The sequence below is a fragment of the Rhyacophila brunnea genome, unplaced genomic scaffold, assembly GCF_057557595.1.
Source record: "Rhyacophila brunnea isolate RB1 unplaced genomic scaffold, BYU_Rbru_1.0 scaffold_13, whole genome shotgun sequence".
Taxonomy (NCBI): domain Eukaryota; kingdom Metazoa; phylum Arthropoda; class Insecta; order Trichoptera; family Rhyacophilidae; genus Rhyacophila; species Rhyacophila brunnea.
In genome coordinates this window covers 10,346,692-10,469,787 of record NW_028232785.1, presented here as the reverse complement: position 1 = coordinate 10,469,787, position 123,096 = coordinate 10,346,692, and the positions used below count along the sequence as shown (strand labels likewise).

The following is a 123,096-nucleotide window of genomic DNA, read 5'->3' as shown; positions in this document are numbered from 1 at the left end:
TATTTTGAAAGTGGAATTATAGTACAGTGCCTTCAAAATTATAGTATTTCGGCAAAAAATATAGTACGCGTTGAGTGACCAATAATTTTCTGCATTTTCAATAAATTAAACGTGGGGTAATTAACGTCTCGTTTTTTAGACAAAATTCAAATGTTAAGTCAGTGGTTTCCAAACTTTATGTTACTACGCCTCCCTTTTAAAAAAGTTTAATCTGGGCGCCTCCCCCTCCCCCTTATTTCATTAAATAATACAGACACATTTTTAAATAGTCAACAATGTACCTACATGATTTTATTACTTATATTACATTAATTTTTCGTTAGTCAATCCAAATTCATTTTCGTTCATTGACAAATGGATTCTATCATGGACCCCAGATCCTGAAACGGACCCACCGGGTCAGGATTTTTCATTCACATATTTAAAATATTTAATTGCTCCGAAACAAAGCAGTGCCGCAGGCGACTTTTTTTTTCTATTAATAAAATAATGTGAAAAGTACATTAGCAAATTAAGCTAGAGCTCAGTAAATAGATTTTTGTTTGCTTCGATATATCTGGCGTAGAAATATTTAAAAGTGGAGACATGGAGAACTTTTTTTATGTCATTTTAATTTCCTAAGCTCCATTTTTTTGTATGAATGCCTTCACTTTGTCATTTTAAATCAGTGAATGCTTTAGTGGTCCTTGGATTGATTTATTCACTCAATTTTTTTTAAATTTCAACCAAATATACAAGTTTAACAACAAAATTATCGTTCCTAAACAAATTTGCCTCAAATTTCAACATTATGATTTATTTGACCCTTTCATTTAATTTTTTTTACGAGCCATTGCGCTTGACAATAGTATAGAAGTGAGGGATAATAAAATTAGTCTCCATATTTGCAGAAAGGTTTGCAAACAACCTTTCATGGGATTGTTTTTTGTGTAGTTTATAACTAGCGGCCGTTTAACTATAAACTATGCATTTGCAAACTGCAAACCTGTGGCTACATTAATTGTGTTAAACTTTTCGCGCCTCCCAGTTTGGAAATCGCTGTTTTAAGTAATTAACGTCACCTTTTTTTTGCTTCTCACGGATTATTTTGGCGTTGTTTTTCTTCTATTGGGAACTTTTTTCCGATTTCTCAAAATTATAGTATTTTGGGCGTACTATACCTGTTTTATATCGTACATAGTACGCAGACGAAAATTATAGTACAAATACTATAATTATAGTACGGTCGGCAACACTGATACCTACCTACCTATTTATATTATATACATGTTCCACCTGGGTGGGTGAGTTCATCATACTTGGTAGATTAAACTGCGACCCATTTATTGAGGGTAGCAATCAAATTAAAATTCGAAGTAAACAAAATGAGCTAAGTAGACCCTACATAAACTCACTCACGCAAGTGGAATACATCAATATCCGAAGCAATTTGATTGAATACAGTTATTGCCCTAAAATAAATAGAGGTTCTTTCTAAACTTCAAATGTCGTAAGTGAATAATTAGTATTGTTCATAATAGGTATGTATGAAAAACTTAGTAGGTAGGTACCTACATAAATTACAGTTTGGACTATACCTAACGCCCTTAAACAACCTAGTGAGCACAGAAGGGGAGGTCCTCGGGTAAAAATGACTTGCCATCAATATTATTACAAATAATGTCTAGTTTTGGTAGTCGACATAGCCATACTTTACCAATTATCTTAAATATTATTCCCTATCTGAAGTTCTACTCTGTTATATACTGATAGAAGGGGCATCCGTTTGCTCAGCACGGTGACGAGACTTGGCAACTGATTCTCTTTTGAATGTTAACAAACTCAGTGTGACAGCATGTCATCATTATTTTCTTCAGCCATTAGTAATTTTTAATTCACGGTTTACTTGTTTGGATTGTCTAAAAGCTGACAAAAGTATATAGCTCGAGTCCAGGGCTCTGCGTGCAGTCTCGGAATTTTTGAGACTGACAATATCAACATAACTTCTTCTTTGCGCATATGGATACCACTCAGCGTCTTCAAGAATCCATGTTGCTCTTCAGTTTTCCCAGATCATGTCAGAATCACATAGCTCCACCGTATACATTCCGTGAATGGTATCTAGCAGTTTTTAAGGATGCCAGAATCCGGTTTGCTTAAAGAACAGGTAAGCGGGGTTGAAATTCTTTGATGAGGCTGCATGGTCAGCTCTCTTATTTCCTCGGTTAGGTACTCCCTAAAGTTTCACCACTGCACACCCAATCTCAGCTCAGTATATTATAATTGCTAAGCTTTGTTAGGTGCCATGACTTACTACCATAAAACAGTACCGTCAGAAAGCAAGCGTCAAATAGGAAGCATTTTTTAACACTCTTGATGGTTTGCCCCTCGCTAATCAGGAGTAGATTTCGATCGCGACTGGTGCTATTGTAAAAAATGTTAAGTGTTCAAACCAACGTGATACAAATTGTCGATTGTCTCTTGAATGGCCTCAGTTGGGTTTTCGAATAGGACAGTGTCGTCGCCGTATTCCAGGTGGCACAACTTCACCATCCATCCACCATCCTTCGCCTCCAGGCGACAGCTATGCCTGTTGGTATTGACTTTCACAGTATAAAGCCAAAGGGGATGATGACGCAGCCTTGTCTGTCTCCAGTCGTAACCCTGAACTATTCTGTGGGTTCTAATGGATTCAAGCTCTGTACCCACACCGTGTGTTTACCTTTGGTGAGTGTACACGGCGCCTGAAGATGCCGAAGGGCAAAGTCCGGGTCGCAACTTAGATGGAATGGTACAGAGCTTGAATCCATTAGAATGTAAATTCAAATTCCATTAAGTTCCTTCAGTCGATAGTATTAATATTCTGTGGGTGTCATAAATTCTGACACAACTTTTGCTAATCTAATGCAGGGATTTGATTATGGCGACAATCTTGTGAGGGATCCTATATACTCCCAGTATCCTCCAGAGGCAACAATGGTGCATCGCATATCAAGGGTTAAGAAACGACACCTCGTAAGTTACAAAATAACAACTTTACTGGAGGAAAAAACTTGCCTGCACACTATGACGTGTTCGATGTTAAAATCAATGTTTTTGTTATCTATTTATAGTGAATGTATGTATGCAATATGAGGAATACTTACATGCATCTGATAGGTGGCATCATTAGATGAATAGTTCACATAGTAGATACGAGATATCGTTTTTAGGATCTAAATATTTTTTTAAGAATTTTCAGCTTTCGTCGGTAGATGCCGAAACTACCAATATATTCAATAATGCAAAAAACGTATTTTGAACAAAATGTCACTAACGCGGTGTCGCTTCTTGATATATTTGAATTCAATTTCCAAACTCGATCATCGCAATAATTCACAATTAGATTAACGTGAAGCGTAGCCGTTTCGAGAACTGCAATACTGACAATCCTTTCATAATATATCGCAGCGCCATGACACTTCAACTTATAATTTTCGCACTCTAGTTACAACATTGGAAATAAATACCTAAAAACGTGGGGATTGCCAGGATAATAAAAAACGAAACACAATTTAAATTAATATAACTTCATTTTGCATATTTTTTTAGCAATAAATACACGTTGGCTAATAATATTAATTATAATGATTCTAAGAATATAATTAATTTGCATTATATTATATAGGATAGACATATTTTGTATTATTTTTAATTATAAATACAATTTAATATTATTATATTTGAATGTACATTTAAATTAATCTCTTAAATACATACAATATACAACTTACGAGCGATTATTAAAATAGACGCGACTTTTGTGATGACAGACTTGCGCGTTTATTATTCTCCATGGTTACAGACAGATTGAACCCACGGTGGACAATTCACATCTAAAGTTGTGAATAGTGAGTTCAAATGCCCGAGGTGTATATGAATCGGGAATGGAACGATTTGGTGCCGCGAACTGACCGCAGGCGATTGGCATTGGTTTATATCACAGAAAATATCAGAAAAATGTACCTACTGGCATTATGAAGAGAAATTTTAATATATTTTTACTATCGACAGTGTGGCGTCCAATTTTATTGTTCCAGCGCCTAGTTGTACCGGCGTCCAATTGTACCAGCGTCCAATTGTACCGGCGGCCAGTTTGCGGCGCCAAATCGTCCTAGACCCTATGAATCCTATTGTTGAATATTGAAACATTTTCAAATTTGTGTGATACTTAGAATCTATACAAACAATTCGACACCCTAGATACAAAAACAACCCAAAAATCAATGCAAATGGTAGTATTAACTCGAAAAAAGGTTTCGAGTTAATGAGGCCATTAAAACAAGTCTAAATTTTTCGAATGTGCCATACAATCGAACTACCTTTTTGGGGGTTAATTATTGTGTATTTAAATCCTATACGGGAATGTCTGGGTTGATTATTGTAAGATTTCATTGAGCATTACTTAATTCTATAAGACAAGTCAAAAGTTTTAAAATTTAAATGAGAACAAGGTTTTTTTGAGTTGTTTTCGTATTGAATTTAGACTAATAAGAGTATCGACACACATTTTGGCACGAAACTCCATCGATGTGTCGTCATTAAAAATCTGTCAACAAACACAGTCCGCCAATGACGAATAGCTACAGAATCAAAGCGATAGTCGTTAGACTTCATTGCGTCCGTAAAATCACAAAGTCTGTCATTGGTCTTAATATATAATCAATTTTTCATTGCAATTTTTGTATTATTACATAGAAACCAAATGCATTACTCCATAAAAACTATTCGGATCACGTCTTGCACCTGTAGATCGACTCCATACTTAAATTATTGCCGGCAAAAAGACAGTAAAATAAACATTTTTTTTTCAATGAACAATTCACAAGATTTGTAATATTCTGGTTCAGCGGAGGATAGATATTGCAGATGAAAGACAGTAGTAGTTGTTCGTGATGATGTAAGTGCCCATACGCACTTGCGGCAGGCCGCGTCGCGGCTAGCCGCGGCGGCCTGCCGCCTATCGTTTTTTGTATGCGAAGTGCGATATGCGGCAGGCCGCTGCGGTTAGCCGGCATACAAAAAACGATAGGCGGCAGGCCGCCGCGGCTAGCCGCGAGGCGGCCTGCCGCAAGTGCGTATGGCCGCTAAGAGGCAAGAATTTATTTACTGTTTCAAATAACTACAAGGGTACAATCGATAGAATATTACAAATATAACGGTAATTCGGTGCGATGTGTCTTTAACGGAAACTTGTAATCGAGTGAGACGTGCAATCGATTCTGACACGTTATAGACTGGCGCACTATGAAATAATATGTTGAAATTAATATGGAATAATATTATGAAATTGCCGATTCGCTATCTCATAATATTATGAAATTATATTAAGTATATGAGGCGTCTAATTCCAAAAAGCGATAAGTCCACATTTGGTCAAAATCGAGAAAAAAATACGCACGTATTCTCTGTATAATTTTACACAATATGTATTGATCAATAAATTCCAAAACGCGACATAACCCTACGAAAAAAAATATTTTAAGTCTCGATTTATTACAAAAAGCGCCAAGTCCGTGTTTCATATTATTTAAAGCTTGGTTGATTTCGCGCGTGTTTACGTCAACCAATATAGAAAAGGGCGTCTCCCATGCCGTAGCATCTGGTAAACTCATGACAGTGCCACGGAAATATGTGCCTTATGCGGAGTAAATTAAAAAGTGAAGTACAAATAGCGCTACGTCCAATTTTATTTTGCCTATATTTATTACATTTAAGAGTTTATCGGCTGAAAAAAATTGCCATTTGGTTCTAATTTCGACATAGAATACAACGGAGAAAATAATCTCACATTAAAACAAATAATTGAAGCTTGAAACATAAAAACGTTGTTTCCCGAAAATATTGAATTGTGGACTTGTCGCTTTTTGTAATTAGACGCCTCATATATAGGTTGGTACTGACTGATTGTATGTGAAAAATGAATATTTAATAAATAATATTATAATTGAAATTTAGGGTTACAGGAATCCGACAACAGCCACAGATTTAAGAATATAACATTCTTTATTGAACAAACACAATTCGGAAACACATAAGAAACATACCTATTTGAAAAGATACAGCGGCGGGCGCGAGTCGAACCAGCATCCATTGGATTCCGGCCAATGTGCTTTGCCAATTTAGCTACCTGCACCCTACTTAATTATGACGAAATTAACTAATACTCAATCAACTGAAGTACTTCTCGAATTTCGCAAATATTGTCGACTGGCTTTTGTGTTTTGAATCAAGATACCAATAATAGGTACTTACCATGATTCCTAACTGACGTCAAGACAAAAATTGGTATGTTTATGAGGTGTTATAACCTCACTCTAGGATTGGTTTGTCGAATAGACCAAATGTCAAATGTTCAGGAGACGAAAAACAAATTTGATTATCCTATATTTAAATACATGAAGGTATTTAAATTGTTGTTTTTACAGCATATGAATGCTGTTTTCTTTACAAAGCAATTTAAAGAAAAGGACGGTTCTGGTCCATTTAGATACAAAAAATCATTCTGCATTAAAAGGTCGATTTCGACAAACCAATCCTATAGCGACGATAAGCTATCGTGCATTGTTAAATAATATGGAAAAGAATCATGAATCATAAGATGTCAAATGTGCATCAAAAAGTCTAAACAATAAACATTGGCAGTTATAGACCGGCTGCCATGTTTCGATTAGACTCTGGCTACCAAATCGACCACAGTAAAATTGCTGTGTTTTAATGCTAAAATTTATCCTTGTTAGTGTTGAAAAAAATACAATTTATTAAATATAAAGAATGTTACATTTTCAAAACTTGTGAATCATTCGTTGAATATAAGAAATGGTTTATTAACATTATTCGATCTACAAATGCATAACGCCATCTAATTATATATTGAAATCATATTACGTTTGTAATAATTTATTATATTATATCGTAATTAGATACTATGTATATATATATATATTATGAAATGAGTCAACAGACCTCCCCCAATAGTATTATTAATTAACTACGTATTTACAAACGAGTCAATTACTTCCGCACGAATGAAGATATCCCTAAACATACTGTGTTATTGTTAATATTAAAATTCTTTTTAAAATGGTCGTTTTCGTGTTGATCCGCAACTGCGGTATTAATGATAGTTTTCGTTTCTCAACGTTGTATAATGTATTTCTACTAATTATTGCGTATTTCAAACGGTGCCTTGTCGTCATGGCTGATTGGATCTGTTCCCGCTGGCCCAACGATGGGTCCACTGTCAAAAGTTTAACGACGTAATGAGATGCATCAGCTGTCTTGATTCTGACGATATTGTGAACAAAACGCTGAACTTAACTTCATTGGTCCAGGCAAGTGTCGACAGCTTTGAATACGTGGAGTGAGCACGCCATCGGAATGGTAAGCATTCAACTCAATGCAGAATATCTGTGACTATCAATTGTATTTGGTCAGAACTAGAACCTTGATATAACGGACTAATGCAGGTGACGGGGTGTCCGTTAAAGCCAGTCCATTATATAAAAACACAAACAAAATCTTGTTTATTTGTTTTCGGATGATATATCCAGACACACCTATAGTGGAGTGATGTTAATGTTCGATGCCGACGCGCTTGCTCTCGGTAATCCTGCTTTGAAAAAAGAATCAAGGTTTTGAAGTCCGCTGTTTTTTTATGATCAAATCTCTAAAATTACGAAAATGCGTGTTAATAGAGTTGAGTTTTATTATCTGACGAATAGTCAATAAATATTATTAGAAACAATTTTCACATTTGACCGGATATTTTGTCTGTTATATCGAGGATCAGCTGTACTGCTTTACGGCACTGTTTGCTGAGCTTTGACGATAGTCGCTTGCAGCATAACGAGGAGATAAGAAAGCGGACCATGTAACTTCCCGCAAAGATGTGACAATGGATCCGGCTTGGCAACATGATAAAAATGCTTCCATGGAATCATAACCTGGCCTGCCTTTTCAAGTCAAACACAGGATGTGAAGCTACATGAGGCCTATTGAAAGTGAATCAGTCACAGAAACACCCGGGCTTTAATAAAATCACACAAAATGTATTGTGACCTCACCGGGAAGCCAGCGTCGTAGGCATTGGACTATAGTTTCGGCCATACGCCATCCATAAATAACATTCTCGAGGTAATGTTTGTCAAACTTGGATCCACAGCGAGAACAAACCCAAACAACATATTATAATAACTATCCATTCCAAAAACACGGTACATACATAATATATAGGTACACAATGACTTTCCATTACATTATGCATTTCATTGCGGTGCCAAGAAACGTTATTTGGCACCCCATAGCTAAAATTCAATAAATAATGTATGATAATCTTTGTTATAAAGTCCTTCTCTCCCAATCGAGGAAAGCCACTCTCAAACTCAGTAGTGAAGGGTGGTGGTTGGCTATAAAATCCGCCATCAAAAGCGCACATGAAACTTTGTTAGCCATATGTATTTGTTTTTTTATTGAACTAAGAATACATGGTTCTTTTTTTCTCCTGACCATATTCGATCCTAATAGGATCATATGGGCCTCCACAGAGTAGAGGTTTATATTAACAGATTTTGTTTTTTGCGAGAAATGGATGTCAGGCACTTGCTCAACCTATTAGATCTGAGTCACACACAAATTGAAAAACAATATGTGTACTTGCCAGGCCCAGGATTCCAACCTGGGACCCACGGCGTTATAGTCCAGCGCTTAAGCCGCGCGGGCATCGTGGGCGTCTAAGAATACATGGCTAATTTAAAAAAATCAATTAAACCCTGCCTAACCAAACCATGATAGTTTTGGTATACTTTGGGCGATACGACAAAATTGTGTACACTTTTTCATTCATACTTATTTGTTTTCGTTGGATTAAGAATACATATTATTACAGATATTGTTGGTTCATTTTTTTAAATTCATTAAGCCCTGCTTAACCAAGCCATGTATAAAAATATTATTCTATCTATAAAATATCCAAATTTCTGTATGATATTTTATAGATAGATGAATATTTGTTGACTATTATCTATTATGACTTGGTTTTCGCAGGGTTTAATTAAATTTTCAATCTGTAAATTGTAGTCTCAATTCAATGAAACCAAATAAGTATGACTGACAAAGTTTAGTGTACACTATTTGTCAGATCTTAACAGCCTACTTCCACCCTTCGCCACTGCTCAAACTTGACTCTCCGAGAATTTTGGCTAGCTTTATCTCCTACGCCATACTAGATTCTTGTATATTTGTATTCTCTATTTGCCAGTTCTCGAACATTTTATTCTGCGCACGTGACCTATCCAATACAATCCCGCAGTCTTGATTGACCGAACTACGCTGGGATTGGCATACAAACGGTACAACTCAGCATTGCATTTTTTTCCAATACTTTTTACAATTGATCTCCGACAAGTGAAAAATCTCCAAGTTTCCAAGATGTAGGTGAGCACCCGTTTTACAAGTGTCTTCTAAACCATGCACTTGGGCGTTGAAATGTCTTAATAGTCCGAAGTAGCATTCTTTCATAATTATCTACATAATGCAGCGGCGAGGGGTGGAGGTAGGCAAAGATTCAACATAAATAGTGCACACTAAACTTTGGCAGTGATACTCTTTTGTTTTAATTGAACTAAGAGCACAGATTGCAGATGGTGTAGGTTAGGTTTTAAAATTAAATTAAATCCTGCCTAAACCAAACCATAATAAGGTATGATATGTGAGATTCAACAAAAATAATGCACACTTTTCTAGTAATACTAATTTGTTTTCGTTGAATTAAGAATATTACAGATAGTGTTGGTTAGTTTTTTTTTAAAATTCATTATGCCCTGCCTAAACCAAACCACAATCAATAGATAAAAACTTAAATATTTTATAGATAGATGAATATTTTTGACTATTATCTATTACGGCTTGGTTTACGCAGGGTTTAATAGAATTTTCAAAACTAACCCCCACACTATCTGCAAATTATTGTAGTCTTAGTTCAATGAAAACAAATATGTATGACTGACAAAGTTCAGTGTGCATTATTTATGTCGGATCTTAACAGCCTACCTCCACCCTTCGCCACTGACATTATGTTTCAAGATAAACAAAATGTGGAAATTGTATTGAGACAGAGATTAATATACTCTTTCAGTGTCGTGAATGCCTTTTTCAGTTCTGCATGCAGATGTCGTAGAGTAAATTTCAATTGCGGGGTGCCAATTAACGTTACCTGGCACCACTGAACGAATTCATTAATTACAAACCAATCAATTTTTTTTATATAACTATATTACTTACATAGTACGTATCGATAGCATTACATAATTATTATTTTAAAATGACGTATAATATACGTAAACTTTACATGGCGATAAATAATAAATTACGTAATTGCCTTTATAAATCACTTTTAGCGTATAGTATCGAATTGCTTACACGCTATGTATTATACGAGATTCAAGATTATATACAATATATATATAATATATTTACAGTCTTTTTTTAAAGTTTATTACTCTATAATAACCTACTGGCACAAGGGCATGTTGGGCATTATGCCAATAAATCATAAAAGAAACCAATTCGTCGAGGTAAAAAAAAAAATATTGATTTCTTTACAGAATATGTTCCAGGTTCCTGCTCCGTATCGATTGAAGTTAGAGCCTCATGGCATAAACGGTTCAGAAGATATATGACTTCTTAACGTGACGTATATGCACCACCACGTGGTTTTATCAGACTGACTTCACATCTGGCATGCTTGCATACTGCAGTATCAAAGTTAATGTTTTTAATTCGTAAAGCATTTTATATTATATGGCGGCATTCAACCAAATCGCTTCAGATATAGATAAATTGTTAAAAAAGTGTTAAAAGTGAGAGCGAGTTCAAACTGACATTGTTTTATAAATTCCCTTTTTATTTATACTCAATGCCGCAATTGATCCGTATTACATTGCATTCCTGACGATAGTGATCCAATACAGAAACGCTCAAATGATGCATTCGGAGCAAGCATTTCGAGCTATATAAAAGAAAAACAAATGTTTATATATCTAACAATATTTAGTTACTACGTTTTAAATATATATATATATTTCAATTGTAAAATGTTTTCTAATATACCTTGTAAGGAATTGTACGCAATCTATTATGTATAACAATATAATATAAGATACCGGATGTTTAATTTATATATAAATGTATATCTTACACGAGTATCTTAATAATTAATATAGGATATTATTTAATTTGAATTATAAAGACAGTTTCACGAGGCATAGTGAACATTTTGATGGTTTATAGTACATATTATGAATAATTCCAAATAAATTAGTGCATAATATAAACATACATCTGATTGATAATGTGTGTGGAGATACAGCTGATTGAAACAGAAAACCATTTTGAAAGGAATTAAATACTGCCTAAATGTACAAATTTGAATGACTACAAGTGACTGCACTTCATTTGAAGAGAACTTCACGCTTCTACCATGACATTCCACTATAACTATTCATATTCACCCTATTATAAACATACCACATAAGCGTGAAGTTCCGATAGTTTTGACGTAGTTAGAGCGACGCCGGGCGAGAGAAAATGATGCAATAGGCTTCACGTAAGAGCAGTTGGAAATAATAATGGTAACTAACCCTATGTAATACTACAAGAAATCGCAATCTGCCCCTAGACTCTTTCCAACCGTGCCTTGGTCTCCGTGATGGCTACATCACTGGCTTCAAACATATCATCAATGGTGCAGCTGGTCGGAAATGAGCGTCGATCACATGTTCCGCAGTCTGATAGATCATTGGAGTTCCTCCACTTCTTCACACTGTCCTAAAACCTGCAAAGTCCTGCATGCCCTCAAGTGGCAGTTTTTCGTCGGGCATAATTGAGAAGACTGCGTAGTCACATCTGCACATGGCGCCCTGTAGTGATTTACTGACCAATCTTACAACTATCGAAAATACGATGCTTCAAAAACAAAAACCCAATTAGTTAATTACATACACGATTCTAAGTGGATATTTTGACAAATTAAGCGCTGAATACTTAAATTTGTTTTTGGGGCTGCCAATAGAATAAAAAAATAATGAACTTGTTACTAATATAACCACCTGATAATTTTACAGTTTCAAACTGATGTATCTCCGTATTCATCGACAATAGGGCATATGTCTACATAAGCCTTTTTACTCAGAATGTAAATATTTACTATTGACCCAGAAACTTCGTTAGAATATTAATAATAATTACGATTTGTATTCATACGGAGTTATAACGCAGTTAAATTATTTATACAGTTTTTACACGACACGCATCGTTTTATATTACATATATTATTATAAACCATCCAAGCCCAAACATATGGGGAGTTAATATTCACCTGCGTCATTTACGCCGTTTCGGCTGTCAAATTTAAGACGGTGAGCGCTTGCGGGTCCCACGGCAAAAGCGACGTAATACCTTCGACAAATCCGGCAACACATTTCACACGGTTCTCAAATTCTTTCAGTTTACAGTCAAACAATGGCCGACGATACGGCGGGGTCGTAAAGGAAGTTATGACACGCTTCCGCCATGTTTCAATTTCAGCCAGCCGATTAACAAAATATTAATTTGGCTCTGGTTACCAAACCGACCATATTAAAAACTTCCAGAAATACTTGGGGAGCATTTAATACTAAAATTTCGTACGGGGGCCCTCACTTTTTGTATGAAAACACTAGAAGGCGACAGAGAATCTTTTTAGTATGGTTGAATAAATCGGTAACTATAAAAGGGTTAATATTTTATACATAAGTAGCATTGAATGGAATGTTTGTAAATAAAATACAAATGGCGGCCCGCTGTTTACACTATTGCTTTGGTTAAATATGAAGGTTCGTTGAATTAAAAATACTTATGTATCGCAGTACAGCCTTGGCAAAAGCACAAGTGTGAAGTTTGATACAGATGTTTCAGTTTCACTTTCATATATTATAAATGCTCCATTCCCAATGTATGCAGACATGATGCATGCCGGCCATAATGTGGAAAGATCAAAGAAGAAAGTGATGGATCAGGAAGCAGACAGGAGTTTGTTCAAATAAGAATGTACTGCTGCGACATTTAAGAAAAGGTGCATGTTGGGCAAAACACCCATGAATCGAAAATTAATGACATGGGAACAATGAAAGACACGAGAAAGTCGGCGAATGTATAACCTCAGGAAAAGTGCAGCGGTAGTGAAGGAGTAGCACTGAATACGTGGCAGCGAGTAGAAGGGGTTAGAGGAAGCTTCCCTCGACGTTCCATTCAAAGAGCGGACTTGGCTTAATAACAAAATGATTCAGCAACGTCGACGTTGCATCATTTACGGATTCGCGCGAGTATTACAGCGTCATGTAGAATCCCGCGTCACGCAGCCGGCTTCACAAGTAGCGCGGCGTAGACCCCACGTGATACTGCGAAGAGCTCAACCTCAGATTCTGTCCCCCCGACGATTTACTGTCTCTACTGCTGGGCCTGTTCGCTTTGTCCTCCTTCAGCGGTGCCCGAACGGGGGGCGTTTCGAAATTTTCCACCGGCTGCGTCCGTTTATTATTAATTGATTTCGATTGGCTGTTGAAAGCTTGACTATTAGAAGGAGACGCACGGCTTGAACTAGAATTCGATTCGACATTCAAACACTCGTTTCGTACGGGCGTTGATTTGTTCCGACTATAACCCAACGTGTTCGAAGGCGACGGAGTATTACGAGAGTTTCCAGCGACCTGTTCCGTTTCAATGACGCCAGAATTACGATTTTGATTCTTACTACTACTAATATTGCACGATTTTTGCTGCTGTGCGTTATTTCTCACGTTATCTTTTTTACTCTTTTCGACGGCTGCATAATTACGTTGTTTACTACTCGCATTGAAACTCGATAACGGAGACCCGCCCTGACTACGCGAGCTAGACGACATAACCTTTAAATTATTCGGCGAATTCGTAACGTTTCTACTGTAGTTTAACACTGATGATTTAGGGCTTTGTGCGCGTGTTTGTAAACCTTGCGTTGACGTCATGTAAGGACTGTTGCCGCGGGAAAATTGACTGGTAGGTGTGCCGTCTAACGCTCTAAATGGACTGCCTCCGCGCGATTGGAACGGGCTGTCCCCGCGTTGTACGCAAGAGAACGGGCTTTCGACGCGTGAATAGGGCAGTTCTTGATACGGACTCGACCTATAGCTGGCGGCGCGAGTGAAAACGATTCTATTATTTTCAGCGATTATATTCTCCATCGAAGAGTTGCTGAAATTTAAAATAGGGGGTGTAATATTGCTTCGGGAAGTTTCCGTATGGTACGGAAAAGGCTCATGGGAGAGGGACGAAATCGATCGGAAGTGCCTCGGAGAAGTGTTGGTGTGCTGGGCAGACTCGTGGTACTGATGCTGCTGGGACGTCTGATGGGCGGACGGGTACGACGATGACACCGTGGCCGGCGCGTAGTTGTAGCCTGAAACGACAAATACAAAACAATCAATACATTGAAAGGTGTATGCTGGGCATGAGACTCAATGTTCACAAAAGAAACAAAATAATTATAAACTAATCCATCTACATCATGGGTGGCCAACCCGCGGCCCACTGGGTGTCAAATTGTGGCCTGTGGAACAGTGAGAAAATAAAAATAATATCAAATGCTGCCGCTAGATGTGCTAATTTCGCAAATTGAGATTCGATATTGGCTCAAGATTTTAAAAAGCACCGTGTGCTTTTTGCTGCATTTGCATCGCCATTTTCCGTAGACGTGAATTTATTACCGGGAAATTTACAAATGGAACATTGTGAAATATGTTGCGATGAACAGTTAAAGGAGGAATTCCATCAGGTTGGTTTGGAAGAGTTTTACAAAACAAATTTGGACAAGGAGAAAATATCCTGCATTTTACGAACATGCTCTTATGATGACTTCGCTATTTTGAAACACTTACACGTGTGAACAGATTTTTAGTCGGATGAAGGTCGGTCAATCAAATCCCGAGTGAGAACACGAATCACTGATGTGCATTTGGAAAACTGTTTGTGTGTAGGAACAACATCACTCGATATCGATATTGGTGCACTTAGTTAGTTCTGCCACACAAAATCAAACTTCTCTACTCTAAAGATGTGCGGCCCGGCAGGAAATTTTATTTTTAGAATTTGGCCCGGCTGCTGAAAAGGTTGGCCACCCATGATCTACATGATCTCCCGTATTTAAATCAGCTATTTCGCAGCGGCCAGCTTGTTATCTACCCGCGATAACACCGTGTCGGTTTCAATGTCATTCACACGCTGCAAAGTGTCGATTACATTGGAATCAGCTCCCTTGCATTTTGTCAACAATGCAGTCGAGACATCCATGGTCATTTTGTTCCGGTGTCATATCGACTGCCTAATCTGCAAACCAGCCGACTGCACTTTTGACCAAAAATGAGATTTCGATGTCATTTTGTTATTATAAAGCACGTTTTCTATGCTCACACGAAATTTCAAATTACTAAACCTATAAATAAATGCGTTCTAATGAATTTCAGTTTTGTACTATTCTATTTGAATAGTTTTTTGTGAACTGGGTTTCGCCTTTAGGCATCTTCCGGCACTGTGTACACTCACCAAGAGGCAAACACACTGACAATGAGCACTATTAACTCTAACTTATATAATAAATCAATACAATAAAGTAGGTAAAAACTTTTCACCTACCTATTAAGTCAAGGATCGAATAAAAAAATATATAACATACAAATTATGAATAGTTGAAATGTTTGTAAAATATAAAAAGTAAGCTAAAACAATGTATTAATTCATAGTGCTGCTTATTTGTAAAAAAAATAATATTTTCAACTGTATTTTTGGAATTGTTAAATTCTGCTCGATAGTTAAATTATTGTTTTTTCTCCTTCCTGAACAATTTGCCCAAATGGAGTTAGCCGGTTTTGCAGATAAAGCAGTCGATATCGTCTCACATGAAGTAACGAAACGCTTTCATTTTTTATTCAGACACGATGGGCGCCGAACTCGATACGGAGAAATTGTAAAATAAACACAACGAAAGAATTTTGCTTCTGCCGATTCCATCGTTTTAATTTAGCGCTGTGTTGCAAGAACTACATATTTATGCACATTGTAAATTCTCATATTAGGCATTTATCCTAAATTATGTTGCTAGGTAGGGTGTTCGAAACCTACAGTATTACTATAATGTGAATGCTTTGTTTTCGGTACAAGTCAAATTTTGTATTCGAAATACACAATATGTATAATGTATGTCATAATTAGTAAGAAGAAGGGGGGGGCGGCGTGGCGGATCGACCAGCCAAGTGAGATAAACCCATAAAAAATAGCACTAATAGTAAAAAAAGTTGCCTGCGGCGACACTATTTCACATCAAGCTTAGAAATAATATGTATGTGGTTATGCGATGAAATTTTTGATTATTGTTGGTCGATATTCGATAACCCCATAATTTAAGTGGGTGCATTCAAAAATACAATAAAATATACACTGAATACCCTTAATTTTATGTCGAGCACCATTTGGAATACTCACCTGTAGATCGTCAGACTGTCTTTAATTAACCTTGGCGATAGGTAGGGGGACCCACTTCAGGATGTGGGGGCCATGCATCCATTCATAACAAATGTTTCAAGGTTTATCTTGGCGAAGCTATATATCTATATAATTTATGGAACTGCCCGTTTTAGTGGATCTACAACTGTGGTGAAGTTTATGACAATTAATCGGCAATACAAAATGATTTTAACCAGTTGACCACGAGTCCATCTGGTAGAGAATGATTTATTTAACGTCTCGGTTGAATTCAACAGTAAATAACTCACCAGATACATTCTGGACATTATTCTTCCCTCCCTCGCCGTGTATGCTGGCCATGGAGCCGGCGCTGTGTGATCTGTGCACGGCTGTAGTCACCGCAGTTAGTCCCAGAATACTGCCGTCTTCCTCGCCCACCCCCGATGACCTCTGCCCGCCGCCGATGGAACCGCTCACTCCGTAGCATGGCCCATTAAGGCTCTCACACGCGTACGAGCTGGAAGGGATACTTTGAACATTGGGATGATTTTGAACATTGGGGTGAGTTTGAACATTGGGGTGGGTTTGAACGTTGGGGTTATTTTGTACGTTGTTGTTGGGGGCGACGGGGCGGGGACGCTGCAGCGTGGCGTGGCCTGGCTGGGCCACGCGCGGCGATCTGCTGCGGCCGTGGTGCTGCAGTGTTGAGAAGCCCTGGAAATAAATAATAATAAGCATCAGTTGCATAAGGAATCAATTAATTTTTGAATGTAACATAATATTCTTCTTCCTATTGTCCGGTCGTTAGAGGCTTTCGAGGATATGTTGCTATCAAACGCAGAAAAGCTGCGTACTTCGGTCATATTTTCCACAATGAGAAGCATGATTTACTCCAACTTATAATGCAGAAGAAGGTAGAGGGCAGCATAAGCATATATAGGACTAGATTGGCTATGCAACCTTTATAAGTGGCTCAATATCCAAGGCCTAGCCCAGAATAGGGAGGTGTACTTCAAGTTGGTACCTGTAACAAGAAGATGACTTATAATTCCTTTTCCTGTTGCACACAGAATTATTTAGGTGATAAGAGCTAATGGAACGAGTCATCTTTGGATTCGAATAGGAAAAATTATATTTTGGTAACTTAAGGCGCTGTGGGTGAGCGAAAAAAGTTTGATAACCTCTATATTAAGCTAATGGTCACTTGAAATACAATTTTAAGCGTTTTTAATTATGATGGTTTTTAATCAGTTCGCGAGCCTAATGCCACCACAAAGTTTTAATTGTTTATTTTTGACAAAACAAACCTAACACTGAAGTAGTATTCTCTGTTGACTCATTATTATTTTAGTTTCTCCAAAAATAAACACTTCGAACCTTGTATTTCTGCACTCTTTTTAATCAGTTCGCGAGCCTCATACCCCGTTTACAAGTGCATGGATTTACTGTTCACAGTAAGAAAATGTATGGGTACACATATATTATCCTGCAGTTGGCAAGATTGCGTGCATGAATCGGAAGCTTCTGAACTTTAACGCGCAAGTAAGATCTGCGCCTGCGCAGTAGAACGATAATGGCGAACCTGTCAGTAAATAAACGAACTACTCATTTTGAGTTAACCGATTTTCAATACGTCCTGTCAAAATAGTACTATAAAATGACAACATCGCGCCTCACTTACTCTTGAAGAATGAGATTGGAGAGACAGTCAACACTTTAACGTGTAAACAGTTATTGTCACGACAGTTTAAAATAAGCACTATTGCCGCCAGTAAATCCATGCATGTGTACAGGCGCTATAATGCTACCACAAAGTTCGAATTGTTTATTTTTGACAAAACAAACCTAACAATGAAGCTGACTCATTGTTACTTTTGTTTCTCCAAAAATATCACTTAGGACTTTGTAGCTCTGCAATTGTGATGTTGTCATTAAATTATTTTTTTATCACTCTAATTCGTAAGACTGTCCACATCAGAGAAGTTTGATTGATTATACAACGCACATTGGTAGCAAACGCGATGGGCGGAGCCAACTCCTGTCCCAGCCGATTGAGCCTCTGTTGCCTTCCCTGCTGCTGCAAACTGGCTGCAGCGGAAACACCAGAAGTCTGCTGACCAGTGGCCATACCACTGCCGCTAGGACACTGATTGCTTTGGTTGCCTGGAGACGCGTTCACTGACGAAGACATATTCGGAGCGGGATTGTTGAACGATACCGAAGACGACGATGTCTGCAGCGTATTGTGTTGGACTGGAAAAAGAAGCGACATCTTATTAAAAATTAGCTCGCATCAGTTAATTATTGGTTGAAGAACAATTAATTTATTATATATGTAGGTATTCCATTACGGCGGTGGATAGTTGCAGATGAAAGCCGGTAGTAGTTGTTCATGATGATGGAGGAGGTGAGAGTTTATTTACTGTTTCAATAATTACAAGGGTACAATCGATACAATATAATAAATATAATTCTATATATAATTGTATATATATATTGTATAAATAGATATATAGTGTATTTACTTATACATATATATTAATTCTTTTATTTTTTATGTTACTTTTTTATTTTTCTTTTGTATATTATTTAATTATTCATTATTCTTCCTCATTTTTCTCATTTTTCTCATGTAATCTTCTTATGTAATTTCTTTATATTTATGTTATTTTACTCTCTATCTTGTTAGGCTTAACTATATTATAATGTATATATGGAAACTTTGCTGGTTGCATTAACTTTTTATTATTTTATTATAAATTTCTGTAATCAATATGTAACTGTTTGTTTTCCTTAATAAATAAAATAAAAAAAAAAATATATAATGGCAATTTGGTACAATGTGTTTTTAGCGGGAACTTGTAATCGAGTGACATGTTCAATCCATTATGACCCGCTATTTATTGACCGACGCACTATGGAATAATATGAAATAAATCCGCTATCTCTTATACGTGAAAATGAATAATGACAGCCACATAGCATAGGCCTTAAGCTAAATACAGAATGAATTGATACATACATAAACATTTTCTGATAGTTGGTAAAGCATTCAGAGCGTTTTGTTGGTCAGCGTATTGGTATTAAGCCGTATGCAGCCAATAAGGTATCGCCTGATTAGAATGGTTTTCAGCCAATTTATATCAGCAATCAGCAGCTTATATCGGGATCGCACAAACTGCAGGTAATGCACGATTTTCGTTTGTACGTACAGCTCCATAAGCGCAGAGTAAAATTAAACCTCATTGGGTTGAACACAAAGAGATAAAACCACTACACCAAAAGGAGTAATATGAACTATATCTATTACAACTCTGCAAGGGTGTAGGTAGGCTGTGGAGATCTGACATAAATATTACACACAAAATTTTCTTCAGTGATACTTATTTGCTTTATACAAATTGCAGACCCTATTGGTTAGTTTTTAAAATTCACTTTCTGGGTCTACATTGAAAAAAAAAAACAATATGTGAATTTTCCAAACTTGAGATTCAAACACGAGACCCACAACTTTATAAGCCAACATGTTACCGCTCAGTCATCGTGGGTAAACGGGTTATTATAAGGCATTGTCACTAAATAAAAAAGAAAATACAGTCCTGTTGTCTTGTTGAGTCACTGTAAAAGAAACTTCGGCTTATAACACAAATGTACAGCATTTTTATCTCAGTGCAGCCTTAGCAACAAAAAACAATACCTTGTCCAGCCGCCCCAGAAAGCCCCGTCGCCTGTCCGGAATTAGTCACCGCGTTCTGATTGGCCGAAATGTATCTGGAGTAAGTGGCCCGGCTTGGGGAGGATGGCACGGCCATGCTAGACGAGCTCTGGTATACTGCGGCTGACAGACTCTGCGACTGCTGCTGCAGGTTCTGCGAGGGCACAGCCGATTGCTGCCCGTAGTCTGACTGAATGCTGTGACGCGACGAAGGGTTCCGGTCGGAGTTCCGCGTCTCCGATGTACGGTTCCACGGCGACTGGGAACCTAAGATTGAAAGATGAATTCATTAATCCATTGAACTATTGATCGATTATAAATTCCTGTAATGTTCCTTTCTATTGTCTTTTGGGAACCATTTAGAAGCTGTAACTTGTAAACTCAAATGTCTGTTTTACTGTGTGTTGGGATTCAGAGCATGGACCAAAATGGTGAACAAGAAAAGGAAAAGGTTAATAACAATTACTCGTTAAAAAAAATCCTCCTCGGGAATGATCTGATGTATATCGTGAAATGATGGAAAATTTTCTGAATAAGCATTCTCACCTGAAGACTGTCTCCCGGGACTCGAGTGCTGGTTGCCGTCTCCCAAATCCAGCTGCAGAGGCTGTGCCCCCTCCGACTCGGCCCTTTGGAATGCCACCACATCTGGAAATGGACAAAAGTAATTATTATTAAGCACATGCATAAATTGTAGATGTTCGTCAGGTTCACATGCCGTGTAATGGTCGAAAATGAAGAATTTGGGGGCCAAGCCTAAATAATCTGTAGACTTTGTAGGCAAAATCTATACTTATGTCATTATGATACTCAATCTTTTCTCAAACTAGAAATCAATACATCATGATTGCATAAAATATATTAATAACGGAGATGAATATTATTGTAAACGTCATCGTTTTAAAAATTGAGTATAAAGACATCAGACGTCTATAGTTATATCACCTTTTCGAATTACTATTTTGTTAATATATTTTTTCTATATTGGAAAATTTTTCTATGGGAAAGTATATTTATTTAATATACTTTCCCTTGTTCACACACCATGCAGGCGTATACCGTGGCGTAACAAACGTTGGTGTGTCCGAAGAGCAACTTATCAAGACCCAAGTGTGGGTGATTCCTATTTTGATATAATATATTAAAGTCAATTCTCGACGAGATACGACCTTCTCGCTGTAAAATGCCGAAAATATTTTGAAAGCTGAGAAATTTTCCCAAGTCACTCACAATGCCCTACCGGTCCAACTGAAGGCCGGACCGCCTTGTAAAACTCTTCCCTTTCAACTGACATATGGGGACACTACCAGAGTATGTGATCGGGCATCCTGCAATTCGCTATTCGGAGATTCTATTAGGCCAAGCTGACAAGAGCTTGGAGACAAAACCACAGCAGGTATAATAATGTGCATTATACCTTTATTTTGTTTTAAATAAAAACATTATATTGTAAAATATATTCGGTAAACTTTCGATTGGAGTTTGCAATTGCCTCGTAATTTCGGAAAGTTTTATGTTTTAAATTTTCCAAAGCAATATTATATATTTTATGATCGTAAAATCCATTTTTTCCATTTGCAAAATGCCATTTGGCATTGGTGAGCACTCATAGTGCCTGAAGACACCGAAATGCGAAACTCAGCTCGCATAAAATAACTCAAATGATATAGTACGAAACTTAAATCAATAATTATTAGAATTTAAATGCCTTTGCGATGGATGACTAACAAATCGATCACACCAAAAACATTCAAGAAATGCCATTAATTGTTTCAATACTAAAATTTTACAAGACTCGTGTCTTCAATGAAAGTTTAGCGGTAACTAATATGTCTCAATGCAAGATCATCGACCGAGAATATTTATATAGTGTCGTTCGATCCAATGACACACAACACGAGACAGTAAAATAGAATTACTGACAGTAAGAAATAAAACAATGAAACATTGATTTAATTACCTGCAGCGTATCGAACGCCCCTCCTTTCTCTGACGTCTCCCCTTGCGTTACCCCTAACTCCTCCGAGGGTGCACCCTTCCTGCAAGAGATGCTGGTTGGGATTCATGAACGCCGAGTGCCTCAGCCTGTCGTCCTTGTTTAGACAATAACCGCTGGAATCCCTGTTCAATGAGTACGCAGACCTCTCGTCTTTATTCAGACAATACGGAGCATTATCCCTCGGTATCATGTTGTTAACGTCGCGGTTTAAGGAATAGGAAGATGGCCGTTCGTCTTTCTGCGGAAGACAGAACTGCCTCTGTTGTTGATGATGACTGTGGCTATCGTAATTCCGTTCGTCTTTCGCAGTGCAGTACTGCGCCGGACTCTGGTGAACCGGAGCGATTCTGTCGTCACGCAACGTGCAATACTGCGTTTGATTCAAACTTTCCTTATTTAAACAGTACGGGTTTATATCCCGAGCGTATTGATGGTGATCGCGGTATCCTGCGAAGCTGTGATCGTCACGGTTTAACGAATAACTTGAGCACACTTCGCGTTGGGATAACGGAGGCTGTCTGGCGTCGTCCCGATTCAACGAATACGAATTACACGATCCGTCTTTTTGGATCACAGGTCGGTGGGCACGGTCCACTGCACACAGCATCTCTCGACTCCCGTACATCTTTTCAGGATCACGTCCGAGCATCGCAAATGTGCATATTTCACGTGAGTTTGCATTGAAACCTGTTGAAGACACGTTATTCCTTGACACATCATTCAAGCGCACGTTCTCTTCTCCCTGCACATTATCGAATTCGCCATCCCTCGAGCAAGTTGCGTACAATTGGTGACTGTACGGATTTTTGGTCGAAGCATGATGCTCGTTGTTTCCGCCATATAAATTTTTTGACTGATCGTAAACGTGTTTACTGTGGTCCGAAGTAGTGCCATAAACCATTTTGACGTGTTCAGCAGATGTGTATGTGCTTTTCTGTTGTTGCTCACAATTAATTCCGTACATGTTTTTAACACCTTCCTGCGTCGCGTACACACTTTTCTGCTGTTGTTCACTAGCGCCGTATACATTCTTCTGTTGATCACTAGTGCCGTATATATTTTTCTGTAGTTCACTCGCGCTATATATATTTTTCTGCGGTTCGCTAGTGCCGTATATATTCTTCTGCTGCTGGCTATCGCCGCTGGACGTGGCGTAGTGGTTCTTGGAGGTTCCCGATGTGGAACCGTGCACGGTGACGTGGTCCCGCCCGAGCCGCAGTCTCCCCAGCGAATTGGTTGCCATGGCGACGTCCGGCATGGCCTCTGACAGTCCACGGCCGGGGTGAGGCTGACGGCGGTTTCTAGAACGCGGCGCTGACGACTCTGCAGATCGTTGACTGAAAAATAAACAATCATATTGAATACTGTTTTTAGATTATTTTGTGTGTTTTTGATGTGTTACTGTATTACTACGATACTTCAATGAAACGGAAAATAATTTTCAACTATAGGTGCGACGAAATTTTGGACTCGCTGGCAAACGGAGAGTGAACGTCGAGCTGTGAACACGTGTGAACAATTTGTTTCGTGATGGCGACGGGGGTATTAATTCTTAAATCGTGTAAAGATGACTAAAAAACGTTACCCATTTACTTGAAAAAGAATACATGTCAATGAATATATTATTATTGTTACTAATAGAGCAATAAACAAGATTAAATGGACGCATGTTGGATTTATATGACAAATAATATTTTTTTTGGCACGCGTCATTTGCACAATCCGCGCATCGCCTAGCCACGATCTTTTTAGACCATGCCTCAACTGAGGTATAGCCTTAATCCTTTCTCTATTCTATCTCCTATTTTACACACTATTGGTGCCAGTAAATCCATACAGGTGCTGTTAGTCGCATATTATAATAGTATGTAATAACAAAAATTTCACACAATACGTATTAAAATTGATCTATAACTTCTAAAAACACGTTGAAACGTTTGAAAATTTAACAATTAGCAGGAAGCGATTATTTACATTACAAAATATTATTTCTTGAAATATAAAAGGACGATAGTCTGTTATTGGAGACAAACAAGGCTTGATTGTATAATGTGGGTTGCTCAAGTATTGTGTGCACACTGTAATTTAGGGATCTTGCGATTAAATGTAACCGTGACATGGCGGCCAAATGCTACACTTAAGATATCGGAAAGTAGTCATTACCCGTTGGCGTCTCCCTCGGTGAGCAGAGCAGGCAATGGACGCCTTCCGCCGGCCGGCGATCCACCGCACCAGGAATCTGAAACGGTTCACAACATTAATTTAAAATCACACTCTGTCGACATACTTTTTAATGTCATAAACGGGGATTGAATCACATACTAAAGAGATGAATTTATAAATTTGAAACTTACCGATGGCATCACCAGATCCGTGCATGATTCTCCTGTGACTTCCGTTGACGTCTCTCTGCCCGTTTTCTCCGTCCATACAAGACCTGCAGACAGAGCAAGTCTTCAATACGACAGTCAGACACAATTTTGTATGTTTGAAAACACCTCTTATATATGAGAGGATAGGAGTGGGAGGGTGGGAGGGGAAGCCAAGATGAGACAAGGCGATACAACATTGGTGACCTTAACAATAAAAACATTAACCCTCCTTCCTATATACTTATACCTATCCTGTATACTTCCTATACATGTGAATAAGTATTAATGGTTATACTTTTCCACTATAACCGCAGCCATCGTGGTAACCATATGCTGCTGACCGCATTTCTTATACTATTTGTATTGGACGTCCACACACACTTTAGAGTGTGCACAGACGGATGCAACGTAAAAAGTCCACAGCCAGCCGGCGCAACTCACATTTTCCTGTGTACATTTCCCATGTCCAGGCACTCTGATCTTTGATTCCGTCGATCACAAAACACCTGGCCCATAGTCATTCGATCTGTTGCACCCACAAGTGATATACTTTTAGCATTTATGCCTCTCTTGAACGCAATTCCCCAAATTAAATTATGGTAAAATGTAAAAATATATATATCTAACCTCGACTGGTGCTGTTCTGAATTATCGACGGGTGCCATCATCCCCCTCCTGTCCTGATCGTTGTTTCTCCGGTGCATGGCGTCTTCGTCGTCGTCATCGTCATCTCCGCAGGCCGAAGACGAGGACCGGTTTCCCGCCTCCAAGGCAGCGGCCGACTCGAGCGTGTCGGCCACGCTGTCCGGAAGGTTGAATTCGCGCACCACACGCAGACGGATCTAAGCGAAAACACCATCGATGTATAAAACTAATAATAAATGGCTAACGTCTCCCAATCAGTCTGCCTGAGTCCGCTCATAAAAGTTTTATTATTGCATGGAAATGTAAGTAACTTTTGCACATATTCACAAGGTAATTATTACATCATACAATTTCTATATTCTATTTGACGGTAAGTTGTATACAAATTCAATGCTATCGAGAAAACACAGTACAGAGAAAACTTCAATGATTCGAAGATGGTTAGAATAAAGAAATCATTTGTCGCTGACACAATCATGTTTTGGAACACTGCGGCAGGGTGGATTAAATACGTGTCCGGAAACTTGTACGTATACAGTTCGCCATGAAATGTTGTTTCGGAAATATATATCCGTATATTAAAGACCGTCCAACTTCTTTGGGTCGTATAGTACTGACATAAAATTCATGTCTAAATAAAACACGGTTCGTGTGGGTTTACACCTTAAAGGAAGCCAGCATCAAACAAATTTTGAAAATAGCTGATATCCTGGATTATTTATTAGGTTGGGTTAGGTTTTCATTCTTGAATAAAATTCATGAATTTTGCCAAAATCGGCCATGAAAAAAATTGAATTAATGTTCTTATTGAATCTAATAAAATTGGAGACCGTATAGTATACTGTCATCTCTTTCCGATAAGAATGTTCACGGCGAACTGTGCCACCGTGAAATGTTTTATGTACAATTTACATATAACCGATTAAATAAAGGGCAAGATGTCCTATTCTGCGAAACATATTCATTTTAGTATTGAGATCTTGTACGGGGGAGCGTACCGATGCATGTAACCAACCTGTCTGTTGATTTCTGCAGTATGCGACAGCGGCAGTCCGTTGGCTCTGACGCAAGCGGGGGCTCTCCTCAGCTCCCTCTCTCTGGCAAGCATGGCCCTAACGACCTGCTGTCCGGGCGGAGGGAGCACCGCCTCCGTGCCCCCGACACCCCCTTCCTCCCCGGGGTGGCCCATGGACGAGGCCATCTGCCCCATGGGGTTGTGGACGTGGTGTCCCATCATCATGAGAAGGTTGGCGGGGTGCGATTTGTCCAGGTCGATGGTGGGACTGCAGTCAAGGGGGTGGTGCGCGTGCTGAGCTAGACCGTTGGACGACGAGGCGCTGGACCTGGCTCGCGGCTCCGCGGACACCTGAAATGTTTTTTGCATTAGAAAAGTCTACGCATCAAAGTGTCATGTCTGCAACGTGTCGAATATGTCGATGTGACGTCATCGTTATTCACAAAACACATGTTGCCAAATAGAGCTCCGCAGATTGGTCGAATGCGACTTTTTAGTTTAAAAAAAAACATGTAGTGCTGCTATTAAAAAATCACATGCGTTTCGGGCTGAAAGTCGAAGACGCCAGAATGCATACGCACACCTACGAATTGGTCATTCCTATACCGGTTCGCCGGTCGCCGCAACTAAATGTCTATACATTTCGAGAGGTTACGTGCGATTGTCGCTAGGTGCTATGTTCCTAGAAGTTTTGATTTATGGCTGTGTGGCAGACGAAGCGAGATTAGATGTGAGAGCCGGCTAAGGAAGGACAGTTTCTTCTGGCATTACGGCAACGATGAAATCACTTTGGAACAGTGTTAAGGTGATGTCTCTAGGTAAAGTTGTTATCGAAAAATAGCTAGAAAAGTTTATTAATCGGTAAATATATATTCAAAAGTAATGAGAAAAATAAAATAAAAAATTAAGAAGTATCATGGAGTTCTATATACCAAAAATACGTGTCAAATTCGGTACATTTCTATCGGGTGGTAAGAATGAATGACATCATAAGATTTATTATCAAAATTACGATAAAAATGTACGTAAATCTATTACCCAGGGAAACGCTAAGCGAAAATTGGAATTTATTATATCCTTATATCTTTTTTTTCAAATTTAAAAAACATCGATTTAGAGGTTAGAAAGCACGCAATTAAAATCGAAAAATCTCGGCATAGACGCAATTTATCGCGAATAACGCTTAGCGTTTCTATTAAAAATATTATTTATTAATTTTTACGGCAGTTATTTAAATTTAATCTTGTATTTTTGTATATTAACGAATCGATAGAAATCGAAACCATAATAATTGCTCAAATTGGCAACATGTTGACAACACTTAGCCGACGCTTGGCTGTATGGTGCTGCCGTTGTGGAATTATTTGGAAACAAAATATCTCCATACAAAACACACATACCATAACATGACGTTTATAATAAATGAACAGCATGGATTTAGAGCAGGCCGATCAACGGAAACTAACCTGATGGTATTTACCAATTATGTGTCATCGGCCCTGGATAGAGGACACCAGGTTGACTGTTCTTACAATGACTTCTCGAAAGCATTTGACAAAGTCGATCATGATGTCCTGATGGAAAAACTCCAACTTATTGGATTGTCTGATCGATTTTTGAAGCTATTCGGGAGTTATTTTAGGAACCGTCAACAATACGTATCGTACGGCCTTTATCAGTCACAGACCTTTAACACATTTTCTGGTGTCCCTCAGGGCTCAAACTTAGGGCCGTTGCTGTTCACGATTTTTATAAATGACATAGCATTGGTAATAAAAAATGCTATGTTTTTGTTGTTCGCTGATGACTTGAAACTCTTTTTGGAAGTTGTCACCTTGGACGATTGTCGTCAGCTCCAACTTGATATAGATAATATATTAGATTGGGGCAGGCGTAACAAACTAGAATTCAATATTGATAAATGCAATCTTTTGTCGTTTACCAGAGCCTCAAAAGTGTTGTTTTTCCAATACTCGATGCATGGCAGAGTTCTGTCACGAATATCATCTGTAAGGGATCTTGGCATTACGTTTGAGAGTAAACTGACATTTATTAGCCATATAGTTACCATTTGTAACAAGGCGCTTAAAATGTTGGGCTTCGTCATGCGTACTTCCCGGGTCTTTTCGGATGTTACGGTATTAAAACTTTTATTTAATTCTTTAGTTCGAAGCAGACTTGAGAGTGGGTCTATTGTTTGGGCACCGCATCAGTTGAAGTATGGCCTTATGGTGGAGAGGGTTCAGAAGAAATTCTTGAGACTCCTTTATTTGAGGTTGTACGGATACTATCCGTGGCTTTATCCAACTGACTTTCTCTTAGGCATGCTTACATACTGCAGTTTGCAATTTAGAAGAAATCTTTATTTAGCTATGTATTTTTTTCGACTTATACGAGGTATAAATGAGAACTCTGCCATTCTGGGCAGTGTTGACCTGTGTGTCCCTGATAACTATCTTAGAAATAGAGAACATCAGTTGTTTATTCTCCCAAGGTGCAGAACCAACCTGCCACTGGTAATGCCAATTGGGAGGGCGATAACTATGTTCAACGAAATTGCTTCGGGTGTTGATATATTCCACATACGTGAGGATGAGTATAGGTGGATGTTATTTTATAAATTTTTAAAATAGGGTCTGCTTAACTCATCCGGTGTATTTCCATGTACCTATATAATTAATATTTTTGTATGTACATATTTGTTTAATAACATATTATCTATCTCTTTTTTATGTCATGTTGTGAACGTCTTAAACTTATAATTTGTAATGTCCACAATTTGTAAAAATAAATAAATTGAAATTGAAGAATTGAAAATGAAACTCACACATAGACAAGACAAAATAACATTTCTCTGCATTTTGACAAAAATCAGTTTATCAGTTTGAGGCGAAATTGCCATATGAATAAAAATAACTTAATAATTGAAATTACAATATTAACTTAATTTACGTAGAAACCTGCCTATATTCAAAATTTGAAACTGCGAATTATTTGCAATTAGTATTTGCTTAAATTACAACTGTTTTTTATCATTATTTATGATAAAAATAATCAACAAAATAAACAAATCTCGCATTTTAACATATGGTAGCATTCGTGCTCTCGATCGAAGATCGAATATCGGGTTTATGACAATTCTTCTTTATTTGGCCATTATTAGGTATATTGTTTGAAAACAGGAAGGAATCGACTCATCAGTAACATTTTTGTCAAGTAAGTAAACTTTTCAGTGTATAATAAATAATATTATTATCGTACATCAAAATGACAAACTATGTCACGCAGTTTTGATTGTCAAACAAACATTCAAAAATGATTGAAAAGAGTTACATATACTGTATTTTCAATCACCATCATGCATTTATCATCAATATATATTATTTTAGGCGTAGACTCATCGTTTTCGTAGAATTATAAATACTTTACGTTAGTTTGAGGTTATGTTTATGACAAATGTCATCGAGCCCATCTTGTACGTTTTGTAAATTATCTAATAGATAGTGAATTTCTTTCATTCGCATAATATGATTGTAGAACCGAATTTAATAAAATAAAATTTTAATTCCATACAAAATTACTGAAACTTGTCTCGAAAATGTATCTCATAATCATCATTATAATTATTCACAATGCTTATACAATGTAACCAATGATTGATTATAATCAAATATTTTATGTGCTTTCAAACACGTGTCCGTGTTTTTAATACAACATAATCGTAAATTGAAAACGTTATCTACAGTGATAAACTGATAAGTTTGACACGAGTATATGAATGTAATTAGGTTATGTTTTTTTGTTTACATATAGATAAATCTTTTAATACTGATGAACTCGATGAAATATTGGACGACAGACTGCGAAGTCGGCGACGGTTACGAGTCCGACAACAGCGACGACATTTACAACCTTCGACATCACAATCCAGGGTTCTTCCCTGGCTCACAAAATGGTAGGTTTACAATTTTCTTAATAATATATTTATTGGTTTTATATACCATCCGGCCATACACTAGATTCATTTTCATTACATGCTTTGGCATAAAAACAAGAATTCATTACATCTTGTACACATGATGTAGCGATTGTCTCGAATGAGGAGTTGACATATTATTGCCCATCATTATTAGTATTTTTACTGCTAAATACTTGAATTAATGAGGAAATATGGATTATGTAATAATATTTTTTTCCTATTGTTTCAGTATGCCGAATGCTGGTCCGGAATTGGAGGAAGATTTGTTGGTGAGAGGGCATGTTGCTGACAATGTCCTCAGCTCCTTTTTCGAATACTTCAACCTCACTCTCTTCGAAAAAATAGCTGAGCAGACAAATTTATATTCAGCACAAAAAAGGGACTTGTGGTCGGTGAATACGAATTCGAAATTCGTATTCACCGACATCAAAATTATGATGGGTACATTAAGGTTTCCGCAGACTCGAATGTACTGGTGTTATGATCTAAGCATTCCAATCATTAATCAAGCAATGCCCAGAGACGGGTACTTCGAACTGCGGAATCACTTTCATTTTGCAGATAACACTGCTGACCGCACGGGCTGCACAGATAAACTTTGGAAGATTAGTCCCTTTTTAAGTGAGGTTCTAAAAAAATGCCATACTTTGCCCAGACCTGCTCATAACTCCATCGATGAGCAAATGATGCCGTTCACTGGCCGCTGTAGACACAGGCAATTTGTGCTTAACAAGCCAAATCCTGTAGGCCTTAAAAATTTTGTTCTCGCAGCCAGAGACGGATTAGTGATAGATTTTCACATATATGTAGGGAAGGGAACGGTATCAGATGGAGATATGAAGCAGTTCGGTCTGGGCGCAAGTGTGGTCAAGTTACTCTGCCGGACTCTCCCCAATCCTCCTGCATTGTCTATACTGATCGTTTTTTCACTAGTTTGAAGCTCGCCGATTCGTTACTTCACGACAAAATGTTCTTAACTGGAACTGTCAGAAGTAATAGAATCGGCGATGTGATTAAGAAATTAAAAAAACGATAAGGCAATGCAGAGGGGAGATTGGGATGAGAAGGTTCGGTAGGATGACAAAGTCTGTGTAGTCAAGTGGAAAGAAAATAAATCCGTGTTATTATTTTCCACTGCGGTCGGCAGTACTCCTGTTGGTACCTGCATGCGATGGTCGAAGGAAGTAAAGAGGAAGATCAGTGCCACTCAGCCGGCCATTGTAAAGCACTACAATATGTCGATGGGTGGCATTGATCTTTGCGATCGGATGATTGCTTATTACAGGACTGCGATGAAGACATGCAAATGGCCTGTGAGGGTTTTTAACCACTTTGTGGACTTGGCGGTGGTAAACTGTTGGCTAATGTATATGCGGAATTGTAAACTAGAAAATGTACCCCGAAAGGATATTATGGGACTGTTGTCGTACTGAATCAGATTAGCGAAAGCTATTATTCGGTATGAAGATCGGGTAGCCAACATTTTAACACTGCCAGCACGAGGTCGGCCAAGAAACATGTCGACATCGCAGGTAGACACAGAGCCACCAGCTCGCAGGAGAACGGTTGTCCCCCAACCGATCGCTGAGGTATGTTTGGACAGCGTTGGCCACCATTCAGCATCCGTGTGCAGATACCCTGGATGCAAGTCCCGCACCAGGTATATTTGCATAAAATGCAATATATACGTGTGCACAAAATTTTGCTTTGAGCTGTATTACACAGTACAGGATGCAGCTCAAAGCAATTTTAAAGTACATATTTAGGGTTTTATTTCATAATTTTAACTAATTTTAAGTGTAAATATATTTAATTATCCTATTTATAATGTTTTTGTATTATTTTTATTGTGTAATGTTCTATTAAAATTGACCACTCCTATGAACAAGTTGTTTTCTTTACCTTCCCTAAGTTTATAGAGTAGGTAATATTCATCTGCAGTGTGACCTGGTATGTGCATATAGTATATTTTACTTTATAAAATAAAAATAAAAAATTTGTCAATAGACTAATACTTCTCTTCCATATTTTCATTCCTTTGGCCCTATATTGGCCTTTTGTATTCTAAATTTCTATTCAAAATGAAAAAAGAAGTTGGCAAGTATAAATTGATTTCAAACTTTTCTTTTAAATCATAAAAATGTCAATACGATATAATAAAATATTGTACTTATTTAAAAAAAATTATAATTATTTGAATAGGTATATATATATAATAATATTATAGTAGAACTAGCTGACCCGGCAAACGTTGTTCTGCCATATAAATTATTTCTACTGAATATTTTGGTTGTTAAATAAAAAATAACGAATGTATCGTAAGTGTGGGGATGGGATCTATGACAGAAAGAGAAATAGAGTGCTGTAGACGATGACCGCCGATAAAAACAAAAAAACATCAACCATTCATTTTCTCAATTCAAAATGAGTAATGATGTTCATAATGAATGAATTACCTGTGACAGGATCTCGTTGTTTAATGTTTATGCAATATCCGTCTTGTCCCTTCCAGAAAATTAGCGGATATTGGAGAGCGTCGAATGAACGGTGTGTGTCAGCGATGAACTCCAGATTATTGTTTCTTCTTCGAATCACGATTTCTCGCATCGATGTGCGGTCGCCTACCATGATTCCAGCAATGTCGTCAACAACAGGCGCATTGAATTGACGCACGTGCTCTCCAGCTGGTGTTTTATCAGGATTGATGACAATAGCGTGATTGTCACTTTGCAATTCGTGCATGTGTGCTTTGAAGAATTTCAATAATTCATTGTGCTCATTCAACAGGGCGTCCAGTTCGCCGACAATGCGCCTTGCATTAGGCGAATTGAGGCTATTGTAGTCCTCACCGCCCATGAAGTAGATTTGTAAAAATTTATGTGGTTCGTTTGGCATTGGCAGCAATGAGCCTACTTTGTGCTATACTTGGCCTTTGATTTTGAACGTAGAATGGAATTGTTGACCATTTGCCGCAGTATTGTGAACTATTTCTGTTGCTCCGAACGAAGTCATTTGGAAGCATGGATTGAATGTGCGAATGGACTTCAGGAACAGGTTTGAATCTGGAACCGTGCCGATGAGCAAGCCGTTCAATGGTTCTGGTGGTATCTCAATTTCTGGTAGTTGCACTTTTCCTGATGCGCAACACATCCCGGCTGAGTCATGTTTGAATTTGAGCGCATGACAATGGGGACATTCTTTGTCTATAGCACCAATCAGCATTTTCGGATGAGCGGAATATTCAATATCTGGCTCGTACTCGAATGCGAGACGAAGGAACGAAGTGGATGTAAATGTTCAATGTACTTGTTGGCGTTGTCGGTCATTTGCTCTGCGTGTGTTAACTACGAACCGGCGCGCTTGGCTCCGTTCCAATTGTCGTTGTTGATTTCGTTCAGCTCGTGCCTCTTGTGATTGGGATGCACGCAATTGCGACATGCTTACACGCACGTTTTTGTTATCTTGTAGGATTTGTTCGTCTGTTCTTTCTGCTCTACTATTTCGCATGTTTGTTGCTTTATTCGTTTGACGGCCCAAATGGCCCCCCTTGCGTCTTGCTGGCATTGTGCACTGTAATACACGCACATAAAAATAGATAAATTAAAATAAATCGTACAAAATTTTGCACGCACTGCGTTGTGATATGCCGAATGAAATGTCAAAATGACGCGACGCTTCTCTTGAATTCTTCTCGGACGTAGCGCCATCTGTCATTCAACAACATAAATAATTTCGTTCTGTTTGAAATACGAACGACGGTTAAATTTGTTCATACAAAAATAATAAAATCGCGATTAAAAAATGGGAGGGTGGGAATAGGAGGGTACAAATTTGGGGTTATATGTATTTTTTTATGCCAAATAATAATAATAAAAAAAAAAAATTGTCAAAAAAATAAAAGAAAATTTTTCTGGATAGAGATACCCTAATCACCTGGCGGTATGAAATATACTTGTTGACCTATTCTCATACCTAACAAATATACATAAAAAAATTCATAAAAATCGGTCGAGCCATTTCGGAGGAGTTCGACCACAAACATCGTGACACGAGATTTTTATATATATAGAGATATATTCTTATAATATGTAAATGAATTTTTGTCTAGCGATTTTTTTCGTCTGGCAATTTAATAATACTTGCAACTTATTATGGTAACTTACTGCCATCTGGTTAGAATTGACCAAAGTTTTTAGTAACAGATTTTTAGAAATTCATGGTAGATGCCTTTAAATATAAAAAGATGGCGTAAAAGTCACATTATATGTGTTATTTAGGCCAAAGACATCGCCTTAAGTGTCATGTGAAAGTAACGATACCAACACCTAAATCAGTCGCCTGCACAGTCAGATGAATCCGACACCATTCTACAACAGATCACTCAAATGAAGCTCAAACTGACCTTTATAGAGAGAAAGAAATTAAAAAATTGGCAAATGAAAATGGTTGGAAGATATGATATTTACCATATACAAGGTGTCGGGAATGTCGGGTATGTATCGAGCTCGCCTCATCCTCACCAGCTCTGTCTCCTGGACTAGCTGGTCTTCCAACAGGGCCTGAAAGATGAAGAAGAATTCGTTAATGTAAGATTTCATTGATTAATAAACATGCTGAACACACTGGAAGTGCAGCAAGACTCATTTCCGTGTTGCAAACGTTTAATAGTTATTTTCTTATTCAACCATGCGTAGTTGCATTTTTGGCAGGGAACACAAAAATAATGGAAAATGGGCTGCCTTCTGGATGAGGCTGTAACAATTTATCAGTGGTGAAGACTCCATACTAGGTGATTATTTAAAGCCTACCTTCTTAAGAAAAATGTTTTTTAATTTTATATTGACATATTAAATAATATAATCACATAATAATATATTTAATATGCCCAACGACATCTATCATATAACTATTTCTTTTATTCAAACGAATAATTCACAAGATTTAAGAATATATCATTCTGATTATTGAACATTATATAATTTAGAAAAACACTAACTGAGAGAGTATATCACAACCAATAGAAAAAACTCTCTGTTAGTGTTTTTCTAAATTATATAATGATCTATCATATAATTGTAATAATAATTTTACGATCTTTTCCACTATTTCAATAAGCACCATTTATGGCATGTCTCGAAGGTTTAAAAAAATAAGCGACATCTCGTTTCGCTTCACATCTTGTATGGATTACGTTTGCGTGAATCGAAAACTTTTTTTATATGAAGTTTGTTTCTCATAATTTAAAGACGTCTGCGGCAGCCCATATAAATTGGTAAGCCATTTAAGGAGCGCTTACATTTTACGTAAGTGCACATTTATTCAAAATAATTTATTTAATTTAAAACAATAATTTCTAGGGATTCAAGACGTCTGCAGCAGCCCATATAAATTGGTAAGCTATTTAAGGAGCGCTTAGATTTTACGTAAGTGCACATTTATTCAAAATAATTTATTTAATTTAAAAAAAATATTTCTAGGGATTCAATCACATATAAATATTGGTTGTTGTTTATTTGTCAGTTAGTTTATTCATAGACTAAGACAATTTATTCAGCCAATTATGTAAGTTGAAATCTGATATTGTATCTAAGTCTGTGTTTTAAATATAGAAGTATTTTAAAATGTCTAGTTTACGGGTTAAATTATCAATTGTTATGGAACAGATTCACAATAACGGATATTTTCAATATATTTTGAGCGTATCCTGCGTTTATATTTAAGAAAATATATAATTCAAATTAATTGCTTAATTTTATACCATCAGTGAGCTTTTGAAATTTCATCGATTTTTGTGTACCTACCTATTCATCAGTAGTTATGTCGGATTATCTTCTTATTTCCCGTAAATACATCTAACAAGTGTGCTTTCTCCACAGCCTACCTGTGTCCAAAAGTCACCCTTCGCCACTGCAATTTATAATCCTCAAGTGTGGAGAGATATGGGACAAGCTTGATGTTTTCAATAGTTATGTCTGCGTTAAAGTCTGTCACGTAAATGAAAGACACATTCAATATTATTAATATTTGATGGCAGTTGGTGAGTTTTGTGTTTATTGAGATTTATTGCTTGATCATCATAAAGTAATAAGCTGAATCCGGCTTCAAGACCTTTGTCTATGGCGACTGGCTTTCCCATTTCTATCTTATTAATCTGCTATGTAAATAATCGGTAATCAATATGATATTGGTTTGTCCAAAAGAATATTATTTACTATTCCTGTTTACATAACGTAATTATTTGACAGCTATCAGTATGTTTTGGTGTATTGCCACTAGATACAATTTCTTCTAATGCGCATTGGGCAGGGCTAATACGATTATTGTTACGCTTGCTAGTGTCGACCGTACTTACATCAAGCATATTGCATCGGTTTCTCTCGGCTTCGAGCCAAAACTATCGAACCTCACGGTTATATGATATGCTTATAGTTATAAATGTTTAAATAACTTCTAGGTGTGCATAAGTACACATATCGTTCGATTACCTTGACTTCCTCGTAATACGGCATGAAGAGACGCGGCCTGACATACAAGCCTCCGTGGCCCTTCCCCCGGATCCAGGCATCGGCGCGAGACGACGACGGGTGGCTGCCTCCCTCGTCCCCCAGCATACAAGACGGAGGACTGCTCAGCAAGCCGCGCCTTATCGCCTGAAAATACAAAATAACACACCGTTATTAAGTTGACTGTTTTCGTCTTTGGACTCCTTCAAGACGCTCTGGGAAACTTGATGTCAATAAAGTAAAAGTTTCCTATTATGTCATTGTATTGTCAATTGTTATGTACCTGTCCGAGAAGTTCATTGTTGGGTGGCAGGATATGATCAATCCTGACGAGAGGCAAGATGTCCGCCAGCAGCTCCCGCAGCTCAAGATCGCTCAGATCTCGCTTCTTAACTCCCTTACGGGCCACCGAGTGCGCAGTGTGGGACAGCAGGTTCGGTTCTGGAATTAAATAGACGCATTATTTAAGATGTATGCATAGCTAAAATCCGGCAAAAATTGTAATATTATTACACATTGTAAAATGGTGACCTTTTGATGTTTTCTTATTTTATGCGATATGATTTAGAAAAGTATCCTTCAGGAAATATGATTGGACAAAATGGTAAATATCATCAACCAACCTCTGTCTTCCATCCGCTTGACAAGTCTGTGCTCGCCCCAGCGTATGACAGCGCGTAACGCATCCAGCTCGGACGCCTGCAGGAACGGACAGCGCAGGGCGTGAGCGAGGTGATTCGCCTCCAGCTGCGGCAATGCGGGTCCAGAAGCCACCGACTGGAACTCCTCGCGGAGAAAGCGCAACGCTTGCCTGCGGAACGGTGAAGAAAAGATTCAGATCATAGAGATTAACAAGCAACTAATCAAAGAAATGACTCTCATCTGTGACGGTAACATATGATGGGTTATTCATTAGCCGTCAAAATGCAGCTTGTTCAACGTGTGCGTTCTACCAGTGGTTCTCTATGACTGTGAGATGCGGCATCTTACCAGGGCCCAAAAGAATCGACTTTCGATGTATCCGTCGAATCTTAGGGGTAAATTGGTACGATCGTATTACAAACACTTGAGTGTGTGAGCAGACATGTCAGCTCTCGGTGATTGACCACAAAGAGGTGCTTCATGTGGTTTGGATACGTTTTCCAAGAGTGTGACACTGTCGCCATGGCCGAAAACATCCTCATCATGCAGCTGTGCTACAAAAGCGTCCTACGCACTGCAGGTCTCACATGGGGAGGTGTGAGATTTGGCGATGTATTGAGTAAAATGACGCAGCCTTGTGTTGCTGTAGCGTAATGCAAGTGCAGTAAGGAATATTCCATGAATACTAAATAGATAAGTCTGTACCTATGCACCCATTTGGAACCGTGCGGCTGTGAAGACCACTTGAGCACGGCGGCTAGACTGTTGGCGCTCAGTCTCTCCGCGATGATGTCCTCGCAGCCTTGACTCAGAATATCCAGTTCTAGGAATCTGAAATCACAATAAACCATCATTAAAACTCACGTCTGTCAGTGCCAAATAATTTATGACTAGCGAGTATCCGTGCGAACAACAACCGAAAACCTATGGATACGATACTATATGCAAATATTTGGTGGAATTTAAATATAGTATTCATAATATATGTTACGCCGAATGTGCGAAATGGACTATTACATGAAATGGGCAAAGTTTTGGCTAATTCATGTAGTAGTCGAGCCTGTTGCCTTATTCATGAATTGGGTAAATTTTCTGCCGAGTACATGAATTCGCCAGGGTATGGAATTCTTTAACTGTCTACATGACAGTGGAAAAAGTAAATTTAATACGGATGGATTTATTAGTTATAATTGGACATAATATAATATTATTATTATTAGATTAGGTTGGGTTTGGTTTTGTAATTCTGAATTATTCAACTGAATGTCCATTTTGAGGTTAGTTAACAAGTGTCAACAAACATACAATCGACCATTGCACGATTGATACCATCGCGAAAATACCTTTCAATAAAATTCTTACGTTATCATATTATAGTTCCAGATTTTTTTTGCGCGTAGTAAATGGATATGAATGTCATTGTAGTTATTGATTGGTATATTTTTATATTATGACATTTGACAAATTTGGTTAGTTTGAGTAGTTGCAAAAAACACCACCGGAGCGCGAACATCTATTTTGACCATAGATAATATACATACATTTTGACCAATGCATGAGCATTTGACACATTTAGTTTAGTTGCAAAAAATACCACCGTAGCGCTACTATATAATTCGTCCAATGCATGAACTAGGCAGAAAAATTACTGCCGAATTCACGCACTCGCCAGATATTTTGTCTAATTCATGAATAAGGCAACGGGCTTGCATTTTTCATGATTTAGGAAAAATTTTGCCCATTTCATGTAATAGTCAATTTCGCACATTCGGCGTAACATATACGTATATAATTATTTAAATTGTGACTTGACGTGCGCTCCTTAAAACACTGAAAACATGTATTATTTGGTTAGTTTGAGTAGTTGCAAAAAACACCACCGGAGCGCGACCATCTATTTTGACCATAGATAATATACGTACATTTTGACCAATGCATGAGCATTTGACACATTTAGTTTAGTTGCAAAAAATACCACCGTAGCGCTACTATCTAATTTGTCCAATGCATGAACTAGGCAGAAAAATTACTGCCGAATTCACGCACTCGCCAGATATTTTGTCTAATTCATGAATAAGGCAATGGGCTTGCATTTTTCATGATTTAGGCACAATTTTGCCCATTTCATATTATAGTCAATTTCGCACATTCGGCGTAACATATACACAAATACTAAAATGTATCTAGTAAGATGTCTTGTCTTTCCGATTTGTATAAAATATGCTTATGCCTGAGTATGGCAGAGGCTAGACGCTTTAGAAATATGGCCAAAAACGTACAATCGTCTCCTCGGCTTTCTTTCACCTAATATTTGTTCATATAGCTCGCAGAGAAGATGACAGCATAGAGAAGTTGGACAGACCAAGTCAAGAGTGCTACAGATCTCACATTGACAAAGGCCCTGTGTGGGGCTGAATGCCGAGAGAGAGTGTCAAGCCATAGACAAGGCTGTCAACATCTGGGTAACGATCCTCAGTCATGAGGATCCGACGAAGAAGAAGATGATAGATAAGCAGTATTAAATACGTCTTATTATATTGTTAAGAATGTTGTCATTAATTATTATTGTAAACAGACACCATTTTGATAATACACAAACTTTTTGATGTCAATAAAAAAATATATGATTCCAGTATTATACTACTAGGTATACGTGTTAATTGATTCAGTTAACCAATGTTAAACTATTCAATGTTTATAATATTACCTATTTATTTATATCATTGTATTCCAAGAAAAAGTGAGCTGTCCTTATAATTTTAATCTATATATGACGCGATTTGATTTAACGTAACTCGACATTCTATACATTTCAGGCTGAGTGTCTAAAAACCGATAAAGTTTAACACAGACGGGCTGAGAAGAGTATATCAATCGACCTGTGAATAAATTAATTTACCTTCCGATCTCATAGAGCTCCATGGCTTCCTCCAGTGGGGACGGAGCGTGGGCGACAGGCACGTTGCTACCACCGCCTCCGCCGCCCCCTCCCCCTCCCGACCGGTTGCTGTTTGCGGTCTGGTCTCGACTCCCGGACAGGGCTTGGGCCTGCAAACGAATAAGTCAATAATTATTATTGAGTTTATGAAGTGACTTTTAAAGATGTTGAACAAAACCTTCTATGAAGATGGCTCTGTAGTAAAATGTATGCTCCTAATCTGCCCTATTCAACAATTCTATGGGACATTCAAGAGACAATCGATAGGCTGACTAACAATTCACGAGTGCTATGCTGGCTATGTAGATACTATCTGTCAGTGGTGAAAGGAGATTGGGAAGGGTTATGGAGATATGACAATAATACTGCACACTAAACTTTGTCACTTATATTTATTTGTTTTCATTGAACTACGGCCTTTCTCCCACGGCGCAACTGAAATCTGGCGGAACTGGTTGGTGATGATACTCATAAACTGACCAATGTGATGGTTCGCACACGGCGCTACTGAAACGACTGAAACACACTTGAAATAATAATCACATAACCTCAAACTGTCAAGCTGGAACATCAGCTGTTTTCTACAACAACCGACAACACACACGTTGCTGCGTTTGCTCAAATAGAATTAGGTTATTTCAATTTTGATTATATTGTACTTAACCTAATTACGACTAGCATGTCGCGTGTCTTCGCGATCGTTTTGAAACTGAGAGATTCCAGTGTCGCCGTCAGCGAGCCGCCATTGAAATACATTAGCTAGATACTGATTGGAATATTAGTTTCAGTTCCGTCGGACTTCAGTTGCTCCGTGGGAGGGCCTAAGAATACAAATTGCAGACGGTGCTGGTATTAAAACTCTGCCTAAACTAAACCGTAATAGCTATTAGATAAAAAATATTCTTCCATCTATAAAAGGGCTTAGTCGGATTTTAAAAACCATCTGCAATTTGTTTTCTTAGTTCAATGAAAACTGACTGACTGACATAGTATAGTGTGCACCAGTGGCGAAGGGTGGAGGTAAGCTGTTGACCTTTCTAACGCGGCAACTGACTTTAGTCAGCCTATACGCGCGAGTCATCCGCGCGTCAGCTGACTAAAGTCTTTTCGATTTTCGTTTGCCTAGTACTGCTTTCCGCCAGGCGCGAATAATTTGAATATTGATTTAATTTATTCAAAAATCATCCTTCTCTTGACATCTGTCAATGGATAGCCTAAACTTTTGTTCTATCTAATTTAAATAAATATTTTTCGGGAGCGTGTCTTGAATAAAAATATATCAGTCATCGGGCCAATTCAAATTTGCCGCGTATATAGTGTCTTATCGCTTCTTAGTGCATGTGCGCCGAAGACATTTGACTGACGTGTTTGTAACGATACGAGTTTGCGATATAATAAGTTATATTGTTTTTTAGTGATTGAAAAACTATTTGGTGCGTAAACTGTTAAATAGAATATTCGAAAGTTACATTGATCAAAGTGAATTTACAAAATATTTTTACAAAAGGAATGCTTTTGGAGATTGCATTCATTCGCCTATCTGCCAGTATATTATCCGCGAGTTTATAGTTTCGGAAAATAATTTGAACCAGGTGTCATTTAAATATACCTAGAAGTCCGCGATTTAATATGTCTCTTTGTTTATCATTGATTAAGGTGACGCATCAGTGAAACGCCAAATAATTTTCAACTGTACGCGCGACGAAATTTTGGACTCGCTGCCATTCACTGAGAGAATGTTGACCCAGGAGCACGTCACTTTGGTGCGTGATGGCGACGGGTCAATTAATTCTAAAATCGTGTAAAGATGACTAAAAACGTTACCCATTTACTTTAAAAAGAAAACATGTCAATGAATATATTATTATTGTTACTAATAGAACAATAAACAGAACATAAAATGGACGTATGTTGGATTTATATGACAATTAATATTTCGTTTGACAGGCGTCATTTTCACCCGCCACCCGCAATCCGCCCATCGCCTAGCGACGATCTTTTTAGACCGTGCCTCAACTAATGCATGGCCTTAACATTTTTAAATACTATTTTCTGGTTATAGTATTAGGTGAAACAGACAAAAATTATTTATTTACCCTAGTTATCAGCCATTTATAAAGAAAAGACACGAACACTCAGACGCCCGTTCCCGCATAAATGCGGAAATTGTCGTATTACGCAAACACCAGGTCCCGCGCTACTGAATTTTTATACACTGGGCGGCAAATCATCGTCTGCTGGTGTGAGACAGACACTTGAGAATTATTTTTTTCGTAATACTATTCAAAAGGGTTTGATTCATGACTACTATTTTTTTTATGTAGAATTCTTCTTATATTTATAGTCGAAAATAACTCGAGTTACTTACTATCACGTCATTATAATAAAATAAGAGATTACCTATTCTAGTACCAGGTTATTGAAGTAATATAATAAAAAAAAAACAAATGAACTTGAAAATAAAATTGTGGTGACTATAAAGCATTTAGAAGTGCAAAAAGTGTTTGAAATTTAATATTTTACGAATTGTAATAGGTATTCGAAAAATAAACCATTTTGTTATATAAACTATGTGTCATTCGATTCCATTCAGTTCGGGGTCAATGGTAGGTACAAACCAGGCACTGGTGGTAAGTACATCACTCTCAAATAGCCAGTAGTTCTCAAGGATGATTTATTTATACTCGGCCTGCAGTGCTGCAATGTGTATGCGAGTTCAAACAAAAGTTACACAGTTTGAGATGTCCTGGATGCTATAAAAATGAGTTATTTATGACTGATATTTTTTCAACACACTCAACAAAAATGCTCATAAAAGTCATAAACCATATTATTATTCATTATGTGTATGACATATTTGTCGAAATGGTAGCCGGTAGACTATAAGAATACTGAACTGTTCTTACACTTGTTAATCTGTCATCGACGCATTAGTCCAGCACCATTTCGTAAGTGTCATGGCGCCGCTCGAGTAAGCTGGCATTTTTTCAATGAAGAAGTCTTGTTCGTGATTTCTTATCAGATTTAGGCGACGAATGTTTATTTTTAGAGTCACATAAAATATTAGGTTCTGTCATAATCATTTTTGAACTTGACTCCGATTTTTTACTACTCTATTTGTGTATGTTTGACTGACATTTATTACGATTTATTGATGCTTGAAATCACAACGCGCACTGTTGTACTAAGTCGGGATTCGTAACGCTTAGAAAGGGTTAAGATACGACATAAATAGTGCACACTAAACACGTATTTGTTTTCGTTGAACTGAGACTACAATGCGTAGATAGTGTTTGCTAGTTTTTAAAATTCAATTAAACCCTACACAATCCAAGCCATAGTAGATAATACAGTCGAACTTGGTTATTAAGAGGAAGATGGGACCGACTGAATTTGCTCATTATAAGCGGTACTCGTTATATCAGAGAAAAGGTATTTTTAAATAAGCTTTCACATAACTAAAAAAGGTCGAAAATAAAAAAAAAAGACTACAAAAGAAGTTGTTCATTGTAATGAACGCAGGTAGGTACCTACGGACTCCACAAACCTTGGATTTATATCCGATAAGTTGCTCGATATAACAGTGAATAAATGATGTATGGAGAAAATCATAAACCAAATGTCAACGAATGTTTCCTCATTACATCCGAGATCTCGCTATGTCCGAGTTCGTAATAACCGAAGTCAACTGTAGTAAAAAAATATTCAGAATTATGTATTATTCAATGGTGTAATTTTAGTTATTTATTATGACTTGGTTTACGCAGGGTTCAATTGAATTTTAAAAGCTAACCAACACTATCTGCAATATTGTTCTTTATTCAATGAAAACAAATAAGTATGACTGATAAAGTTTGGTGTGCACCATTTATGTCGGATTTCCACAGCCTATCTCCACCCTTTGCCACTGCCGTCAATACTAGCATTCCGATAGTATCAGAATCAAGATTGCAGCTTCTTGAAATCCCAAGGGTCTGAGGCCACCCTACCTATTCGCAAAGGTAACCTGATTCTGGCATTCGCTAAATACATAGTATCCACCGGTTGTATACAGCAGAGCTGTGGGATGCTGATATCACCTGGGAAGACGCAAAAGGTATTCTTATTTATTACATTACAAATATTTCCGTGGTTAATTTACCTCGCCAAGACTTGAACCATGATTGGCCAGCAAAGAGCAGCTGAATATAGAGCTTCCGCCCCGCATTATGAGATTCAGATCGACCTGAAAAATAAAATTCAGTATAAAGTAGTTAAGATGTAGACACGTATATCGTTTTATAAACAGCGAAACCCAATGACAATATTCATACCTGATCAGTGTAGACAGCATGGAGCAGTACCCTGGCGTACTTGTGAGGAATGACTTTTTCGTCGAGCACAATTTTTACGCACGCGGAACCGTTCGCAGTGTTGGAAGTCTGCTGTTGATTGGGGGCGGTGGGCGGCACGGTTGACGTTGTGAGGGCGTCAGAGTTGGAGGGAGCGCCACCCGTGCTCTGCTGCCGGCACCTCCGCTGGATCACACTCCTGAAAATCACACAGTGCAACGTGTGACAACGAGTGCTTTAATGCATAATATTACAATACAGACGTAACTATTGAAAATAGCATATTTTTTAAAGACATGTTTAATTTTCCCTCATATTTTTCAACACTCGATATTAATTAAGTCTTGCTATTCCCATTATTTTTGTATTGCCTCTACATCACTTTACATAATCGATTTGTGTAAGTTGTTTTTAAACATTTTTTCGTATGATTTTGTCATGTTTTAGAATTCACAGATTACTCTATATTGTGTGAAATTGGACATAGAATACGACATATGTATGTATGAAAATGCAGTAATATGTCAATAGGTGTAAATAAAAACTCTGCAAAAGCTTGAATAATAACTAGAGGAAAGCAATGTGAAACTAGTAATAAATACTAACCTGAAGAAGGGTGAACGAGCCCCCAAGACGGCCCTGTGACACGGCAGCTCCAGCCGTGGCCTGAAGCCGTACTCCTCGCTGGGAGGTGACGCGCCGTTGCCGACGTTACTGCCCCCGCGGCTGACATTTCCGCTGCCGTATGCCGACTGCGTGCTGTACTGCTGCTGATTGTTGACCGACGAAGATGAGGGATGCTGGCTTCGGGAATCGTTGTTGTTTGACGCTGACGAAGTGCTGTTGGTGGTATTCGTGTGGGAAGCCGGCCACGAGGAGTACGACTCGCCAGGAAACACCAGGGACGCGTCGGCCAGCTCCGCTGGAATTGAACACAAACAAATGTCAAAATGCAATGCAAGGATCAAAATAGAATAGCAGCTATGAAAATGTTAGTGACGTAACACGCAATAATAATTGTTGCCATTTTTTAAACTTCGATTTCCCAATAATTATTAAAATATTATATCAATATAAATTGAATAATTAATATAAACCAAAGAAATTGGACCCTGGATGGAAGAAACCCTATGTGCATTATGTATTATTATTTTTGAAAGGATCAAATCGAACGACTGTACTTGTGGTTGCATTGGCTTTGGTAATATGTTCATTATACATAGTGTTAGCAGCCTCAAAAACAAAATGGCAGCTCACATTCTTTTTGAAGTATGTTGTTTTACGTGATTATTGACAAAAACCTGCATCGAAGGTAGATAATTACCGGTATCGAGCAAATGTCTCATGTCTCTATGCAAAGCTGACGGGGTAGCACCGAGGTCGCTGGCCAGTCGTCTCAGCAGGGAGGGGTCCGGCCTCCGCGTGCACGAGTTGTTCACGCTCCCCACCACGTCCAGGGCGAGACGGCCCCCGATACCTGCAATGGAATCAATCATTCAGAGATACTGCCAACAGGAGTGAACCAACAATCGTATTGAAAGTATTCATACCGTGCTGTGAACGATTGGAGTCAGCCTGTGCAGGACAGCAATCAGGTACGCTGGAAGCGGGCTGTCTCCGATTTGATGTCTCGTAACCGTCACCATCTGAAATATTACCAATACTGACACTATTAGTCAGTGGCCATCAAACCATAGCTAAGGCAATATTTTCGGTAGCTGACGTACGATATGTGATTGGCACATTTCAGTTAGGTATATTTGTTAGGAAGGTCTTCAGCGACTTTTGGTAAATGGCCAAATTATTCTCGTTCAATATTATTACCATAAATATCGTCTGCATAGAATTTTGATTAACATAATACAGTAGAACCTCGATATAACGGACTTCGAATATAATGGACAAAATATCCGGTCAAACATGAAAATTATTAAAAATATTCGGCTACTGTTATACATGTTTAAATCCAATTGTTACCGTTTGAAACAATGTTCTACGCATGATAATCTAATATTATTTATTGGCTATTCGTCAGATAACGAAATTCAACTTTATTACGCAAGTTGTAATAATTTTAGAGTTGATTATAAAAAAACAGCAGACTTCAAAAGTGCAAACAAAACTTGATTCTTTTTTCAAAGCAGAATTACCGATAGAAAGTGTGATGACGTCGAACATTAATGTCACTACACAATGGGTGTGTCAGACTTATAAAACTTATATAACGGACTTTGGCTCTAACGGACACCCCCTCACGTGCATTAGACCGTTATATCAATGTTCTACTATAAAATCAATTTTCATTAATTACTTTCGTTCGACAGTATTACTTTAGTATTTTTATGAGAAGAGAGCGTATATTTTTGAATTTCACCTGGGACGGAGCATTACCTACCTGAAGCTGTGTATATGTTACGCCGAATGTGTGAAATTGCGTATTACATAAAATCGGCAAAATTTTGCCTATTTCATGAAAAATGCAACCCCATTGCCTTATTCATGAATTAGGCAAAATATCTGCCGAGTGCGTGACTTCGGCAGTAATTTTTCTGTCTAATTCATGCATTGGGCAAATTAGATGGTCGCGCTCTGGTGGTGTTTTTTGCAACTAATCAAACTAACCAAATGTGTCAAACGTCATTGATTATTTAAAAATATACCAATAAATAACTACAATGACGTTCATATCCATTTACTATGCCCAAAAAAAATCTAGAACTATAATATGATAATGGAAAATTTTTATTAAAAGGTATTTTCGCGATTTGATTCGTGCTTGGGTATCAATCGTGCAATGGTCGATTATTTGTTTGTGATAGTATGATTTGATAGTTTGTTGACACTTGTTAGCTAACCTCAAAATGGACATTCAGTTGAATTCTGAATTAAAAAACCTAACCTAACCTAACTTCACATAACCTAATAATAATAATATTATATGATGTCCAATTATAACTAATAAAACCATCTGTATTAAATTTACTTTTTCTACTGTCATGTTGACAGTTTAAGAATACCATACCCTGCCAAATTCACGCACTCGGCAGATAAATTGCCTAATTCATGAATAATGCAAGCCCGTTGCCTTATTCATGAATTAGTCAAAATATTGCCGATTTCGTGTAATACGCAATTTCACACATTCGGTGTAACACACAGCCTAAATATAATATGAAAGAGGAGTTGAAATAAAAAGACTACTTTTAGATAGCACTACTTGTACCACTTTGTCTTATTTGGCGCCACCTTCTAATCTGTCTTGTTTCCTGCCGAATCGATAAAGTTATTGGCAAATTTTTGAGGGTTACCAATTAGAATTTGTTTTAACCGGGATATTATTCCGCAGTCAATATTTAAATGCCTATAATATGACAAGTGTACTGACCACAGGCGGGGCACGGTGATGATGCCGGCTCTCCAGCGTAGAGATATCGTAGCAGTCCGTCCAGACAGGCCGCGTCCACCGCCGGGGGCAGGGGGGCTTCCAGGCACACTCGGGCTCCCAAGCTGGAATGGAAATAACATCATTAATACCAATCTCAAACGCAAATCACACTTTACCATGCCGTCAATTCGCCAGACAGGAATCAATTAGCATTCCTGAGTCTTTCATCATATACAGTGCAGTCTTTACTTAAAGTTGACTCGCAAAGTTCACCAAACCAGAGTCACTCTTGTCTAGGACCATGTGTTGTATATTATAGATGGTACAAAGCAGTGGCGAAGTGTGTTGGTAGGCTGTTAAAATCTGACAAAAGTAGTGCACACTAAACTTTATTAGTCATATGTACTTGTTCTCATTGAACTAAGACTACAAATTACAAATTCAATTAAGCCTTGTGTAAACCGGTTACATGTCAATTGTACGTATTACATTTCACTGTAGCACAGTTCGCCGTGAGCTTTCTTATCGGAAAGAGACGAAAAAATCACGTGTTTTTCGTGGAGGATTGCAGACAATAATGTTCAGATTTAAACCTAACCTAACCTAACAAATAATTCAGTATATCGGCTATTTTCAAAATTTGTTTGCCGTTGGCTTCCTGTAAACCGACAACCGTGTTTTATTTAGACATGGATTTTATTTCAGTACTATACGACCCAGAGGTTGGACGGTCTTTATACGACCATATATTTCCGATACAACATTTCACGGTGAAGTATGATACGGCGAACTGCATATGTACAAGTTTCCGGACACGGCGTAAACAAAGCCATAATAGGTAATAGTCAAAAAATATTTATTTATCTATAAAATATCTAAAATTATGGCTTTAAATCATACATTATTTCAGATACCTAATATAGAGATTGAAGAAAATTTTTTAATCTATTATGGTTTGGGCAGGGCTTAATGAATTAAAAAAAAAACGAACACTATCTGTGATATACTATGTATTCTCAATTCAACGAAAACAAATAATTATGACTGAAAAAGTGTGCACTATTTTTGTCAGATCGACCATAGCATACCTATTATGGTTTGGCTTAGGCAGGGTTCAATTGAATTTTACAAACTAACGAGCACCATCTGCAATTTATATTCTTAGTTCAGTGAAAACAAATACCTACGTATGACCGACAAAGTTTAGTGTGCACTATTTATGTCGGATCTTAACAACTTACCTCCACCCCTCGCTAATGGTACAAAGTCTTTGCAATCACAAACATCACACGACATCGACACATGACGTGATGATGGTATCACAATATGAGTATTAATGTTGTAAATCAAGATATAATGTGTTGTCCGCTATTTAACTTTATCTAGTTAGCGTGGCTGCCGGTGTCGCCATTAAGAAATATTACTTTTGAAATTAGTATTTTCATCATTATTTTTATTGAATTTGGAATTAAGTTGTACGTTGGAACACAGCTGCCGATAGTGATATTGTGATCCTCTTACCTAGGATATCCGTTCAGCAGGTCTCTGAAGTAAGGGCACCTAGCAGAGAGTATGGCCCGGTGCACCGGAAAACACGCTCCCTTGAAAATCAACTCTGCATCAGGGCATATCCTGGAAACACATTCAATAGAAACAAATTATGGCAATGTAAAATTATATGTGTCTTCCTGCAATAATTATGTCCATCTGTCTCAATCCAGAGATCACTCTACAAGATATGTTCAAGCCACTCATCAGCAGGGCTATGAGCTTCAGTATTACAGCAGTTGACTCCGAATCAGTGACGCTGTTAATGTGTTTAAATTGGTTTACAAATTTGACTCACTTTTGATCGTAGAGAGTGGCCAGGTCCCCCCTGAGGGCTGCGGCAGGCGGGCGCGCCAATTCAGCCTGCACGCACAGGTCTCGCAGTGCTGCCAATGCCTCGTACTCCTCCAGAAGAGCGCCGACCTGTGACGCAATGAAAACAATATCCATTAACAATGCTTATTACACTTATTCCAGTGTTTAGTTTTTAACCCGTTCTACTGTAAAGTAAAATGGAATTTTACCGAGTAAATGTTATTTTAATTAATAATCTGCGTTTGGTTGTGAGCTCTACACATTCCGTATTAAGTTATATACTGCTCCGAAGAATCGAAATGCTAGATAATGTAATTGATAAAAGTAAGTATATAATTATATACCTCCAAAGGTGACCATTCCTTGAGCAGATCCCTGAGGGGAGCGGCCCTGTCTGTTGATCGGGAGTTCCGCGATCCTCTCCCGCCCCTCCGACCGGCCAGGAGGCGCCTACGCAACGTCGCCAGCCCGCCGTTCATCTTTCTCTTTCGCTCCCTGTAATCAGAATGACAATGATTAATAATCCACATCCGCTGTATCAATATATATTAGACATGCGTTGCTCGAGCGTGATAAACTGAAAAGTGCCCTTGTAATTGCATTCGTGGAGAGTCGAGGGAATATCATTTTTCTTTCTGACAAACCATTCAAAAGATTCAACGTGCTTTCGACAATGTCATCGGCAAGACATGAATTCGGAAGTAATACGACCTGTTCAAAAATGGCAGCACATCGCTGGAGCAATTCACATTCCGATAGGCAATCAACAAGCCGAACGACGAGGTAATTGACAATGTGTGGACTGTCCTGTCACCGTTCGAGAGCTAGTTGATGTGTTGGGGCAGCGCCATCTTTAGATTAATAAAGCCTGAGCATACCTTTTTGCACAAGCAACGAGTGGTGCACTTTTCAGCTGTCAAAATCAGATCCCTGATTGCTTGACATATTAATACGCCCTTTCTCGTTTCAAATTAAATTATAAAAAAATCTCACATCAAATATATTAACTATCAGTGTTATTTATAAATAATATACATTTCTGTTATTCATCAGCTGTCATAGTCAGACTAGACCTTCACACAAAAACCGGTGGTAATATCGATTTCCAAAAAATATGTAGCATTGATCTATGCATTACATTTGTAGGTGTGTTAATGCTAGTGTATTATTTATCATGTAACTCATCTATCCAAATCAAACCATTCCCTTGTGTGAACATGACAGATGCGTCAGTATGAGCACTCTATAGAATTATGACAGGTCATCCATAGACAACAACGGGAGGGGCGGAAAAGGAAGGACCAGTCGTTGTGAATGTATCGGCTTTCTACTTGAGTCGGCAATGGTCGGGGATATGCAGTGATTCGGTGCATTCTATTTTGAGTAAAGAAATGACTTTATAGACAGTGTATGTGTAATTCATGCCGAAGCTTTTAACATTGGAGTAGAAGCAAGTCCACCTACAAGTTTCGCAAACAGTAACCCTGACTTCATGAACACCGTGGTGAGTCATGGGAGCCGCTGAAACGGGCCTGGTTTGAGTCACGAGACGACATTATGGAGAACAACAATGGATCGTTGGAAGAAATGTATGCAATCCCAATGAGTTTATTTTGAAGGGCATTAGGGTACTAAACCCAAGATTAGGAATCAAACTCTGAACCCCTGGCATGAGAAGCCAATGGACTACGAAGGAACGTTGATCCATATTTTTGGCTATTTAAATTTCTAGTATATAATTTGTAGGTATTTGTAGCAGTCGTCCATAACTCATGACGGCTTGATCTATCAGTACGTATTACAGTTTAGATTGGATCGATGACATGTGTATTTACCTGACGACCTCGGCCATGGTGGCGGGCTGCGCGGCGTGCTGGGACGCCAGCACGGCGCCATCCTGAAACCACAAAGCAAACTAATTAATCAATTTCATCAGTTTGATTGTTATTATTAAATTAACATGTTTCATTATTGTGTAAAAGGTTTTATCATGTCGGTACACTTGCCTGTGTTTGAGACAATCCCGCTCCCATGGGGCTGCGCCGACAACACAACAGAGTCAACGCAGGGCAGCACCACGCAGACCCTGAAACACAACAAAGCGTAATGTTACTTCAATTACTTATATAGGCTCCACTGGCCTGCGATGTTTAGAAGCAATCATGCAGAGTGTAAAGCTAAATGTACACAGATATTCAATTTGTCACCAACATAATTACAACTCAGAAATGCCAACAAAGTTGCATTCTCTCTTGCATAGACAAATGTAACTGAATCCATAAACTATTTTTTTTATTCAACGAATAATTCATACGGTTTAAATATGTAACATTCTTTATTGAACATACATAATTCAGAAAGATACCTACGTAGAATTATTCGCTGAATAAAAAAGGTGGTTTATTAAATTATTAGCAAGTGCAAGTACGTTATGAACACAATTTGGACAGATCTTGACGTCAGCGTGGTAAGTATCTATTATTGGTATATTCAAACCAAAACCAGGTACTTAACATGACTATTAGTTAATTTAATTTCGTCGTGAGTGCAAGTAGCTAATCGGTAAAACACATTGGCTGGAATCTGATGATTGTGTTGAAGAATTTTTGTAAATTTTTAGTAAAACTATCTAATTCGTATTACTATCAATTTCTATATCCAGGGATTCTGGTGAAAATAAAAAAAACCCTTTCCGGAGAGTAAAGGTTTCTTTTTATAATAATTTTACCGATGATTTGACTGTGACCCGCTTGCCATATTGCCTCTTCTCCATTGAGCGAGGATCCGTTGTTCAGGCCCTCTCTACAATTCAGTCAGAGAACTTTACAATTTCCGAGCATATTTCAGTTCTAGACGTTCTCAAAGGCAACATTACTCTGTGTTGCTCAAATTTGGAGCGGTACCATACCGCAATGTCCACTTGAACATCACATTCATCGCGGAGCTGCGATTCACTGCCCCCATGAAAACATCAAATCTTTTACCGATTGTATAGCCTGATCTTAGCCTCAAAATCAACGTGAGATAATATCTACTCCGGAGCGACTATAAATTTGTTCTATTGTTTGTCGGTGATAAACTGATCTGTGAGGCTATTCTAACATTAACACCCAAAGTCATAATATATCATATTATGTATTCAGGCAGTTGATTTTCACAAGAAGTTAATTGTCAAAAGTAACACCCTCTCTCTTGGCTGTGTTAATTTTTAGAGCGAGATAGAGCACGTCAATTACATATTGAAAATTGAGATGCGACAATTTTGAAAAATAATCTATGTGATGCCGTAATTTAAAGTTCCTCGCGATCTGTCGAATAGGAACGCATTATTTTAATACATACAACAATGACATGACTAATAATGTTCAATTCTTGTTTGACTTTACAATACAAAATTTAGAGTATTCCGAGGTTCAGATGGAAAAACCATAGATACGCCAGCACGAACATAACCGAATTTGACCGAGATTCGATATTTCAAACGACATGTCTACCAACTTTAATTTTCGCCATATTACAAATATACCAATTATTGTAAACTGTTGGTAACCGCCCTATGTATGGAATTGCTTCCGTGTTAATTTGAACTAATAAAAACAACAGAATCGTGCTAAAGTGTTAAGAATAGCTGTGCTGAGCAGTTAATTATATAAAGCAAGAACCCAGGTACTAGACATACATGTCATGAACGACTGACTTGGAACATGCGAGTCAGAGACTGCCCATAAAACAGTTGTACACCAGGTTTTGTGCACATATGTCATGGCTAATAACGATGTTTCCATCCAGGCATCGTCGGATGACCTAATCAGTTAGAACGAGACATCACATGACGTAATTGACGGGAATTTAAGTGATCCGTTTCCCATGAATACCAAGTCATCATCATCAGGGGCGCGACAACCCGGTGTGGGTCCTGGCCTCCTCCAACAGCTCCCTCCACCTGTTCCTATCCAGTGTGGCCGCTTTCCAATTTGGTACTCCCAGAATACGGCAGTCACTGGCAGTTCCATCTAACCAGCGAATCTTTGGCCTCCCTCTTCTTCTACGCCCTATTGGATTGCTGGACATCACTCTCTTTGCCGGTTCATTGTCATTCATACGGTGCACATGACCTAGCCATCGCAGTCTCCCAATCTTAATTGATTGAACTGCGCTGCAATCTTCGTACAGCCCGTAGAGCTCAGCATTATATCTTCTCCTCTAATTGGTGCCATCCCTGATCGGTCCATATATACGGCGGAGAATTTTTCTTTCAAAAATGTTCAGGGCTCGTTCATTTCGCAGAGTTAATGTCCAGGTTTCCGATGCGTAGGTGAGCACTGGCTTTACAAGTGTCTTGTATAGAGTGCTTTTAGTTCGGTGAGATAGTAAGCGGGACTTAAAATGTCTTAACAGACCAAAGTAGCATTTATTCGCAGACATGATTCTCTTGTCGATTTCTTCTGTAATATCATTATGTCGAGTTACAAGAGATCCAAGGTATATGAAACTGTCGACCGTATCAAACTTGTATACCAAGTACTTAATAGATAATATATGACCAAAACTTGAGAGCGCAATGCAGAACCATACTTAGGTGCGTAAGTTAAATCTTTCAGACACCAATATTGGCAACTTGGATTGCGTCGCCCACATTCGCCATACATAATGCATCGTATAGCAGGTAGTAAATCTACGGACAAAAGCCAGTGGCCTAGAACAAAACAATTTAAAATACGGTCAAGATACGCCTAAATAAGTCGAGCTAAATTAACAACTCTGGATGGTGTTTATTGCCAAGTTAATCCAGATGTTTCTGCATCGCGCTCTGAATCTCTTGAAAGGATATGTGATGCTTAAGTAAATATATCGACCGTGTTTAGGAAAAAGGGCGTAACCCACACAGAACAAATTTTACAGGAGAGGCAAAAAACGTTTTTTGAATGATTTTGGTTTAATATTAATAAAAAAATAGGCATAGACATTGGGTGCATGATGATTGATGATTTGGTGTAATATCTTTTCGATCTACTAATAATTATTACATAAAATCATTAAAATTGAGGGTAAATGCTTTTTTCTAAAGCTTTCTTAAATTAAAACTCAATTAAAGCTCAATTAAAACCTGAATTTAGATAATAAATCGGCATATGCGACTTACTTCCTTTTTACAGAACGTGTATTTAGTTGTATACATTGTTAATAATATCTAATAAAAGCACTTTTCGAAAAATCAACGGTTACGCCCTTTTCCCTAAACACAGTCGATACGTAAAAATGATGTGGGGTTTACCTGAGTATGAAGGAGGGCTCATGCGCTGGCCTGAAGGCACTGGCCTCCTCTATCGTCGCACCGAATCATACAGCGGGTCACGATCTGAAACGTGCACAGACACAAGTCATCAGTATAACCATTGCTGAAATAAAAGCGCGGAAGACCTTCGCCTATGCAGATAAGAGCCATTATATACATGATTAAATTAGTTACAAGTCATTTCGAATTGACATAAAAAAACGTGTCTGTAATGCGTCAATGACATTGAGCTACTTTACAAGCTGCTTGTTGGCGAATTTAAAAGCAGGCGAGTCAGCTAGTGCGATTGTGATGATGACACACAAAACTTTCCACTCGCTCAGAAGCCACAAGCTAGCGACTATTTTGACAGGACGTAGTTCGTTTTTACTGGGAGGTCGCCACTATCGCTCTACTGCACAGACGCGGATAGGCCCACACGCCAGCGTGTAGCGTGTAAAGTAGACCGGCTTTCAACTTTTCTCGGTAGATTGTTTACAATCCACTTGTTAGCTTGTTCAATGATGACACTGGGCGAGTTTACGAGCAGATTGTAAATTCGCCAACAAGCAAATTGTAAAGTAGCTCAATGTCATCGAGCCTAAAGTGCGTCTTATAAGCCTAAATGAATTCTGTTAACACACACTGCGCATAAGTAGTAGTTTTTATTCAACAAATAATTCACAAGATTTAAGAATTAAACATTCTTTATTTAGTAAACACAATTTGGAAACAGATTGGAAGCATACTTATTAGAAAAAAATCTGTCAAAGTCCGCGACTCTGGCTACCTATCTACCTATTATTAGTACCTCGATTTAAACCACAGAAGCCGTTAACCAATATTAATGAAATTTGAGAAACGCTTCACTTGTAAGATTAAGATTAGTTAATTTATCCGTTATTACGTAGGGCTCATGATAGCCACGCGGCTTAAGAGTCGGCCTATAACGTCGTGGGTCCCAGTTTCATATCCTGGGTCTGGTAAGTACACATATTCTTTTTCAATTTGCGTATGAGTCAGAGTATGGACCTAATAGGTTGAGCAAGTGGCTGACATCCATTTCTCGTAAAAACAAAATCTGTCACTAAAAAACCTCCTATCTGTGGAGGCCCATATGATCTTATTAGGATCGGACATGGTATACAACAAATGTAGGGCTCAGGTGGCTAAATTTGTAAAGCACGCTGGCCAGAATCCGATGGATGCGGGTACGAGTTCTACCCAGCACCATATTTTTTCCAAGATTTAGATATACAAGAATAGGTATTTTTCTGAGTTTCCGAATTAAGTATGTATTTGCGCTTGGACAAAATGCGATTTATGGGTTTTAGATTGACCAGGGTTCGCTAAACTTTCTTTGAAAATGGTACAAACAGTAAATACCCATCTTTGGTTCTGCTGGCCAAGAGGCAAACTCAAGAATATTCAAATAAGTAATGCTTAAATATGCCCTAAATATGAACGACACAGAATACAGCTGCGAATTGCGGATGTCTTTGAGAATGTGGACGAATTGAAAGGTGCCCTGGTGGAAGAGCGTGGCAGAATTGTAAAGTTCTTTAACAGAATTGGAGTGAGGACCAGATTGGTGGATCCTCTTCTAGATGAGAAGAGGCGATATGACAGCGAGTCGCAGTCAAAAATCATTAAAAAAAACAATGCTTAGCAGTGGCGAAGAGTGGAGATAGGCTGTGGAGATCAGGCATAAGTGGTGCACACTAAACTTTGTTATGAATACAAATTGCAGATGGTGTTGGTTAGTTTTTAAAACTCAATTACTTCCTGCCTAAAGCCAACCATAATAATTATACAGACGGCCCTCGACTTTTGTACGTTTACTTTCGTACGTTTCTTAAAATTTATATTTTTGTTGATAATGCAAAAACTGTGTGATACCATGCAGTCGCTCCTCTTTCCTTTGCTCCCCAATACGTAATACGTAAACAAGATCAGTCTTGTGTTAGGACTTGTGTTGATGCGTTCTGTCAGTTTATGTAAATATTTCATCCTTATAAATTTATAAATATGAGTGAGAAACGTAGAAACTGCAGTGTTGATATGGACAAAAAGAAATTAAGGACTCGTAAACTTCATACGATCGATTGAAAATTGTCTTGACTGGATTATAGTCATAAATCCAAACTTCTTCCGTGCGCATAGGTGACGTCACACATCAAGCCAAACTGAATGACATGTCAGATGAAATATATTGCATGTGACTCCAGCGGTTTTTTCAGACTAAAAGGTTGCAATCATGCAGTGCGCGGGCGGTACTTTTAGTATGTGAATACCAACAAAATCACATCGACATCTTCGATGAGTTTAGATGTGCGAGCCGGCGAAGATGTTTAAAATTATGTATGATATTTTAATGGCATAACTTTCAATATTTTATAGAGAAATATTTCAATATATAAATACATTGTAAAATACAGGCCTGTAGAATCAGTAATACTTTGGGAGAAACAAATACTTCCTTATAATACAATCTTCGGTTCTTGTCTATTTAGTGGAAGTCAGCGGCATACAAATTTTGAAAATAGCCGATATACTGGATTATTCGTTAGGTTATCATTCTTGAATTCATGAATTTTGGCGAAATCGGCTATGGAAATTGCCGCTGTTCCCGCCTGGCTTCCAGTAAACATACTTGTACTTTGTAATACACCTTCCTTACAGAACAGATTAATAAATAGAATTCCGATAGGCTATACCCCAATATACTACATTTTGACGCAGGGTTTTGAATGTGTGTGTCCTACGAAAATGAACCACGCATTACGGAAGTCGCAATAGTGTGTGTTGGAACTTTCAATAGGTACACTAATATTAAATGAGCGTTAATGCATAAACCGAGAGCAGTTGCCAGTATTCGATGCATGACATATTCTTGACACCAGTGGCGGAGGGTGGAGGTAGGCTGTAAAGATCCAACATAAATAGTGCAAATTAAACTTTATCAGTCCAACGTATCTGTTTTCATTGATCTAAGACTACAATGTTGAGAGTGTTTGTTAGTTTTTAAAATTCAATTAAACCCTGCCTAATCCAAGCCGTAGTAGATAATAGTCAAAAAATATTCATTTATCTATAAAAATATTATAAAAATTATGCCATTAAACCATACATAATTTTATATATTTTAACCCAGCCTAACAAATAATCCAGTAGGTAGGTATATCAGCTATTTTCAAAATGTGTTTGCTGCTAGCTTTCTCATAGCCGACTTGTACCGAAGGAGATTTTTAACATCTTTATTACAAAGCAAACGAAGGTAATTGTGCCGCAGAGGTGGACATGAGCTTTTATATTTTTTTTTACGAAAACAGTTTATTCCATGTAGACAATTATAATAAATACACTTTTCTGTCGACGCATCGGCTTTTCGATACAATAATCGGTAATTGAAATTTTCATACATTTTGATGCACCATTAATACAAACAACGATTATATGAGGTAATAATAGGTTGGGGTAGGTTAGATTAGGTTAGGTTTGGTTTGGTCTAAAAAGAAAGTTGTAAAATCTCATGTCCACCTCTGCGGCACATTTACCCAAACGAAAAGTGTCGAATCTTGTTATGAAGGAAATAGGTATAATCATGATTTCTTGAGAATCACAAGCTCTAGGCAGGAAATGAAATGTTTACTATATTATAGGTAAAATAAATGTTAAAATACAACATGGATTAAATTTTTTACAAAAATGACAATACATCTAGACGATTTAAGATCGACCATGACTTTTGAAGTTATACTTCTTTAGGCACGTTTGGAAAATCAGATCAGTGTATTTTTGGCGTGTGACATGTGACACATAATTTATTTTTTCACACGAAAAAAAACGCACTCGATTGGATTCGAACCACCGTTTGTTCGGTTATCAGCCGAACGCACTACCTTTACGCCACAGTATAATACTGCAATCGTGATGATTATACGGTATAATATAATAGTTTAGAATTGTTCCGTTGCCTAGGCAGCGAATTTATTATTGTCGGCCATTTGCAACTCCTTACGTAGACAAACTATCAAACGTCATAGTGGCAGTTGTTATTTTAAAAATAAAAACAACGATAAATAATTATAAGTGTATAGAAACACACCAACGGCGATCCAATAAGCGGTCATTTGTCTTGAGTGTGTAATTTAACAAGACAATTAAGAGCTAGTCGAAGAATCTAGTTTATCACAAGTTTTGATTTTGTTTTGTTACGACAAAGAAGTATAACTTATAACGCGCGTATATAAGTACACACACCGATTTTTTTTATTGCAAAGGAACAAACTTCAATTAATTTTAAATATTGCCAACGTCAAAAATTCAATAACGCAATCAAATATAATAACAAAGTTTTTTTTATTTGTGGATAAGTAGTATTTTTAACGTGTATTAGCAGTTGACCCATTAACACAAATTCGAGTTTCAACCCTAGTGGCTACGGCTATAGAAGAAAACAAACGCACACACACACATTTCGGCGTACACGTACACGGATTTGACCCACACATATGCAACCAGATGACCCACATAGCATTTCGTTGTCTATACGTCAAACATGAGCTAAATTACAGAAAACGTTAATTATACCACACATCTTTTACAGTATATTAAATTTGATTAATGTATTCAAATTTTGTTGACGTTTATATGATGATTTAAGCGAGAAACACGCAAGAAATCAGATGTTTTTGATAAAAAAACTAAAATCCCGTTATGAACATTTTAAAATACGCTATTTGACATGTCAATATCGTGCGTATTGCGTAATTGATGCACTATTTACCTTTTTAAATAATGGTTTATCTTTTTGTGACGTTTGTTTCGCACCGTACGACATTCAATTAACTTGTAAACACGGAATTAAATCGTCGCACGGTACATACGCCATGATTTACACTGCAAACGATTTGACGTAATTCTTTTGTCTATCGATTTATTTTGAACACAACCGCACCACGAGATAGCACGAAATATAATTATTCTCGTATTAGTTTAACACAACACTAAATTTGTACTGGTAATTAAAAAAACACAAAAACAAGACGGTCCGTGAAATTTATGCAAAATCCGCCATATTTATACCAACACGGATAGTTTCAATTTGACATTTAAACTGTATCCGATTACAGAAATAGTTTGTTTACGTTAATTCCTATGTTTCGATTAAGTTTGAACTTCTTTATTGCGTTTAAGTTTCGTTTGTCACTGATAATAAGGAAGAAACATGAGATTTTTTAGAAAAATATATGTTTTCCTGACATTATAGCACTTGTGCTATCAGGACATTGCTACCAACTGGGGCAACAAAAATAATTTATTGAAAACAATGCAGGAAACATTTAGAAATTGCAAATTACAAATCCTACTACTTCATTCTCATCTATTTTTTTGTAAAAAATTCTATAGTTATACTCGGAACAATTATTAAAACCAATACCTTTTCTGAAAACAATAAACCTAATTGCTTAAAAAAAATCAATTATGCTTACATTTTAAATATAAATTAAAATTAATAATGAGGTTGCAGCAAAATACATTTACCTCAAATTATTCCTAACTGAATAGGCAAAGTAAAAATTTGAAAATTGGTAGGTAGGTATAATGAAACAAATTATTGTTTTCTTAATATAATATCGTCTCTGTTCTGGCAGAACACACTAACTGGATAATACTAGTTTTGAGTCATTTGACTTTGAAGTTGTTAAAATGTTTGAAATAGGTAGTCTATTATGTGAGTTTATTAAGTAATCGTAAAAAGGATGACTTTAAAATAAAGTCTGTTTATTTATTAAGAAGGTTTCCAGACGGTAAAGTTTGAAATAAGGAACATTTTGGTATAACTACCTCAATATGTAATTTTTTCGAACTAGTGTCTTCTGCCAGAACAGTGACGATATTATAATATTATTATTAAATTAAAATACACACTAATCAGAGAATAACTAAAAAATAATTTGATTTTTAAAACTTAATATTGCAGTAGACGTGACTTTATAAAAGTAGTTTTACTACTTGGCAATACAGTAATACCAGACCGCGCAATTTGATTTGACAGTTCGAAATCGAAATAAAACAAAAACACTTCAATTAATATAACATGTAGATTTTATTATCAACTAATTCGTAAAATTTCAATGATCCACACCAATCCACACCTTTAAATATATGAATAACATTTTAAAAACATTATAGAGCTATGTTATGTGATAAAAAAATAAGAAATAAACGTAAAATAACAATGTTTTCGAGATTTTTCTTAAGAACGTCCACACTTCATTCTGTTGCTGGCCCTATCCAAGACACATTTCTCGCCGCTGCTACATTTCACGTTGTTGCAGTATGTACCAGTACCTCCAGATGATGCTGTAACATAAATAAAAACAGTAAGTGGATCATGGCCCCCACATCTTAAAGCAGGACCCCAGGCTAGGATCTTTGGCAGGCCCCCCCACCCATCGCTAAGGATAAAAGCAGTGTGACGCTCTACATTAGCGTTTCCAAATAATGGTGTATGCGGTAATATTAATTTGTATATTTAGTGTTTTTTGTTAGTTTGATAATGTAACATCCATTGAATTATGGAGTTGTCGAGTACACAATTGATACTCAATTAAAAATAATTAAGTAGGAAAATAGCCCGCAGGCGACTTTTTTTTTTACTAGTGAAGAAAATTTGTGATGTGTGTTTATCTCACTTATTTGGCCGACTAGCCTCACCGGGCCCTCCTGAGCCCGGGCCTACAGGCTAGGGCCCTGTCAACCCCCCTTGGGGCCATGAAGTGGATAATCGTGCTTGTAAACGTGATACCAGGCGCGTCTTTCCACCTTCGTTGGTGATGAATGGGCAACCTCTATCTTTTTCTAAGAATTTTAGATTTGGTAATTGTGTCGCAGATGTAGACATGAGCTTTTATATGAAAAAATACGGAAACAGTTTATTCCGTGTAGACAATTATATTAAATATCTTTTGGGAGTGCGCATATACTTTTTCGATCCAATATTTACTAATTTTAGTTTTCTGTTTTTACACATACTTGTGTGTGTACCTACCGACATTTTAAATTAACAATTATTGTGTGATAAATTCGATCGAAAAAGTACATGCGCCATTTATTTTCTATAATCTAAGGCGCCATCCTAAAAAGGTATTTAATATAACTGTCTACATGGAATAAACTGTTTTCGTATTTTTTTTCATATAAAAGCTCATATCAACACCTGCGGCATATTTACCTTACACTTTTATGGGTAGTAATCGATGACAAACTAAATTAATCGAAGCACGCGGACAGCATCTGCTAGCAAGAATGGCCAAACCCACATGGGGCGTATCTTCTGAAGCTCTTCTAATTCTCTACACTTGTGCTATTGAGCCTATCATCATGTATGCAACGCATATGGTCTGAAGTCTGAAGCTGTCAAACGGAAAAAAAACATAAGTAGCAAAAAAACTCAATACAGTTCAGCGAGCACTAGCAATACGAATATTATGCAGAGCTTACCGCACGGCTTCGCTAAACTCAATGCAAGCCCTAGCACGACTTAAAGCTAGCACAGCTAAGGGCGCAGACATACGGCATTGCAAGACGACGAGCGTCGACTCAGGTCTTATTTGATCCTAATCGGATGCAATTGGAATCAAATAAAACCATGCGCCGACACACATCTACGTGTGTCCACTGCAATGCCGTGTATCTGCTGCCTAAGAAGGACGAGGAGGGCCTCGCAGGTTTTCTGTCAGACTATAGGCTTTACGAAAAACCGGTGGACTACAGAATGCTGCCACACCCGGCTAGATTATTTTCCGAAGTGGTTTCTTATCCTGAAACGTTGGAAAGCAACGAGTGCAATCACATGTCAATTTTCACGAATGGGAGCAAACTTGATAGGGGTACTGGTGCAGGGTTTGTGGCATACATGAATGGCAGTGAGATAGCGGCTCGGAAGTACTTACCGCCTTGCCAACTACTGTACGGTAATGCAGGCCGAACTCATTGCCATTCAATGCGCTCTGGAGTGGGCAGGCTCAGATCAAATCCAACGAAAGCTCACCGAAAACCACTGTATTTGTATTTATTCGGACTCCAAAAGCTCATTCCGAGTAATTGGAGATCCTTGGTCTACTAATCAGATTGTCTTTTATATTCACAGCGAGTCCGCAATACTGAGACGGCGCCACCCCGAGGTGCACTTCAAGTGTATAAGGGGATGCACCGGGATAGGGCGAAATGAAAGAGCCGACAAATTGGCTCGGCATGGTGCCTCTGAACCCAAGCCCGCGATAGCTTATGACAAATTTCCTCTGAGCTCCACGAAAATTACAATTTCAGATATGGTGAACAACGAATGAAACTCGTGATGTTGACCCGAAAGTTTATACCTTCTTTCAACAGCACAAGACGCCAGGGTGCACAAGAGGCTATGTTTTGAGATGACTCAGGTCACGGAATCATGCGAGCATACCTGCACCGGTTTAAAATAACATCTGACGGCAAGTGCCCATGTGACGACGGAAGCGACCAGGACATTCTACATTTACTCATCGATTGTCCAATAATTTTTAGCAAGGAGCGGCACAACCTGAACTTTTTATAACAGTTGGCAGATGCGGACATTCGAGACCTTCCGGGGACGATGGCAAACGAGGCCGGAAGAGATGCACTTTTTAATTTCTGTATTGATGTAATAAAAAGAATCAAAATAATAAACGGTGACATGTAATAATGATTCATGGCTTTTAGATCCAGTGACTGCAGTCATAAGATAGGATAAGTATATTATGCTCAGAATATCAGTCCTATGCGACATTTGTTTTATCAAGGGAAAAGCTCGGCAATAAATCGCAGTTCTCAGTTCCCAATGAATATGACGAAATCTTCATCAGAATCACCACCACATACAATGAATTTTCCAGGGTTTTTGCAAGGCGGTTTCATAGGCCCTGGCTTAATTCAAATTAGCAATACCCGATGCGGGTTGACGAATGGTTTTCAATAAGGCATATTTAATAGCCGGCACAATTTTCATTTGACTAGCATCAAGTACAGTAGTTTGCGTGCCAAAGTCCTTAAAAACCTCGATAGTAAATGCGAGGTACCTATTCATAAAGGCATCTAGAAAAAAGTGGCTACAGGGAAGTGGACCGTTGGTAGGTATTATAGTGAATGTCACTCTGGCATGAAGAAGAACCCAACGACCGTTGTCCGATTCCTTAAATCAAAAGTCTACACACAGAAATATAAACAATGAAATAATAACCGGTAACTTGTAAAAAAAAATGTACGTAAAACATTTCACCGTGGCACAGTTCACCGTGAGCATTCTTATTGGAAAGAGATGACCGTAGATAAACTATACTTATTAGATTCAATATGAACATTAATTCAATTTTCATAGCTGATTTTAAGAATGAAAACCTAACCTAACAAATAATCCGGTATATCGGCTATTTTCAAAATGTGTTTGCCGCTGGCTTCCTGTAAACCGACAAGAATCGTGTTTTATTTAGACATGAATTTTATCTCAGTACTATACGACCCAAAGAGGTTGGACGGTCTTGTATATACGACCATATTATATTTCCGATAAAACATTTCACGGTGAAGTGTGATACGCCGAACTGCATACGTACAAATTTCCGGACACGCTAATTGTGAGTAGGTTTCGTAGAAATGCTCTAATGGTATGTAAATTTAAAGATTTTTGGCCTGTTAGCCTACTTAAGATAACCTAACCTAACGATTTTGCAGACAATTTGAAACAAAAAATAATGAAAAGGCACGGCTCTAGGTTTTAAGGGTTGCACTTTGCCTAGGGACGTCGCTGACGAGGGCTAACTTACCTAGCAATAATGACTGTTTTATTTTCACCAGACCAAAATGCAGTCTATTGTGTTACATAGGTAATAGAAGCTCTATAAATCCAACTTACACCCTTTTCCTCCGGATCCCTGGTTGGTTCCTTCAGAGCATGACTTGGCGTTGCAGAGATTCGGGCAGCACTTCTTTCCGTATGAGCATTCGGAGTCTTGGATGCATTTGGGGCTGCATGACGGCACTTTGCTGGCCAGCGGGCAGTCACCACCTGTTTGCAAGAAAACAGATAAAATATAAGTACATAAAAAGAATTTTATGATGAAATATATTATACAGTGAACTGTGAACGGTGGCCGCGCGGCTTAAGCGTTGGACTATAACGCCGTGGGTCCCAGGTTCGAATCCTGGGTCTGGCAAGTACACATATTGTTTTTCAATTTATGTCTGTCAGGGTATGGAGCAAGTGGCTGACATCCATTTCTCGTAAAAAACAAAATCTGTTAATATAAACCTCTACTCTGTGGAGGCCCATATGATCCTATTAGGATCGGACATGGTCGAAAGAAAGAACTGAAATACGTCATAACAGGTGTGGAAAAATAGGCAACTGATCTCGAGTGTGGAAGAATATGGGATAAACTTAAACACGTGTTAACACGCTTGTATTTTGTTTTGATAGCTGCTCTCGTTTTATGCACTGACCCATTCAATATTGAATTAATCTATTCTGTGATATTATACCTGCGTACATTGTTTAGGTATTACCGAAGGTCTTACTTACCATGGGTGACAAATCAAAGATTCAGAGAGAATTATAATTAAGAAAATGATACGTCATAAACAGTATGTCCCGTAGGGGTAGGCGAGCCATGCGTTGCTTAAGGGCGGCGAATGAAGGAACGAATATAAAATATTAACATTGGCAGTTTTTAATTAAGCAGACAATGTGATCACTTCATTAGAAGGTATCAACATCTTAGTTCAAAGGCAAAGCCAAAGAATAAAAAATCCTGAAAACATAACTGTTAATCGCAAAGACAACATTTTCACAAAGGGTGCCTCCAAACCCGCCAGTAACCTGAGACCTCCATATACTAAAAACCACCCTTTTCGAGAGGAGGTTCCGTGGAAATGCTATAATTATTCTCAGAACTAGTGAATCCAATCCCGAGCCAAAATATTGATCTCGGGACTGGTCCCGGATTGGTATTTTTTTCAATAGTTAATATAAAATTTATATATATACAAATAACGTTGATAAAATCGGTCAATAATAAATTTAGTATAGGTAATTTTTATACTATTTAAGACATTTATTGTTAATATTGTGTACTTTCAATCTTGGAAATACATAGGTTTAATGGAGTAAATAATATTGTAATATGTATAAATAATAATGTGAAAGTAAAACAGTTTTATTTATTTATGAAAAGATAACAATACAAGTTGAATTAAAAGTAAAAAAATGACAAATGCATTAAAAACATGGTGGAATCACCTTGTTAAAAGTGCGAAACATTGTTTTTTTCCAATTTTTCTCATTTTTATTAATTTATGTGAAAAAATAAAATGAATTGGCAACACATGAGTAATAAATCAATCTTCATTCAAACACAGTTTATTTCTAATGTATTTGTACGTTATTAAAAGTATTTTTTCTGTTATATTTTCGTTTTTATTTTATTTTCCATAAAAATTGATAAAAAAAACTCAATCCCGAAAGTTTCAGGATTATGTTTACCAATCCCGGGATTCATAGGTATCGAAAATAGTTCGGGATCCCGGGATTGGAATCCCTACTCAGAACTTACATGATATTGTGTTCGTCAATTTAATGCTTTTTGGCGTATTTATCTGTTTAAGATAACCGAAAATCGATAATAAAATAGGTACTTATCTAATGAAATTTTAAACAATTTGAATGTAAAAATGACAAGGGGTGGTATTCTAAATCTGAGGGACGTTACTGTTCATAAAGCTGCAACATTTCAACAAAACAACAATTTGTCTCATAAGTTTGTTTCATTGACAGTAAAAAAGTCGCATGCGGCATACTTCTCTTCCATGTTAAATATTTGTCTATAAAATATGCATTCGTGCTTCATCAACCATTCATAGAACGCTTCAAGTCGCGTCACGTTATAAGTAAGGATGTTATTTAATTGATAGGTAAAATATGTCATAATTTTTGTTATAAGTAATTAAGATATGATTATTTCGATGACAATAATTTTATTTGGGGGTTGAGGGATGTGGGCTATTTTGAGCTGGCACCCGAGCGGCAGCCGCCCTTACGACCCTGCAGGTAGTTGAAAATGCGGATAATAATTTACGGACCGCCGGTTGGCAAACACTGATCTAGTTGATACACGAACAACTTACTTATTAACAATATATTAATTAATCATTGTATGTTTGTAAAGATGTAATTAGTGTTAATTTTTAAAAATCATAAAGCTGAATAATATATTATGTAACTAACCTGCTAAGGATTCTTCGAGGAATGTGGCCAACACCAAAAATCCAATGAAAAAGAATACGAATTTTGCTGAAAAATACAAAAAAACAATAGTTAAATATATACATATCATAAATACTAGGCAACACAGAATTAATGGAAACTGAAATACCTAACGGATGTGGAGTAACAGGCAACAAATCTCAAGTATGGAAGAATATGGGATACACTTAAACACGTGTAAAGAATACGCTTGTCATTCGTTCTAATAACTGCTCTCGGTTTACGCACTGACGCTGATTCAATATTGGCATGGCCCCACAAAAGGGGGGCTGGCAGGGCTCTAGCCCGGGGGTCCGGGCTCAGAAAGAGCCCGGCGTGGCGTATCGACCAGATAAGTGGTATAAACACACATCACAAATTCACTTAAATAGTAAAAAAAGTCCGCTATTGTTCTTCAATAATGTTATTATTTAAAATTATATGACTGTACGATTTAATTTTTAATAAATTTTGTATCGATACTCGACAACTCCATAATTCAAATGGATGTACATATTAAAATATACAAAAAACACTAAATATAAACATTAATTTTAACGCGTACACCGTTTGGTACACCTACTGTAGAGCGTCACACTGCCTTTATCGATAGATAGGGAGGCACGCCAAAGATCCTAGCCTGGGGGCCCGCTTCAGGATGTGGGGGCCATGAATATTGGTGTAGTTGTAGTTGAAGGTTGCAACACACACACTATTACACGTCTATAATGTGTGTTTCATTTTCGTAGGACACTCACACATTCAACACCCTACTTCAAAATATATTTTGGGTATAGTCTATCTGAATAATTATATTTATTAATCTGTTCTGTGATAAATACATAGCCTGTTAAATAAACAAATATGCAGGTACCAGTGGTGAGGAGTGGAGGTAGGCTGTTAAGATTTTACATAAATAGTGCACACTGATCTTTGTCGGTCATACTTAATTGTTTTCATTGAATTAAGAATAGAATTTTATTATTTGCAGATGGGCTGGTTAGTTTTAAAATTCAATTAAGCCCTGCCTAAAACAAACCATAATAGTTTAGTTATGCCATGGCCGATTCGATAAAAATAGTGCACACCCTTTCACAAGAATATAAATATTACAGATGGTGTTTCTATATTAGTTTTTATCTGGTCAAACTTTTTGGATGAAAGGCCACATTAGGAATACAGCATGAGCGGCGGGCCTCAAGTAAAATACTATTTTTAGACATATTTTATTTAATTAAGTATGTTATATACAGGTATATAATGAAAAAAATCTAATTTAATAAATATAATAGATAATATACTTACACCAAATTAAATAAATGTGTTTATCTGAAAATTATCAAGCGCTCCGGTTCGTATAATTTTCCATTTCAAATGCTGTTTTTACATTTAGGTATATATTAGTAATCAGTACTATTAATCACTTAGTACCTAATAAGTTCATCATTATGATGTGATTACATCACGGGCTCGAATCCCTGGCCTGGCAAATTTACGTGTTGCGTTTCGAAGTGTGTTTCAACCCAGATAATGAGCCTATTATTGAACATACATAATTTTGAAAACACTTCTGAGAAAATATATTATCTTCTTCTTCTTCCACCCTGTCACGTAAGGGGGCAAGCACAAGTTGGCGCCACTTCACTCGGTCCATCGCCAACTCTTGCAAATCTCAAAACTCTTCAAATATATTATAACCAATAGAAAAAAATCTTTTTTGAAAAAGTAAGACACCCTGCAGTAATCGAATCTGCTTCTCTCGGGTTTCGTGCCCATGCACATAGACCACTGTGCTAAAGGCGCCATAGTAGCGCTTTCCAAATTGAGCTACTATTGGCGATCGGCTTTTGTATTTTAAATTAAAGAAGCTATTACTTTAATTACTAACCGACGTCACGGATCACTCCAAGATTTTTTGTTGTAACTTACTTGAACTTACTAATAATTTTTAACTAACATTTTTTTTAATTTTTTCAACGAATAATTCACAAGATTTAAGAATGTAACATTCTAATTATTGAGCATACTGAGAAAATAATATATTATAACCAATATACAGAATCTTTTTTGAAAAAGTAAGACCCCGCAGTAATCGATCCTGCTTCTATCGGGTTTTGCGCCCATGCACGTAGACCACTATCATACTAAAGATGCGAGAGAATAATGCAGGTTCGATTCGGGGTGTCTTACTTTTTCAAGAAAGATTTTTTTCTATTGGTTTTAATATATTTTCTCAGAAGTGTTTTCAAAATTATGTATGTTCAATAATTAGAATGTTATATAGGTATTTAAATCTTGTCAATTATTCGTTGAATAAAAAATAGTTAATTGAATCTAGTATGTTAAGCAAGTGGCTAACGTCAAGTATTTTTTGGAACTAATGAAAAAAAAACTGCCATTTTATTATAGACTTACCCATTTTAAAATTATATTTGGTTATCCTTCAACAAAATAGTTTTACGTGTGCAAAATATTACACCGAATGACTTCACAGTTGAAAATACACTAAACTGGTTCTGCAAACAATCCTGAATTTATAATATTATCATACCTACTTAGCTGATTAAATAATGTTTATGAGTGTTATAATGTTATGACTTCTTTAATCAGTGGTGTGCTGGATAATAATTTCGGGGGAGGTATTGGTATTGAGATATGTAAATATATATATATATATATAGGTAAATCGTTCTACAGTGGCACCATAGGCGACACGCGGTTGCATTGGAATTGTTTTCTGCAATGCTTGTTTCTATGCTAGCAAACAGTACCACTACAACTGCATGGTGATTTTACCGTGTCCATGGTGCCACTATATACTGATTTACCTATATCAGTCGTGAAGGGTCGGGTAGGCTGTTCTTAAATAGTGCTCACTAAACTTTTTCAGTCATTCGTTCCTATTTGTTTTCATTGAAATAAGACGATAACTTGCAAATAGTGTTGGTTTTTAAAATTCAACCCTACATAAACCAACCCATAATAGACCCATAATAAAATTATGCCATTAAATCATATATTATAATTTTAGTGCATAACATGAATGTAAAAAAAAACTAACCAACATCCTCCTCAATTTATACAATTCAATGAATACAATAATATTTTTCTCGGATCTCACTGCATACTTCCACAATGATTATTTCGTTTATGCATGGTTTAATATTGAATTTTAAAAACCAACCACCACCATATGCAATTAATTACATTTTCTTAGTTTAATAAAAACAAATAAGTATGACTGTCAAAGTTTACTGCAGTGTTGCCAACTGTCGTTGACAAAAACATACCAGACGGGGTATGAAAACAAGCTATTTGGCAGGAGAAACGCTAGATTTTTTGAAAATATCTTCATTTTCCTTTTCAATACCTTTGATTTCGGGTATCGAAAAAAAGTGCAATAATCGAAAAAATCGATAGGTACGTGTAAACAGTGACGTCCCGTAAGGGTTAGTCAGATTGAGCGTCACTTGGGGGCGGCCGTTACTCGAAGGGCGGCAAATCGAGGAGAATCATTAGGTATATTATATGGAAATATGTAATCTAATAACTTAGTAATAACAGAAATATCTTTCCATTAAAAAAATCAGCTGACTGGTTGGAAATAAAATGTATTAATTGCCATAAAAGGTTTAACAGGACTGTAATTTTTTTTAGAGTTAACGATTTCTAGTTTACTTGATCAACAGCAATGACACGTGCAGATTTTCGAATTATAGGTAGGTACATACTTACCTAATTAATTTATCTAAATATTTTTGCTGGTCACTCGCGAGTTTTGAAAGTTGTCAGGTGTATTTCTAAATGTATCTGAAACCGTGGACTACCTACTATCTATTGAAGTAGAGATGGCATTTAACTTAGATTTGGTGATATATATATTTTTAGTTAGGTATCCATACTGGAGTCATGAAATGATGATAAAAATATTGTATAAAAATGGGGCGGCATTTTGGCGCTGCCTAGGGGCGGCATTTTGTCTAGGGACGTAACTGCGTGTAAAAACCACACATTTTAACAGAAATATATTTAAAAATTGACAAAAAATACCTACCTATATTGTGTCAACGGCGTTAAAGCTTCGTTTCATATTTCTTGTAGGACAGGCATAGATAATTAAAGAACATAGCTTTTAGATGAATAATTTATTATTTTATATAATATGTACGCTGAGATTCAGAAGTAGGTATATACGAAAACATTAGATAATGAATGAAATAATTGTTTCATCGTGTTTTATTTCCCACTAAAATAGATACCGACCTACCTGCATGAAGTATCTAATAGTCAGAAATTTGATGCAAATGAAAATAAATAAACTAAATTTCTAGCGTTTTTTCAACACATTGAAAGCTGTTGGAGGCAACAAAAAAACGCAAGTAAAAACGCCACAAGTCAGATGCGTTTTTGCAAGCTAGATCTCTATAGAAAAATGCTACACCTGGCAGGTTCTGCTAGATTGCCAACGCTGGTTTACTGTGCACTATTTCGATATGTACTTTTAAAAGTTACAATGATCGTATACGATCCTTAATTTACCACACCTAAGCAACGCATTGCTTGCCCCACCTACACGAATGTCACTGTTCTGTTCGATCACTTCAAACAAAGGAAAATAAAAACTGCCATTAAGACGGCAAACGAAAGACGGAAACGGCAAATAATTTTCAACTATAGGAGCGACGAAATTTTGGATTCGCTGGCATTCGGAGAACGAACGTCGAGGTGTGAATACGTCAATTTGTTTCGTGATGGCGACGGGGGTATTAATTCTTAAATCGTGTAAAGATGACTAAAAACGTTACCCATTTACTTGAAAAAGAAAACATGTCAATGAATATAATATTATTATTGTTACTAATATAAAAATAAACAGAACATTAAATGGACGCATGTTGGATTTATATGACAAATTATATTTCGTTCGGCATGCGTCATTTGCACCCACGACCCGCAATTCGCGCATCGCCTAGCCACGATCTTTTTAGACCAAGCCTCAACTGAGGTATAGCCTTAATATTTATTTAATAAACGGAGTTTTAGTTAAATTTGTTGTGTCACTTAAGAAATGACATTATTATATAGATCATCAACTAACATTTTAAACAAATTTAGTTATGTTAGATAGTTAGGTACACCACTGGTGTGGAGTCATACTATTTATGTATCTAATTGAAATGTCAGAGATCGATAACCTTTTTAATGAGGTAAATAAAATTATTAATACATTTATCTGTATAGAAACAAGGGGATTTAATGAACCCATTAGGTCATCCTATCAATAAAGTTACTTACCTAATCGGTCAACAATTTTCCCCACTTATCCAGCAAGTACAAAAGATAATAAACTAATTTTAATTTTAATGTAGATCAAGCAATATCAGTGGCGGTACTCTAAATGTGTCGTCCCCCGCAAAAAATGTATCATAAAATATCCAGATCTTCTTCTTCTTCCACGACGCTACATTCCGGGGTGGGATTTGGCCTCCTCCACAACCGTTCTCCACTCACTCCAGTCTCTCGCCACACTTCTCCAGTTACCGGGTCTTCCTATATGAAGCCAGTCCACTTCTACGGCGTCAGCCCATCTCCTTCTTGGATAGCCTCTGGGTCTCTTCTGTTGGGGTAGCCACTTCGTCATGATCTTTGGCGCTCTAACTTCAGGCATTCTCTCCACATGTCCTGCCTATCGTAGTTTTTGGGACTTACAGTATCTTACGATTGTTTGCTGTTCAATCAGTTCTTCCAACTCATGGTTCATTTTTATTCTGTAGTTCTCATTTATATATAGGTATTATAATATCCAGATACCTACATAGTTTTATTTTCCTATATAATGTTAATGGTTATAACTCGTCCCCTTATTTGCATAAGGTCGTATGTGCAATTTTGTCACTATTGAGACAACCACATTATGAAGAAATAAAATATCTTTCATTTGCAAAAGGTCACAATATGTGAATCAGAAGATTTCTAGTGGTTAAAAATCAACATAATAGGTTTTTGTATGTGCATTCATTTTGAAAACATAATAAGCATTTTTTAGTATTCGACATAGCCAATTTGAAATTGTATTACCTTTATTAGGTAAAATTTAGATAGTTAATACATAAATAACATAGTGTGAATTGTAAAAACACTTTAAGAAATAGAATTGAAATCTTTAAAGTCGATTATCTCAGAATGATCTAAAAGTTACAAATAAGGGGACGAACTTATCCTACACTATTGTTTGCCCTTGTAGTCTAGTACGCAAGACGCTGGTATTTCATCCGGGGCTCCGAGTTCGATCCTGGTGATAACTATTTTTTTATTTAACGAATTATTTACAAGATTTAAGAATGTAACATTATTTTATTGAGCATACATAATTTGAAAATACTAATTGTAGTCTTAGTTCAATCAAAAGAAATACTTACGTATGAAAAAGTGTAGTGTGTTCCTCATATTACAGAATAATGTGTGCACTATTTATATCGGATCTTAACAGCCTACCTCCTTCCTTCGCCATTGCTGGGATACCTATGGAATTTGCAGATACTTTAAAACTGAATAATTACAAGATAAAAAGACCTTTTTATATACAACGTTTTGAAATTTTCTGTTAAATCATATAAACTTGACTTGACTAGCTTAAACGATCAAAAAAATGTATTTGATAGAAATACTCGTAATCCTGAAATGTCATTTGACATGTCATATTGATTTCCATAGTAACGCACGTATATAATATTAATAATTTAGTTGATTTTTAGGACCCCAGACCCCTTGCAACCAATAATAGTGGATTGGATTACGGATTTCTTACGAAATAACTTTTCATACAAAACAGAATAATTAACTTAAAATGAATTCAATTGTACTTAAAGATGGCTAAAAGTATTAAAAAATGCATTGGCATCGTGTTCTGATATATTCTAAAATTTTCAAATGTCTAGCTAGTCGGGAAGTTAGTTAAAAATCGATTGCAAGATTTGTAACGAACAAAGAACCACCGGACAAATAAGAATACGAGCTAAGAAAAACGTTGTAATAAAATGGGCACTTTGCCTAGAATAACAACCTACAACAAAAAATAATTATTATCAACCATGCGAATGAAGACACACATTAATATTCCCCCCGACCATGTCCGATCCTGATAGGATCATATGGGCCTCCACAGAGTGGAGGTTTGTATTGACAGATTTTTTTTTTTGACACATTATTATTATATTGACACATTAATATTAGCGGATTATTTTTTAGTATTAATATGTTATGGTTGGGAAGCAATGTTGTGTATAAAGCAGTATGTAGGATTTGTTTGCCTGAGTAATTCTTATACTAACATCTTGGTATTGACTATATTGAGTAGGCACTGCGTATTCCAAACTCAATAAGAAGCCATTTCTTTTACTCAATGAATAATACATAAGATTTCAGAATGTAACATTCGCAGAACAGATAAATAAATAGAATTCCGATACATATATAGGCAATACCCTAATAATACCATGGTCTCCACAAGGGGAGGGGCTGACAGGGCTCTAGCTTGGGGGCCCGGGCTCTGGGGGGCCCTGCGTGGCACGTCTACCTTATAAGTGAGATAAACACACACAAATTTGCCATAATGGTAATTAGGCCTGCTGCATGATGATATTATAATATGTGGTTGTGTTATATACTTTAAAATGATTTTGCGATGATATTCGACAACTACATAATTCAAAGGACCGTAAGCGATAGCGCTCACAGAACGCGTCGAGCGGGCGAAGTCGGCGAATGCAGTGTTTATTCATAACCATAATCACACGTCTCTTCCCGCGCATTACCCTTCACCTATGTAATATGCGGCCCAAGCAGCACAAAATAAATATTATTACAGCGCCTCTCATAACAAAGCAATAAAAATATTATATTATTTCGGGGCTTGTAATTAAAATTTACGACGACATTATTCAACAAGCGATAAACTGAACACGCAATAAAATTAAACAATGATTCTCTGTTATTAAATAATTGCTTTTCGCCCGTCCATCGACAACGCCTCGAGCAGCGTAATTTTGGTAGCCGTGTTCAATGAATGGACTCCATTGTATTTTCTTTCATTCGTATCGCCGAGAAGCGGTGATTCGCGAAAAAACGATGATTCATGCGGCGTGCGCGTATAATGCGTCGTGAAATCCAGTGGGCGCTGGCGTATTTGATTACGTTGTATTTTCGTTGATTTACGCGCCACTTTTGCGCGAGCGCCGCACTCGCTGCGTCAATGGGCTTTATGCCTAAGAGAAACGAATGGGTTAGGAAGCAGACAAGAGTACGCGATGTAATAGCCGTTGCCAAACAGCTGAAATGGAGATGGGCGGGGCACATTGCTCGCCGAAAGGACGGCCGCTGGACAAATGCCGTCATCCAATGGTACCCAAGGGGTACGAAACGGCCACAGGGTCGCCCTAAAAGCCGCTGGATTGACGAACTGGTAAAGTTCGGCGGAAATATGTGGCAGCGAACGACACAGGACCGAGAGAGTCGGAGAAAGCTTGGGGAGGCCTTCATCCAGCAGTGGATTGACCCCGGCTGATGATGACATAATTCAAGTGGGTGTATTTAAGAATATACCTTTAATTTTACCTGGAATACAATTTGGAAAACGCTTCTGAAAAGCGTCACACTGCCTTTAACCCTGCGGTAGGTAGGGGCCCCCGTTAAATATCCTAGCCTGGGGCCCGCTTTAGAATGTGGGGACCATTCCTAATACACTACACTTTGACGCAGGGGTTTGAATTTGTTAGTGAATAGTGTGTGTTGCAACCTTTAAATACCCCAATATTGTATGAGCGTCAGTAAGTAAACCGAGAGCAGTTGTCAGAACGAAGGACACGCGTATTTTCCAGCAGCAAACAAATTTTGAAAATAGCCGATATAGGTAAGTACTGGATTATTTGTTAGGTTAGGTTCGGTTAGGTTTTCATTCTTGAATTCATGAATTTTTACAAAATCATCTATGAAAATTGAATAATTAATGTTCATATTGAATCTAATAAAATTGGATACCGTATAGTACCTACCTATACGGTCATCTCTTTCCGATAAGAAAGCTCACGGTGAACTGTGCCACGGTGAAATGTTTTACGGACAATTTAAATGTAAACACACTTTATAGGGACGAAAAGATCACGTGGCATAGGACAATGTAGAGACTGCACTGGATCGGCCACGTTCTTAGAATTTCCGACTATGTCCGATTCTAATACGATCATATGGGCCTGAACCAGCGCTCGAAATGGAAAAGTTTACGAACCGGAGCGCTCGACAGTTTTCTGAAGATATTTCCATAGTTATCAAATTTTATGGGTATTTCATAAAAAATAAGTGCGTTAGATTTTCTATTTTTGACCTATCTGGTTCAAATGGTCAAATTATTTTAACGAAGCGATAATTTTACCGATTTCACGAACATGAACGGCGCTCCGGTGCGCTCCTGTCCATTTCGAGCCCTGGCCTGAATAGAGTGGAGGTTTGTATTAACAGATTTTGTTTCTACGAGAAATGGATGTCAGCCACTTGCTCAACATATTAGGTCCATACTCTGACTCATACACAAATTGAAAGAACGCTCGGTCAGAACAACTGGAGAGTGTCGGTGCTGGATCGACCAGGATGGAAAGAAGTTTTTGAAGGAGGCCAAGACCCGCCAAGGGTTGTAGTGCGATACATAATAAACAGTGACGTCCCGTAGGGGTAGGCAGATTGAGCGTCGCTTGGTAGCGGCAGTTACTTGAAGGGCGGCAAATTGAGGAGGATCATTAGGTATGTATAGAAATAGCAACCTAAACTTAGAAACAAAATGTATTAATTAACATCCTACAAAGTTTAACAGGACTGTATTTTTTGTCGGTTTTGCGATGTCTAGTTTACTTCCGTTGTTGTTAGATGACACTTCCTTGATGACCAGCAATGACACGTGCAGATTTTTTAATTATAATTAGGTACATACTTGCCTAATTTAAAATGTATCCAAATATTTTTGCCAGTCATTCGCGAGTTTTGGAAGTTGCCAGGTGAATTTTTAAATGTATCTCAAACCGTGGACTCTTTCGTAATTCTTTTGAAGCAGAGATAGCATTTAAATTAGATTTAGTAATATATATTTTGTCGGTAATGTATCTGTCTATACAACACATTTATTAGACATTTAAGACATGAAAGGATAATGAAAAATACTGTATAAAAAAATGGGGCGGCATTTTGGCGCTGCCTAGGGGCGGCATTTTGTCCAGGGACGTCACTGATAATAAAGCATGTTCCATAAGAAGGTTTAGGATAGAAGTTATCTGTTACTATTATTGAATTGAGATTCATTACTTTACATATTATTGTATGAACCAATTGGTTTCAGAATTAATTTACTTTAAAGATAGGTACTATGCAGTGAGTCAACCAAACTACGTATTTATATTGGTCAAGGTAAATCGACATTAATGCAGCCGATGTCTAGAGAATGAGTATTGCAAAAAGCGATTCGATTTTAGCGGTCAAACCACAAAATAAAATGCAAGTAAAGAAGGCGTGCACGCAGTAAATTGCTTGTGAGGGTCCATTTTGAAAAATAATCCATGATAATAATTATATCGTCGGTGTTTTGTAAAAAGGGCGAATTAAAACCAAAATGCTATTTTACAGGAGGAGGATTTTTAACTTTTGGCATTATTATATTATATTAATGACCTGTGGATGATTAAAAATGTCTAACAAGTTTATAATAAAGCTTAGTCTTTATAACTGTCATCACCGGCTAAATCTATCCACCGCTGGATGAAGGCCTCTCCAAGCTAATAATGCAGATAATGTGCAGTACAACGCAGCATATTGTATCTATGATATCTATAGTAAATAGAGAAGGGTGTAAGGCGAAACTCTTGCGCCTTAAAACGAGAGACCTTTGGCTACGGAAAGGAACACCCAGACAGAAAAACCCACACACTAACTTGTCTAGACAGCGTGATGTTTTATGTCCAAAACCTTCAAATAAAATGAAAACTCTCTTTATAATAGGCTTCATTAATACAATTATAATATAAGTAATATTTTAAAAGGCGTAATATGTCACATTCGCTTTTTATCCGTAACACTGAGTGTAGGGAATCCAATCCCGAGCCAAAATTCTGATCCCGCGATCCCGGGACTGGTCCCGGGATTGGCATTTTTTTCCCATTGTTAATATAAAAATTTTATATTTACAAATAACATTGATAAAATCGGTCAAAAATAAATCTAGTATAATTTATACTACTTAAAACATTTATTGTTAATATTATACATATACCTACGTCCAATCTTGGAAATACATAAGTTTAATGGAGTAAATAATATTGTAATATAAATAATAATGTGAATTTAATATGAAATTGCTGTTTCTGAAAGTAAAAACTAAATGAATGGGTTAGCGAGATTTAAAATAGTAAAGCAAATCATGGTGTACTTTGGCCTTTCCGCTTCATAAATCCAATTAGTCAGCCAAATATGAAACTGCCGTAAAACGTATGAGATTATTGTGGAATTACTTTGTTACTTTGCGAAGCATTGTTTTTTCCCCAATCTTTCTCATTTTTATTAATTTATGTGATAACATAAAATGAATCGGCAACTTACACATGGGTATAAAACAAACTTCATTCAAACTCAGTTTATTTTTAATGTAGTTATTTGTTATAAAAAGTATTTTTTCTGTTATATTTTCGTTTTTATTTTATTTTCCATAAAAATTGATAAAAAAATCAATCCCGAAAGATTTGGGATTATGTTTACAATCCCGGGATTCATAGGTATCGAATATAGTACGGGATCCCGGGATTGGAATCTCTAACTGAGTGGATATTCGCCCTTACGATTATCGTTTTTAAGTACTTTCCTGTGTGAAGATACAAATTCACCGTTTTTACACAACAAAGCTAGTGAGGTACTTGGGTACATCTTGTTTTTTCATTAAAATCTCAATTTCTCCAAAATGGTTGATTTGCTCTTTTTACAAAATACCGATGATAATATTATGTAGGCTTACCATAATTATGAAATTCTAAACCGGGACATGAACGGGGTATAGGGCAAAGAAACAAATTGAACCACCAAAAATTGTTTTATTACCTATTAAAAGTATATACAAAAGAAGAATGCAGAAGGTCTGCTGCGGCAGAAATTTAAATTATCTTATTTATTTATTGTACTTGCCAATCGTATTTCTCGCTGGAATGAACTTATTTCGCACCCTCTCTGCTGTATCATCAGATATACGCTACTACGGCCAATCATGACAATTTATTATTGAGTACTTATGGTTATCGCGTATCATTCATACGCGGAACAACAGCCGGGACAAAGTGCCAAGCCGGCCGGGACTAATGTGTGAAACCGGGACGTATGATAAGCCTAAACTAATTGATATCGATTTTTAAAGCTGCGAAAGGGGGCAGGATTAACTAAATATAGAATTCCATATTTACTCTTAAATTCTAGATACTTCAATTGCGGAATATTACACTAAATATTGCCTCTACGTGCTCATCTCCCCAATGGGTACCTTAACATAAAGTCCTATACATTCAGTTAAAGCACATTTGAGTGCATGGCGACCTTAGTTTTGGGTAACTGCTCCTGAGACATTCCCAGTCATAGAAAAATGATGCTTCACATCGTTTTCATCGGTGCGGGGTGGTGTGGTTTGGTGGGGCCATTAACTTCAATATCGCACTTTTCCAAGTAGATTCCTCATACTCAGACACAACGCACTTTGATTCAAGCAATACACACCTGGCCTGCAGGTATAAATTACTAACGTTCTCGTGGTGCAGTGCGTAGGGCGCTGGCTTTTCATCTGGGAGCTCCGAGTTCACCTATGGGTTATTGCGTGTGATTATTAAAATCGTCAGTGTCCGTTTATATCGTCCGCGCCGTCTTATTTTTTAGACAAGCCCCATGGAATATCAAAGCAAACCTTGGATAATAGTTACACCAATTTATTCCAGTGGTGACAGGTCTTGCGTGTCGTAGAATGTCGAGATGAGTTGAACCAATCCGTGGAGACTGTTCGATAGCCAAATCATCTGGCTTACAATCCTCACTCGTGTGGTCCTGACGATGGAGAAGAAGTAATATTCTATTTGACTAAATAAGTTGTATATTCCGGTTCTTGGGGGTCCGCAACTGAAAACCCCCCTTTTGTGTGCGCGCATGAGGTAATGGGTACATAATATTGTTATGTTGGTAAACAGTGCATTTATTAATAGTGACAATAACATTATTTATAATGATTAGTCTAACGATACAATTGTGTGGTTAGAGAGGTACCTAGGTATATAAGTATATTAATCATTTTATATATTGTTAAATATATAATGTAATGACCACAAATAGTGAAAATTATTAATGCATTCTTCTTAGTTATTAAAATTATAGTTCTAAAAACTAGTAAATTCTATAATAAATTAGTATCCTAGCAAGATCGGATTTATATTTTTGCAGTGGCCAGGGGGAGGATCAATGGCGAATGCTCCTTACCAGTGGCGCACCCAGGATTTAATATTGGGGGGGGCAAGGAGGAGAATATAAATTAGTCCCATAGGCTCTTTTTCTTCTTCACAGCCTAATTTCTCGTTTATCGATTATTTGCACTCGGTGTACCTACACCATGGTCCCTACATCCTGAAACGGGCCCTCAGGTTAGGAGATTTGGCGGCCCCCCTACCTACCGCTAAGATTAAAGGCAGTGTGAAACACTACATTAACGTTTCTCAAATTGTGTTTTAGTTCAAATTAAGGGTACTTATACAGTGAATTATTGAGGATTTTTAATACATCCATTTGAATTAAGGAGTTGTCGAGTGTCGATACACAATTAAATTTTTTATCGTACATCCATAGAGGTAATTTTATGTAATAACTATTAAAGCTAATTTATGATGTGTGTTTATCTCACTTATCTGGTCAACCCAACACGCCGGGCCCCTCACAGCCCGGGCTCCCAGGCTAGACTCCTGTCAGCCCTCCCCAGCCATGACCTACACCACCCCGGAATTCGGGTGGACACCGAGAATTTTTTGATAGTTCCATTAGGGTTTGGGTTTCTAAAAAAACCTGACATAAGTGTTTCGAAATTTTTGTGTTAGAAATTAAAATCTAAGAAATTTTTCTAAAAAGGGTGCTGGAGAATTACAAATTATTTTTTTGCCGTGTTTTTATTTGTCTAAGCCCAGCGGTATAATTTATTGGCTTTCAATTTTAATGCTTAAAATCATTCTGATAATTTTCTTGTTTGGGGGTGCCATTGCCCCTTGCCTCCCTCTGGGTGCGCCACTGCTCCTTCTAATCGTTTAGACCAGTGATGCACAAGCCTCCGCCCAAAATAACAAGAAGTAGGGATTGCAATACCGGTATTTCAAAACCGGTATTCAATTATTTATCGATACCGAAATACCGGTTTCAAAGATCCATAATACCCGTATTTTCGGTGTTAAGAGAGCATAAACGTATATATTTTTCGCAAATGAATTTAATGTTATTTTTTTCATTTCTAACTACTCGGTATATTGTTTATTAACTATTATATTACTAAGTAAAAGAGAGATCCAAAAACTTAGAGAAGCAAAACGCGGTATGGAGAGGTCCATGCTGGGCATAACGCGAAAGGACAAAAAGAGGAATGAGTGGATAAGGAAGCAGACAAGGGTTTGCGATGTCATAGAGTTCATTAAAAGCCTCAAATGGAGATGGGCTGGACACATTGCTAGAAGAAGAGACAATTGTTGGACGAATTTAGTAATTTAGTTTATGATAAAGTTCTGCGGAAGTACGTGGCAACGCAATGCACAGGACCGAGAGAAGTGGAAGCAGCTTGAAAAAACCTTCATCCAGCAGTGGATAGATTCAGGCTGATGATGACATTGTTTATTAAATATTTTAGTGTGTTAGCTTTATCCTGCCAAAATGTAAATTAACCTATTGACTTAATCCAATAAACTTTAAATGATATTAAAACAAAATCCCTTAAATATACTTATAGAATTGTCACGATGAATTAATATATTTCGAAAATGAAAATATTCGTCGCAAACATTTCCAATTATTCAATAACTATTGACCCAACGTTGAAGTTGAGAGGTATTTTCCTATACCCGGACTCAATGGGAATATAGCAGTTCTATTCTTCACACCCACGGTGATGCGCGGCTTAAGCGTTGGACTATCACGCCGTGGGTCTCAGGTTCGAATCCTGGGTCTGGCAAGTACACATATTGTTTTTCAATTTGTGTGTGAGTCAGGGTATGGACCTAATAGGTTGAGCAAGTGGCTGACATCCATTTCTCGTAAAAAAACAAAATCTGTTAATACAAACCTCTACTGTGTGGAGGCCCATATGATCCTATTAGGATCGGACATGGTCGGAATAAAATATAGAATTATGTACTTACATATTATTTATAAAGGTCAACATAATAAATGTAGTTAGGTACTTTAGGTTGATATAAAATAGTGTTTGAAAGAGATTTTAATAGTTATATTTATTTAAAGGTACGTTTTTTTAACTGTTTTGACGAATACCGGTATTCAATAAGAAATAGCGAAATCCCGGTATTAATATATTCATTCGGTATTGCAATCCCTAACAAGAAGTACTTCATCAACAATAATAATATGTAACTATTAAGTTTACAATAATAAAATGTATTTAAATTCATTTTTTTAATACATATAGTGAACATTAGAAATTATTAACTTAAGACTTAAATAAAGAAATATTATTAAAACAGTATTAGGTAAGTATACCTATAAAAGCTATTAAACAGTAGACAAGTGTGAATACAAAAAAAATATAAATTAGATCAGTGTTGCCAACCGTACTATAATTATAGTATTTGTACTATAATTTTGGTCCGCGTACTATGTACGATATAAAATAGGTATAGTACGCCCAAAATACTATAATTTTGAAAATCGTACTATAATTTTATATAAAAGTACTATAATTCTGCATTTGCCATTTCGCAATCGAGTGGTCTTCGAAAATTTGGAAATCTGCGGCCCGCGGCGAAATATTTTTCCCAAAAAAAACAAGCCGACCACGAAAAATCGGGAACCTGCGGTCCGCGACGAAATTTTTTTCCTAAAAAAAACAAGTCGACTATGAAAAATTGGGAACCTGCGGCCCGCGACGAAATATTTTTCCTAAAAAAAACAAGCCGGCCGTGAAAATTTGGGAACCTGCGGCCCGCGCGACTAAATATTTTTCCTAAAAAAAACGAGCCGACTATGAAAAATTGGGAAAATTTTCATTTTCAACAGATGACAACGCGTACTATATTTTATCTCCAAATACTATAATTTTGGAGGCTCTGTACTATAATTCCACTTTTAAAATATGGCAACACTGAATTAGATACAAGGAAGCAGTTGTTCCGTGTGATCGACGACAGTCGGACGTCTCCAATAACGAGATAGCCAGTGTTTACAAATTAATAATAACCAGTTGTGCGTGCGGCGTAACAATAAATTATTGTTACAAAGTTGTTTACATTTAAGTGTCTCTGACTACAGGGGCGCTTATTAAAAATCAAAAAAATACAACGTTGCCAGCAATGGATCACCAAAAAGAAGTCCAACAAACAATGTCGTATGCATCAGTTGCTCAAAAAATGCAGTTTCCGAAGAAGGAGCAAGCCATCGTTCTAGATGCTATCGATGGCATCTCTATACGAGAATACACGCTATCGATCGGGAATAAGGTAGGTCCATGTCATATAAGATATGTATCTAGGATTTCCCAGGGAAGAATATGTATATACTTGAGTAGTGAAGAACAAGCAGATAAATTAACAGAAAATAAAGAAACAGTTAAAATTGGAAACCACATATTAGAAATCAGGCCGCTGATCACCAAATCAAAGAGGATAATAATATCAAACGTATGTCCTATAATCCCACACAGCGTTTTGGAATAAAAACTCAATGACTTAAAGATAAAAACTACCTCACGTATCACAAGCATCAGAGCTGGTATTAACGAACCGGGTTATGCACATATTTTAAGTTTCCGGAGACAGGTTTATGTAAACCCAGAATACACAATAAAACTGCCAGAGTCAATGCAAATAAATTTTGATAATACCCTGTACTGGATTTACTTATCCACCGAAAAATTGACATGCTTTATTTGCAAAGAAGAGGGCCATCTGGCCAAATATTGTAAAACAACTGGAAATAATGAACCTCACACTGTACAATTGCCTGACTCTCTCAATGTACCAAAGGTGTTAACCTCTCTTTCGTTAGAGAGAGAAAATACACTCCAGGAGGATGAACTAGCCGCAGATATAGAGTCGGACAACTCTATTATCAACAAGGATACGCCAATCGGTTCAAAAAGGCCGTTGATATCAGCAGCGTAGAATTTGAATTTGAAGATACAGTGAAAAGGAATGCAATCACACGCATTCCTGCACTCCAACAAACACCAAAAAAATCGAAAAAAATATCCACTGAGGATACAAATGAACTTTTGTTACCTGCCAAGGAACATGTTGAAAGTAATCGTCATAGATTTCCCATCGATTATGAAACATTACTCAGTTTCCTTGTGAAAACACATGGAAATCCCAATACCGAAATGATTGCTAATGAATTTACTACTGACATAGAAGCTCTTAATAACATGCTAACAGAAATCTATAGTCATTTAAAAGAACGCAGCATTAAAAGTCGCATAACAAGGATCAAGAAAAGACTCAGTAATCCACAATTAAAAGTTTCCAGTGAAGATATTAGTTCGTTGGAAGGACAAGAGGAACAATAACATAATGCATAATTCCAGCAACAAAGTTAACCAATTTATTCAATCTGATATACGTATTGTTTTCTGGAATACAAGAAGCATTCTTAATAGACTAGAGGAGCTTAGAGTGATGCTAGATGAAATTGATATTTTTATAGGCGTGGAAACATGGTTAAACGACACTATTTCTCACATAGTTATTAGCTTCCCAGGTTTTATGGTGCTTCGGCGAGACAGGACGTACGCCAGAGGAGGAGAAAATCTTGGGAAAGAAAAAGGAACACACTACTATCAAAACTTTTATAGTAGATCTCCTAAAACTTGGTTTAGTAAACATTGTAAAATAAAGCGAGATGTAATAGTGACAATAGCTAGAAGCAGGACAGGGCATTACAGTCTCAACGAATCATTGTACAAAATTAAAGTGGTAGATAGCCCTCAGTGTCAGTGTGGACATCCCACTCAAGATCTTAACCACATTGTCTGGCAATGTGATGCCTATGACCTGGAGAGAGAAGTGTTATTGAATAAGTTGGGAAAATGCAGGTTATACCCTCTTTTTACGATTAATTCGTTCCTGGCAAAACCAAATATTTCAGTTATGAAAATTGTACATGAATTTCTCCAAAAATGTAACGTAAATGTCTAGTGTATAGTGTATAGTGTAACAAAAATGTAATTCTGTATCATTAATAATGTAACTATTTATTCCTGTCGTTAAAAAAATGTATGTATACTTTTGTAAACCATTGTAAAGCAGAGTAGCCTTCCATTCAGAGAAGAGCTCAATTGCTTCCAAATAAAGAAAAAAAAAGATACAAGGAAGTACCTACCTACACCGAATGAGCTAAGCTGATCCTATTTTAAGAATTTATAAAACAATGCCCACATATAGTCATCCTCTAGTTGGAATATGTCAATATCCGAAGTGATTTGGTTGAACTGAGTTATTGCCCTCCCAATTGGCACTATCAATGGCAGGTTAGTTCTGCACCTTGGGAGAACAAACAACTGATGCTCCCGATTTCTAAGATATTTATCAGGGACACACAGGTCAATACTACCAAGAATGGCAGAGTTCTAGTTTTCACCGCGTATAAGTCGGAAAAAAATACGTGACCAAATAGGTATAAATATCGTCTAGTTTTTAAGCTACAGTATGTAAGCATATCTAAAAGGAAGAGATGTCTCGTCTAGTATAATAATATAAATCATTATTTTTCACCCACTGCGGCCGTAAAAAAATAGAAAATGGATAAATCGGTCCTTCTTTCAAACGGATTGTGCACCACTAGTTTAGACTCAAGATTCTATACTGCACACATTCCCAACCTTTTTCGAAACAGCTGGAAATAGTCGTAGTCGACCCACCGCTGGATGAAGGCCTCCCCTAGTTCTCTCAACTCTTCTCGGTCCCTAGATATTTGCTGTCACGTACATAAACAGAATTTCATGAGATCGTCTATCCAGCGGGTTTCAGGGCGTCCCCCTTAGTGCCCCTTGGGTACAACTTCATGACGGTATTTGTCCAGAGGTTGTCTACTCGCTGAGCGACATATCCAGCCCATTGCCATTTCATCTGCTTAGCGACCTCTATCACATCGCGTACTATTGTCTGCCTCCTTATCCATTGGTTTATTTTGTGATTTTTACGCTTTATGCCCAACATAAACCTTTCCATGCCACGTTGTGATATTCGTATTTTACAACGTTTTTGTTACCTCGTATTCTTGTTTGTCCGGTGGTTGTTTATCCATTACAAATCTTGCAATCGATTTTTAACTAACTTCCCGACTAGCTAGACATTTGAAACTTTTAGAATATATCAGAACACGATGCCAATGCATTCTTTTAATACTTTTAGCCATCTTTAAGCAGAATTGAATTCATTTTCAGTTAATTCTGTTTTGTATGGAAAGTTATTTCAGAAAGATATGTAAAAAGTAAAAGACTATTATTGGTTGCTAAGGGGGTGATCCTTGCAACTAAATTATTAATATATACGTGCGTTACTATGGAAATCAAAATGAAATGTCAAAATGACATTTCAGTATTCTATAATTGTTTGTTTGTTTGTTTGTTTTTTATTTACTTCATATCAAGTACAAGTTTGAGCATATTGAGCATAATAATTCAACAGAAAATTTAAAAACGTTGTATATAAAAAGTTCTTTTTATCTTGTAATTATTTTGGATTTCTTTTACATTAAGAATCAATGTTTATTTGAGCGTTGGTAGCACACATTGGCTGAAAACTTTACGCTTAAGATACATGGGAGGTCACTTTTGAAGATAGGTACCTACTATTCAGGAATCCAAATGCACTGCAACTTTGGTTCGGTGATAAATCTCTTCATACATTCCACCCGACAATTGACATGACGTTTCGCCAAGACAGACGTAGTTGTTGAAACAAAAACACTTCAGCTCTCATTCTCCGTGGCCAGCCCAACACTGATAACGGCAGCAATCAGCGAGGGAAGGCAGATGGTGCTAACCATCGCTTCCACAGGAGCGGGGTGACAGGGCTCTACCCAGTGACGTCCCTAGACAAAATACCGTCCCTAGGCAGCGCTAAAGTGCCACCACATTTTTTTATACAATATTTTTTATCATCCTTCCATGACTCCAATATCTAAGAAATGTGTTGTATGGATACAATACTAACAAAATATATAGGTCTAATTTAAATGCCATCTCTACTTCAAAAGACAATATTGCGAGTCCACGGTTTTCAGATAAAATTCAATATACACCTGACAACTTTCAAAACTCTTGAGTGACTGGCAAAAATATTTGGATAAATTAATTAGGTAGGTACTCTCCAACAAGAAGATTTAGGCAAAAGGCGCTGTTGTCGACTAAATGGGTTTACTTGTTATTTTATAATGGAATTGCAGTTAAAAATGGGAGGAGCTTGTAGTTCGCAGTTTTAACAAGTAGCCAAGAAGCTGTTGTTCGAGTATAAAGCGTCAATTACATTGAGCTTCTTTACGAGCTGTTTGTTGGCGAATTTATAATCTGCCTGTAAAGTCGCCCAGTGTAATCATCGTAATGTTAGTTTGTTCGATGATTACACTGGGCGACTATACAGGCAGATTATAAATTCGCCAATAAACAGCTCGTAAAGAAGCTCAATGTAATTGACGCATAAGTACGAGTATGTACCTACCTATAATTCAAATATAATTCTCAAATCTGCACGTGTCATTGCTCGTCTTCAACGATCTGACGTCCAAAGACAACGGAAGTAAACTAGACATCGCAATCCCGACAAAAAATACACTCCGGTTAAACATTCCATGTCAATTAATACATTTTGTTTCCAACCAGTGAGGTGTATTTTTTAATGGAGAGATATTTCCGTAATTGCTAAGTTAGGTACCTATTTATATATATATATATATCTAATGATTCTTCTTGATTTGCCGCCCATCGACTAACTGCCGTCCTCAAGCGACGCTCAATCTGCCTATCCCCACGGGACGTCACTGGCTCTACCCTGGGGGGCGGCGAGGAAAGTCGACCGGATAAGTGAGATACACTTACAAAACAATTTTTTATAACATAAAAACATTAAAAATATGTAATTGTGCAGTGTAATTTTTGATTGTTGTCCATCGATATTCGACAAGTCCATCAAGTGAGTTTTTCAAGAATATAAAAAATCGATAAAAATACATGGAATACCTTTAATCTTACCTCCTGGATCCCTGGGGTTCGGCAGAATACCATTTGGAAAACCCTGCTGTAGAGCATCACACTGCCCTTAACCATAGCGATAGATAGGGGGACCGTCAAAGATCCTGGCCTGGGGGCCCGTTTAAGGATATGGGAGGCATGGTGCTAACCAGGGGGTTGGAGCGGACCCTTTTTTGAGTTGCTCCGCTCCCGGACCTAATAATTAGGTCCCGGCAACTGTTGCTCCAGCTCCACTCCGGATAAAAAGTTTTAATATTATGTATAAATGTAAAAAAATTAGGTACTCGTAGTTTTAAAATAATGTTTATTATTATTTGTGTCTCAAAGTGTCAAAAAAGGTGAGTTACAAAAGGAAATAATGATAATATCTCGAAAAATCTATAAACTAATCTCGAATTCTCGAGATTATTAATTATTACTCGGCAGTGTTGCCGTATTTCAAATAATTCCAGTGTTGCAAAGTGTCAAACATAATATTTTCATTGAATTTTAGGATGAAAATTTAGTAATAACAAAAAAACAGACGGAGCAGTGGAGCACTACAAATTTTTGGTGCTTAGTGCTCCTGCTCCGAGCTCCGCTCCAACGCTCTGCGCATCTATTCTATACACAATACTGCTATCGGCAGCTATCGACGGTAGTTTTTTTTTTAATTATATTTTTGTATCGAAGTACCAGCACTTATTGTAACAATTACAATAAGTTACAATACGTGCTATGTTTTAACAGCACCTCTTTGGCTGTGGTAAATTTTAATGCGAGAGAGATAGTTTTGACTGTTCAGACGGCTAACTTATTGCAACAATTGTAATATGCAGTGACGTCCCGTGAGGGTAGGCAGATTGAGCGTCGCTTGGGGGCGGCAGTTACCCAAAGGGCGGCAAATCGAGGAGAATCATTAGGTATACATAAAAAGCTACCTAAACTTAGTAATAGTTGAAATATCTTTCCATTACAAAAATCAGCTCACTGGTTGGAAAAAAAAATATTAATTAGGTAGATACTATGAAAGTTTTAACAGGGCTTTATTTTTTGTCGGGTTTGCGATGTCTAGTTTACTTCCGTTGTCCTTGGACGTCACGTTCTTGGTGAACAGCAATGACAAGTGCATAACTAATTTAAAATTTATCCAAATATGTTAGCCAGTCACTGGAAGTCAGTGCATTTTTAAATATAGGTACCTACCTTTCTGAAACCGTAGACTCGCAATATTGTCTATTGAAGCAGAGATGGCATTTAAATAAGATTTAGTGGTATACCTATATCTTGTTAGTAATGTATCCATACAACACATTTCTTAGATATTGGAGTCATGAAAGGATGATAAAAGTACTGTATAAAAAAATGTGGCGGCATTTTGGCACTGCCTAGGGGCGGCATTTTGTCTTGGGACGTCACTATACAATAAAAACTACCCTCGATAGCTGCCGACAGCAGTCTTGTGTATAGAATAGATGCGCTGGTGCTAACAATTCCCGGATAAATGGCAACGGCTGCCTACCGCTGACAATAGCCACGTTCAATGCTAGGGTAGAATAATAATTACGATGTATGTAGATAATAAATAATAATATTAATAAAATGTTGCCACGTATAAAAGACCTTGATTTCGCAAAAAGATTTACGATCATTTAAGTGATATAATAGGTAACATGATATTGTAAACAAACCAAAACAGGTAATGCGAATATTGCCTTAGGATGTTTTTCAAGAGCACAGAGGTCTGTGCAATCAAATCACTATTATTTAGCATTAATTATGTATGCCAAATTGTATACATAACGCAGCCAAACCCTGAATTAAATGTCACGGTTTTTATTTTATTCACAAATAAGTAGGTAGATATACCTACTAATTTGTAAATAATATAAGTAAAAAACAAGTTAGTTACTTAATAAAATTGAAAATAAAATATATACCTATCTATTACCAACATTCTTTTGACCACGTCCGATCCTAATATGATCATTGGGTCTATTCTATACACAAGCCTGCTTTCGGTCCCCTACGGCAGCTAAATAGGGTAGAAAAGTATCGAATTATTAACACTTATTGTAACAATTACAATAAGTTAGCCGTCTGCGGGTCTATTCTATACAAAAGGCGACTATCGACCGCTAACTTGCTAACGCGATAATGTGTTAGTATTTGTTACATACATTTTATATTGAAATATTATAATTGTAATTGTATTGTAATCAGTTAATCAGTCGAAACTGTCTCTCTCTCGCTCTCTCTCTATCGCTCATGCTCTAAATTTTAGCACAGGCAGGGGGCATACCGTTAAAATATATCATTTATTGCAACAATTAATACCGGCTAATTATAATTGTTACAATACGTGTTAATAATTTGATACAAACATACCCTAGTTAGCGGTTTTAGCGGACGAAAGCAGCCTTTTGTATAGAATAGACCCGCTGAACTGTCAAATCTGTCTATCTCGGTCTAAAATTTATCACAGGGAAGAGAGGTGCTGTTAAAACATAGCACTTATTGTAACAATTATAACTAAATTATTGTAATTGTTATTATTGTTACAATAAGTGTTAATAATTCGATACTTTGCAACCCTATTTAGCTGCCGTAGCGGACCGAAATAGCCTTGTGTATAGAATAGACATGCATGGGTCTTCACCAGCGTTGCCAGACAATAATTGTACCAAATCGGGATTTTTACCGTGTAGAATAAAAAAAAATCGGGATTTAGGAGCAAAAAGAGGGACAACCTAAAAACTAATAATATTTTTATAATATCAATCATAAATGACACAACACAAACTATAAAACTTTTTAACTAGACACTCGCCTATTTGTACTTGGCTGAAGATTTTCCTTCCTGCAGAGTTTCTTTCTGCTGTTTAATGTATTGATAAAATCCAGCACGCGAATAGGTATAACATTCTTATTTGTACCTACATATTTGTTGAAAAAGCATGAATTTTGCTGTCCCGCGTGGGACAATCTATTTTTTGCAGTGATGTCCCTAGATAAAATGCAGCCCCATTTTTTATACAGTATTTTTATTATCCTATCATGACTCCAATATCTAAGAAATGTGCTGTATGGATGCATTACTAACAAAATATACACTTACCACGAAAACATACATAGGTACCTAATTAAATTTAGATATTATACAAAGCGAATTCACCAGAGTATGAGGTTATATTTGATTGATATTTCTGACACATTTAGTTTGTACCATTTAGCGATACACAGATTTATTATTTTCACAGCATTTTTACTATAGGTACTATTATTGTACAACATGACGTGAAGAAAATAATTTTAGCTATTTCTATATAAAATTATACCAAATGATTCTCCTCGATTTGCTGCCCTTCGAATAACTGCTGCCCTCAAGCGAGGATCAATCTGCCTACCCCCACGGGACGTCACTGATTGTTTGCTTAAAAAACGGTACGTCCCGCAAAAATCGGGTCATCTGGCCACGCTGGTTTCCACATAGTAGAGGTTTGTATTAGCATATTTTTTTGTTTTTTTATGAGAAATGGATGTTATCTACTTGCAGTGACGTCCCTAGACAAAATGCCGCCCCTAGGCAGCGTCAAAATGCCGCCCCATTTTTTTATCATCCTTTCATTACTCCAATATCTAAGAAATGTGTTGTATGAAGCATGGCCCCCGCATCCTGAAGCGGGCCCCCAGGCAAGGATCTTTGGCAGCCCGCCTACCTATCGCTTAGGATAAAGGCAGTGTGACGCTCTACAGTAATGTTTTCCAAATGGTGTGCGCGTTAAAACTGATGCGTATATTTAGTGTTTTTTTTGTATATTTCTAATACACCCATTTGAATTATGGAGTTTTTGAGTATCGCTACACAATTATAAATTGTATTGTACAACCACATAATTTTAAATATTAATATTATTGAAGAAAATAGCGCCGCAGGCGAATTTTTTGCTATTAGAGCAAATTTGTGATATGTGTTTATTTCACTTATCGAGCCCGGGACCCAGGCTAGAGCCCTGTCAGCCCCCCAGTGGGGGGCATGATATGGATGGATACATTACTAACAAAATATATACCTACCACTAAGCTGAATCATAAAACATTAAATTTATATATTAATAAATAAATAAGCGAATAAATATAATATTAGTTAAACACTTACCCAAATCACCAGAGTCTGAGATGCCATTTGGTTGATATGTCTGACACATTTGAGTCACTTAGAATATTCCAAATATCAAGTTTTGAGATAATCGCTAAGAAGAACAGTATTGAACTCCCTTGAATATTAATGAGTGAGAGAGTCGAATAACTTTTTTTTTTTTTTAAATATATATACCTAATACTCCTAACGTTGCAGACATACAGCATACTATGAGAAATAGAGCTCCCCGATTGGTTAGGAAGGCGTCAGTGACAAAACTCCATTCTTTGAAATATGCGAGATATTATACCAACAATGAACTTTGTCAACGATTTTCACATGGTTTAAATTGACTTTTAATACTCAACTATTTTTCGGTATATAGATTAATTCATTTAGAATCACTTGGCATATTTAACTAAAAAACGACAAAATTGCAATATGTGAGTTATGACTCCAAGTTTGGTCTGTACCATTTAGTAATACCTACGCAGACGCACGCATTCCACCATTTTTTCTATGCTATTATTGTACCCTACAATAATATGTAAACACAATAATTTTCCTCATTATTTATTTAATATAAACCTATTTTTAATCATAAATACACTATTAATTAATAGTCTCAACACTCAACCGTTGATGATTGAAATAAAATACCCAAATCCACACTATTATCAGCACAAAATATGTTTACAAAAAAATGACTTAAAAGAAGGTATTGTTATTCACAGCACGATAAATGGGCATTTTCGCCAAAGTTTGTACATTGCGTTTTTGGCATGTCCCATGACTTTGATTGATTTTTTCATAGTTATTATATTATAAAATGTTGGAAAGTTATGTACTTTTAACATGCAAATTTATTAATTTACTCTATTCAATCAGTTAAATACAACTATCTGACCTGTATATATTTTTAATTGATTATTTAGATCGAAAGGTAGTGCGTTTTTACCATGTCCCACCCATAAATTCAAATAAACAAAGTCTGATTTCGTCATTAATTTTGAGTGTGTAAAATTAAATTCGTAGTGTTTTCAACAGCTTACATTATATATTTTTGGAAAATATATAGTTTTTTCGTAAATTTGTACCAATATTGAAAAAAAATCACGTTTAAAGTGTGTCCCAGGATATTTGAAAAAGTGGAACTCCACATTCCGTTACCACGATTTTAGCATGAAGGCGAAAAATTTTCACTATAAATATGTTTTTTTTTAATGTAGCAACATTTTTGTATAACACTGATCGCCATGTACACTTTAAATTGTTGGTGTGTGTCGGTATCGCTATCGGAACAGGTTGCTTTCTGGGTTGGTCATTTAAGAAGTTCCACTACTGTTACCACGATTTATAAGGTAAGAAAACACATATTTCTATTTCACATACTACACATATGGAGCTTATCTTTCATACTACAGATATAATAAAACATATCGCAGGTTTAACAATAAAACTAAGCTAAATTTTGGCTTCAAACACTTCTGAAACAGAATCCGTTACTTCCACTCCGAAACTATATTGGTGGTAACGTATATGTGGAATGTAAAAGTAACGAAATGGCATGCATAAAGTTGGGTTTACAGTGTGTGTTTAGTTCTTCATAGATTATAAAAAAAATTATTTTGTCTGTTCGTATGAAAAACAAAAATATTTTCATTAAAAAATATAAAAAATAACCTGACTATAATATAATAATATAATAAAGATTAAAAAAGTATGTGATATGTCTGAATACGCAAAAATAGCGCACATAAAAGTATGGAGATAAAAAAAAACAACAGAAGGAAAAGAAAAAACACCAGACTGAAATAATTGCGAGACAGGCACTGGCTCTGTCATACTCTTTCTGTTATACGCCACCAAAATTTTAAAACTTCTCCATACATTTTAGGCATAGAAATTTATAAAAATGTATGAAAAAGTATTTTTTTGTCACGTTTAACAGAAATGTGTACTCGATTAGATTTAATACCTAGAACTGTAGGTATTCACGAAATGTCAGAAAAGTACGTCTTGATTACAATCAACCTGTATAGCTACATTTTATGTTGATGAATACAATTAAATTTCAAGACAACATAAAGTCGAACTTGGTTATTACGAGGAAGATGGGACCGACTGAATTTGCTTGTTATAAGCGTTACTCGTTATATCAGAGAATAGGTATTTTTAAATGAGCATGTCACATTACACAAAAAGCCGAAAATAAAAAATTTGGAAACCATCGTAAAAATCCCCGAAACGAGCATGGCATTCATAAACTACAAAAGAAGTTGTTTATTGTAATTAACGCTGGTAGGTACCTACGGACTTCACAAACCTTGGATTTTTCAACCATATGCGTGGATACTTTTTTATTATTGTCGGTGAAACACCAATAAGGTAGGTACTTAGACACTTTACTAGTGTCATAAACGTAATCCGACCCCGGCGGCATCCTGTCCAATCGGATTTTATTGCTTAGGGTCGAAATGTTTTAAAACGGTCGACACATTAACAGTATTTTAGCTCGGTATATCCGATAAGTTGCTCGTTATAACAGTGAAAGAATTAAATGTATGGCGAAAATCATAAACCAATTGTCAACAAATGTTTCGTTATTACATCCGAGATCTCGCTATGTCAGAGATCGTAATAACCGAGTTTGACTATAATTATTTTCGTAAAAGTTATATACTCCGTGCCGCGCTAGGAACTCGCGTCTGAATCCCTTGCTGATTTTTTTTTTCATATATTGTTAATTTGCTTAAAAATATTTTTTATCTGAGTTACAAATAATATAAATGCCAAATAAAGTTATGGTAATGTATAGTGTGTCAAAATTATTACCTACCTTATTTTACAAGTATTGTGAAATTTATTATAAAATATGTCTATTTTAGTGATTAAGTTTGATTTGTTTTGTTATTTTGACGCACGTTGAATATTTATCTGTCTATCAAAAAATTCAAATAAATTTCATAAAACAAAAATTTGTTTTTATGGTAACATGTAACTTAAGCTTTACAAATTACACTCCGTTACCATTTCGTTCCATTCCGAAAATGTCCCCAAAAAAGTTGAACGTTAACTATTTTTCATTTGATTATTAAATAACGAAACTTATTTATTTTTCCAATAAAATTTAGTAAAAGTGATTATTGTCTTTAAAAAAATAGCAGAACGAACATTGATTGGTTTTTTCAAATACTAAAGGAAAAATGCTCTGCCATTATAGACATAGGGTAACGGAGGGGAACGAAATGTGCCCAAGAATTAAAATTCAATAATATTTTTTGACTATTTGTAGTTTTATTTTGAAGTGTATGGTTTTTTTAATCTAATAGAGCTCTTTTAAGTGATAAAAAGTGTTTCATTCATGTTTTAAAAGCTAAGTTTCGTAGTCACGGAACGGAAACTTATTATGCCCAATTTCATAATAAAAATGATATAAATATTGTATTAATCAATATTTTGCTGAAAAATTGCTATCACCAATTCAGCAATAGAACAAGGAATCTGCTAGCTATATAAAAATGGTTAATTTGAGTGAAAAAATAATATTACCCAAATTTCAAACATGTACAAACTTTGGCGAAAATGCCCAAATACGATATAATCTAGGTAGGTACCTATTAGTGTACATTTTTAATACAATTAGCTGGTACTTAATGTAAATAGTATTATATGCACGAATACTAATTGATTATGACAAATGACAATGGATTAATAATAATTATGAATATCTATTTTGCAATAGGTACATCCGGCAACTTTTAAATCTCGGGAATGACTGGCAAAAATATTTGGATAAATTAAAAAATACGGAAGTATGTACCTATCTATAAATCTCTACAATAATTTTCCTTGTTTCTTCACCAACGTTGAAATCTATATAGGTAATATTATTTTGTTTCAATACCTATCTACGTCGCTTGTTCGGCGCCACCCATGGCGCGACGGCTTTTGCGCGTATACCTACATAATATCACTGTTATGAAAGGAACTCTTTAATCTGAGTAAATGACATTATATTATTATATTATGACTGATTTATTATGGTTTTTTGGTGTTTTACATTTATCATTCATAATGCGTCTACGTGCCAAGAGTAGTAAAAATATTTTTTATAGGCATTTTGTATACGAAACCGAGCAGTCAAAAATAAAACAAAAATTTCTCGCGATGCGTGGTGACATCATACTAAAATATGTACTCTAGTAAGCACTGGATAAAAAAAAACATCCGGAAAAAAACATCTCCAACGCTCTGGTTATAATATAACTAATTTAGGTAGCTATTTCTATATAATACCAAATAATTCTCCTCGATTTGCCGCCCTTCGAGTATCTGCCGCCCCCAAGCGACGCTCAATCTGCCTACCCCCACGGGACGTCACTGTCTACTTGCTCAACCTATTAGGTCCTTACTCTGGCTCTAAACAAAAATTTAAAAAACAACACAATATTGTGTATTTGCCAGACCCTGGATTCGAACCTGGGACCCACGACATTGAACGCCGACGCGTAATCCGCTCGGCCATCGTGGGCGTAAATTATTATATGCTGTGTTTATTAAAAGTCGACGATTGCTCACGACGATCGGAGTGGTCGTTGAGTCTGATTGGGTTTAGCAACTCGTTTGCTCGGGTTAACGTTAACTCAGCGCTCGAAATGGAATATTTTATGAACCGGAGGAATATTAACATGGTTATCTAATGGTATGTGTATTTTATAAAAATAAGTGTGTTAGATTTTATTATATGGCATATCAAGCTCGGACGGTCAAATTAATATGTCCACGAGACAGAGCGATTCTTTTGGGGATTTTATGAACCGGAACGGCGCTTCAGTCCATTTCAAGCCCTGCGTTAACTGTCAGCCAGCATCAGCTTTTGCATTAATATACCTCCATTTTACTATATTATCTCTTGTCGATGGCATCTGAAGCGAGCCTGAAACTTTGCCGGAACGAGGAAGAGGTACCTTTTCCTCGTTTACCTAAGCATTTGTAAAGTACACATAGTAAGAACCTAAAAACCTAACCTAAACCTAAGAACCTAAAAAAGAGTGATATAGTAAAAACCGTATCTTTGTGAGAGTCAAAAAAATCTATTAAAGTGATAACATGATTTTGACTACAGTAGGTACCTATGCATTAATTTATTGTAGATCTATTGACAAAATATGATATCTACATATTAGGAAAAATCCTAAATTAGTGCTCACATCTATCATTTTCCGGGTGAGTACTCTCGCCTGTAAGCTATCGATCGATATATTCGAATTATTTCATACATGTCAGGTACTCAGGTAAGTATTAGTATGCATAGATACCTACTATAGTAAATCTTTGAAAAAAGGATGGCGTGGGTGGGCCGGGTTCCCTATGTTATATACATATAGATTAAATCGTGTTTACAAAAACTTACTTTTGTAAATATATTTATATTATTTTTAATACTACAACAGACCACTAGGCAGTAGTGTAAGAAACAGTAGTATAATCGCTATAAGCACTCGAAAAGGGCGATGGACCACCTCTTTCAAGGGCAGACAAACTCATTTATTTGTTCCTAATATAAAGTGGCGCATGGAGATAACCAGATTGACTCCAGACCATTGGACTTCTCAGTTCTTAACTGGACACGGTGGTTTTTCCTCCAAGCTCTGACAGCTTGGCCTAATAGAATCTCCAACTTGCTTATGTGGCGAATTGCAGGATGCCGATCCCATCCTCTGGGAGTGTCCCAATTCCCAATATGTTGGTTGAAAGGGAAGAGCTTCTCAAGACAGTTCAACCCTCAGTTGGACCGGTCGGCCATTGCGACTTGGTATCTACGAGGGAAAATTTCTCAGCTTTTAAAAAAATTGAGGCATTTTACGGCGTTCGAGGTCTTTTCTCGATCCTTCCCCATTCGATTGAGAACTTCAACATTTGTCACCCGGTCAGTCCAAGGAATTTTGAGGATGTGTCTATACAGCCACATCTCGAAAGCTTCAAGTCTCCGTGACATCTCTTGGTTAAGATTATAGTAGGTACTCTAAAGTTATAGTAGGTACTCATAATTATCGTTTTCATGATCGAGGTCTGGTTGGGCCATTTATATTCCCATTCCCATCCTTAGCTCCCCACCCACCTCATAAATCTGGCTAGTAATTGATTGAACACTCAGGAGTAGCTCAAAACATATCTGAAAGATATTCGTTCAATCATACATACAAATCATTATCATTCATCAAGATCATAATCATCCATAAACTGTGAAACAAGTGCGCGAACAGGGTGACCTAAAACAACCAGTGCGTGTGTGTATGACCTGGGACCAGTGCCAGTGCGCGCCAGCCCTCGTCTTATCAAAAGGTCAGTGCCACGTCTTCTTGTCTATCACCCCCTACCCATATATCCGGAATTCCCAGCATCATCACCCACCAATTAATACAGTCCACTGCGAAAAGCTCAACCAGGTCTTTTGAGACCAAACACCTCAACCTACAGAAAAACAAACCAAAACCTCACAAGCTACTTATTTTCGGGTTAAAGTAGGTTGTGTTTTTGTTGTGTTACCTAGTTTTTGGTCTCAAAACATCTTAATAAACTCAATGACGATAATATGGAGTACTAAGTATAATATAATTACCCGACTTTCTTTCGTTTGATACTCATTGCTGTACAATTTAAAAGCAATGTTTTGCTATTACATATAATAATTGTGTAGGTACCTGTCATATTAATTATATTGGTACCTACTACGAAGTTGCATACAATATTGTTGTGGAACGTCAGTGCGTATTTGTTTATTTTTGTAAACGTCAAATTTTACCCATAGACTATAGACATAATACACCATCGGCAATATTATATTTTCTAAATGTTGGGGCGAATTTAAGCCACACCAGTGTGTGTCAATCACAGATAATTTTACGCAATTGTAAAGAACAAAAAACAGCATCCTGCTTACCTAATTATTAAGTATGTGTGGGTGATTAATTAGGAAGGTACTCACTATTTATAGCACAATATCGGCGAGTTCGAAACCAAAATATATAAGATTTTTATTGATAAAATGTACTTATTTAGGTACATCATCAAATAAAGTATTAAATAAATAATAATTAGGTAAGTACCTATGTATTTCTGCTCAGAATAGCTTCATCATAAGTCTACCTACCTATTTTTTATACCTATAAGTACCTACCTAATATTTTACAGAAGATTCTTCATTTTCCATTACTTACCTACTTAATATTTGTAAGAATATAATTATGAATAGAGAAATAAATTATGTAAACTTTCGCGTAGTAGTTAAAGTACATAGCTGATGTAAAAATATTTAATTCTCTTTGAAAAAGAACACCAAAAATATTGAGTATATTTATACAATTGCTTTATTTTAGTCTATGACTATTTCATACTTGCAGCACTTGCATATAGTGGAAAGTTTCCAAAAACTACAATCACTACGCTCAGATTATAAAATATCTATTTCGTATTTTATAATAAATTTTATTATAGGTACTTTGCCAAAATTGTATTAATTAATCATAACACCAGTGATGAAGTGGAACCGGAGTGCGTCAAATTGGCGCTCCGGCACTATTCCAAGTAGTTTTCATTAATATTATGTTACCCAGTTTGGATGAACGTGAACAATGAAAATTATATTATTATCTATGTACCTCCAATTATTGTTATTTTTGTTTAACTTGGAAACAAGAACCAGTAAGAGAACTGAATGTTAAAATTTGTGGGAAGCCATTAGGCAGTTCTCTAAGGAATTATCAAAAAAAAAATGATTTTTAGCATCCCGTCGTTTCGATTTTTTGTCATCAATAGTATTGTCGTTGTTGTTATAAAAAGAAATAACAATTTTTTGTGTGACGAAGTTGTGCGCGCCGATGTAATGGCTCAAATAGACTCTATGACGATCGGTCATATAAATGCCGAAAAATCAGTTTCTTATGTTGGCGTCTTGTGTCACAGGATGTCACAGAGTGTAGATACGATGTCATAGCTGTCATACAATATGTATGTATAATATGTCGGAATGGCATAGATATGATCATAGACACTAAATCGCTCATAGCATATATGTGCCCGATCGTCATATAGTCTATTTGAACCTTAACTAATTTATTATTATGATTATATTCATTTTGGTCTCAAGGGTACATGCGCACGCGAATAGTGTCATTTAGTTAGTCGTTCAACACAACCAAGTAAAGAACACGTGTTGTGTCATAATAAATTTATATAATATGTTTATAAACAAATTTCTGGCGACTAACATTCTACACTGTTAATGTATATTGATAAAACTTTATTTATACTGTAGTGTATATTTATTTTTCATTGTAGAGATTTTGTATCAAGATTTGAGGCTATATTTATGTACTTAAGTATTATTTATGAGTAAAATTACATACTTATCAATAAATAAATAAATTTTGTGAATGTTTAATTCAAAAAATATATTGAAATTGTTTTTTTTTTTTATTAATTCATCATGGGCAATTTCGAATCGATTATAACCGCTGTATGGCAAAGATGAGTTTTGGTTCAATACGATTTCATGTGCTAGGTATATGAGACAGATGAATCGCGTACGTTTTCATCAACCTAATCCCCCACGTGTATGCCCACACAATCCCCCACAATTGTGCCCACGGTGACCACGCGGCATAAGCGTTGGACTATAAAGCCGTGGGTCCCAGGTTCGAATCCTGGGTCTGGCAAGTACACATATTGTTTTTCAATTTGTGTGTGTCAGGGTATGGACCTAATAGGTTGAGCAAGTAGCTGACATCCATTTCTCGTAAAAAACAAAATCTGTCAATACAAACCTCCACTCTGTGGAGGCCCATATGATCCTATCAGGATCGGACATGGTTTAAAAAAAATCCACTGTAATATTAATAATAAACTCAGGTAACGGCTTATTTTGTTTTGTTACGCCAAAGAAGTATAACTTCTAACGCGCGTACATAAGTACACACACCGATTTTTTTTCAAAGTATGACAATTAATAGTTTTTAAAATTATTCACAAGACGACATCATTAAAAGAGCCTGTCCATATGGCGCATTTTCCAGGTACATGTGACCCAATTCAGCTGTCCTCCAATCGCTCGCGCGTTTTGACTCTCGCGCAACGATCGCCTGCAAACGCCAGACTCTGGACAATCGCGGCGTTTACAGCCATTAAAAAATGAAATACGACCACTTGGCGCTCGAAGGCGAGACTTTTTATTGCTACTCCCAAATAAATTACGTCGCCTAGGTTGTAAAGTGCGGAGAATAGGTATTGGAAGTAATCGCGAAATACAAAATCTCATAGAAACCGACTATCACAATCGAGTTTTTGTGCATTTTACTACACTAGCGTTTGTTTTTGTATGCCGATTCAAAAATAAATTACGTCACCTTATTGTTTCAAACGCGCAAACTGCGCCGCATCTGGGCGGATGACATTTCTGGTTCTCGAGCGTAAATCGCGCCATGTGGACAGGCTCTAACTCCTTTTGCGATTTTTGTGGCTTTTTTTACAAAAAAAAATAATTGTGCGTTGTTAACTTTTTCCGGCATCGTACCGCAGTGACCGTAGCCCCATACAAACAAAGACGTAAACAAGTTTATTTTTATCTGACATTCTGAAATAAAGTTACAGGGGATTCCGAACGACAGAAAATATTTTCATTCTGGCTTTCCTGCCGTTGCATTTGGTGGACATTTCCCTGCTAGAATTAATAATAGCCAAAGCTCTCAGAAATAACGATTCTCCTATCTTGTTTAATATCACAGCGGCCCCTGATAAGAAACCTACGATTTACCATAAAAATATCGATAGTTTGACGCGAGTTTTTGTTGTCATCACGAGTTTGACATTTGAAGTACCTACTCACAACAGTGCATCGGTACAAATTAATATGGTGGTTTAGTGTAAATTTCAAACGCATTATTTTCTCGCTTATGGACAGTTTTACCATGTTTCACCGCTTCTGAGGTACGTATTACGTGTGTTAATTATCATTAAGTATTTTTATTATAAACTTTGCTACATCAACAAGAAAAACCGCGTTAATTTTCTCTGCACAATGAAACCATTGTTCACGAGTCGTTTACCGACTGTATTATTTGTAAATAATGCATTATTTAGAAAAGCCGGTAGCGATTTGCGCTGACAATCTGACGTAGTCGAGGTCCCGGGTATAATTCTCATCTTTTTCCATATATATTCATGCATTATTTTTTGTCAAAAGTGATCATTTATGTAAGTATTTCAATTTATTACCTACTTTTGCTATGTACGTAATTTCTCCTTTCTCTCTGCCAGCCACACCCTACTGACGTATACCGTGGTGTAACGAACGATTCATGTTGATTTTGGGTATACTTTTTCGAGACCATGTTTGCAAATTTCATGCACTAGACTAGAGCATTGGTTCCCTAACTTTTTCGCGTCGCAGTAAGACACCGTTCGGTTACTTACTTTGTAAGTTGCGTGTATTATATTTCACCATGTGCTGTCATACCGGAAAGAGATGGCCGTATAGCATAGAGTTGTTCGTGTAGTATTGCAAATAATTATGTTTCAATTTTATTAGATTTTGATACTTGTTAACTTACGTGTGTGAATCCTTCAGAATTTTATTCTATTTTTAATTTACTTAACTATCTATTTCCTTTGTATTCTGTTGGTTTTTATTACGTATTTTATTGAGACATGAATTTGATCTCAATACTATACGGCCATATATTTCTGATTCAACAGCTCGTGGTTAATTCGGCCAATTGCATACATAATATAAATTTCCGAACACGACACGTCTTATATTAATTACCTACCTACCTAATATGTTAATTATCCTTTTTAAAGAATTCCAAAAATTGAGGTGTTGAGAATTTAACAAAAATAATTACAAGATAAAAAGAACTTTTTATATGCAACGTTTTTAAATTTTCTGTTATCATATAAACTTGACTTGACTAGCTTAAACGATCAAAAATATTTGTACTTGATAGAAATAATACTGAAATGTCATTTTGACATGTCGTATTGATTTTCATAGTAACGCACGTATATATTAATAATTTAGTTGCTAGGACCCCAGACCCCTAGCAAACAATAATAGTGGATTGGATTACGGATTTCTTCCGAAATAACTTTTCATACAAAACAATTCACTGAAAATGAATTCAATTCTACTTAAAGATGGCTAAAAGTATTAAAAAAAATGCATTGGCATCGTGTTCTGATATATTCTAAAAGTTTCAAATGTCTAGCTAGTCGGGAAGTTAGTTAAAAATCGATTGCAAGATTTGTACCGCATAAACAACCTCCGGACAAATAAGAATACGAGCTAATAAAAAGGTTGTAAAATACAAGTGCTTCGGTGACCACGACCAGAGGAAGAGCTTGCAATGTGTGCTTACTTTTGTTTAAGCTTCTGCATTTCTCAGTGGCTAAGGGTGGAGAGGTAGGTTGTCGATATCCAACATGAATAGTGCACACTAAATTTTGTCAGTCGTACTTATTTTCGGTAATTTTATATCAATACTATAAAATTGCCTTATTTTCTTTTCATTAAGAGGAGTAAGTATACATAGCAGTGGCGAAGGGTGGAGGTAGGCTCTTAAGATCCGCCATAAACAGTGCACATTAAACTTTTTCAGACATACATATTTGTTTTCATTCAAGACTACAATTTACAGATAGTGTTGGTTAGTTTTTAAAATTCAATTAAACCCTGAGAAACCAAACCATAATAGATAATAGTCAAAATTACATGTCTATCTATAAAATATATAAAATTATGCAATTAAAACATACATAACTTTGAATATTTTATAAATATAATGCTATTTTTTATTTATTATAGTTTGGTTTAGTCAGGGCTTAATGAATTAAAAAAAATAACCAACAATATGTGTAATATGTATTTTTAATCCAACGAAAACAAATAACTATGAATGAAAAAATGTGCACAATTTTGTCGTTTTGCCCAAATTAGACCAAAACTAATATGGTTTCGTTGAGGCAGGGTTTAATTGATTTTTAAAAACTAACTAACACCATCTGTAAATTGTAGTCTTAGTTCAATAAAAACAAATACATATGACGAAAAAAGTTTAGTGTTCACTATTTATAGCGAATCTTAACAGCCTACCTCCACCCTTCGCCACTGATACATAGAATGTCAAATTACATTCTAACTAATTCTATGATTCTAACCTACGGCTGTCACTAGGGATTGCAATACCGAATGAAAATATCACCACCAGTTTTTCGGTATTTCTTATTGAATACCGGTATTCGTTAAAACATAAGTACCTACTTATCGGTAAATATAGCTATTATAATCTCTTTAAAACATTATTTTATAGAAAAAAACCAACCTATCTATATTTATTATGGTGACATTTAAAAATGTGTATTAGGGTAAAGTCGCCAATAGTTAGCCATTTAACGAATTTTTCAATTTTTAATAAGTACAGCAGGAAAATGAAACATCTTAGACAAGAAAATATATTTTTATATAATTCTTTATTTTCCATGTGAATAAACAATATTTTCTTAATATTTCACTCATAAATTTTAATACAACTTATTATAAAAAATGGGTAATTTTACCAATGCTCAGCCACAAAACTTTAAAAGTCAACCTTACGTTTACCATTACTCAGCCTCAGCGTAAAATCAATGCACAAACCACTTATTAGTAAAGTTTATAATTTAAACTTAGTGTATGTAAAACATAAGGCACAGTGATCTTAAAATGATAAAATTACTGCTGCACGTCTTTGGATGCATTACATTAATCACATACGAAACTCTCTTCTTTAATATCTTCATAAAGCTTGCCTACAAATTTAGTGCATTGCATGCAATGACATATTAAATGGACGACTCACTTCATACCCGGCGAGCACGAGAAATTGTGCATGAAAGTCATTCACAGATGTATAGGTAGATGTCACGTGACCATTGATGTATCCGTTTCCATTATGCGATACAAGCTTCGAGAATTTATAGTAATATAACCTTTATTGTAATGGCGTATTAGTGTCATGACTCATTGCGTTAGAAACAGATTCTCGGTTACTTACGACTTCTCGGAGATTAGACGCAAGTGAGCTCAGCGAATCACAGGCGACTGACTGTCCAATGGTTCCTGTCATTCAATTGCATTGAATAAACATTCATCAATATCTTAAAATGGCATTTTATAAATAATAAATAATACTAATACATGCAAAGTGATATCCCATCTTTCTTGGAGTGTTTAGTAGTTTTTTTTACAATTTTTAACTAGGCACATTGGCATTTTGTAACACGATAATAACGGTGGAGTCGAAACCTGACAGTCAGAAATTTTGTATGGGCAGACCCAGCGGTGTCGCCAGACCGCTTGCAAGCAGAATGTTCATTTGAGCGTAGGATACCGATATTAAAATATGAATTTCGCCATCCGGCAGACCCGACACAAAGTGAGTGTCATTTTATTTTCTAGATGCTTCGTCCATATTAATGTCATTGATTGCATGTGATACCAAGATGGACAGATATCGCAACCTACATTCTACAAATCACAATATTGTAGAATTAGTGATTTTTACAAACAATTTGAATATATTGGTAATTTCAATTAAAGCCCTCAAAAAGTTCATTAAGTGTAAATAAGCGCGGCTGCAGGAAAAGCTTCTTCAATTCAAAACTTGTAAGTAAAATCATCAATAATGGTATTCTAGAATAATTTAAACATTTGTCATGGATGTTTTTTATAATGCAGTATGACATCATCTCCCGTCAAAATGCGTTGGTGTGAGATGCATTTTTCTTGCTTGTTTTTCGTGTTTTTTTTTTTTATTGTCTGGCATATTTTGGGGACTTAGGAGTGAACAAATAACACACCGGAATTGTTGTCAGAAACGGCGAGGTTTATTACATTAATATTACTATATGACTACATATTTGTAAACTAAATATGAACATGTTTACTGTTCGATGATGAATGGATTCTCCTGTTTTCAACGGAAAGATCGTTGGTATTTTGATCCTGCCGCTGCAATCATTTGGTGCTACGAGCGGTCTCGCATCGCTTTTAAGCGATGATTTTTAGGCTAAAAGCATTCGATAAGAATGCGACGTAGCTGTTTTTAAATTTTGGCGCCAAACAAGTACAGTGTTGCCGGTTTATTATTATTTATTTTCGTAATCAACCCTTACTATTTGTCGGCTTGGTACCGATTTGGGCTTCTCCAAATTCACAGAGACATCCCCAAATGGGGACCATTTGGGAGTGTAACAAGTACCTAGGTATATTTGAAGAAATCATAATATTTCAATCAAAATTAGAAAAGTAGTATGAAAAATACGGCAACAAAGTAATTTACACGTCAATTTAAGTGGCAACTCTAAAAACGGATACGATAACTGATGGAAAACTCATCATGTCTCGTCTCCGCTTCGGTTTCAGTCGGTCGCTTCAGTTTTGCATTTACATTAACTTTAACGTTTAAATGACAGGTCGACTGAAACGGAGACTGATCGGACAGCAAAACTGATTGTTTAAAAGCACCATAAGCTATAAGCTGGTCAAATTATTTAGTTTCAGCGCGGTTGTGTTTTTTAGTTAAACTAACCAGCACCATTTGCAATTTGCATTCTTAGTTCAATGTAAACAAATAAGTGTGACTGACAAAGTTTAGTGTCCACTTTTTATCTCGAACCTCCACAGTCTACCTCCACTCTTCTCCACTTGAAATAATTGTCTTGTTAGCTACAATTATTTAGTTTTAAGTTTAGCAAATCAATTATTTAATTTTTAATTGACCATTTTTTTTATTCAACGAATAATTCACAAGATTTAAAAATGTAAACTAACGAATTGACATAAAAAATATGTCTGTAAGTGCGTCTTATAAGCTAAAATGGATTTTGATAACACGCACTGTGAAATGTGTCAATGACATTGAGCTACTTTACGAGCTGCTTGATGACGAATTTACAATCTGCCTGTAAAGTCGCCCAGTGTCATCATCGAACAAGCTAACAAGCTAACAAGCTAACAAGCAGATTGTAAACAATCTACCAAGAAAAGTTGAAAGTCGGTCAACTTTACACGCCGCCGGTAAGCAGTAGAGCATAGTAGCAACCTCCCAGTATAAAACGAACTACGTTCTGTCAAAATAGTCGCTAGCTTGTTGGCTTCTCAGCGAATGGAAAGTTTTGTGTGTCATCATCACAATCGCAATAGCTGAATCGCCCACTTTTAAATTCGCCAACAAACAGCTCATAAAGTAGTTCAATATGATTGACGCATAAGTTACAACAAACAATCTTGGAGTGATCTGTGACATCGGTTAGTACTTAATTAAAATTAAAGTAATACCTACTTTGATTTAAAATACAAAAGCCGATCGCCAATAGTAGCTCAATTTGGAAAACGCTTCAGAGTATAAAGCCATCAAGTGAAATATGACTCTTTTAGCTTAGTGGTCTATGTGCATGGGCGCGGTACCCGAGAGATGCAGGTTCAATTCCTGCAAAAATATTTTTTCTATTGGTTATAATATATTTTCTCAGAAGTGTTTTCAAAATTATGTATTTTCGATTATTTAATTGTCATTTTGAAGATGGCTCGAAACAGTTATCAATATAAAAAAAGTAAATTACTGTAGAATTATTAACATTTTTATGAATCATGAGATTTATTTTGAATATTCCCCTTGAAGTAAAAATATGAAATCCGATTTCCGAGCAATCGCAACTGAAATATCAAATTTACCAACTAAGCTGTAATTGATATAAGTATTTTTCTTTATTTTGCAAATGCCCTTTATGTTTTCATTTTATTGTGATTTGTCATTATTTACACAATTATGTAACCAAATCGACTGAACTTTGACCAAAGAGCAGGGACCAAGGCCTGAACAAAAACGAACCATACCTGCGAGTGAGAGAGCATTCGGCACGCTTATATCTGCACAATATGCGTTAAAGCTGGGGTTCACAAACTTTTTCGTCAAAGTGACAATTTTGAAATCAAAAATATTTGCCAGGCCGCCCTTTTTTATTGCAACGTTTTTATTAGCTCGTATTCTTGTTTGTCCGGTGGTTGTTTGTCCAGTACAAATCTTGCAATCGATTTTTAACTAACTTCCCGACCAGCTAGACATATGAAACTTTTAGAATATTGCAGAACATGATGCCAATGCATTCTTTTAATACTTTTAGCCATCTTTAAGCAGAATTGAATTCATTTTCAGTTAATTCTGTTTTGCATGGAAAGTTATTTCAGAAAAATCCGTAAAACGTAAAAGACTGTTATTGGTTGCTAAGCGGGTGGTCCTAGCAACTACATTATTAATATATACGTGCGTTACTATGGAAATCAAAATGAAATGTCAAAATGACATTTCAGTATTCTATATTTGTTTGTTTGTTTTTTATTTACTTCATATCAAGTACAAGTTCGAGCATATTGAGCATAATAATTCAACAGTAAAATTTAAAAACGTATATAAAAAGTTCTTGTTATCTTGTGATTATTTGTAAATATTTTCTGTTTTAAAATAAAAATAAAAAAATATTTCATTGTGTAAACTTACATTTTTAACTAACCGAACCGGTAAAATTTGACAGGTAACAACACAAAACTATGGCAGCGTCGCACCTGTAACTGCAACAGGCCTTGAATGCAATTGCAGCAGTTTCAGCAATTAGGAATGCAGAAATTATATAATTAGATTTTTTTATGGCGTATTGAAAACCTGTATTATTAGAAATCTATACAATATATAGAGATGTTATATTTTTCCTGAAAGGTCATAATCCTATTTATCGCTGTTTATTTATTTATTTATTCATGGAACACTGGGCTTGTAGCCCTTCAACCCTTTGCGGCCCAAGATCTCAAATTATTCAAATAAACGAAAATTAAAAACGGTTTTATAAGTAACATGTATTTATTATAAATAAAAAAATATATATAAGTTATTTATATTTTTCACATATAGTCCAGTTTATATATTATCCACTGGGCAACTAGAACATAATATTTAACACACAGAAAATTGCATATAAATATGTTTCATGAACAATATTTTCTATGAAATTAATGGGAAACAGTATTAAAAATGGTTTCCGCTTCTTCTGGAATGATTGGGCCAGTATTTTCTCTGAGGCTCAACATACGCACCCTGATGTTTTCTCCACATGAAGTCCTTAGCAGACCAACATTCCTCGGGCCGTACGCCTTCTACTTCTGGCTGCTCTTCATTAGTAGAATTTATGTCTTCCTCGAATACCTATATATATTTAGAAATTTGCATTGATTATCACCTCTTCGTCTTCAGAATCACTATATTCCGATTCAGATCCTGAAGGTATATCCTGTGGAACTTGCAGGATCTGGTCTTACTTAGTCGTACTTGCCCAGTGGTTACACGGTGTAACCATGCATACTTCATGACATATAATGCATTGAAAGAACTTTTAATGAATTATAATTACTTTATATTACAACTACATAATATAAACAATACTTAAAAAGACTTACCAGACATTTTAGTGTATTAAATATAGTGTAAACTCTGCTTGAAATCTCTTTATATGACAGCACTAACAATATCTAATATCGGTATATTCGTTTAGGTAAAAATCTGTTGTATCCGTTTTTAGATTGTGAACTTTATTTTTAGTAAAATGTGGCTACTCAAAACTAGATGACAGTGGCAGTAAAAAAATAATAGCAGGTGGTTTCACTGAGAAACCACAAAGCAACAAAGGCTTAACACTGGTTAATCTGGCTTTGGTGCCAAGGCTCCCCACTTTAGGTACAATGCAGTGATTCCTAACTGTGTTCCGCGATATCTGTCAGAGGTTCTGCGAGAATTTGGAAAAGCTCACCCAAAAATCTTGAACCTGCCGAACAAAAATGGTTGGGAATCACTTGCACACTGTGATACAATTTTTAATAATAATGTGTCTAATATAAAATAATTACTTTGTTCTAATAGGTGTTCACTATTATCAATCTGCTTTCAGATCAGTATCAATATCAAAACCTGTTATCAAGTTCTGTGTTGTGATAATTAATGTATCTAATGATTGTCTTTATCAAAGTCAAAATAAACATGTACTTATTTAAATATTATTTTTTTTTCAGACTTGACAACACTTCACCGCGATGTCGTTTTCATTTAAAAAATTCTTTGCGTCGTTCGAAAAAAAACCGACATCCAAACCTGTATCTGACAATGTTCCCTACTGGGAGAAAAACTCCACGGGCGCCACAGATAATAATACGGCATCTAAAGTCGGCCATTGCACCACAGACAATAAAATCACCGATGACAACAGACGGTGTAAAGATGAAATCAATCAACCGACGATGTCACGCGAAAATATTATCAATGAAACGCATAAAACGGTGTCTAAATTGACACCGTGCGTTACAAATGATGAAATTTTAGTAGCCGAAGAGGCGTTTAGTTGTATTACACTTGAAGATGGTAGGGGTACAGTAAAAACTAGTACTTTACCTGTTAGAATTGAGCCTGTGGCAACGGGTATTCGTAAAACTAGTGAGGTATCAGATTTTGTTCTAGTTAGTGACAAAAAAGATGAGATATCGGACACAAATAAAGTGTTCAGTGCAATTAATCTCGTGAACACATCCAAAATTGCTGTACCGATTTTTCCAAGTGAAGGTCAAGCCGTAGCGACGTCAGATGTTGGAAAAAATAGCGCTGACGTCAATGAAACTGGTGACACTTTGGATTTTGTCATAGTCGGTGACAAAAAAGATAGAACTTCTGTTACTCGTGATGTGTTTGGTGAAATTAACCCTGAAAACACGTGCAAAATGGCTATACCTATTTCTCCAAGTAAACTTGAGCCTGTAGTGGCATCAGGTAATGGTAAAAATACAGCTGTGACTGAATCTAGTGACAGATTAGATTTTGTATTAGTTGGCGATTCAAAACGTGAAATTTCTATCACCGACAATGTGTTCAGTGCGATTGACACCGAAAATACATCCAAAATTGCTATACCCATTTCTCCAAGTAAAGTTGAGACAGTAGTAAAATCAGACGGTGATAAAACGGCTGATAAAGCTGACAGTACTATCGGAGATATTTTGCCGAATGACGGTAAAAGGCGTTACTCCTTGGAAGATATGCTCGGCTGGAAACGGGTCCAAGAAGAAGAGTTGAAAATATTAGGAGTGACTTACACAAATGACGATTTCCTCTGCAAAATCTGCAACATTAAACTGTCATTTTTAAACGTGTCGAAGCATCACGGGAGTGACATTCATAAATTGAATGTCAAACGGAAGTATGGCATTGACATTACTGACAAAATGAGCTGCTTTAAAAATGATGTCTCCGGAAAAAACGATGACGAAGACGACAAGAAAGAATCGACAGATAGTATTGTCGGCTGCGAATTTGACGATGAAATTGGCAATGCTTCGGCTGTAAGTTATAAGGATGTCGATATTAGAACTCGTCTGATGAACCGTCTCTCTCTTGTCGATGAGAGTTTAATAAATTGCGTGGCTTGCGACGAATTCTTACCTAAATATGACGCCGCTAAACACATCGACGGTGAAGAACACGTGCAGAATCTGTGCGTGTTTAATTTAAAAAGCCAACACGAGCTGTTGAGTCGTCATCCGAAGGTCTTCGATAAATGGCTGCTCAACAATTTGTACTACGATACGAATCGGATATTCGTTGATCCGGTGGTTTCCATGTACGCTTATTGCGGCCTCTGTTGTCGGGAGTTGCCGTTGGATCTGAAGGAAATAGAGAACCACGTGTCTGGAAAGAAACACGACAAATTGTTACTGGCTTCTTTCGAAGATGGTAAAAACAGTATTGAAAGAATACTAGCTAATAACAGAAACGTTGAAGTTGATGTTAAAAACGACAATGTTGAAAGTTGTGTCAAAAATAATGTCAAAACTGTTGTTGGAGATGTCAACACTGCAGATGATGAAGTCGACGACTTGGTGAAGTTTCTCGGGGGCGTGACCTGCCAGGACAGCGCGGCGGGGGTTTCCGAGACCAAACCAGCCAAAGAAAAAGAGGATGTTGGAGCTATCAGCGATGCATTAGCTCTTACCAGGTATGTTGTTTATTCTGTTTCTCTCAAATTAAAATTTATTTTAATATATATGAAACGATCGACATTTTTCCAATCATCTCAGTCCTCTGCTTCTTTTGGGGCAGAGTGAAGGCTTCCCTCAGTAAGCTTCTTCCTTGGAGGCTACCCATAACTATCAGTCTCTCCAGGTTATTCGGTCCGCACCGAACAATATGTCCAAAAAAACAGCAGAATGCGTCTCAAACATATTGTCGAAAGCCGTTTCTTTGTCTGTAGTCTCGATGATAAACCGGTTCGAATCATTTGGAGCCAATACCACATTTGGAAGGCGTCAATTGCCTTCCGCTCCCTTGGCCCCAGAGTACATGACTTGACAAAATACCAAACAAGCCACTAGACAAGACTGAACACGTTATCTTTAGTCGAGTCCATTAGTTGTCGTAGAATTTCTTCCTCGAGTATTTCTATTTATTTTTTTAACATACAGTATAACCCCTATTTTACGTTTTTTAAGGGACTGAAGAAAAAAAACCTAATTGGAGGGAAAATGTAAAAGAGGGATATTGAAAAAAAGAACATTTAAATTTTTTGTTTCTAAAAAAATAACGTTTTATTAAAAAACAACATTCAATTAAAATTTTTATTGAAAAATCGTTCGAATTTCACGACCCAATCATTGTCAAGTGTGCGTAACTCGCATATTTTGAATATTTCCGACGTAAATCGCGGGGAAGAAAAACGTAAATGCGTACATGTACTGAAATACATCGGGACTGAAAAAAATACACGCAATTGCCGGGAAAACGTGAATTCCGGGCACGTAAAAACGAAGTTATACTGTACATAGTTTGAAAACACTTTTGAGAAATATGTAACCAATAGAAGAAATCTTTTTTTTTAAAAAATATGACACCGAGCAGGATTCGAACCTGCCACGCCGTCGGGACTTGACCCTGTATCGACTGAATACGTTATAAAAACTAAATAATGGAGATATCCGCGATAGCAAATAAGGAATTAATTGATACCTCCCTTAATATATACTAAAACCGATAGCCAACATTATAACGCAATTCGATAAGCATTTCATGTAACAACTAATTTATATCGTCATAATATAGTAAGATTCCCGTGGCTTAATTGGAAAAGCATACTGGCGCGAATCCATTAGATATAGGTTCAAGTCCCATCGGGTCGGTCTAGTGCAGTGGTTTTCATGCGCGGCCATGGTGGCCACCAACATCATTTTCAGTATTTAATTTAATTAACTGGGCTAATGTTAAATATGCATTATTGGAAATGAGTCATAATCAAGAATTTAAAAACCATTTTAATAATACCACGATTGGAAAATTTTGGTCGAAGTAATACGTTGACCAAGAATCAAGTCAATTCAAAGAATTCGCAACAATTGCTTTACTAGTTGTCGATTTTTCCTATTACTGTATACTGTGAAAGATCATTCAGTGTAACGGACTCCGTAAAGAACAAATATCGAAGCCAGTTGACAGATGTAATATGTACTAAAATGTTCAAATGTCTTTGACTGCTGACTAGACAATTACTTTTTAATTACCATATTTAAATAGCATGCTAATTATATCGAAAGGCCACTCTAATCGTTATTTGAGTTGCCATATATCCACCCGCAATGTATATGCAGCCGCGGTTAGTGCACGGCCGTCTTCCATGACACTATAACCGTGTCAGAATGAAAAGATTTTAGTGCCACACTTCCTTGTCCCGAATCGATGCTGCACAGGACTGATGTACCAACCATGCACTTTGGTGCTTGAAGAGTTTTAGAAAATAAAAAGAATTAAATGGACTTGTCTATAAATAAATTGATCCATTTTTTCCATCAATCACAATAAAAGTGAAATTTGGTGCGGCCACCAGATGTTTCCATAGAACTGTCAATGTCAATTGTGCGGCCACGGTTAAATTTCAAATGAGAACCACTGGTCTAGTTTTGAAATATTTTTTTGGGATTCATGATACAATTGGCTGTACAGTAACCATATAACAATTCAGTTAATTTAATATATATTTTTTGTTGGACTTTAACCTTGACTTCTTGATTTCAGAAATAATTGACAATTTTATTTATATATGACAATACAGTGGACAATGTGTTATTGACTGTGATAAACAGACCCTATTTTAAGAATTCATAAAATGATAAGAGGTTGCTAGCTTGTGACACTTGTATCATATATTATTATGTTATTACGCGAGTGGAGAACTACAAGGTTCTAAGTGTTTGTCCTTGAAGAAACAAAAATATCAATGAGGCAGCTTAGAATACTACTTCATTGTTGGGTTTGTTTTTTCAAGGACGAATACTTAGAACCTTGTAGTATTAGGCTCGCGATTAGTATTGCAAACGAATTTAGCTTCTGTAACAGAGTGACAAGTAAGTCTATTCTACCGTCACCACGAGAGGTGCCCTGGTTTGTAGAGTCTTCTTTGACGAGGAATGAGCTTAAGTTAATACTGAGGCTAAGAACAGGGCACACCATGGGCAAAAGATTTGATGTCCTCATGGGAAGAAGCGAGTCGCAGCTCTGCGATAAATGTCATGTTTTAGAGGACATTGTACATATAGCACTGCAATGCCCCAAATATGAAATTCACAGAGTACAGCTGCGAATTGCAGATATCTATGAGAATGTCGACGAATTGAAGGGTGTCCTGGCGGTGGGTAAGACGGAAGAGCTAGGCAAAATTGTAAAGTTATTTAACAGAATAGGAGTGAGGACCTGATCGACGGATCCCCTTCTAGAAGAGAAGAGGCGATATGACAGCGAGTCGCAGTCAAAGCCTCGGTAAAATCACAAAAAAAAAAAAAAAAACAGTGACTCATGACATGATCAGTGGCGAGGGGTGGATGTAAGCTGTTGAGATTCAACATGAATAGTGCACACTTAACTTTGTCAGTCACACTTATTTGTTTTCATTGAATAATATAATTTTAAGATGTTGGTCCTTAGTTTTAATAATTTAATTAAAACAGCTTAGGTATGCTATGGACGATCCGACTTTTCAGTCATACTTATTTGTTTTCGTTGAATTTAGAATACATAAATTACAAATAGTGTTGATAGTTTAAACCCTGCCAATACCAGACCATAATTGATAAAAAATATTCTTCTATCTATAAAATATCTAAAATTATGTATGTTTTAATGGCATGATTTGGATATTTTATAGATCAATGAATATTTTTGGACTATTATCTGTTAAGGCTTGATGTACACAGGGTTTACTTGAATTTAAAAAATTAACGAAACATCATCTACACATAGCTTATTTCAATGAAAACAAATAAGTTTGACTACTGACAAAAGTTTAGTGTGCACCATTTATGTCGAATCTTAACAGCTTACCTCCACCCTTTACCGCTGGCAATACCCTTAATTTTACCTCGCGGAATACTATTTGGGAAATGCTGCTTAACCTTGTTAGGTAACGGGTCCTGACCTGGGGGCCATGGATTCGAGATTGTATGCATGATGTAGTAATTAGTTTATATTTAAAACTACAAATTGTGGATAGTGTTGGTTTGTTTTTACAATTTAATTCAACCCTGCATAAGCCAAGCCATAATAGATAATCTTCAAAAAATATTCATCTTTCTATAAAATATCTAAAATACATAATTTTTAATATATTATAATCTTCTTCTTTGGCCATATCCGCCCCTTAACTGGAGTATATGGACACCACGTGGCGCCTCCAAGAATCCCTGTCGCTCGCCAGTCTTCTTGCTTCGTTCCAGGTCAAACCAGCATCCCGTAGGTCCGCCGTATACACTCTGTAGATTGTATTTAGCGGCCTTCCAGGTCGCCCGAATCCGGTCGGCTTGAAGAACAGACAAGCCAGGTTAAAGTTCTCTTCTGGCATCCGCAGCACGTGGCCGAGCCAGGTCCAACGTCGCCTCTTCACTTTCAGCGTGATGAGAGGCTGCTTGGTGCATTCTCTTATCTCCTCGTTGCTCCTAAAGTCATACCACCGCACAGACATTTCGCATTGAGTTGAATGTTGCTCCAGCCATTACCATTTGGATAGCGAGCTCTTTCTGCAAAATGCCGTCTCCCGTGATGTGTATCCCCAGGTACTTGAAGCTGTCGACGCTCAATGTTTTGTCCATATATTATAATAATATAGGAATATTTTATTATCTATTATATGTTTTTTTGAACACCAGGATGGCTGCGCGGCTTAAGCGTCGTGGGTCCCGGGTTTGAATCCTGGGTCTGGCAAGTACAAATATCGTTTTTTAATTTGTGTATGAGTCAGAGTATGGACCTAATAGGTTTAGCAAGTGGCTGACATCCATTTCTCGTAAAAACAAAATTTGTCAATATAAACCTCCACTCTGTGGAAGCCCATATGATCTTATTAGGATCGGACATAGTCGAAATAAAAATGGTTTGGTTTAGGCAGGGCTTAGTGAATTTAAAAAAAAAACTAACTACCTAACACCATCTGTAATTTGTGGGGTTGTTGCCAAAAGTTGGTAAAATCGATAATCTAGATATTTAGAGTTATCAATGGATTATGTGTGTAAATATATAAGCTAGAAAAAAAAATTAGGGTCATCCAATATAGAACATGCACATAAAGCACAAAGTAAATTAGTATTATGCCTGATTTTAGAGGGCATGTCAAACTTTTAAATTGAAATTACTATATAACTTGATTTTGAGACTTTTGACAGTAACCCAACGATATGTATTCTTAAGGGGGGACGTGCGCCGCGTAGGTCAAAATGGAGGTTTTATGCTATTTTCAAAGCATGATCCTGGACATTCCTTAAACGTTGTAGATAATCTATTTATATAATTTTGAAGCCTTATTATCCTTTATATTTATTTTAAACATTTGATGACTGGATAAAGTATTTTTATTACATAAAATAGTATTCTTTTAAATCTCTCGCTCTAATGTTTAAGAATAGTCATATTTCAGTACATCCATGTGCAGTGGTGTTAAGATTTTTTATATTTATTAATTTTTAAAAGCATTTATAATACCATTAGTAAAATTTATGTCGACATTATTATAAAGAAATATTTACGATAAAAAATTATATTGATAATCTTTGTGATCCCAAATTTGACAAGAATTAGGCATTTTATTATTCAAAAAATGGGCAAGATTTACACATTTGAAGATAATTCTAAAGATACTGATTATAAGCTATGTCTTTGACCATTCAAATGTGATAAACATTCTACGAATAATGTTTGCTTTATAATAATTATTGACCTAAGAATAAGGTAGTATTTTTTTGAAATACGCCATTTCTATTGGCATTTCCCAGTGGCTAAGCTACAACATACGACCGTAGCCATAAATTGACAAACGATAAATGAAATAGGGAGTAAGATTATGGTAACGCGTTTGTTTGAACATGTACCGTTTTTTTCAGTTAGGTTAGTATGTCCAGGGTTATGATCTGAAAATAGCATAGAACCTCAATTTTGACCTACGCTGAGCATGTGGGCCGTTAATTCAAAGAAAACAAATAAGTATGACTGAAAAAGTGTGCACTATTCTTGGTCGTATCGCCCATAGCATACCTAAACTAGTATGGTTAATACTAAATTGCTTTCTATAGATTTCGATAAAGGTGTCTTTCGATGTTGTCAGGTTCGTCAATGAGAACTGGGGCTGCCGGCTGTCGAACGGTCTGATAGCCTGTCTGATCTGCAACGTGTCTGGTATGGTGGATACCGAGAGAGTGGTCGCCCACTTTGGCAGCCCTGAACACGATGAGATGGCCGATAAAGTGACTGCGACCGGCGCCACGGAGTCGCGCGCCAAACTGCTGCATGAGAATTGTGTGTCGGCCACTTACACAATCTACCCCATCATTTACCAGTGCCTGATCTGCAGCGGATTCAAGGGCACCATTAGGTTCGACGTAAGTATTTTCAAATTATTTGTCTTGCATTATAATCAACATGGCAAATTATAAATTCAAAGAGTTCACGACATGTCATAAAGAATTAGTCTTAACAATATACAAATACAGGGTACAAAACTACTTGCATGGAAGTAGACCGAGTGAACTAGGTAGAAGACCCTATCTAAAAAACTTATAAAATAACTCTCCACCTAACTCACTCTCACGTAAGTGGAATATATCAATGTCGGAAGCGATTTGATTGAACATAGTTATTGCCCTCTCAATTGGCATTACTAATGGCGGATTAGTTCTGCACCTTGTGAGAACAAACACCAGTTGCTCCCGATTTCTAAAATAATTATCAGAGACACATGTCAATACTACCAAGAATGGCAGAGTTTCCATTTACGTTGCGTATCAGTCATAAAAAATATGTAGCTAAATAAAGATCCCTTCTAAACTTTAAGCTACACTATGTAAGCATAACCTATGAGAAAGTCAGTCGGGTAGAGCCACGGATAATATCCATACAGCCGAAAGTAAAGACCACCTTTCTCTACCATAATATGGTCGTACTTTACTGATGCGGGGCCCAGACAATAGACCCATTCTCAAGTTTGTTTCTAACTAAGGAGTTATAAAGAGTTTTTAATACTGTATTATCAGGAAAATCTGGGAAGTACGCAAGGCTGACATTTGTAGCATCTTTTTACAAAAATGGCAGCCATATGACCACTAAACGTCAGTTTACTGTAAAACGTAATGCGAAGATCCCTTAAGGCCTTGCATCAGTTGAGGCACGGTCTAAAAAGATCGTTGCTAGGCGATGCGCGGATTGCGGGTCGCGGGTGCAAATGACGCCTGTCAAACGAAATATTATTTGTCATATAAATCCAACATACGTCCATTTTATGTTCTGTTTATTGTTCTATTAGTAACAATAATAATATATTCATTGACATGTTTTCTTTTTAAAGTAAATGGGTAACGGTTTTAGTCATCTTTACACGATTTTAGAATTAATTGGCCCGTCGCCATCACGCAGCAAAGTGACGTGTTTCTGGCTCGACGTTCTCTCACTGAATGCGAGCGAGTCCAAAATTTCGTCGCGCCTACAGTTGAAAATTATTTCCCGTTTCACTGATGCGTCACCTTAAGATTAAGTATACTGATTATTCGTAATTTTTAGAACCCTCGAAAACATCTATTTCCGGTGGAAATCGAACCCATGTCCACTGGATTCAGGCCGATGTGCTTTACTAATTTCACCCTACCTAATTATTATGATTGAACTAACTACTCTATAGTCATGCGATGCGATGCAAAGTAGGTGCCACACTTAATGTCTGTGCATAACTTAATAATATTAACATAACTTAATGTCTGTGCCTGGGCTAAGGATCAGGGCATTGCTGACTCAAGTAGAAAGCCGATACATTCACAACGACTGGTCCTTCCTTTTCCGCCCCTCCCGTTGTTGTCTATGGATGACCTGTCATTGTTATATCGTCTTTTAAGAAACAACACCGCGTAAGTCCCCATTTGGTGGTTTTGAGTTTTGAATAACATTCGGTAGGTAAACAAATTCTACACCGTGTTCCTTCTATGGAAAAATTCTTTTTGAATGAAAAAATGTTTTTTTTTTTTAACTAAACACAAAAAAAATAAGTTAAAAGGTATCAATTTTCAATTTTTTGAGACGTTTTTTGTTTCCCCTGAAAATTTTAATTAATTGACTTCCGCGGTGTTGTTTCTTAAGCGACGATATAGTGTTCATACTGACGTCTCTGTCGTGTTCACACAGGGAATGGTTTGATTTGGATAGATGAGTTACATGATAAATAATACACTAGCATTAATTACACATTAGCACACCTTCTACAATAATGTAATGCATAGATCAATGCTACATATTTTTTGGAAATCGATATTACCATCGGTTTTTGTGTGAAGGACTAGTCTGACTTTGACTCAATTGGAAACGAGAAGGGCGAATCAATAAGTCAAGCAATCTGGGATCTGATTTTGACAGCTGAACAGTGGACCACTTGTTGGTTGTGCAAAAAGATATGCTCAGGCTTTATTAATCTAAAGATGGCGCTGATCAGGGTAAACAAAGGTTACGGTTTTATTCTAATGTATTTCTGTTTTGTATTATAGGAAATCATGGATCACGTCTCCGGAGAGAAGCATATGGAGACCAAAGATAAATGGAGACACACGCCAAACACATCGCCGTTGTTGTATGCAAAAATTAAGACTAACAAACACAGCACGGTGAAGTTATGGTGCGTTACCTGTAAGGAGTCTTTGCATAACATTAACTATGCATTCAGCCACATTAAAGACGTTCCCCACCATCCGAACACGATGGTCGAATACATCACGTGCGTCAGTAACGACAATGAAGTGTATAATTGCGTTGCATGTCTGGTCACGTTGAACGGATGCCAAGAGTTGACTCATCATTACTACGCATCGCCGGAACATCGCGCTAAGAAAGCAGAGATGGACTCCTTGAAAGCTGCCTCACAAGCCAAAAAGATAGATCCAAATGTGCAACATAAACCTAATGATAATGAAGAGAATCGTGGTCAAAGACCGTTCCTTTTACCCAATCCGAAGCCAGTTGAAGTTCACAATTCTCCGAGACCTCAGATGCCCATACCATCTCTTCTAGGCTTCCCGGTGATGCCACATCCCAATTTCATTCCGCCGAGAGGTCCATTTAACAACCACTACGGTAATTTCAACCAAGGCGGTGGCTTCAATCACGGTAATTTCAACCCTGGCGTTAATTTTAATAATCCACGCCCTCATTTCATCGGTCCCGGCGGTCACTTTAACAATCCCCGCGCTCACTTTAACAATCCCCGCGCTCACTTTAACAATCCCGGCGGTCACTTTAACAATGCCATCGGTCACTTTAACAAAAGCGGCGTCGGGAGGGGGAATAACGCGCCGGGCACAAGTGGCGGACCGAACCACCACGCGAATCACGTCAAACCGAACGTCGCCACCGGTAAAAATAATTCTAATAATAACTACGTCAAACACACGAAAGTTTACGAACAGGGCGGTAAACAGAATAAAAATAATAACCAACCTAAGAATACCAACCAGTCCAAGAATACCAACCAAAAACCGAATTTAGATAATTTTACGCAGCGTGTCAACATGCAGGAGAGGAGGATTAAGTCTGATGACGCCAAAGATGAAAAGAAACCTAACGACGGCAAGAATCAAAAGAAGAATACCGAAACCAAAGCTGAGTCGAATGCTAAACTGAAAGCCGCATTGGCTAAAAAGAGAGAGAGAACACTGAAATACCAGGCGGCACAAGCCAATAAAAAAAAAACATAAATATATTTCATTCATATTTCATAAATATCATTATCATCACTTGCCATCTGTCTGTGTCTACTGTCCTCTTTGACAACTCTGTCTTTTCCCTTCTTGCCTTACTGTAGTTATTACTCTTTTTACCGATTCATGAATAGGCATTGTATTTATACAGTACATGTCGTGATGTCACCAGCACAGTCATTCACCGATATTAAGTTTAATGTTTGAGTCAAATATATCGCGGTATTCTAGTATTTACCGTTTGTAAGGTCTGGAATATGCATCCCGGCAGTGGCGAAGGGTGGAGGTAGGCTATGGAAATTCAACATGAATAGCGCACACCAAACTTTGTCATTGTTTGAATACAAATTGCAAATGGTGTCAGTTAATTTTTAAAATTCAATCAAACCCTGCGTAATCCAAGCCATAATAGATGAAAAATATTTGTCTGTAAAATATAGATATAAGAATATTTTTTTATTATTGTTTTACTAGTTCAATGTAAACATATTGTAGTGTTGCATTGTTATGTCAGATCTCCACAGCATACTTCCACCCTTCACAACTGCAC

At 36.7% G+C, this 123,096-nt stretch overlaps 3 protein-coding genes across 3 annotated transcripts; 1 reads left to right on the top strand and 2 right to left on the bottom strand.

Annotated features, from left to right (window-relative positions):
- Positions 1-13,276: 13,276 nt before the first annotated feature.
- LOC147076455 (uncharacterized) lies at positions 13,277-60,142 on the bottom strand. The gene is made up of 29 exons (XM_085940277.1): positions 60,003-60,142; positions 55,214-55,297; positions 51,945-52,024; positions 51,774-51,835; positions 50,283-50,433; positions 49,922-50,046; positions 49,597-49,707; positions 48,076-48,197; positions 46,241-46,336; positions 46,015-46,167; positions 45,297-45,612; positions 44,673-44,889; positions 44,501-44,584; positions 40,321-40,469; positions 38,127-38,252; positions 37,403-37,590; positions 37,063-37,220; positions 36,762-36,926; positions 34,743-34,835; positions 26,298-26,648; positions 25,265-25,479; positions 24,620-24,702; positions 24,429-24,504; positions 22,227-23,602; positions 20,813-20,914; positions 20,249-20,533; positions 18,557-18,804; positions 16,860-17,265; positions 13,277-14,491 (listed from the first exon to the last, which is right to left on the bottom strand). The coding sequence occupies exons 2-29, from the start codon at positions 55,233-55,235 to the stop codon at positions 13,422-13,424; spliced, it is 6,630 nt and encodes a 2,209-aa protein (XP_085796403.1). The 5' UTR covers positions 55,236-55,297; positions 60,003-60,142; the 3' UTR covers positions 13,277-13,421.
- A 1,159-nt stretch (positions 60,143-61,301) lies between these two features.
- On the bottom strand, positions 61,302-70,042 carry LOC147076454 (waprin-like protein). The gene is made up of 4 exons (XM_085940275.1): positions 69,951-70,042; positions 67,518-67,583; positions 65,151-65,303; positions 61,302-61,582 (listed from the first exon to the last, which is right to left on the bottom strand). Exons 1-4 carry the CDS (start codon positions 69,952-69,954, stop codon positions 61,476-61,478), a joined length of 330 nt encoding a protein of 109 aa, XP_085796401.1. The 5' UTR covers positions 69,955-70,042; the 3' UTR covers positions 61,302-61,475.
- Positions 70,043-102,788: 32,746 nt separating this feature from the next.
- Positions 102,789-122,665, top strand: LOC147076453 (uncharacterized). The gene is made up of 4 exons (XM_085940274.1): positions 102,789-103,147; positions 111,315-113,284; positions 118,922-119,195; positions 121,341-122,665. Exons 2-4 carry the CDS (start codon positions 111,336-111,338, stop codon positions 122,541-122,543), a joined length of 3,426 nt encoding a protein of 1,141 aa, XP_085796400.1. The 5' UTR covers positions 102,789-103,147; positions 111,315-111,335; the 3' UTR covers positions 122,544-122,665.
- Positions 122,666-123,096: the final 431 nt, after the last annotated feature.

Excerpts from the sequence above, each read along its gene's own strand:
- LOC147076455 (XM_085940277.1), bottom strand. The coding sequence starts at position 55,235 with ATGAGCCCTCCTTCATACTCAG. Across the intron at positions 50,047-50,282 it reads AGGAATGGTCACCTTTGGAG|GTCGGCGCTCTTCTGGAGGA; the intron begins GTATATAATTAT and ends ATTGCGTCACAG. Across the intron at positions 44,585-44,672 it reads ATGCTGTCTACACTGATCAG|GTCGATCTGAATCTCATAAT; the intron begins GTATGAATATTG and ends TTTATTTTTCAG.
- LOC147076454 (XM_085940275.1), bottom strand. Across the intron at positions 65,304-67,517 it reads CCTCGAAGAATCCTTAGCAG|GTGGTGACTGCCCGCTGGCC; the intron begins GTTAGTTACATA and ends TCTTGCAAACAG. Across the intron at positions 61,583-65,150 it reads GGGATCCGGAGGAAAAGGGT|CATCATCTGGAGGTACTGGT; the intron begins GTAAGTTGGATT and ends TTTATGTTACAG.
- LOC147076453 (XM_085940274.1), top strand. The coding sequence starts at position 111,336 with ATGTCGTTTTCATTTAAAAAATTCTTTGCGTCGTTCGAAAAAAAACCG. Across the intron at positions 113,285-118,921 it reads GATGCATTAGCTCTTACCAG|GTTCGTCAATGAGAACTGGG; the intron begins GTATGTTGTTTA and ends CGATGTTGTCAG. Across the intron at positions 119,196-121,340 it reads AGGGCACCATTAGGTTCGAC|GAAATCATGGATCACGTCTC; the intron begins GTAAGTATTTTC and ends TTTGTATTATAG.